The following is a 113810-nucleotide window of genomic DNA, read 5'->3' on the forward strand; positions in this document are numbered from 1 at the left end:
TTAAACACATCATTGATCAGTCCAGGGATGGCAAAAATTAATAGTAATGAGCTAATTACTATACCAGCTGCTTACAAAGAGGGGTCCTGTAGGCAGACTCCTTCTGCCCATTTGCCTGCTGGTTAAACCACCACTCTAGAAATTATAAAACAAAACTTTTTTCTCTTCATAAACATCTATCAGCATCACCTTAACATGGCCCACAGCACCAACACTGCCTAGCTTTCAAGTTCTCAGAATGCAGCCAGAATCTCCCCTAGCACATTATAACACATTTTACTGGTTTGGGCAGGGTAGAACACAGCCTTCTCCTCAAATGAATGGCTGGTGAGCTCCAGCAGCCCCTGCACGAGGCCGAGCTCACCATCTGTGTTCCTCCCAACGTCCATAGCCCCTTCACAAATGCCAGCCCTTTGAAAAGCCAGCCTGTTTTTCTGATTGATTCACTTTTTAATGAACTGGGAATGCCTGTGAACTTAAACCCTGACACCTCCACCTCCCTGCCTTCCTAGCCATCCCTGCAGCAATGTACTGATTATATTTCAAGTTATTATGGGATTAATACAGCTGCCCCTGGTGCCTCTTTCCCCTGAACTCCATCAATAAAAGTTGTGTCCTAGTCTTACTCTGGTTAGTTCAGTTTCTTCCTGAATCTCTCCCTGTAACCTGTGACATGTCAGCAAGGCTGTACCGTCTCAGCCTTCCGAGCTGCCAACACTGCTGATGTTTAAAACCTCCTTGTGTCACGGCCTTGCATAAGCTTTGTGTATTTAAGAGGACATCTTGAGCTTTGCTATGCACCACATCAGCTCTCTAAGTGGGTAGCACATACTTAGCAGTATTGAAAATAATGAAATAAGATAATCCACCAAAAAACTTGAATAGATTGTGCCAGTGTCATCTTTCTTTGAATTCACAGTAGAGCTATAAAAAAGTATTTTACGCAGGCAAGTTCAGCACAAGAAAAAAAATAAGATGGGGGAAGCAAAAGACTTGCACCCAGCAGAGTCCACTTTTTCACCAACAGCATTTCTTTATACAGTATAAGCTTTAAGTTTACTTTTCTTGTTGGTTTATAGGTTGGGAGTTCCCCCCTCCAAGAATATTATTTTCTAAAAACATCATTAAAAATGTAATTAACTGGCTTATTCTTTGGAATGTGTACAGTTGTTTACAAAAAATTGCCACACAAGCTGCCACGTTCGACTGTGTTGAAGCAGGGAGTGATGTACTTGTTTACAGCTGTGCATCAATTTCACAATATATTTAGTTTTGGTACAAGTTACATATAAAATTCTTACTCAGTTTAATGTTGCAGCAAATAACACATATAGTAAGTGAGTAGGATTTATCACTGGCTGTAATGTTGCTGTACATATTCAAAATCTTTACGGTGAATGATATATACACATGAACATGCAAACAAAATGGAAATATATTTAGTTTAAGAATTGATGAATTGTGCTTGCTTTCATGATTCTCATTTTGTACGTAGGAGAACAGAGAGCAGGCACATCCGTGAAAAGGGTGGCTGGTTGGGATCATGTCTGTGAAGCAGCACAGTCACCAAGGAGCAGGTTGGAGAAGAAACAGCACTTTTGTACCCCTGGCATGAGACAGGGGGGCCCTCAGGAGTCAGGCACCCGCTCTGGTTGGTGGGGTACAAACAAATCCCATGGAGAACCAAGATGCTCCCACAAAGCATAAAACATCTCTCCAGGTAAAAAATCTTCCCTCAAGATGCTTTATTCAAGCTTTTTTCTTAAAGAAGGAAGTGGTAATTTTTCCCTTTAAATTCTGTTTTCTTTCCCCCCCCCGGTTTGGTCTCTCCCATAAACTCAGAGGCCAGAAGGCTATGCTTAAATAATTCATCTACAAATTTGCAATATCTTTTTGAACTATAGCAATTAAACGGAAAATAGAAAAATCAGCTCAGCATCCTGTTTGGATGTAATTAAAGGTATAATCTGTTCCATTTGAATACTTCAGTGCTTACCCTTCTTAAAACAACAAATAAGAATAGTAGCTCATTTGCAATATGCTTTTTTTTTCAAGTCAGCTAAAAAGACTAACTGATGAAGCAAGAATAATAATTTTTAAATGTGGCATAAGCACAAAAATACCAACTACAGCTTTCAAATGATTGCTGCAGATCTCAAGTGTGATCAGAGTTCAGTAACAAGGGTTTTAAGCTTTATGGCAGAACACTGAAGTCTTCCACTATTTGGTATCAGCATCTTGACATGGCTGATATAATTACCTATCAAATACATCAGTGGAATATCAGACGATACCCAAAAATATGTAAGTGGGATGCAGATCAGCTTAGTCTTTTAGGGGCCGTTTGATCTAAGGTTTTTTCTAAGAATAAAAGACAAATACTGCATTCGTTGCCCCTTTGTTTTCTATAAGCAGCTTAAGATTTTACAGCACAATAAAGTTAGCCTATTAATGGCTGCCTTATGAGTTTTAGCAGGATTTTACCCTCCTACTGGACATTACTTTACTGCTCAAAGAAATTGAAGTCAGGTGTAAAGTTAATATCTGCCTTGTTCATTTATTCATACTGTAAGCAATCAAGATTTCCCCAAATCACAGGGCAATCTCTTGCCTTTCGAGAATTAATATAGGCCCTGTTCTCTCAACTTAGTTTAACAAAACAACTGGCATAGGTTCAATGGAAGCAATGATTATTCTGAGAGGTTATGGTGAACCACAGAAGTTGTTAGCGAGAACCTTGCTCATAAGATCCCCTAAGAGGAAAAGTATATGGATATTTCAAAATGTAATTAACAGCATATTCCAACAATGTGAGAAAGAAACATCATCTGGTTTAGCTGCAGAGGAATCTGACTGCCCAGGGAGAGCTTTGGCTTGCTCAGCAGCCACCACCAGGAGCAAAGGACACGATGGGCACCAGAGGGGACCCCTCACCAGAGCTGGGAGAGGTGGCAGGGCAGGCTCTGTCTGTGGGGGCTCCTTTCATGCTGCCCATCTCACTGTGCTCAGCAGCACAGCCCCCTCCTCGTGGGCAGCTTCCCTGGGGCCAGCACCCAACCAGGAAGAACAACTTTTTTCAGAATGTCCATTTTCTCTCCACTACACTGTCTCTCAAAAAAATTCTTTTGCAGCAGGCATGTCTCAGGCCTAATTTTGGTCTTAATGCTACAGTTTGTAGGAATGTTTCCACAAAATTGCTGAGGGATTTTATTTTGATTTTGGTTTTTTAAAGGTAAATACATAGCAGCAAATAAAAACAATTCCAAAAAAGCAAAACATTATATTTTTAAAATATTTTCATAATTAAAAAAAATAAAATTTCAAGCTTTAGCATTTGTAAGCTCAGGTGAATAATGTAGAAGAGAACTGATTTAAGAAGATAAAATGATCACAAAAATGTAAGAGCCATATTACACATGGGAACAAAATAGCAAAATGGTCTACAAGGTCTCCATTATGACAATGAATATGAGAGAACTTTCAGCTTACATTTACTGAAAGTTATCACCTATTAAAATTTCCAGCCTTCCTGGGTGCATGCTCTGCTGTTTGAAAGCTGAGGCCCTTGTCAGGACTGGTTCTTCAGGGGCCTGAGCCCCCTCAGAGCCTTCCTCAACACTGCTCTTCCTCAGGGGCCTTCAGTGGACAAGCTACAGGTGAGTGGGGTAAAAAAAGCCTCTGGAGAGCCACCCCCAAATACTCCCTTACATCCTATTGCCTCCCCCTCTGAATTGTGCAGCCTCCTGCACGCCAGAAACATTTCTGTGAGCTTAGTGCTAGAACTACTGTGAAAAGAAACACAACAGAACTCATTAAAAAATACCCACAGAGGAAAGAAAAAAAAATTCCTCAACACAGTAGTGTCTGTCTCCAGTAAACAGGGCTCTTTTCAGGCCTTGGGCTCAGACACAAGACCACTCTACCAGGGTGAATGAATTACTGTCAGCTGGGCCGCTTGCACTTAGGTTTAAGCACAGGCATTTTACCTGCCATTTGCCAAGGGCCAAGAGCTGCTCAGGTGACATTTGTTATCCATGTGCCACATGAGCAGCAAACCTGCAGCAGTTTCCCCAGCAGCAATCACCCACCCCATGGGTCACACTGTAGGTCCCCAGCCTTCACCCCCACAAGGAACATCTCTCAGAGCCAAGAACCTGTGCCTAAATGAAGCAATGCTTATCTCATGCATGCCACAGGTGTGATGTCATCCCCTCTGGCAGAGGAACCAGGATGTCTACAGCCTCCACTCCACAAAAATGCAGGAACTAAAGTTAACATGTCTCAGACTTTGTTAAAATATGGTGATAATTAAAAAACAAAATTACCACTACAAAGTTAATTCCTCTCTGAGTTCTTACAAACAAGTTTTTAATTTGCACCAAAAATTTACATTTCAGATTTCAGCTCAACCAGGAATGGTACAAGCTTGGTCAGGGACTCCAGGCAGTGGCTGGTGGGTTCTGCAAGGCCTAGGGACAGGGGCACTGTGGCTTCCCCAGAATATCACAAGCATATAGTTGCCAGCGAAGCCCAGGTACACACAGGTAAGCCCATCGGATTGCTTTAATCTCTCATCCCTTCTATGAGTGTGAAAATAATCACAGTGTCAGATAAACTTCTGCTTTTTATTAAAAAAAAAACCCCAAACAAAACAAACCAAACCTATAAGGTAATTGATTGCTTTCTTCTAGTCTTTTATCAGTTATGATTAAGGAGCTATAGTAGCCCTGTTTACACAGCTCTAACAAGTCAGGACCTGCAGAACGTTATTGGCTTGGGGCCCACAACTTGCTGTCCATTCTGAACAGAATCAATCTGGAGCTGAAAACATCCCCGTAGGAAGTGTACACATCCCTGCTTATACAGGAACAGAAACAGCAATAACTTCAGGTCCTGTAAGCTGCAAGTTCAACTCACAGAGATGAGCCCTGACTTGTCATCGCTCTCAGCATGCTGGTGATGAGATCAGAGCACTTCAGCAAGGACTCATACTCCAGCTTGACAAGGGACAGAGGTGAGTGTACTACACCTCACTGTTACTGCCTCTCCTGCCGAAAGGAATCCTGAGCTCCTCTGTTTAACATGCAGCCACAGCACTGCCAATCTAAAATGGCTGATCAGTAATACTTTAATTGCAGTTTCATAGAAACAAATTGCTATTTAATTGCAATAAGCTTGTCTGTGGCTTAGCTGGACTGACAATAGGCATACACCTGGTAGTAACAGTAACAAGCAGTGAGGAGGGTTATCTGGTACTGCATGTACAGGAGTTTCAGGCAGTGCCATCAAACCCAGAACACAATTTCACACTGATTAAATTTAATACCTGAAAAAAATGTATATACATAAATTTCCTATTTGATTTTTTAAATTTCCAATTTGATTTTTTTTATTTTAATGGAGTTGTTCAGAATAGGTACTTGCAAAAAGCTGCACACTTCACATACAACTATCAGCAAAATACTTTGATAAAAGATTTAAATTGAAACGATCTTTTGAAATCACAGAATCAGGTTGGAAAAGACCTCTGAGATCATTGAGTTAAACTGGACACCACTGTGTCAGCCAGACTATGGCACCCAGTGCCATGTCCTGCCCTTCCTCAAACACCTCCAGTGAGGTGAACAGTGACTCCACTCCTTGAGAGCAAGGCACACTCTGCCACTGTGTGAGTTTGGGGGCTTTTTAGTATTTACCCTAATGTTAGGTGATGCAAATTTTATCAGTGCTAACTAACAGCAAAAAAGGAAGACAAACTCAGTGTGGTTAATATTCTGAAGATGTGACTTAATTTCATAGGCTTCATTTTGTTAAGACATTCTCATTTTATATTTCATAAGATACTGCATAACCTGTTAAAATATTTAAAGATAAATCATGTAGGACTGAAAAGACAGTATCTTGTTGCAAACAGAATTTGGTTTGGAAAGGCTTAATGTCCCACTGCCTGCCAGGATGCGTAAATCTCATAACTAGACAGCTGGATAGGTAAAAACATTAAACCCATTTAGAGGGCAATCTTTTTACAAAATTGTTTCATTAATAAGAGTGACAATTTATATGATTGAGATGTTTAGATGCAGTATAGACTGCATTTTATCCAGGTTCATGAGGATGATTTCAGATTAGTAATATTTCCTTTGATTCTTTTTTTAACAGCATTCATTTTTGAAAGGGAAGCTCTTACTGAATGATTATTTGACTTTTCAGCAGCACTAAATGCAGAGGGTGTATTTCAGCCTCAGTGCAGCAAATGCATATGACAAAAGGTGAACAAGTATGTGTTTTTCTTCACAGATCTCCTTAAAAAAAGTGATTTTTCACATAAGGACAAATCTAAGTGTTTCTACTAGCCTTCTGCCCACACCTACCATCCCCATTACAGCCTGTTTCATTGTGTGAAATGCCTCTGGTTCAAGAAAGTGTTTTACCTAAAGCAAGAATACTACTTAAATATGTTCTATTGTATATTCATAGCTCCATTAGTCCTCCTGCAATTTAGCACATCAAAGCGAAGGCTTCATCACTTGCATGTGGATTATGCTAACATGAGTGACATTTGTAATCTTATAGGTCTGCAACTTAAGAAATGCTTTTAAAGTAAGCTATTAAATAGGTAGCTGTGCTTTACAAATGAGTCATATAATAGTTTATTTAAAGCTGTTAATGAACTTCAACCTCTACATCACTAAATGCTATACTACATTTCTTACTAGAAGTTATTAGCTATCTTCTTAGCACTTCTAGGTTATATTGGACAACCAAAAATCTGTACATGTTAGATTTAAACACTGTACCTTGAGTGCTTATACTGAAAGAATATAAGAAGATGTCTACAGTCTCACTAATACTTGAATTCTATATTCATATGACTTCAAGTGTCTTTTCAAAGATACTGAAGCAGCACAATTTGCAGACTCTGAAGACTTTAATGCCAGATCAAAAAGCTTAGAAACTTATTTAAAATACCCACAAGTGCATTTAATTAAAAGTCATACATAGTGTCAGTCATTTATGTTATGCAAGAAGACTTTTGTCTTTACTGTCTGATACTGTACGTTGCTACGTTTTCTTTTCTCTGAAATGGGGCTTCCTCAAGCACTGACGTGTTAAAAGAAAAAAATTCAGCAGCCCTCCAGTATATTAGATATCATGAAGTAGAATCTGAAACAAAAATATCTGATGTTGGTTGTTTATACAGATAAATCTATAAATCAGCTTTTTGTTATTGGCATCACAAAAAAAAAAAACAAGTCAAGCTTACTCCATAACCAAGCAGCTGAGCAGTGAACACATTCTAAAAAACAGAATTAAACTAAATAATGGTGCATTATGAATGTATTAGTTTCCCATAAAAGTAGAGTATTTCTTAATATTGATTTGCTTTAAATTGCAGCAAAGGCATCTTTGTTGCTTGCAGGTTCCTGACTGAAGGCATACAGTGGACAGCCACTGATCCATGTTAGTATTCTTGCTAAAAACATGAACAGTCAGATATTTTTTTTTCTCAAAAGTATTCTGCACAGATCAACCACTAAACAGCTGATGGGAAAAACATGCAAAATGAAGTTGTTCCCTTTGTAAGCTTAGAGGTGGCTCTGCTGCTTTGTGGGGAGGTGGTTTTTGTTTGTTTGCTTTCAGAAAACAGATCATATTTTGAGATCAGCTAGTTCTCAGAAACAGCCCAGGAAACAGGTTTTTCTTTCCTTAAGATCATCAGTGTTGAAAAGTTAAAGTCTCTCACCCCAGCAAACAAAGTTCTGTTGTTCAGATCAGAATAGCTATTGTATTCCTTTTCATGAATAGTGAATTCTAGTGCTCAGCATGAGGTACAGACCTTTCGTTGGCTTTTATTTTTTTGACCTCTTATGGTATACTCATACCCTCTTATGCTTGCATGCTCAGAGACACAGGCACATCCTTAAAGAAGAAGGAACTGGAAAGCAAGAGACCACAGTACCTCTGTGTGTGCTGTAATTCACTGCAATGGGAATTCTAATGTACTTTCTTGATACCAGAATTAAGAATCTCCATGAAAAAAAATATAAATCTGAAGTAGTACTCGTTATCCTTGCCACAAGTAACACGGTCAAGTAGTTTAGCAGAGTCTTTCTTGGCATAAGACAAAAGAAAAAATCCAAATCAAAAACCTACTTTTAAAAGTAATTGACAATTCAGGTAACAACTATGTAAGATGAAGTTGCAGAATGTTTTGAATGTAATTTTTTTTAAAAAAGCAAAGCTTCTAAAACCCATACTTGGTTTTGTTTTACTTTTTATTATTTAAATACACCATACTAGAGCAAATGTCTCTGAAAATATCACAAATAAAAGATTTTTCTTCATTCAGCAAATTAGAAGTAGGTGAAAATTTCTACACAGTAGCTGCTATGAGCCTGACTTTTTTTTTCTTTTTTTTCTTTTTTTTTTTTTTGCCATGGGAAGTAGCAACATTAGGACAAAAACACTTACATGCATACATACATTGTATTTTACAGAGATACAATAAAAGTGTTTGTGATAGAATATCACAAAAGCCACATCTTTATCTCATGTTCAGTTTGATTGAAACACATTTCCTTACAACACTTAAATATACAAAGAGCAAATAGAATGTTGTTAAGGTAAAACACAGGGTACAAACTGGCCAGTGCCCTGCTAATTGTTAATGAGGGTAGAAAGCAGATTTCAATGCTTCTTTTAATTAGCTTCATTAGTCATCTTCCCCACCCGCCCCCCCCCAAGATGTCCTCCGGTGGATCTTTTTTCATTTTCTCTACAGTCTCCCATTAGCCCAGGTTCATGGAGTCCTTAATGTTCATATTCAGTCATTTTAATACACCAATAAATGTGGGAAGGGCAATCAAGAATAAAGAAGGTGCAATGGTATGGAGCTGGCATTGATGCTAGCTACAAAGGTGACTTGTCTACTTGGAGACATGGGATCCATCTGTGATGAACAAAATTTGAGATGAAGGCACGCATTCTGCATTACTCTGACCTTTTAGCAGACCTGTAAGAAATAAAAATGGGTATCTTAGCTAAATTTGAGATAGGAAACTACAACATGACTGCTTTTGTTTTTCCCTATTCACTAATCTCTTTTTTATTAGACCACTTTTTAACTATGACTTAAGGCTTTCTACGCTGCCCATTCACACTGCTAACATTTCAACTTTAAACAGCAAAGAGCAAACATTTTTCACAGTTTCACTACTAAAGAAAGCAGAAATGAAAAAAAGACTACAACAAGAAATGTGTACTTTCTGTTAACAAATCATACAGTGAGTAAGGTGGTTTTTCTGGGCCCTGTTTGAAAGGGAAGAACCATTATGCCATGCCTTTGAAGAAGCGAGTAATATGATCTTGTAATTGGAAGAAACAGTGTGTAAAGCAAATATGAAGTACAGCCAATATCCTCCCAAGGCAACTTTGGTTAATATGCTGCATTGCACAAGAGCTAAATATAGATATTTCAGGATTCCCCCCTCCCATTTAAATTCCTCATCTGGTACGTTAGTTAATGTTACATAAACATTTTAATATATGAAGTCAAACATGTGCTTTCATACTGGTGTTAATGAATTGTGATAATTAAAAGTGTCTAACTCAATAAAAATCTAAATTTTTGTGGATAAAATAGGAATGATCATCCATAGTCTTCAAATACAATCTGTTTGCAATTACCAAAATTAAATAATATATATTAGATTTTTATGGCTTTTAAATGACATTTTGCGCTTCCCAGGAAGTTCTTTTCTCACCCTTTCTCTAAGTTACTAAAAGCCTGAGGTCTATTAGTAACTGCAACCCCCCACTTTCAAGCTAATTAAAGTAGTAGAAGCTTGGAGGTTTAATTCCCCAGAGCCGAAGCTCAGTGTGAGAAAGGTAATTTGTCTGTCCAGAACAAAGATTAGGGAGCAGCCAGCAAGCATATTTAATAAATGAGCATCAAATATCTTCTACTATGGACACAGACAACACCAATTATGTAACTACAAGGGAATTGCTGAGTGATATGTAAACTAGAAGATTTTTAAGATCTTCTCTAAGAGAAGTAATGTAACTCATACTTTATTTAAAAGCATAGAAGCTGAAGACAAACATTTGTTACAAACACTGCCAACCAGTGGGAAATGTACACTTTCAGTAGGTGGTAATACTGTTGCAAACAAGAAATACTACAGGAATACTACCAGTACAAAAAAAGCAGAGAGAATTCTTGACAATACAGCCCCTTCAAATGAAATGGCACACAAGACATCACAAACTAAGTCTGCACTCAGCAGGCAACAGTACTGAGTTTAGAGGGTTTTTTAAACTACAGGGCCAGTGATGGGAAGTTATAATTTACATGTGTGAATTGCCTCAGGGAGGCAAAAGGCAGGAATGGCAAACATCCCTGCGTTTGTCTCCTTAAAAAAAAAAAAACAAGTTTTTAAACCAAGTTAGGCCATGCAACCTTTCCTGCCTGCACTGGTCACCTGTAAACTGCAGTGAGAAAAGAGTAAGTTCATCACTGTCACCTTCAATGCATAACAAAAATGTGTTTTAATGCTGGGAGTGTCTCAATCTCTTTGGTTAAATTAAAAAAAAAAAACAAACCTGTGCATATTATGCAATCTCTGTAATCTCCAGTGATAGAATAACATGGAAAAGGATTGATCTGTAATGCTTAATAAAAAGTATCTGTTACCGCCAACTGCGTTACAGTGGAAGAATATTTTTAATTAGTGTCCCTAAAACATGCAGCTTCCTGTAAAACATCTCTGATGTTAAAATCTTTAGACTATTAAAAAAGAAAAATATAAAATTATTAAAAATTATAAAATATAAGAAAATAGATTATAAATTATAACTCTCTTAGCAACTGGCCCTGCAGCTTCCAAAGTTCCAGAAACCTGACAAATACATGAATTATCAATTTGTCTCTTTAACTGGGTTTGTTTTCTGGAGTTACGGTGCTCTGCAATTCCCTTTGAAAAACAGTAGGAGAAGTCAGAACAATTTCTAGAGATACTGTATTATAGAGGAAAAACCCTCGAGCTCGTGTCCCCTGAACCTTCTCCCCAGCAGCTGCTCGTGTGCCTCAGCCCTGGCTGCAGCAATGCCACTGCCAGGCAGTGACAGGGGCTGACAAAACCCTGCCCTCAGCCCCCACCAGGTACCTGCAGCCACAAGCTCTGCAAGCCCAGTCCCTTGTACTTCTCTTTGCCATGTTCTGTGTTCCTCATCATGTCTGCTGCTTTTATTGCAGCTAAATCATTTTTATGTTTTGCTAAGGCAGAGAAAGAAACTGATAAAACTAAATGACAATTTAGACACCTATTTGAAGTTACATTAAACTTTACATTCGTAGAAGACAAGTGGATAAACCACTCTCAGAATGGTAAACCTTTTACTGCAGTGTATAAAGATGAATGGTTTTACCTATATTTTGAAATGGGATACCTATAAATATTCATTTAACAGAATCACTGCTAGCTAGTCTATATTACAGATTTGTTTCATTAAAATTCACAACAGTATAAATCTATGAATCTTTAACTGTATTTGTACTTCCTTGAGAAGAGGCTGCGTGTTCTCTTCCAATCTTAATTATCTTTGTTCTGCCTAACTATGTAGCATTTTTGTACTCAATTCTCTCATCACCTCAATTGACAAATTAAGTAAATAAAAAAGGTCCATGCTTTATTTTGATGTAATTACATTCACCGTATAAGACTTAAAAGAATACTTAAAATTAATCAGTAAATTTATGCACAGAAAAAAAAAGGCAAACACAGATATTGAAATGTAGCAACACAACCAAAAAAAAAAAAAAAGTAAAATAAAGAATGGTTTCTGTTTTCTCGGACATATTTCTCCACGGACTAAAAGCACTCCAAAATACACTGCACACTACAGAACAGATCAGCCTAGCATTTGTCCCAGATTTTTTTTAATCTTTCGAATTTCTACTTGCAGATAAATGTTATTTTTTGTGATCCTTACAGACATTAATGAAGTTCCTATTGTAAATCTATAAAGAATTACCAACTGAAGTGTGCACTTTTTGTTTCATTGCAATAACTCAGTGCTGTGTGATTGCCTGGGTTAATGATGAAAAAGTCAAATATACTATCAGAGCTGATGGAAAAATCTATCACCAATCTGAAATTAAAATTCATCTGTGGTCAATAAGATTTAATATCCATGCAAGTGGCGCTGTAAAGAGTAAATGAATCAATGTCATCAATACATAATCAGTATGAAATATGATGTGAATAAAATTATGTGCAAGAGTCATACATCCACTCTTTTCTGGACCAGGGCGGAATGAACAGTCTCTTAACTCAAGGTTGACAGTAATTGTTACAAATTAGGCACAGCAGTTATCAAAATGCACTCACTTGCATAGCTTTAGGACTGATTAAGAAGATTAAAATACATCTAAAACTATCTAGTTTCAGAGTTACAAGACAACTGTTGATCAGAATTTTTTTTTCCTCTTCACTCTACAACCTGTGCAATCATCATTTACTCATTTAGCTAGAAACCAAAACTATCAACCACAGAGATACACAACCTCTAGCTGAGATATTAGTGTTACGGAACAGTAAGTAAATAGCACTTTGATTTTAAAATCTGAGTTATGACATGCAAAGCAGGCAAGAAAATACTTCTGAAAGAGTAGTCCAGCATCCTTCCTCAACTAAAATCTTAATATTAAAATAAAATACATTAGATTAGTCCAGGAACTTTCTCTTCACAAGGCATTTATTTCCATATTAAAGGATCTAATTTTCCTCCCTCAGAACCCTCTCTGTTGTAGCATTTAATTTCAGGATTATAAAATAAAATATTACTTCTCTTTCTTAAAAGTCTGCATTAATATATGCTCTCCATTTTGCTTTGTACATAAGGAGTTCAACACCTGTACAAATGCACGTGCCCAAACCAAAATAAACTGACTCACCCTGTATGTCATATTTAAAAGGTTAATATTTTCTCCCCCAAACCCTGTGCCTAAATAACTTAAGGTAAGTTCAGCTACTTAAAGGTCTCTTTGCAGGGGCAGGGAATGTCCACTATTAGAATGAAAGGAAATTCATCTTCATTTAGCTCTAAGAAAGCTTATTAGTAATTGTGGAGTATTCACCTTCTGGTCTGGCAGTAGTGGATTACTCTGAAGTGAATTCAAATGGCCATTGATGAGAGCTGTAGGTCTATCATGTTCACAAAATAAACTGCCATTGATGTAGTGAAACCGATCTCCGGGGACCAGGCGATTCCGGCAGGTAGAGCATGTAAAACACTGGCAAAGGAGAGACACAGCAAGTGAAACTACAGCACAAATTAAGTATGCTGCAGGTTTGAAAATTACACTTCAGAGACTGCAAGTGCAGTTGAGATATGGAGCTGCTTGGTTTCTAGTATCTCCAAATATGGCATTAGTCTTACCTGTTGGGACTATGCAGTACATAACTCAAGCAGAGTTTTAGCGATTACGAGGGAACAAAGCTACGCACTAAGCAAAGCTTTATAACAGATACTCCTTCTTGTAGTTATTATTTTGCATTTCATTCATAAGCAGATGCAGGTTCTACACTGAAGGGGCATGGCAACGCTAATCAGCTGCTAAAAACGAAAGTACACAGAAAAAAACCCCTCACCTTAAGATGATAGACATTGCCCTGTGCCCTCATGACCAGCTCACTAGCAGGAATGGACTGTCCACAGGCACTGCAAGCACCACTATTTCCAAATAACCTGAAACAGAGGTGATGATCATGAATAATTTAATACACAGAAGGCTCTACGCATTTTTGCACATCACTGCCACGGTTTATTACACAACTATTTTAGACTTCTGACCCCCGTCTTCCAACTTGCTTATGTTTCATAATATGAAAAAGTTTATTTTTGTGTAACAACTGATAGCTTCACCTTACCTTGGATATGGTTACACAGGATTTAATCAGAAATATTGACTTACACCTCTAGAAACACAAACAATTCTGTACTACACACATTTTATCAGATTACTGGGTTCATCATAAAAAAAAAGATACAATTCATGACTGGAGTTTAAATGCATTGTGTCCTTGAAATTATATGAAGAACTCTTTTGTACTTTAATCATATCTTGAGATATGAGTCATCAAAAGGGTTAAGAGGATTTGATTGTATATCTAAGAAGACATCATGCTCAGTGTATTGAAACTCCAGTAAACCTCCATCAGTGCAGAGTTTCCATTAGAAACTCTCTGCTATCCAGGTTGATATATAATGTGTATGGGTTAACCTTTTCAATCATGGTGTCAACACTTTAGATTTGCCTCTGCTCATCTCTTTCATCCTAACCTTCTCTCTCTCTTGATAATGAAATGCTTGCTCCAACTTCCCTCTATCTGCTCCTGAGTCCACAATTTAGATTACTTCATCTCTGCTAGCAACAAACTGAATGAAATTTCGATTTGAGCAGAAAGTAATTTACCGGGATCTGGACCCATTTGTCATCATATCTCTCTGGGTGTTTGCTGTATCACTGCAGTTTTCCTATGCAATCAAATGAGACCACAACATCTGCCATTGGGGGGGGGCACACGCAGTGGGGGGAGGGGGGAACAGGCAGAAGAGTGGTGAAGAAAAATATATACATAATTTTTCAAATCCATTTAAAGGCACAATGCATCGATTCAAAATATAATACAGTAATGATTATTGAGTTCTACTTTTACAGGCTGCCTTAGCTAGAATTAGAAAAACCTTTATTTGCTTTTGCGTGAGCCTCTAATAGACACAAATATTTATAAAGACTACCACAATTCATTTTGCAGTAAAAAAGGAAATTGAACTAGCTGGCAGGGTCACAGACCCACTTTTCTGTACGATGTAAAACACAGCAATAGGATTTACAAATTAGCGTATTGGTGTCATAATAAATATTAATATTTGCATCTCCTTCCTGTCCAAATAAAGTCATAAAATTCTGTTTGTGTCAACCTAGGACACACATTACAACAGAATACCCGTAATCTGAATGATTGCAGTGTGCCTCTGTATAAAAATAATTGCTTTGAATTTTCAGAATCTGAGCTTGCAGAGGAGGCTTGTCATGTTCAAACTACTAATTTGCTGTCGCCACTTTATTGAAAATAGCCTGTAAGTTGTTATTAAATGTATCGACTGAACGACAGAGAGAGTAGTAAAACTGCCCCTTAAGATGGCTTTTAATAGGAAGCTGAGAAACAAATTTTGCAGCAGCATCGATTTGAAGAGTTCAATCAAAACTCCATTTCAAAACTAATTAGTCTGAGATCCACGACACATTGACACGTTCTTGCAGAATCACAGCGGTTACAAAGGGAAAGCTGAACTAATACATTGTCAGGACCTCCCCGCCAAAGGGACTAAACTGTCTGGAAACTAAAGGTCCATTATTAGGGCACCTTCCAAACCAGGACCAGTTCAGAACAGTTACATGATATACCCAGGTTAGTTCCAAAGCACTGCAATATGCATTTTCCTTCCTTCATCCTTGCTAGGAATGAAGTTGGCGCTAGAGATTGCATGGGGAAGGGCTGTGAGAGGAGGCAGAAAGGCACTGCTACACTTCCAGAGCAAAGATCCAACAATCCAGAATAAGGAGATGGCAGCAAGGGCATTGCTAGGTAGAAGGGCAAAGATGGACAGCTGATGTCAGTTGTCCATCTGAACGTGATGAGCTGTCTCTCACAACCCCCCTCTTCCCCCTGTACAATTGCACCACCCAACAGAAAACACAGCTTTCAGAATGCTGATCTCATTGCACTACTTGTCTTCATTAAGCATTCGTTATACTATTCTCTCTGAACTAGAGTGGTCCCACACCTTGAATGTCTGTGAATTCTAATAAACGGAGTCAAACTAATCCCGAGGCTTTCCACACATTTCAAGTTTTCCCCCGGCATGTTCCCAGAACAGCTCTACTCTGGGAAGCCACTTCAGCTGAATCTTCTGCTAAGATTCCTAAAAATTACTTACAAACTCAGAACAGCTTTCCGCGGCTTATTATTATTTACCAACAAAATTAAACTTATTTTTCCATCTCTACTGTTATGAATGGCTTTGTTCCGTAATGCCATTAACAGAAAGAAGTTTTATCTTTTAAAAAAATGTTATTTCTTCTTACCAGCAAAGGAAGTCTTCCACATTAACTATTCTTTACTGAAAAAGTTGCTTTGCATGGTTTCTGGGAAGCTGGAGAGCTAATTATCTAAGCAGGGGGACTGTCCAGGACAGTATTTGATTTAAAAGGCTTGAGGCTTTAGGTGCTCAATTAAGTAGCTATCGGTCTCAGACTGGACTTTAATGGGCTCTTTTCTCTTTAACTGCAGCAATGGGTAGAGATACCCCAGGTCAGGCTAATTAAAGCCAGGGGACTCTTTAATTGTGATGACAGAATTGGTTTCAGTTTCCTCTTTGGGTCCTCAGTCCAAGAAGGTCATTAATATTTCAACATTTGGGCAATGCAATCAATCACAAACATCAAGAGGTTCTCTTTACGGACAAGGCAGCTCTTCTACACGTAGCAGCATTTTACTGAGCCACCTTAAATTAACTACTGTGTGGTTCAAACACAGCATTCCCCACACTTCCAAATGCTTCTGTTTTGGGGTTTTTTTTTGCTGGTGGGGTTTTTTTCAGAACTTTCTGTAGGAGAGTGGGAATGAAAGCAGCAAGAAATCTTCTCAACCCAGTTTCCCATCTTGCTGCTCAAAATTCAGCATCAGCAGAAACACGTCTCTAGCAACTTGTACTAACAAAGTAAGGTTCCACTGCTTTCCAAAATCGTGGAGACAGATTTAAGCACTCTTGATTCTTGCACGACATGGTCCACATTTGCGTCCACATACATATATCCAAGCCCTAGCAAAGAGAAATGCACATCCAGACCTACTGATCCAGAAGGAATCAGTGTTTTTGTACATTCCCCACATTTAATCTAAAGTCTGCACCAGCTATATTAAATGTAACAAAGAAAGGGAACACAGAAATTATGCCTGAAGCCAAGTCCATTAAAGGTACTTCAGAATAACTAGAGACCAAGCACCTTAAAAGCACCAGAAGCTATTGATACTTAAAAGGGGGGCTGTGCATAATGGCAAGTGCTGCATTAGAGAAGAGGAAGAAAAAAAAAAAGGGAAAAAAAAAACCAGCCAAATTACGCTTGGTTAATTCAGAGTAACAGATCTGCCCCCAAGTGAATTGGAGGCCTTGAATTAATTCTGTTATGACAAATCAAGATAAACGTTCCCCCTAAATTGCATGCGATTTAATTAATTTTTGAGATCCTGTTTTTTTTTTTTTTTTCCTAGCTAATAGTTCACATGCTCCTGTGCTGTCATTGTGCTTGAGTGGGCAGACTTCAAAGTGATATTAAATAACCAACTATTAGATTTACCTAGCACGTCCTATTGGAAAAGTGCCATTTAATTACCTAGCCTGTTCAATTAAAGGGACAGCATTCCCTGAATATAGCAGCTTGCCGCTGATTACCAGGGAAATGAACTGGCTGCCCGGCGGCCCCCTCCCCGGAGCGGCCTCGCTGCGGCGCGCCCGGCTCCGGCCGCCCCCGCCCCGGGGCTGCGCCCCCGCCGCGCTGCGCGGAGCGGCCGCCCGGGAGGGGCGCCGGGCGCTGCCCCTTTAAAAGGCGCCCGGGCAATCTTCCCCTCTCCCCCTTCCCCACCACTCCCTGCTCTCTCTTAGAGGCCAATTTTGTTAATTAAATGTTTTGTTTGCGACGCGGCTCTCATTCATTTCGGACACGTCATTCCGAGCAGATCTAAGCCAGCGACCAGATCTCATTAGATAAAACCCATCAGAACTAAGAGAAAATGGAGGAGACACTAATTAAAGCTTTTAATTGTGCGGATTCGCTGCCACGCTGCTGCTTTATCTGGCATCTCAAGGTTGGGAGGGCTGCGCTCCACTCCTCTCCCTAAGCGCGTTGCTCGCCGTGGGGAGGGAAGGGAACGGACCGAGGTTTTCACCTCCCTCTTTTCCCAGAAACCTTGGCCTTCAATGAAAGCTGCAGCTGTAGCTCTACGGCCAATTTGTTTTCGGGTTTTGGGGGGGAGAGGGAGGGAAAGGGGAGTGTTGTGTTATTTAAGCAACAACAAAAAACCCCACGTACAGCCTGAGACAGCTAAAAAGCTCATTAATAAATGGGCCTGTGGTCCTGGCCCGAAGGAGTCAAGTCCCTTTCACCTGGCGCCTGCCGGGCCAATCAATCCTCTCTCCCATTTTGCCAGTCATGTCCAGCGTGCCCCATCTCCGGCCGAGAGCTGCACTGTGGCTCTGCCTGGGGAGAGAACGCGCCACCACAAAAACCCGCCGGAAAACTCAGAGGGGAGAAGGATGGCAGAGGGAAGCGGAGAGGCTCGCTGGCAGCAGCACTGCCTCCACAGCCAAAAGGAACCACTTCACACACCTGAAGGGCGAGGGCTTCGCTCGTGCCAGCGTGACCCACGAGCGAGCCTGCAAAGTCCATTTCCAGCGGGAAAGCTTCAAGTTAACTCAGCCCTGGCAGCGCCAGGCCATCCTACCCCACCTTGAGTGTACAGTGTCCAGTTCAAGTTTCAGCAAGCATCTGTCAGAGTTATTTTTGCAAGTCAAATTACACAGATCTAAAGAGAAGTCAGGCGACAGGACAAGGAGATCAATTGAAACCCCTCATCTGATAAAGCATCCTATTCATAATTGCCTACATTAAAATAAACGAGTATTAATTTTTGGCAACACAAAACCAGAGGACTGTGATAAGCTTGCCTGAACTTGCCTCTGGGACACAGTGGACGCATCTTCTCTTTTTAATTAGTAGCAATCAGACATGAGGGTTTGTTTGATGGTGTTGGTCGAGCGATGAATCTGTACTATTCAGTGCATCTTAACAGTAGTGTCAATTTTTCCACTTCAAACAAGACTCTTTCCCTAACACTGTTCTGCTCTATTTAATTACTATTGTGCCAGACTTGGGCTTGTTGCTTAGGACGATGACCAAAAAGCACCACTGTGCACCCACAATGTGCTGATTTTTTAGCATTTCTCTCTAAAAATCCCTCTGAAACTAGCAAAGCCAAGGCTTCGATTGCTCAGACATAGCACAGGACCTGTTCCATGCACTTCCCTACACGAAGCCACGGCCACGTACCAGGTCAGAGACTGCACTATCAGAGCAACCAAATCCCAACTCCATCCTCTTAACTACGGAGGTCCCTCAATCTGCATTGGTGCTCAATCTGCATCTTCTCAAACCTAAGTTTTACAACATAACCAAACTTGTAACATTTGATGGCTGCTTTTGGTAGGTTTTTCTTTTCTTCAGAAAAGAAAAAAAAGTGGAGCTTTTTGGCCATCAGAAAGAAGGGAAATTCTGGGTTAACTCTTGACATTTACTATTAATGAGGAGCCAGAAGCATTTAAACAGAACACAATTTGTTTTAACTAAGCATTTCAGTGATGCTGGGAAGGTATGGGGCTTTTTTGTTGTTTTTTTTAATTACTGAATGTTGAAACAGAACACCTCCTTGAAGCATTCATGTGCATCAGTCTATCAAACCATTTACTCAAATTAAATGTGTAATCCTTCAAAATGCCTCCTTTTAAATTAATGAGTTTAAGTAGCTTGAGTTCACCTGAAAAGATCGTACGGGCACCTGACCTCATGAATTCTATTAATTATATTGGAAACTTGTTGGAAGGGATACTCTGCATAATCTTACTGTACCCCAACAGATGTGAGATTAGCGAGGCTTAGTTCCCCCTACCCAAATCTGTGGCATTTAAAGCAAACAGCTTCAAAAGAGGAAGAGATAAGAAATAAAGGGCAAGAGCATATACCTCCTCTGCTATCTCCTGCATTGTCTACACTGGAAGTTAAGAGAAATATCAGTTCAAAGCTTCTCTGTAACAATGCTGAGACAAACATCATACCACTGGTTTTTTGCTATAAGTAGAATCCATGGCCCTCCAACTGATGGTTAATCAGCTCTTTCACAAGGAGAACAGAGAATGAGTCATTCTGTTTCCACTCAAAGGAGTTTAAAGGTGCTTATGTAAATATCATAATTAATCAGATACTAAAGGCAGGCATTTCATTATTTAGCACCTCTGCCACAGCCTTATTTAAGCCCTACGATTTTAACATTTACTGTTCAGATATGCACACTTCTCCTTCAACACTACAACAAAGCAGATTAATTTAGCCTCTCTGATTGCTGTTTATTTTTAGTTAGGACTTGTTTTGTGCTGACAAACCACTTTAAAGTTACAGTCGTCGTTCATCCCCCCCAACTCTTTCCTCCACTTGGCAGTCGCAACTCGCCCTGGGCTAGGCGCTAACATCCGCACGTCTCTCCCTCCTAAGGAAGGAGCCATCCTGAGCCAGCCCAGCCCTCTACCCTGCAGACACCCACCACGAGAAATAAAGGGTGGGGGGGGAGAGAAAAATGGAGAAAAAGGCAGCAGGAAAGGGGAACGCTGTCCTCACCAGCCTGGCCGTCGCCTCACCTGATGTAGTCGTTTCTGCAGAGAATCATGCCGCTCTTGGTGTAGCAGGAGGTGCCGATGTCCCCCAGCTGGGCCTGGCAGCAGGAGCACTTGAGGCAGCGGCTGTGCCAGTAGCTGTCCATGGCGTAGAGCAGGAAGCGGTCGGCGATCTTCCCCCCGCAGCCGGCGCACCTCTTCCAGGAGAGGGAGCCCGCCGTGACCGGGGGCGGCTGCGCGCTGCCGCCGGGGTTCACCATGGCCTGCGCGGAGAGAGGGGCGGGGGCGGGTCAGCGCCGGGACAGCACGGGCCGGGCCGCAGCGCGGAGCCAGCGCCGCTCCGGGCCCCGCGGGGCAGCGGCGGCCGGGCCGGGGCGCGGGGCGGGGGCGCAGCTGGCGGGAGCGGCGGGCAGAGCGAGCGCAACCCGCCGCCCCCCCGCCCCGGGCCTGTGCAGCTGCAGCTCACAAGTCAGGAACAGTCCCGGCGTTTGTTTTGCTTATGAAAAAAAGTGTGTGAAGAGTGGAGGGGGGAAAAAAAAAGTTGTGAAACTGGTTTTTCAGTCTAGGAGAGGCTCCGCAGGCTCGGGGCGGTAACGAGGGGCTCCGGAGCGGCCCTCGAGGCCTTGGGATTTTATTTTCTGTGGTTTTATTTTAAAGAACTAAAAACACCCCGAGAAAACACTCCAGATTGAGGACACTGGCCCGAATAATAGATCATTGAACTTTAGGACGCCTGTTAACTTCCTACACAAACATACTCAACTTTTGTCTCGCTAATCTGCCCTTGATCAGCAGTTTAAATGCTAAAGCTTTGTTACCAAAAAAAAAAAAAAAAAAAAAAAAGGAAAAAAGAGAAAAAAGTTTACCGACCCTAAGAAAGCGGTCGAGTAATGAAGTGAATCGCTCCGGCTGCGGTTACTCTGGCCGCCCCCGAAACTGCTACTAAGGGCATTTTTCACTTTCTAATAAATGCTTTATGCAAGCAGGACAACCGAGAGATAATATAGGAATCAATTCATAAAGCTTACTCTAAACCGATTAATTTGTTGCCTTCAATCCAGAGTCCAATAAACTCCCGGTGTTCCTCCAGTCACTTATACTATAAAAAGATCAAGTTATTTACTGCCAATTAAGCAGCATGTTTTGTCTTTGTCCTTTGTAAGCCGTATGTGCTCATGCCGAGGCATCTGGCTATCTGCTAAGGACCTTCAGACTGATACGTCCAGAGCAGCGAGGACGAACTTTTCCTGACACTGGCCCAACTCGGCTGCAGGGGAGAACTGAGGCCGATTTAAAGACACATTTCCTCAGAAAGAGTACCTGGAGGTATGTCCAGTGACCGCACAATAAACCAGGAGAACTGCACCAATTAAGCTGTAACAAAAACCCCGAGACTTTGGAAAGAAAACCACTCTAAAAGCCATTAGCATTGCATTTATCCGAACGCATCGTGTACCTTTATGTAAATTGATTTCTGATGCATTTGTTCAAGGAATTGCCTTTTGTTACAGTTTCCAGCTACAGCCTAATGAATCTGCATTTCCTGCTCCGAGTCTTTAAACCGTTTTCCTATGCTCTAAATCACTTCGGATTTCTTAAAAGAAATAAAAAGGCTCCATGCCACCACCTTAACCTGTCTTTGTCGAAGACAAATATGTATAAATATAAAATGGGAAACGTTACACTGAGAAAACCATCCAGTAACCCCATTAAGCTAAAGCTCTTAAGGACAAGCAATACCTTAATGCTGATTAAATCTAAAAAGATGAATCAAGAGGACTGACCAGAAAGTGACTCCCTTGATAACTAAGGACGGGCCCTCATCAAGTTTCATTTAGAGTTGGGGGGGGAAAGCTTTTAACTTAAATAGGCTTACTCTAGTAATTACAGAGCCAAGCAATTTTGGTCCTGGGATAGGAGTCAGTGAAATAGAAAGCAGAGCTAGAAGCTAGAGGCAAAATACCCCCTTTTAACAGCGTCTCTGGTGCTTTTTTAATGGAGACCAAGGGAGGGACAAGCGGAGAGCTGGAAATTTGTAGTACAAAAATGGATGCTTAATTCATGTCTTGGTTTTAATTAGGTGATTCACCGATTTTCTCCTGGATTGAAACAAAAGACTGTGTGTGGGGCAGGAAGGGAACCGGAGAGGAGAGAAATAGAGAGCTCACTTTGATCTTTTCTGCCACTGTTTCAGAACAGTGTTTACTACAGGGGAAGCGGGTGCCCCAGCCTTCCCCCACCCACCCCCCCGTCCCCTCCATTCACAGCCGAGGCAGGCAGAGCCCTTTCCCGGCGGCAGCTGGGAAGGGGGGTAAGGGAAGGCGCTCCAGCGGCGGCCGCCGCCGGGCTTTGTACGGGGGCCGCGACAATGCCCGGGGTCCGCGGCTCCGCGCCCCTCCGCCCGGCGGGCAGCGGGACGGCGGCGGCGGGCGGGCACCGCGCACACGAACGCTGCGAGACGCGGGGGAGCGACCGGCACTTCTTACCTGCTTCCCCTCTATATTGCAAAAGGCCGGGGAGCGCCGCTCGGGGTGCCTGAAGAGATCTTCTTGCAAAGAAATAAGCACAGCGCTCGCCCTCTCGCCGGCTGGAGGGAGCCCCCCGCCCGGCAAGGGGCAGCCCAGGCTGGAAAAATATAGATATTGCTATGAGAGGCGTCTGCCCGGGTCCTTCCTCCAGCTCCCGCTTCCCGGGAGGGGAGCTGCAGAGCTCGGTCCCCGCCGCTGAGCCGCACACGCAGGGCGCCGCCGCCGCTCGATGCTGCAATCGCCGGGCAAGTTTGGCAATGTGGCTTCACTTTGTGCCGCTTCCCCCCCGCTCCCCCACCTCCGCCCCCTCTCCGGGCTGCGGCGGCTCCCGAGCCTCCCGCGGCGCGGAGTCGGCCGGCCGCGGCCCGCCGGAGCGCCTCAGCGGAGCGGGCGGGAGCGGCGAGTTTGAGCGGGGCCGGGCGCGGAGCTGCTGCCGGGATCCTGCGGCGGCGGCGGCGCTGGCGGGGCGCGGGGGGCGGCCCTTGTGCCCGTCTAAGCGTGAGGCTGCAAGTGCGTGTGTGCCCGCACGGTGCGCGTGTGCCCGCTGCCCTCACACATGTGTTACTGACAGAGCAGAATCCCAACTACACTCCGGCTCGGCGCCCTCGTCAGCCCGCCGCAGCCAATCCGCCCCCGGCTTGTTCAGGCGGAATAATAAAACCTGCCAATCCCCGGGAAGACAAAGGAATGAGTGAGAGGGGAGGAAAAAAAAAAAAAAAAAAAAAAAAAGAGGGAGGAAGGGAGGGGGCGAGGAGGAGGAGGAGGAGGGGAATGGAGAGGAAGGACGGAGTCAGGTGGGCAGCGCCGGCCGCCCGGGCGCTGAGGGGAGGCGCGCGGCCGTGAGGGCACCGTCCGTCCCGCCTGGCCCCGCCCGCCAGCTCCCGGCCACCAGTTGAGAAACTTGGCGGCGAGGGGTCATCCCGCTGTCCCCGAGGGCAGGCCCGCTCCGCCCGGGGAGCGATGTCCGTCGGAGCCCTCCCCGGCCGCTGGGCGCTTCCCCCGCCACCGCGGCCCTGCCGTGCTGGGGGAGGCGCCGAGGGGAGGCGCGGCCGCAGCAGCCGCTGCTTGCCGCCTTCGTGGCGCCCCCCGCTGCCGCGTCCGGCCCCGGTGCCCGCACCCCGTCCTGGGATCCCGCGCTGGGGCGGGGAGAGGCGGCGGCGGGCCGTGCCCGGCTCGCCCTGCGAGCGCAGGGGCCGTGTCCAGCCGCCGCTGCCACACGTTCCCCGCGGGAGCTGCGCAGCGGGACTCAGGCGGGCACGGCCCGCGGTGGCCGCCCCAGTGGAGGTTTCGGTGGGTTAAGCAGCCGCAGTTGGCGGCACCGCTCCTCAGCAGAGCAGGCAGCTGCATTTCTGAGAGAGAAGCCCGGGGATGACGGCAAATCGGAAGAAGTAATGTTCAGTGGGAACGCTTAAAACTATGAAAAACCCCCTGCGTATTAACTGCACGCCTGCGAGGCCTAAGTGCCGCACACAGGATAAGCACAGCCGCGAATCGCTGGAACACACCCACCCCCGGAATAACAAAGTGCTCCTGGATGCGGTGCTGTCCGCGGCGCAGCTCCGCGCCCGGCGGTGCCCGGCACAGGGGACACACGGCCCCTGTCACCCCGCGCTCGCGGCGGAGCCCCCTCGGCGGCACTGCCGGGATCTGCTAAAGGACAGAAAAACTTGGGAGCAGGAGTTTCTCGATTCCAGAGCGCTGACGTAAGCGCAGCCAATGCAGCGCCCGCCGGACGGCAGCAGCGCTCGGGCCCCGCTCGACGTGAGCCGCGGGCAGGGCAGGGCAGGGCAGGGCGGCCCCGCCGCCCGCGGGCGCGTTCGCTGCCCTGTCAAGTACGTGGTGGCGGCAGCGTGACCGAGCTACGAGCTCCGTGCGCCCCCCCCCAGCATCAGAAACAACAAAATGTTTTAAACCTGCCCCTGCCGGCGGCTCACGCAGACGCGGTGCCCCGCACAGGTACACGGAACTCTCCCGGGAGCGCTTCCTAAGGAGTGAGCGCCCCGGCGCAGGAATGCCGCCCGCCCGGGGACAGCCTGGCGCTGAGCCCGCCCCGCAGTCGCAGCCCAGGTGTGCTTTATCCACATCGCCACCTGTGGGTCTGCCGCAGCCCTGCAGCCCCGGCCTGGGCTGGGCACGGAGCCGTGTGCCCAGCGATCATTTAGAATTGAAAGGAAAATCGTCTACCTGGGAGAAATGTAAATGGGAAAGCGTAGGATGGCGAAGATACATTTTGCCTCTAAATATATAGAAAATAAAATATCGACATTTGAATGGCACCATAGGTATGATTTAAACACGGGAGAAAATTCTATTTCTATGTTCCTCCATAGACTGGGATATGTTCAGAGTCTGCTTAAAGCAGACTTGGGAATTCATGGAAAGCTTCCACAGGGAAAGGGGAGAGGACCGGTGTTGTGGTTAATTTTTTTAGCATAGGTCTAGAAGTATATCATCTGGATGTAATCTCCATGTACATATTACATTTAAACATACTCAGCAGTTTTAGATTTGTTATGTAGGATCTGGTACAATTTAAAATATATAAAGCAACAAGGCATGCTACAGATAATCAACAATCACTGATATTTTAGCTCTCTGACAGTTAAGAGCACAAGAACAGAGCAAATGCCAAGCTCAAATAAAATCTACATTGTCTAATTATCTAAGCCTGTAATGGCTGGAAGCTACCAAATTCAGACTCTGGGAGAGCCATTAGGACCGCTCCTTATTGGAAAAGATATTCTACCAAGAAACTCTGCCATAGGCACTAAAATGTTTACTAGTCTTAAAAATGAGGGTGATACAAAAAACAGGAATTACCTTCTCAAGGAGCAGAGTTTTAAATGGCTTAATGATGTTTTCCAAATTGCATTACAATGTTCATATCTTTTTCTGAAATCTGATCATCACTAATTTTTGTGATTAATTTTAACAGAGGAAACCTTAACTGAGAGCATTTTGCAGAGCAATATTTTTCTAATTTTTCTTTTGTGCAGCATCTGCTGTTGCTGTGCTGTCATCTTCGTTATGTTTTTCATTGTCTATGTGCCATAATGTAATTAGTTAGTTCAACATCATCTGTGCTATTAGATGAGATGTTTCTATGGTAAGTTAACGTAGTTCTGTGTAATTGGTAGATTTCAGCAGTAGGCATGAATGTATCCATCAACTTTAGGTCGATTTGAGTCCACAAGATTTAAATTCACTTGGCATACGTTATCTTAGAAGACTGTTAATTTTGGCTGAATGGATAAAAAACACAATGCAGAAGAAAATCTGGCTGCTTATATTGCAGTGCTCTTGGAATCAGGGAAGGGAAAGCATAAAATTGCTGGCTTAGTAGTTGCAATCTGAATGTCTGGAAAATGTTACAGGGATCCAAATAATTCTTAAAGCGAGATGTGCCCCTAAGATACCAGGCAGTCCAGAATTCATCACTTGTCTCTGCATTCAGGGGAAGAGTCTTGGTTCTCTCCCTAAATACTGCATCCCTATGGGAGCTCTAGGTTCTCTCCCTGAATAGTGCATACCTCAGGGACTTCCTTTTCCTTTTCACATTAGGGAGAAGTGTTGAGGCTGCTGCTTTGACATCTTCCATGTGGCACTTTCCTGATCCACGTGTCTTGCAAACTACACCTTTTGAACAAACAAACTTCTAAAACAAACCCTCTGACCCCAGTCTGTCCAGAAACAGGGATGAAAAATCAACAGCCATTCCTTACTTAAAAGTAATGCATCCTTTTACTCACACAGGATTTTCTGGTTCAGGCCTCAATCAATTTAAAAATGTGACTGGATAAAGTATTTAAGTCGGATATCCAGTGATATGGCAGACTCACATCCTGGCAGAAGCTGGGAAGAATCCTGGGTGCCTTCACTCGTAGCATTCTTTTCGAAGCAGTAGACAGCACTGTTTGCCCAAAAGAGTAAGATAAGTTACGTTTAGAAATATGTGTATAGATTTTGACTTGCTTATAAATATATGAGTAACTTTATTTACAGGAACCCAGAACCATGGGAGGTAATTAGTAAGCACAGTTTGCTTAGGTAAGGGCTTGTAAGACCTTTTATCATCACTGTATCTATAACTTAGGACAGGAGCCAAATAATATAAATGTCAGTAATTACAGATATATACTTATATTAACAATAAAGTCCACTTTTGGAAGAGCTAAGGCTGTGTTTGTAATGACGTCATGTGGCTGAAATGACTTCACCAATTTGTCCTGTGCACATTTCTGTCAGGAGAAATTGATACATTGCCACAAGCCAGCAGCAGCAGCAAGTGGGTTCTGCAAGTGGGTTCTGTGACTACAGGCAAGATATCAGACTTTGACATTACATATGATTTTTGTTTAAAATTAAAACTCTTGAAAGGCCTCTAGAATATGTGTAGGTAATAACAAGTTCGCTCACTACATTAAAAAAAAAATTGAAATACTATGTGAATTTTGAAAGAGGGCTTTACATTCCACAGTCTATAGGAATTTTTATAGCAAATCAGTTAACACCGATTTGCTACTCTTAAACATATACTGACAATTGATTTTTGTGGTGACATATCTGCAGTGATATTTTGTCTCAAATATGAATATTTTTATGATTCATATGTCTCCATCTTTAACAGGGAAAAAAGTCCTTTGACAAATACCTAATATTAACTCATGCAGAACTTACTCTTTGGGGTAAAAAAGTGTTTTCTTCACAGATACTTTTATAGGACTGGCATTAATATGTTGCCTCTCTTCACTAGTCACTCTAACATATGGAAGGGTGGGAAAGCACAATTTGGTCTGTTTGGAAGGCCCAAATTGTAGGTAAAGTCACCAAGCTAATTTAAATTTACAGCACAAAAAAGATCAACTGGAAAGGAATTACAAAAATAAAAATCTCACTCAATCAGCTGACTAAAATGCACTTACCTAATGCAGAGGTACATGTTTATAACATTGTCATTTATGCAATGTGTTGCAATGAAAAATGAAAACTTAACTCTAGCATGTATTATCTAATTAATTAGCCAAGTAACTTTAAATATGCAGGAAAAATAGTATATTATCCTTGAATGAATAAATAGCACATTTAATATTTTTTCATGGTGTTGTCCACACAAAATACCTTTATAATTGCATTGGAATTATTTTCAAAGATGTGTGTCCAGTAGCAAATCCTATGTAATTAGAATATCTGTCTGAGTGTATCCAAGAAATTAATTATTTACATGTAGCTCATTGCAGTGGAGGAGTATGTCTGATATCTTTATGAAGTTCCCATGATCTCTGAACAATGCTGTAATGCACAGAAAGGTCCATGACCAATGTTTTCTGCCTATTTTGCTCCTATCCACAGAGATGTCTGTCTTGGGCTGCAGTAAACCAATGGAGGAACATTTGCTCGAGCTGTTTTCTCTGTAGGTCTTCAGCGGACATTCTCAACCTGGAACTTCACAGGCTCTTGTTGTATGATACATCATTAATGGGTAGGCACAGGTTTAGCTAATCCATCTAGATGTTCGTGGTGACAGTTTCTGGTGGAAATTTGACACTGGGGCATTGTTTCAAAAAGCTGAGAGAAAGCAAGGTACAGGCTGAGCACTGAAGCACACACAACACAGAGATCCCCTGTTGAAGTTGTCTTTTTAATTTAAGGGCTACCAGCAATGGCATGAGAAAATGCAGGGTTACAAAAACGAAGAGGAAGAGCAGCCTGGTGACTTCTGTCTGGCAGAAATGCCTCTATCATATTTGATTTGAAATTTACATAGATGCCAGCAGTTATGACACAACTGTCACTTTAACTTCACTTAACTGGACATGAAACAATAATGACAAACAATCAGAATGACAGTTCTCCTTCTATTCTGCAGTGAGGTTCTGGGTATCTCAATTCTGCAACATTTCTTCTGTTCACTCCACCAGACAAATATATTTCTGTTGTTATGATTTCTCTGGCTCGGTGCAGCATTGCTAAAAGCAAGAGGAAGGGTTTCGAAGCTTTCTATTTCATTTTTCAGCCATATCCTTATCAAAGAAAGAGTTTCTTAGTAACAGTTTTTAAAATTAACTCTTTAGTAGCTACCTTCCTGATGTAATCAATTATTTTAAAATATTATATTGTGTAACAATATTACATTATTTTTAATATAAAATATAGCTTTCTACTCTTAGGTTATTTTTCATAACTGGAGGGACTACTATACTCCATGACTATAACTCTTTTTATCATTCTAATATGATTCAGTAGCTTTTGCTGTCTTATAAACAATCTTACAATTAAGAGCTAATGTTAATGGAATAGATTGTTGTCATAGGATAATGGTTTCCTGCTGCTAGATAAATGCTGTGGCAATGCTAGGACATTTATTGAAAGTAATAGTGAAGACAAAGCTAAGAGATTTATTTTTAAAGCAGGTGCCACAGATCCAGTGACACCATTCTGTTAAAATTGTTTTATTTCTATTTCACTAAGAGACTGATGAAGATGGAAGCATTTTGCCTGATGTATGCAAGTGCAGCAAAGTGACAGTGGCTCATTTCACTGTAACTGAATAAGCTGCATTGCACTTGGCTTGGGAAGAGATTTATTGTGTGGCTCATCCAATCAGAAAACAGTTTATCTATTAACTATGGCTTTCAAATATGTTGTATTTCCATGAACAAGATGGGGCTTGATGCTTTCTTCCACAGAAAGAGTTATGCAGGGTTCACAGGAAAGGAGGAGTGGGGCCCTTCGGTGCTTGTTGCACCAGTCATTGCAGAAGCCTGCCCTTTCCCCCATGCCACAGGGATGGCAGGCTGGGGACAGTGAACCTGTCTGCAGTGTGTTCCCCTCCTCCTACATCAATGGTCCCTTCTGCATTGGAGGGTGTTGTCTCAGTGTTAGCAAATCAGAAATGGCAAGATTGTTCTTACCAGCGCTGCTGTGCAGAGGGTGGATGGGCAAGTTTTTGTGTAGTCTAGTGTTTCCTTTGTCTTTGCATTCACAGGATCTCTCGAGGTTTTGGAAAATTTGCCTGCTTCTTTCTCCATGACTTTCAAAATTACTCACCCCTGAATTCTCCAACAGAGAACTGTGAAAAGCAGCACTTGTAGAGCTTCATAGGCCCTCTATCTGCTCTTGTGGAATTGTAATAAAACACCTTGATTGCCCCAAATATGCAGCTCCTACAAAACTGGAGTCAGTTGTCAGGAAGTACATGGAATCCATTCAATTCAATGAGCTTTCTCTGGACAGATATGCCCTAATTGCCTGACTTAGGCTTCAACAAATCCTTTGTCTTTTCTTTTGAACTGTGGAGCAGCTATTCCAAGTGGCAGTGCTGTAGCTATGACAGCTTGAGGATATTCCACAAATAATAAAAAACATGATCCCTTCCTACAAACTCTGATCATTCTGAAGCATCTTTAAAGTTGTGTTGTAAAATAGTATAATGACTTTATATAACCATAAAGTCCCTGCTAGGGTTTCCTTAAGAAACAAACTAATTTTATGATTAAGGCCCAAGGACCTTGACATCAAACCAGCAATTCACTGCTGCAAGGACTTACTACTGTCTGTAGCTGCTCAAAGCACAGTTCTGAATTAACTTCTAAGACCAGAGCTTGAAGGCAGTAAACAACTTTAACCTTTTCTTGACCCCAGACACATCTCACAAACAGGAGTTCAGTAAATACAAAAATGTCACTTTAACCCGTGTGCAGATATTCTGAGAACTACTCGATTCCTAAATTTCTGAGTTTTAAGAAAATGTTTATACTAACAAGTGGGCAAGTGTTACAGTACCTGTTCCAAAGGGCCATCAGGTAAGGTTCACAGAGAAAAACAGAAATAGGAGAGACCTGCAATCGTGACAGAATTAACCCTTGCAGCTGTGAGGTCTGTTGGGTCATCATACAGTGCAGAGCTCCAGCAAATACATATCCTTCTTCTGATCTGCTTGTGACTTCTGGTATCAATCTCCTATCTGAAGTTTAGGATTCACAGGAATGATCTTGGAGATGGAGAATTTTCACATCCTTAAACCACTGGAGTCATTTACCTAAGTACCTTTAAGGATGTGACTGTAAGCATTGCAAAGTCTTATGATTTTATTAAAATATTTGGTGTACCTGTTTAAAATTCCAACTTTGGAATCATGGTCTAAATAGAAATCTGCTTTCAACTTTTTTAGTAGCAATTTTGAGTCTTCCTGGTTAGGCAAAACATTAGTTATTAAAGATCAACCAGAGACAAATGAAAATAATTTGTTCCCATTTAGTATTTTATTTCAAAAAAATATTCTCCATTTGATCTAATAAATAGAGAGGAGTCATGACTTCTGGATTTTTGGGATTGCCAGTACAGTAATCGTATGTCCTATCACCACATACTGAATCTGCCCAAGAAATCCTCCTCAATTTAAGGAATTATTAAACCTATTTTGTTGATAGGTTTCTCCACATCACATGGGACTGCACACAATCAATCAGTATTTCATTTCCATACCCCATACTGCTCCCCCAAGAGAGCCAGAATTCCCCTTGTCAGTTATCCTATCCTAAGGCAGATCCCCAGCCTCTTGCAGCTCTTTGAACTAAGGAGGCTGTGTATATCCCACCTGGATCTGGCCCAGATGCTTTATTTCTATTGCATGAGATGATTAATTATGTGGTTTCTTTCTGTTTGTCTGATAGAAGCTGAGGTATGAGAATGATGGTTGCTTAGTGCACTGTTATTAAAAAGCTGCTTTTGATAGCCCTGAACAGGCTTGAGTTGTGTGCTACAAATAATCATAAAGCTGCTTGCTTGGAAATGTAATGCTTGTTAATACTACACTGTACTTTTATAAGTAAACGAAATTTTGATTGGCTAGAGTTTAACTATAATCAGTAATTAAGGGTCAGCCATCCAGTAAACTCATTAGTTTACACCAATTACATTTGGTATAGTAACTAATGATTTCAGGGATCAAGCCATTTATTTCTAAGCTTTCAAAGTATAATTATTGTGTAAATCAGATAGAGTGTAAATCTTTTCCATACGTTTTGGTTGGTAATTGAGAAATAAAATGGTTTCCAAATGTATTCTCTGTCCAGTTTTTGTTCTGCAGTAGATCTCTCTGGGGACTCTTTAAAGTATATGGAAAAGGTGATGTCAACAGAAGTGTACGCCGGGCAAACTGAAACAGGATTAATTAATAGAGATGAAAGAGAAAAGCCAGCCCCTTGCAAATCATGGTCCAGGTCCCAACTTGGACATCACACCTTAAAATGATAGTTTACAATCTTAAGCATGAGTCACGCAGATTGACAAGTATTCAAAATAGAAGAGAATTAAAAGTCCTTTATGTTTAATGTATAAAGGCCTTTCCAATATGCAGTCTTTAAGATGGTGTAATCTCTGGAGCATTTTGCTTTGAAGTTTAATATGTAGCTCCTCACATCCACAGAACATTTTCAACACGTTAAACAAATTAGTCTCTGGTTACAGAAGTTTTTAGATATTTACAAGTTGCCGTTTAACTAAATTTAATATGTGCCAGCGAAGTTGCTCATGCACTTGTTCATTTAGAAAAATGCACTTTTGGAATGATTAATAAATAAACCAGCCTTTCCTATGCCTTCAACTTTGGTGTTTATTTGAAAGCAATTTACTTTAAAAAGACATTAATATCCCTAGAATTATTATTAGAGTAATTGCTTTTACTCTTCTTGGAACACACATTTTTTCTCATTTCCCTTCAGCTCAGACAGCTTTTGACTCAGATATAAACTTCCTATTATTATTCCCCACTCCCCACCCCAAAAATGAAGAATAGGAATTATACACTTTTCACTAAGGAATAATTAATTTGTCTCAAGTATTAGAACAGAGAATTGTAGAATGACTTTGAATGGTAGTCTCTAAGGAATAGCATTGTTTGTTCTCTTCAGTCTTTAATGAGCTTTAGTAAATGGCCAGGAAAAATTACCTTCTTTCTGTAATATGAGAGAAGCGAGGAATGAAGGAAGCTATAGAATCTCGAGGAGAAAAGGAGCAGCCACACACACACACACACCCTGTACCACATCACTTCTAATAGTTAGTGCTCTTCTTTGGAACTGAGCGCTAGAGCTCTAGTTTTCCATTACAGTTAAAACATATAATGTCCCTAATATTTTTGTAGGAGAGAAAATTCCTGGATGTCTCCCACACACTGACAGTATCTGGCTTATATTGGGGGACAACTGCCTATAGCTGAGTTCTGGAAGTCATTCTGGCTTTCTCTGTTTTGGCATTGATTTTGTATTTTAAGATTCTTTAGTCTATTTTTATTGTATTTCCACCTTTAAAAGCAATTTGCCTTGTAATGCTCCAGCGTGCTGCCCTGTCTTTTAATAGAATTCTTTTCCCTCCACCACATCTTTGCTGCCACTCCTGTCCAGAATGGTAACTGAGGCAGCACTGGCAGATGTGTGTTTCAGCCACGGCCACAAACCTGCCAGCACGGGTAACAGTGGAGGAGCACACTTCCCTTCCCTCCAGTCTCCACACGTCCTCAGTCCCCAGTCCCTTGTCAACTCAGTGGTGCTGAGGCAGCTCCATGGCTGCTCTGGGGTGTGAGGGAACTGACCCATGGCAGCCCAGTGAGCTCAGCACAGTTCTAAAGGGATCTTGTTTAACAGGGTCTTTCTCCGGTCCATCCTGTTGGAGTTGTTCCAGCTCGTATGGAATAATTAAATGGATTAAATTGATTGTTCTGTGTGGTTGTTGTCAAAGCACTACTGAGAGCAAGAAACCTGGGGTTTGCTACTGTCTTCCAGGGAATACCTCCATACTTGGATTTAAGCATTGACTGGGGCAGGCCCTGGCAGACGTGGTTTCCCCACCCAGGCGAGTGTCTCCAGTACAAGACTGAAAAGTCAAGCTCAAGCTTTCCCACTCAAAGAAAGGACTCAGGTCACCCTCCTCGCAGAAGAGTTGATAATCTCTTGGGTAGGGTGCAAATTCAAGGGGCAAGAGATTCAAGTTCAAATTGCCTCAGGCAGAGCCTAAATACAAGTCTCCCATATCCTGGCTAAACTGCACCAGCCAGGAGACTGAACCACAAAGCTCAGCAGAGGAAGATGGGCACAGGAGCACGGAGGAGAGACGTGCAAAAGGCGACAGCGCTGTCATTATTATTCTGTGAGAAAAACCTGGCACAGGTGTGCAGTTCCTAGAAAGCAGCAGAGCAAGCGTGGTAAGTAAGTAAAGCAACACACAGTGTTACAACACCTTAGTCTGATTGTGGCTTTGGATAATGGGAGCTGCTCCCATGGCAGACATCAGATTGCTGACTAGAGCTCAGGGTCACGAGGGATGTGAAGAGAGATGATGAAAGTGGGGAGAGCTGCCTGGACCCATCCCAGACATTCAGGGAAAAGATAAAAGTAAAAAGTGGCTGCCAAAGTAAAAATAATTTCTATCATGGGCTCTCTTCAGTGCAATTGTTGGAGAAGAATAAATGGAGAAAGATGGTTGAAAGATAGATAGGAGACAGTGAGAATGGGACTAGTAAGTGAGGCAGAAATGTTGGAAAGAAGACAAAGAGGAAGAAACATCAGAGAGCAACAGGAGGATTGGACAAAGAAAATGGAAAAAAAACATTACTTACCAAGACACTTCACCTCTTATTGCCTCAATCTGCTGGCCATAAAATAATAACAGTAAGAGAATCACAGAGCATTTCAGTAACTTTGAAGTCCATAAATATTTAGGAGATATTTAAGTGGCCTGCTGATTGGGATTGTGTTAAAAAGAGAGCAGGAAAATTTAAGAAAATGTTTTGACAAGTCTAAATCAGGGCTATCCAGAGGAAAAAAAAGGAACAGGACTTATATGCTTAATTTTGTATGTATAGCCAAGTATTAAAGTCCACACCCAGAACACTTATGCTTCTTAACAGTAGAAAAAAATTGAGCCTTTTTCAGACCAGAAAGAACACATGGTTTAAGGCATGCAGCCGCCCTTTCTTCAGTAACAACCCACAGCAACTCCTATAATTTATTTCCCCCAAGATTCATTTGAACATCTGCAGTATCATTATTTGAGTTTGTTATACTATTAGCTTTAAAATTTTATAAGCCATACAGTAGGATAGGTGACAAGTTGAAAAGTTAAGGAGGGTTAATTTAAAAGTTTTAAAGCAAAGCTATTTTTGAGTTATATAAGTAAAAAAAAGCATCTGAATCCAAACTTCCATGGTTACATTTAAGTAACTCAGAAACTGCTGAAAGGATTTTCTTCGAACTTCACTCAAGACAAATCCCTCTGGGCTAAGACCAAGCATGAGAATTTAACTCAAAAGGTGATTGTTGTCTGAAGGGAGTTTTCTTTCTCCTTTTTTGTTCCTTACCCTCTTTTTGCTTGTTTTGTTTTCAATGTTCTGAAAAAAGAAAGCACTAAAAAAAAAAAAAAAAAAAGTAAGGGTCTGGAGTGTAACTGTTTCAGATCCATTTTACCATTCTAAGAAAAATGCTGTGTGTAAACTACCTTTTCATTAAAAGCAGACCTCCTGCTTTGCCTTCAGCCCTTCTAGCAGGTACCCACCTCTAGTGAGCATTTGATAATGCTGTAACTGGTGGCTGAGCAGAGAAGTATCCAGCCGCACTCTCAGCCCCATCTGCAGCTCCTCTGCATGCCTCAGCAGCTCTGAGCAGCTCTGATCCCGAGGATTCTCCCTAACAGGAAGCCTTCAGAGAGCAGGCAATCAGCAGCTCTGCAGCACTCTTGCCTTTGCTTCCCCATCCCCAGTTCATGGGAGGTGAAGCATGCTCAGTACCTGCACACTGACCTAAGCCATGGCCCCCTTTCTCGCTGGTCTAAGATTTGGAAGGCAAGAAAGACAGTCAGCCTTTTCTCACTCACTGTTAATTTGGGGCATCTGGCATTGTTATTCAGTCTTCCCCTTTACAGCTGCAACCAAGGCACTCACCTCCTGGTTTCCTTTTCCCTGTAAAGGAAAAATCTGAACCACAGAATTGGAAATTTCTATTTTCTTTTTCAAAGGCCTGAAGTCAGTCGTCTTTCATAGCATCATGGGTCCTGCTAACGTGATTATCTGGATAAAAAAAAAGGCAGTGGAATTTTTTTCTCCTGTTCATTTCAACTCCCTCCCACATTTTAGTTTCTACAAATTGTCCCAGGGCAGACAAGAGCCTTTCCCTCCCCCTTCTACCAGGCTTGTTTCTGATTTTCTGGCAGCACATCCCAGTTACTCACTCATTTGTTTGTTTGTTTTTCCATTTGCAACTTTTGCCCCCTCCAAAGAGCTGGCTTGCCCAGGGAAATTACAGTAACTTATTTCATTTCAAATGCATTCAGAAAGGCATTTTAATTGTTTCTTCTAATTTAGAGCAGCATCCACATTTGGAATTTGTGAAAAACTGAAGGGGAGGATTTAGAATGTATTTGCTACAATAATTCACCACATTTTACCCAGGCACCTCAGATATATGCAGAATCAGCTTCCCTTGCCTCTCTTCCATATACATGACCTGGATTAAAAGCTGCTTTGGGCAAGGACTAACTCATTGTTTGTGGCCCTAACACAATGTGGCAATACTGTAACACCTAGGGATTTCTTTCAGGAGATCCTGATTTTGGAGCCAAAAATGCATGTTTCCTGATGACTGCTAACAGTGAACAGTGGGAAATATAGCTGAAATGGGCACACAGAGATGCATCAGGAATCCATAGTCTTAGATTCAGTTCTTTATTTTAATTTTGGGGAAGTCTACTGTGGCAAAACAGAGAGGCCTTTGAGTTGATATCAGGATGTGGTAGCCTGCAGAGGGATAAGCATCTCCTGGAAGCTTGTAGCTGTACCACCCTACAGGCACAGGCAAATTTTGGCAAACACTGGAAAAAACAGAGAAACTTAGGGAAAAAAAATCACAACATTTAAGCAATCAGAAAGTTTTTCCATTCATAAATGTCCCATCTACTCTCCACCACCAAATTCTGGGTATCATTTTTCAGTCAGCAATTGGCATTCAGCACTTTTAGCTGTCTGCTGCTATCTCATTCATACAGCTTTTTCATTGCAGGTCAATATTATCTGACTAGGCTCAGATTAAATCTTAATACACCGTTCATCTGAAAAACACCAACACCAAGCACATTGAAAAATTGCAAACATAAACAGTATAGTTTTCATGGATGAGAATGTATTAAAATGTTTTCCAAATGGAAGAGTAGCAGGAAAAAGAGGAATGTGAAGTTATGATCACAGAAGAGAATGCCCTTTTTTCAGCCAGGATTTTATGTAAGAGTGAGAACGAATGTGGCAAAGAGAAGAAAGGTTTGTCTCCTCACTGCTGCTTCTCTAGCAAAGATGATTTTCACATCAGCCATGGTAAAATTAGACAGAGGAATAGCAGATCTGAATATTGTATGGGAAGATGTGAAATGAGGAAGAGTTCAGTGCAGTTCAAGGATGGCAAAGTATAATGAAGGCAAATGGAAAGTAAGAGCTGAAACTGGAAGAGATGAACTGAAGGAGCCTAATATGAAGACCCCAGTTTAATTAAAACAGACAAGCAGAGCAACCTGAACAGAGAAGACTCATTTAAAATGTCAAAATATATCTTTAGTTCTGGCAGCTAAAGTAAAAATAAAGGCAACATCCATAGAAAAAACATGGAAGTTGAGGGGTGCAATACTGGGTTCAAGGATGGGAGTGCTGTGAAAACCTGAGACTATAGGAAAGCTCCTCTGGGAGTTGACAGCCCTGTTTATAGCACTTATTGCTGTCTTCCAAGAACCCAACATACTGCTCCATTAGCAAAAGGGATCACAAATCACCTAATCTGTTTAAGCTAAGGCAGCCAGAGTCATTTCACCTGGTGATGAACATGGATATGAGCTAACCAGGCTGGCTTTACTTGTAATGCATTAGGGATTGCTTGCTTGGCCTCTTCTGATGGCACAGGTATGGGGAGGGACCAGAGCAGGCAGGAAAATGTGGTGTGGTTTTCAACTAGTAAAGGGTGTCTAAAGGCACTGGTGAAGATATTTGTTTGGAGTAGGTGAACACATAACCATGAAGACTGGAACCAATACAATCTTAAGGCTGAGTAAAACTCAAGGGAAAAGTTATCATCAGCAATATAGACAGCAAGAAAATGTCATCTTTCTCCATCTCACTGATATGAGTAAGGAACACTTGCATCAAGGGTATTGAATTGGTAGAGTTAGGAAGCACACCAAAAACTGTTTCCATACCAATAATTTACTCCTACCAGAGTGGTTCTGTTCTTCAAGGTAGGTAGATCATGGGAAGTTTGTTTCACTTCAGCTACTCCTACAACAATTCAAAGAGAGAGAGAACAAGAATTTTGGTTCTAAAAGTGGAGAGATTTTAGAAACATTAAAATAACATATTAAACTGAAACATGGAAATAGTCTCAGTAGTCACCCCTGTGTTGCTCCTTATAATTATAGCTGAGAACCACAAATACACATTTTGTTTAGAGGCCATGCCTTCTGTATTTTTAGGAGGTCTGAAGCTCTAAAACTTTTGCCATTAACTTCATCTTCCATGTTAGCATTTATATTGAGGCCCTTAGTATCTGACTCAGTGGTCCTTATGTTGTTTAGTTTTCCACCATTTATCTCCTTATTTTGGCTGCCTGTCAGTCACATTTCTGTAAAGTTCAGCTGAAACCAGTAGTTCCTGTTACTGGTACTTTGCATTGCAAAAATTAAGCAGTAGAATTTGCAATAAAAGTCATTCACAGAACATTCTTATACAACACATAATTTGCCAACAGCTAAATTAATCTTGCTTCACAATGTGAGGCTGTGTACATGTGGTTTCTGATACAAAAGGCTCCAGTGAAATCAACAGTATGGGCATCATATTAACTCAGAACCAGCTTCTTCAGGTCCATGAAGCTTAGCCATGTGCCTGCTAATTTAGAACTCAAAGGTAAGCAAGAATCTCAGCTCTCCTTTTTAAACAGTGTGAAGTTTCAATCCAATTTACCTTGCGTAGATGAAAACATAAATCAGTAGCTGCTCTCCACTGCACATACTAATTTAATGAGCTGGGGCTTTGACCACATGTGTGTACACACTCTGGAAACCTGAAGACCTTTCTCTCTATGCTGCATTAGGTTTGGATACATGCCAAAGAACTATCTATGAGCTCAAGGGAATGGGGGAAGGCAGTCTGGGCCACCAGTCAGCACCAGGGTCTAAAACAAATGTGTGAGACACAAGTCAGGGGTCAAGCACCATCCATAACCTCCAACTGATGACCAGTTGAAGATATTCAAGAACTGCTGCAAGTAGCACCAGAGCCCAGAGCAGCCCCAAAACATATCTCAGGACAATGTCTAGGGTCACCACAGCTCAGCTGGAAAGGGCTGGATCCCGTACAACACAGAAGATCTGGAAGAAAATTCCAAGAAGAGGATGACACAAAGGTTTCCTCAGACCTACATTTTGGCTCGTTGCCTAGGGTACTACAAAACAAAGCACATTTCGGGTTTTTTTCCTAGTAGGTCTTCAAAAAAGGTGTGTAATGACAGCTCTGTCAGAATGCAAAATGAAGTTTATCATAGAAAGACAGAGGATAAATATTCATGCACAGCCACCAAGTCTGCTTTGGCACCATTCACATTGTGTGACTTTTGTTGACCTGACAAGACTGTGACCTGAAATACAGACTTCAAGACAGCAGTATCTCCTCAACTTCTGTCTCCTCTCTGTCTTGTGCCACAGACCACTGACCCAGAGGGATGAAGCCTTGCATTTATCATTCTCAGACCTCCATGCATCTGAGTCCATTCACAAACAGCTCCCTTCTGCAGTACCAGTCTAAACCAATTCTCTTCACACACTTGTCCAGGCAACAGCTCATTCAGTCCCAAGCTGCTCTTTCAGATGTGCAAAATAGTGAAAATAGACTTCTCTGAGGAGATGTTCCTGAGCAGATAATCTTAAAAACATGACTACCAATGTCAGGTGTCTTTGGCTTCACAGAGCCAAGGTAAAGCCAGGAAAATGCAAAATAAAGGCAATGGATATGGGTACAGCATAAAAAATCAAAATGAACATCAATTCATCAAACAAAAGCAGAGATTGCAAGGCACATTCAGACAGTACTGGTCACCTCTGGTTATGGTTACACTCCTCTCTCTACTACAAGAAGAATGAAATCAATGTCAGATTTTTGCTTAGGTGTGAAAGGAAAAACAAAATTATATTAACCATCTCTGAGAACGTGAACAACAGAATTAGTAATTTATGCCTTAAATTAATTTAAAAGCATGCTTAGCTCATCAAATCATACTTACTAAAAATAAAAAATCAGAAGTTCTGTGATGTGAGAACAAGTTACACTGGGAGTGGAATGTCAGGACACCCCCAGCCTGTGGGACAGGATGGGAGGGCCATCTGCTATCAGCATCTAGGAAACCTGGTTTTGGTGGAAAGTTTCCTTGCTGCCTTTGTCTTTGTTAGAGTAACTGAGTTTGGCTCTTATTGCTCTGGTTCTACCCCTAACTTTAGTTCAGAGTGCCTCAAATCTAGGCCTTGCTGAGGACCCAAGCTCACTGCCCTCTCAAAGGGGGTGGTTCTCTGTGCTGGGGTCTCTTGGTGGAGTCATGCTGAAATCAAAGTAACTTTGCACAGGGCACAGGAATCCCTGCTGCCAGATCCCAGACCACAGTACAAATAATGCTTGTCTAGAAAACACACACAGGTTTTCTGCCTTGAAGAAAGGCCAGCAGAAACTATTTGATTATATTTCTCTCTTAGCTACATGAGAGTGTAATTTATTTCTGCATATCTTCATGTGCAAAGTCACACTGGACCCAACAGTGCAAGTATCCCCTTCATTCTGTTGGTGATGGTTTCTTATTAGAAATGTTACCAGAAGGTAAACACAATGCACAGGAAGGTTTGTTGCAAAGTAATGAGGTTTCAATACCGTACCACATCATGCCAGCAACACAAAAATATTTTAACAGGTTAAAAATATTTTTGGTAATTACAAAGAAACTGAAAGAAAAAGCATTCCCCTCAGCTGACAACATATATTTTATACAGAAAGAGACAAGATATGAGACCATGAAAATTGCACAGACACAAATATTTGACATGTATCTGAAAGGCAGAAAAATATATTAAAATGATCCTTGATTGAGCAACATGGAAAAAATTCTCTCAGCAGGAAAAACCAGATTTTTACAGGTCTCTGAGAAAGCAGAACAGACACTGTTTGTGTGACAATACATAACACTTTCGCCTGAAATTTTACAGACACTTCTAGATATTGATGACTGTCTCTTTTGATATAGGTATTATTGCTTTTTTTTTTTTTTTTTTTTTTTTTTTTTTTTTTTTTTTTTACAGATAGAAAAACCAGGTTTCCAGAATGACCAAGAGACTTTACTAAGGTCAAACAGTAAGTCAGGGACAAAGACAGAAACAGACTAGTTCTTTCCTATCTCTTTCTCAGTCTACGCCATTAACAGATTGTACAACCATGAAAAACGATCTCTTCCCTGTGAAAAGGTAGATTTTGCAAGGAAGATAACAAGTTCCACCCGTCTCTCCAGCTGATACTAGCAATAGTGAAAATTTCATTCTGCAGAAAAACTGCCGATGCAGCACTTGTAAAAAACCTCCAAATTCATGTGCAGATCAGAAATTGCCGGAGCGCTTTCAGCAGCTGCAGCTACCACACACTTGCAGAGAGTCATTTGAACTCATCAGATCTGACTCCGGGACAGACAGCAGAGCCCAGATGGCTCGGCTGTACACAAAGCCCCGCAGCCTCACGTGGGCCGAGGCACGGCGTGCCTGGGGCCCCACACAATTTCTGGGTGCCAGGTTGCGATGGGAGAGCGCGGTGCGCAACCCACGGGCCGCCCGCCGTGCCGCTAATGGGGGGCGCCGGCAGGGCACGCACACGTGCAAGCGTTTAAATACTTGTTATTGGGGACTACACCAAAGCCTACAATAGACATTTTGCCTTGGGATGTTTTCACTGCTCTGTTGCAAAAAAAGCAATAAAAATATGTGCTAGTCTGAGGGCTCTTTTTCTGCTTAACCAGCCCCTTTATTACTGCCCGGTTTCTCTCAGTACATACCCTTTCTCCTGACAAGCCTGTACTGCTCCAAAGGGCAAAGCTCGTATCTCAGACAAGGGTTCCCGACTCACACATTTTCACGTGCCTGACTTCACTACAGGTCAGACTGGCACGGATTTGAGGGTGCCGGTCTACAGGCCTGTGCAAAGCTGACCCCTTCAGCCGGACCAGGTAAGTGACCTCAAGCCCAGCCTGGCTGCACAGGGGACTGAGAGCTGTGCCAGCCCCACATCCAGCCCTGCATCCAGCCCTGCATTCAGCCCCGCATCCAGCCCGTGGCGCTGGGAGCGGCACAGCAAAAGGGTTTTCAGCAGCGCCGGCCGTCCACAGCCGCGGCAGAAACCAGCTGGAGGAAGCTTGGAAAGCCCGGCCTTTTTATTCTCCAGAATTAAGACTTTGATTAGCTGCTGGCACAAGACCAAAACTCCATCTGAAACGCTTTAGACAACCCATCTGCACTGGGTTTGGGAGTCTGAGGAGCGCATGCTGTGGCCCGCTCCTCACCCGTGCCAGGCGAAAACAAGGGGGAAACCAGGGGGTGAGGAGCTGGCTGGGGCGGAGCGCCCTGGGGCAGTGGGAGCGCTCTCGCCCCCGCACCCGGCCCGCACTCGGCCGCCTCAAGCCGTCCCTCCGGCTGTCCCCGCCGCACGGCTGCAGCCAGCGGGGCCCGGCCCGGGGCTCACGGCCACCCGGGGGCCGCAGGCAGCCCCTGTGCCTGCGCTCCGCTCCTCCTGCACCCGACCATGGCTGGGGCTCCTTCCCTTACCCTCCCAGATCCCCGTGGTTCTTCATGAGCACCTCATGATAAATTCCATAATTATTCAGCTCTTACTACCAACACCAAAATACATCGCTCAGAGTAAGTTAGCCGAGATTCATTAGAATAAGACATCTAGTAGGCACATGTGCTTTATTAGCCTCTTACACCAATAGTTTTAATTAGGTACATATTTCACAACTCTGAAGCTGCTCGAGTGAAGGGCTCCTTTTATCTCTTTTATTTACAGTAACAAGCTATCAAAGAAATACCACCATAATTAAACTCAGATAAAAAAATTAATTTTTTACTAATGGTAACCTACTCAAGCCTTAGGTTTGGTAAACTTTGGATTTCCAATTGATGAAGGGAACACCCTGCAGCCGGACAGGGAGCTGGGGCGGGTGTCCCTGGCTCCAGCCCTGCCTCCATGTCACCTTCAGGTGAGGAGGAGAGCGCTGCCTCGGGTAGAGACCGCGGGGATGAGAAAAGTGATTAAAATCCAGAACGTTGCTAAATTATTAATAAGGAATTTAAATGATGTTATAAAAGAGGGAAATACAGGCGAAAATGTTACACATTCATGGAATTTTTACTCATGCATAATAATAAGTTGAAAACACTTTGGTTGTAATGCTGCCGGAATTGCAGGGCGGGCAGGGGGGTGGGCGCCCTGCGTTTCTCGGGCCCGCCCGCCCTCACGCCACTCGGCGAGCAAGGGCGCCACCTGGCGGGCACTGCGGCGAACAGCGCACGGGGCCGGGCATGGCGGGGCCGCCGCCCGCCCGGGCGCCGCGATGGGCCCTGCCCGGTCCCGGGGACTCTGACCCGGCCCTGGGCCTCGGGCCGGCGTTCCAGGGGGCAGCGGACGTGGCTGCGGCTGCCCCGCTGGCGGGCGGTACTCCCGCGGCGGGACCCTGCGTTATTTGCTGTCTCACCTGCGGCGCAGACAGGTTTTCACTTCTCAGGTGTCGGCAGAGCCCGCCTGCTTGGGGAGAGCAGCTGGTCTGCATACATTGCCAGCCTCTGGGGCTAACGCTGCCTATGTTGTAAATAAACAAATAAATGCAATAGTGCAGGGAATAGGCGTGTGAAAGAGCCCCTTTCTTCCCCTGCATTCCCGGAGCCCACCTGCTCCTGGGCAGCAGAGTGGGCTGCTTGAGGCCGCCAGCCCTGCCAGGGGCTGTGGACACCTATCCAAACCTCACCAAGCCGCCACCTGGGGAGCAGCAGCAGCACTTGGGACATGGCCAACAGAAGGCTTCCCCACAGCAAAGCTGCAAGTGCCATGTACCCCACAGAGCTGTGCTTTTGTCAAATGTCTATACAGGCTTTTCTGTAAAGACTTACCACACTGTCTCTCAAGTCTCCCCATAAAGTGCAGTTTGTCTCACCTAAAGAGTCACATGCCACTTGAGGGTCTCATCTTTAAAGACCTATCTAGTGTTTTACACAATCAGGCAAGCATCACCTTCCACAAGTCCCAGTCATCATTTACCTCTTCCATGGCAGGGGTAGAAACCTGCAAGCTCACAAAACTGGAACACAATCTTAGCCACAAAATCTCTCAGAGCTGCATGTCCCTCTCAATGGATTCCTTGGGGACATCCTGTACTTCCAGGTGCCTTTCAGTCTGATCAAGCTGGTTTTGGTAGCTCTGCAAAGCAGGGAGCCACCAGCTGATTATAGTGGAAGCAAATAAGGCAAGAACAATCCCAGGCCATTCTGGGCTGCAAGGTCTATACAAATCCTGGAAGTCCTGGTGAATGCTAACTGGCAGCAAGCACCAATTACTGAGTAATGGGCTCTCCACATGCTCCTTTACTTAATAAGTAGACACAGCCTGTACTCACTTTTGGAGCTCAGTTGTCTCTGGTTGTAACACCAAGTGAATGCTTTACAGAGGGCCAGTCTCACAGTGACTAAAGCTCAGATCGTTATAGCAAAGTCTCAACCAAAAGAAATTGCCATGCTCTTCCCAATTGGAGCAGATGAAATAAAGGCTCTTGGACACAATTCCTACATAGGAGCCTGCCAGAGCCTAAAAATTGCAACATGCTGTGACTCTAAAACAAATGTGTCATGGAGAGATACCCAGGCTAATTCTGGGTGGGTTAAATTTGCCTGGACAAAACTCTTCATTAGCACAGTGTTATTTCTACCACCGCCCCAGCCACTTGTGTTCCCTTTGCCCATGTCACTGCACAGAGTACATTTGCTATTGTGAGCCATGGATGGCAGCCATAGGGGTCCCTCTGGGCAAAGCAATGACATTCAGTCCTGAAAAAAATTGTGCTTTCTTTCCTCCTTTGCTTCCTATGAAATCTCAATTGACCATATTCTCATTATTCCTTTGCCTGGACAACACTATGTAAAAATTCTGCTGAATTCTGAAGGGCACTCTAGTCCCTTCACATTTTCTGTCACAGGACAGCCCAGACTTTAGCTAGATGGAGATGCAAACCAGATTTCACTGAATGGTCAAGCACCACATTTTCTCCCTAGATCTTCAAAGGAATATGCTGAAGAGAAGATAACAGAGAAGATCTTTGTGAAATCTTGGTGCAAAGAGAAGTTACTGCCAAATAATCCCAAAGCATCTGAGATCATTTCCACAAAGAAAGCAGCAGGGACTCCTAAAACACAGTTTGTATACATCCTTATTAGGAAGGTGACACCATTATTATCACAGCTAACACTATGAAAGGCTGCTAAAATGTTCAAAGGAGCTTTAGTAGGTTTATTTTTCTCCTTGGGAAACAAAAGTTATCACTAAAGGTCTTATAAAAGGTAGGAAACTTTGACAACCTTGAGTCTCTGCAGGCAGCAATTACATTACAGGCAGCAAAAGGTTGCCCCCAGTTTATATCCCTTAGCTGTTTTACATTTTTGACACTGAAAGGAGGGTGTTTGTAGTCAAGTAGTTAGCATCATGTTATTGTTTAATGAAACCAGCTGCATAAGTGTAATGCCATGGCTGAGACTTTTTTACATGTAAGCAAGTCAGTGGATTCAGAAGCAGGATTTTGCAGCAGCCACTATTTTCACCCCATGTATTATGGACTATCTGACAGTATTATAGACAAGAAGCCATCTCTGTGTGTACCAGAAGTGAGAAACCAGTCACTGCACTGAAGCCCAGCTGAAGTTTTAGGTGTCCCAAAAGACACATTAAATTCCAACGCCATGGATTTATTACCATACATTTAATTGATGTGGCCATTTTTATCTGAAATTAGTTGCGTCCTAATTTTGTATATAATGTGCAAGACAGTGAAGTAATGGTGACTGTCCCATACATATATTTCAGTTCTATACCACAACATCCTGTTAAATTTAGTTACCAGGATGGACTTTCCTTTGCTTTTAATTCTGAAGTGCATACAGGAGGTGGAAGTAGAACTCACTGACTGCACTAGCTCATTGTGTGAGCCAGGCAGCCAATACAGATGTGGAACTCCATATTCATGCCTCAGCATGGGGATCTCTTCTGTATCACACCTGCAGGCATTTATATGATCGCACACTGAAATAAATGCAGCATGTGTGGGTGTGTAGAGCTGCACCTGTACATATAATGAGACATTCAAACAAATACACTAAGTTTTGTTGGAATCCTACTTGGCAACATTCTTTTCCATTTTGTCCTGCATGTTCTGTGTTCTGTAGCCTTATCCCTGATGCTGCTGAATCTTTTTCTGGTCTGGACTGGACTGTCCTATATACCCACCTGCCTCTCTCATCCCAGGGGGAAAAACCTCCTACTTTGTCACTTGCTCACCATTTTCATTCTAAAGACTAAATTCTGTGAACCCTCTGCCTGTCCAACTTCTGCTACACTTGAAGTAGCTGGAAATGAAACTGGGTACAGAAGGCAATTTCCACACCCTTTGGAAAGCAGCTTATTTGCCTGCTTCATAAAGATCATGGGGGCTTTTCCTATGGGGCAGCTACTGACTGGCAAGTCCTGCTCTGGCACAGAAATATTACACATCCTGGGATTGGTTTTGAGAACCCTCTTGTGTCCTCTGAAAGGACACAAACCCAAAACCTCATGGGGTTTGTGCAGTGTTGAGCCTAGTATTTAGTACAGTAAAATTTTATTACATCAAAGAGCACAAGGAAGACAGACATTGTTCTCCCGATTTTTCAGAGGAGGAAACTGAGCCAAGGTATCCAAGTAAATTGCCCAAGAAAGCATCAATTAGGCTAAATGTTGGAACATCCCTTCTTACATGGATTTTCAAGCTGTGAAGTAATTTAGAGCTCCTTAAGACTGAACATGTGCCTGCCAGAAAGGTTAGACATCACATCATTGGTGGTAACTTAGACTGTAAAAGAAAACCCAAAGAAAATGAAACCATTATTGCTATGCAGAAGTTCTGAAGCCACTGGATGCTGACTTAGAAATGTTTGGACATTATGTTTCAGTTCCACCCCATGATCAAGACCTGAAGACTGCATATCTGTATATATTTTAAGGAAACAGGAATATTAAGAAATATAAGTTGCTCCTTAACACTTCACAGGCAGATTCAGCATTTCCTAATGGCAAGTGTAGGAGAAAGTGCTACTTAGTCTTTGGGCCAAGGGACTGTGAGTACAAGAACAAATTCTCCTCTTATTTTTTTTTTTTTGATTCATAACTGGCTAAATCAATCAATCAATCAATCATTTCATGCCTTAGTTAATGCATCTATATCACAGATAACATCTCAAGGTATTTCCTTTTTCCAAAGGGGAGGGCCCCTCTTTGCCCAGTCACAGATTCTATTTTCCCTTCCCTTCTGACAGATGCTTTGGTGAAAGAGAGATTTGTTTTGTGACATTTACTGCATTTGTTGTGCTGACATCACAGAGCCAACGAGAACAAGTATTTATACTTCTATTATGCCTTCATTGAACTGAACAAGGTGTTCAACAGGACATTTTAATTATAATCCCACTTCTAACAGCATGAGTAAAGGTGTTTAAAAAACACAATCAAGCATGAAATAGAACAGTAAACATGCCATTTCAATTACAAAATTATGTATAAGCACATCCTTGCACAGCATAACATTTGAAGACTGCAAGAGATGCTAAAATCCTCACTGAAACCCTGGGAGGTATTGTACACAGGATTGAAGGAGCCAAAATATTTATTCCTCACACTCTGTAAATTCACACTGAATATTTGATTCCAGAGAGAAGTTCATAAAGCCCCAAACCGACAATTTTTGGTAGAGATTTCCATAGAGAAAAAGTAGCTTGAGCCTTTCTTTGCCATTGCACTGTCATGTCAGACACCTGTTCTGTTTGCAGAGCTCTTTTTCACTTCCCAGCCCAAGAGTGCTAGAATTGAAAAGCAAATGTCCTGTCCTATCCTTGCACTGTTATCCACCCACCTACCTGTACCAGTGAAATGCTCTCCAGCATAATGTAACAGAGGAAATACTTTTTCATGTTTATAGTTATGTGTGACCCACCAGAAACTTCTGGACATCTGTGCCCCTCTGAGCACAGGAGGATGCTGGGCTGCCCTGCCAGGTGCTGTAAATCCCCCAGGCTGCCACTGATGTACTGGGACTTCACCTAGTCCCTGCTCCAGGAAACTGATGCAATACATGGTTTTACAGCAGATCTTCAGGGAACTTTGTTTCCAAAGCTGCACTCTGGAAACAGCTGGGAAGCTGCCTTCTGGTTGCACAGACACTCACTCCAGGAGCTTCTAGTGAGTATATATGATGTTCAGTTTGCCAAATTCCACCCTCTCTGTCCCTTCAACTGAATCAACACACACTGCTTAGAATAACAGAACCAGACTGTCACAGACTGACAGCTGTGACAGGCTGCTGTAACTCAGATATTTTCAGCATTCTAAACAAAAGAGAATGTTGATGCTTCCAGTGGTTAGGGCAGGGGACAGAACAGGGAGGCCAGCTCTGTCCAATGTCTTGGGTGACTGAGACACCATGTGGAGACAAGCATGCAGAAGAAGGGCTGCTGAGGTGGGGAGATAAAGGTCAGGGGCAGATTTGCCAGCTTTCTGCAGCCCAATGAGGATGTGGACACTGCTGGGTGTGACTTTCCCCTGTGCTTCAGGTAAACTGCTTTCTCCGAAGCAGCAGAACAATGCCCTCCTGTTTCTGCACACAGCCCCAGAGAAGAGAAAATTGGAACAACTTGCATTTCTGCCATGCAGATTAGACTTAAACCAATGCTGTATGCATTAAGCTCACAAAGACATCTGGAAATCATAATGTGAAATCTGGTGCTATCTCATGATCTGGAGTATTATCTTTTCCACAAACTGTACTGTTCTGTTTAATAGACTATGTGATTGTCCATGGTATAGACTTGTCTAGAAAATTTGTCCTGAAAATTACTCCATTATTGTAATTTGAAATTACTAACTTTCTCAAAAATTTTATGGTCACTTAAAGGACCCTGTAAATGCAGTCAATAATTAGGTGAGGTATGTAAGTATTAGTATTTAATAAGATGCCAAATATGTACGTAAAAGCATTTAGTTTACAAGAAATTGTATGGGCATCCTTAAGTATTTCATAGCACAGACAGCATTAAAAGTTTGACTGCCATCCCTTTTTTGAAATACAATTTGTTATTCTTTCACTAGCCTTTCAGAACTGGAGGAAAAACTCAGCGTATTTTTTCCATTTCTGGAAGAACCTGTCTTTCTTAAAATGCCAGAGCACCTCATTAGTGGAAGCCTTGGTTAGCTTGTAGATAGCTGGCAGAGGTGTTTTGTTGTGCTTGTTTCCACTTCATTTTTCTCCGCTATTATGAGTAACTAGAAGTAAAAGCACAGTTTTCATTGCCTTTAATGGGAGCAGAATCTGCTTTTACTTCATGGCTATTTTCCATTCCTCTCCTGGCACTACACAGAAATGCATGTGAGGTGAAATGCAGTAGAGAGGTGACTTGGCGGTGAGGGTTCCAAAAGCCAACACTAAATGCAGATAACATATTTTTTTACTAGTTTTGCACATCTACAGGTCCTATATGGAGAAGTCATTAACTAAGATTTAAATTTTGGAAATTCTGGAAATATGGAGCAACTTAAAATTAAAGGCTCACATTTAACATCTCCCTACTTAAAGCAAGTCAGCAAATGAGGCAAAGCTGTGAAGTTCATTAATACTAGAAGAAATGAACGAGTCCTACCTGATTCCTGAAGCTTCCCCTTGAATGTACCATTTTTGTTAGAGGGCAGTTGTGCTGCTTCTTCTCTCTTTCAGAATGGCTGGATGCAGTTCAGGTCCTCCCCAGCTTCTGGGTAAATTGAATTCCAACATCTACAACTGAATGAATACAGAGAAGGTTTTAAATGATTTTCTCACCAGCAGATATAACTCAGGGCATAATTATAAATTGGGATCATAACTAGTTTGTCCTGAATAGTTATGAGAGGTAATGATGCATGGGAAGGAAAACATCTCATTGATGAAGAGAACCTTATTGTCAGGGTCAATTTTAGAAAGCCATATGTTTTATCTATACACTCAACACAGAAACAAGCATAAAGCTTGGCATTTGAAAGGTCAGATTTTAAATTGAAGCCATTGTTCAAACATCTTCCCTTGCAATGAGAAGCAGAAACAGCTTAGGCAAAGCAGTCTGAGTCTTCCCTTTCTGGCTCTCTTGTGCATGAGGGAACTGGATTCAAGAGCAATCTTAGGGCTGGTCTATCTGTGCCTGCTTCCAGCAGACATTTGTTTCTCTTCCCCAGCGACAGGCATGCCCAAAAGATGAAACCTGTGCAGGATGAGTTCCTGACCATTGCTGCTGGGCAGTGCTGGGGCCCAGAGCCGGACCATGGTGACCGTGTACCGCTGCAGGGCAGGGTACCTGGGACACCAGCCACGGCCACTGGTGGGGACAGGGCCAAGAGGGGCGACATCGGCTCATCAGCAAGCCCAGGAGGTGTCATGACCTTGCAAGCACAAAGGCAGAGTGGAAAGGAATTAGCTGAGAGATGATACAACTGCTCTGCAGAGCACAGCCACAACGGGAGCTGTAATCACAGAGGAAACAGAGTGTCTGTCTGAAACACTATTTCTGCTTTTTTTTGGAGTAAATATAGGAACTATGACTTCATGTCTCGCACTTTGAGAGATGTACTCTTGGGCTTGTTTTATTCCATATCAGAGCTCTAAGAAATCCAAAACATGTCTCTCTATTTCAGTTCTGGCTGGGGGTTAATCTCTAGAAACAAGTAATGTAACATTTCCATCTATCTTTTCTACTCTTTTGGCAGTTTTAATTATACTAATATGCTATGACAATTTAAACAAGACACATCTCAGCTTCTGGCCTGCTCTGTAATGGTTCAGCTGCTACATGTGCTCCAGCATATTTAGCTCAGACAGGCTGCTGCTGGAGGCAAGGGGGAGGCAGAATAGTGCCCTTCTGTCATGAGAGGTTTCATTGCACTGATCATTGTATGTTTGACAGATTCTTTGTCAATGTCAAGTGTCTTTTGTGGTTAAGCCCAGTAAAGCTAAAACAAAAGGTCTCCTAGATATTAGATATATAGTGACATTACTGAATTCACTTGGAGGCAGTAATTTTTTGTCAGCCTATGAAAAGAAAAATGGAGCTAATGGCAAAACAAAAGGAAGATGCTGGCATGCCTTTTTAGCTATTTTTGTTTATGTCAGACATTGTGATTGACATCTGGCCCAGAACACCCCTTCAACCATTGAGCCTGGTGTCATGAAATAGAACAAAGAGAAATTGCCAGCCAAGAAAACACCACTGGCTCAGAAAGTACTGATTTTTGTTTATTTTCTTTTAAATGTTTCATTTTCAGTAATCAGTATTGTTACACAAAAGTAGTTCACTCACATGCACCCCCCAATTACTATTTGGACTTTTAAGTTTCCTTCATGTTTGCTTTTTTCCTGCTTGCTTGAATGGCAACAGAATGCTGGTTTGGTTGGATGACAGTCTGTCATAACAGTGATGTTTGAGGTTAGTGAAAACTGACGTGAAAAATACAATCCACTGGCCTTTAACCGAAATAGCAGCTCTGGTTTCTGTGGTGTTGGCAGGCAGCGTTTTTAAACCCCTTTCACGGTGAAGGCAGTTACAACGTGTTTTTCTCTGTATCAAGCAGTTCCATCATGAAGTACATTATCTACATCTGTTGTCATATCAGGATATTGCCTTTGAAGAGCAGTCTGCTGTTTCTTATATGGGTACTGCTCTTTTGAAGTGTCCTAAAAGGGTTAAGGTAATCTTATGGCCATTCTCCAGGGCCAGGACAAATACAAAGCTTTAAAAATTGTTTAAGAATTATTTTAGGGAAATACCAGAGAGCAAAATAGGTCCTGCAGACACAACACCAAGGAGTCTTTGTCACCATTGCTCTGCAAGTGCTGTAGAATTTCAGAGATCCAGTCAAAATTATGTATTGGCAGGAGGAAATTATTCCTTAAATTTCTAACTTGGTCTTGAAAGTATGATGCTGAACATAATAGCAAAATAAGACTTTTCACAAGACTGTCTTTCGCAAGACAGTCCACCAGCCACTTCCCTCCATACACTTATATGTTGAAATCGTATCATAATATTTACCCTAATAAAAAACTGCCTTGATCACTTAAAAAAAATCTGTGGAAGTTGGCCCTTGAATGCATCACTGTGCCAAAGTTAAATATTCTTACACCAATTTAAAAGGGTGCCCTTCAGGAACACTTAAGGGGTGTATTCTCCTGTAGAAGCAGACACTTAACTCCCCTCAGCATTAACAGCAGATATGCTTACGCTTCGAGTGGAGAATTTCTCTCTGTCTCTTTGCACAGTGCTCTCAGAAGAACTTTGAAGAAATTGAGAAAAACAGAGAGCACAGTATATTAATTTTAAAGAGATGAAAGCAGTACATGTCATTCCTAAATTTCATGGAAAATGCACTGTTAGTAACAAAGATGAGTAGAAAATTTCAAAATCATTCTGAGCAGCATTAAAATCAGTCTTCCCTGATTTTCTGTTTTCCCCTTCTTTTCAAAGCACATACATTAAACTCATTTTATGCTTATAATGTATATAATGATTCTAGACAACATAAGAAGGGCACTGGGATTCTTCCTATTTCAACGTATAAAGTGGCAAGCCAATTTATGCAGCTTAAACCATTGCTAAAGAAGATGTATCAAAAATTGCCTGTGATCATTACAAATAACAGCCTGAAATGTTCACAAGAAGCTGTTTGCTTATCATATTTTCATTAAAACATCTTTTCACCTGATTTTCTTTTCCCGTGCCTGTAACCTGCATTGTAATCAGTCTTATTAACTGAGAACATAAATATGATTTATTATGGTCTGATAATGGAAGCTACATGGACCAAGAGAAGGGATATATTGTCCTTTGATAAAATGGCTCTTTTCTCTCAAATAGAGCTCTATCATGAGAGCATGCAGAATGTAGTGAGTGATTATTTCCTGAGGGTGAATGATGGCAGAACCCTACAGAAAATCTTCTTGTTGGCCATGACAGCCTCCGAGTGTCCCCAAATCTCACTGAGTTTGACAACCTGCAGACACTTCTGATGAACTGTATTCTTCTGTCAGAGACAGCCTGTCTGGGAGGAGAAAAGGGAACCCTTATCGTCTGATCTGCTATTATTGTCTTGATCTTTTATAAGCAATCTCTAATGCACGTGAATATAATATCCTTTCACAGAAGTGCCAAACATAATAGAAATGTAGTTAAAGGACCCTTTTCCCGGTTATGTAAATGTCCTAATACCATAATTAGAAAAGATGGGTTGTGAATGATAGCAGCAAGGAAAGGGTAATCAAAATGTTTTAACATTGTCTTTCTGTTATAAAGACCAAAATCTGTGATAAATAGCATTTATGGTAGATATGGGGAACCAGCTTGTGCTGAAGCTTTTACCTAAAAAGAAAATAGTTTTGAGTATAAAACTGTTATATTTTCATAAAACACATAAATGGCAGCTGGTCTTAAGCCAGGAATGATTACTGGCAGATATGACTTAAAGAAAATGAGTATTCCACTCAAAATCCCTCCATGGCTGTTACAGAAAGAACAAAGCGTTATTATTATGTCGTGTATTTGAACAAAGGGGTGTTCAAGACTAACTAAGTTCGCCAACAAATCTCTCTTTTATCTACATCCAGAAGAACAAGCATACCCAAATCTTTTTCAATTAACAGCTGTACACATTAGCAAAACACCCGTCTTTCTCAGCTCAAGCAGTCTGGCTTATTTATCAGAAAAAATGAACTGTTTTGGGGGGAAGGTTTCCAAGTTCCCCAGCAAACGCAAGATACTTGATTTTTCATTAACCTTTTGACATCTGGAGCCGGGATGTCCCAATATTAACTACTAATGGTCTTCTGCATTACCAGTTGGTGTTGAGAGAAGTCCCAATTGCCAGAGTCAAAAGGTTAATCAGCAATTTCACACCGGTGATGTGGTCAGAGTTCGCATGTTACTGCCTAAACAGGAGGAAAAAGAAAATTAAGTCATTAACAGAAAACTTCATCCCAACATTATTAAATGCCTCTTGGTTTTGGTTTTTTTTTTGTTTGTTTGTTTTTGGCTAGAAAATAGTTCATGATAAATATTCTGACTTTTTTGAGGATTTTGCAAACCGTTGCTGGGAAGTCCAAGTCCAAATATGTGACCAACTTCTTTAGTTTATTCTACTTTTCAAAAGGGAAAAGTGAATTTTTACTTACTCACCAAGTGCTCAGTCCAGACCAGTGTGAAAGAAGAGTTTTGTGTCTGTAACCCATGGAGATTTTGGTAAACCTCTCCAAATGGCCTAATTCAGCCTGAGAGTTGTGTCTTCTCTGGTGGAAGTGAAGACATCTGAGTGTCCATTCATTCAAGGTGAATTTCATAGTGCAGATGCTGTATCAGAGATAAAGAACACTGCAGAGCAAAACCCATAGTGTAGACTTTTCCCTCCTACTCCTCTTTCTGTTATGATTGTAGAAAATAAGGTAACAGCAGCATTTCCTTAACAAATATGGACAGCAATATTATTTCATGAAAAAGTACCCACATAAACAGCCAGGCCACTTTACCACAGCATACTTTAACTTGGGGCTCAAGAGTTCTCCTATACATAGAAAAAACAGATTTATTTTATAAAACAAAATATCAAATATCACTGTAAACATTGCAGCTTGGCATTTGCTAACAATAACAATGTTCACACAAAATTACTTATTTGCCCTACTATTATCTGAAAATATTAACCATTGCTTGTCTTGTGTTTAGCCCTGATCAAAAACCTTCTGCTATCACCGTATTTATCAGGCGAGTTCTATGGTCTTGAGACATTATATCTTTTTTCCTGTGTCCAAGACAAATAAATAACGAATCTTGCCCACAACAACCTCTCAGTTTAAGTGGGGACAGGATTTTATCCTAGAATGTTCTGAAAAAATACCAGTCTTTCCAAGTGCCCTATTGCTTAGTCCACCAATTAGCTGCCTATGGAGCCTGAGTGTCCTTGTACTTCATCCCAGTCCCCACCTGCATACTTGGCTGCATATGTTTATGCAATTAGAAATGGTGAAAATTTAATAATATTAGAACAAACCTGAGTGAGCTGTAATTCTGTTAATCTCTCAAACTGGATTGTTGAAAACTTGCTGAATTCCCCAAGCCTCTCTCAGGTGCCAATGAGTGAGTCAATATCATACCAAAGATCTCACAGCATACCAGACATAAATTCTACTTCCAGAATCTCATACACACCCTCAAATAATGAATCTAATGTCTCTAAAGTACTGTCAGGAGAAAAAAAAAAAAAAAAAGCAGTTTCCTCCAATTACAGGCCTTCTACTTAGTGGCCCAGAGTGTAAAAAAAAGAACACAGGGGAAGGAGTGGTCACTTTAAAGGCCTGTGCCTTCCTATACTGTACATGTGTATAAGCACTGCAGCAATCCAAGTCTCCTGGATGCAAGGGAGGACCACTGACATTAGCATACTTGGCTTTGCTAGGTCCTGTTGGCAAGCCCTAGGTCCTGTTGGCAAGAAACTCCACATGATGGGAGAATGAAAGTTTGTTTCATCTCAATTTGATGCCTCACTTTACTTTTAAAAGCCTGTTTTGCACTTTGTTTTATAAAGTGATGGTAACTGGTAGCTTACATAAAAATAATCACCAGTCTAGAATAATCCCAGCTCGCTTCAGAAGTGTGACTTTGGTTGAAATAAGAAGGAATTTTCCTTGAATGGGAGAACAGAATTATTTAGAGTTGAAGCACAGTAGATCAATTAATAACTGTTCTTGGAAGAAAAACCCCAAGCTCTTTCAACTCAAGTTGTGAGGGCTTTGGGTTTGTATCTAAGCCAAACTAGGTATTTGTTGCAGAATTGGGCTGTTCAGTATGAGAAGGAAATTGAAAGTTTTGTGGCATTGAGTCCATAGGTAAGAAGAAAATGTTGTCTGCAGATCAACCAGTTCCTTTTCTTTTTTTCCCCCTGTATATTAATTTTCCTCATAGACTTCATTTCCAAATTTGTGCCTTGTTTACTCTTTGAGATCATAGAGAATTTTGGTGAGGAGGTGACCAAGTGAGAAACAGGTTTTCCATGATCACATAACTGAGGTACTGCTCCCACTCAGGCATTATGGGATGCTGAGGTCACAGAAAATAGAACTAGAAGGGTTCATCCAATAGCTGGCAGCATTCCTCAGATTTTTGACTACTCTGTCATAGAAATACTCCAGTGATAGGTACTTCATCATCACTCCAGTCAATTATCCCAACAGATAACTCTCCTTTCCTAAGTGACAAATACAGTCTAACTGTGAGAGACACCAATGGCATTTTAAGGCATTATATGTTTTGCTTGAATTCAACTTACATGTGTTTACACCTTTCACCTTGTTTCTTCATTTATTTCTGTCTCTGTTACCAGTCCTTCACCATTTTTCACTTTACATTTTTCCTTTACATTTTTTACTTTACAAGGTGGACTTTCTCCATACTACCTTACCATTTCGACATTAAGTCACTCCCTTTCTTTTTTGTCTTCTGAACTGTGCTCATTACCCTTGCATTTCTTTTCTTCTTTGTGTCTTTCCAAGCCCATGAAAAACAAATTCTCACATGCCAGTAGCCTCACTACACAGACCTATCCCTTGACATCTCCCAGAAGGCAGCTAAAATGCCACATTTTATTCATTGCATCAGAACCACTTTTGTTAAACAATGAGGAATTGAGCAGATATAGTCAAATTCAGGTCTAAAGGTGATGTTCTTGAGATATGACTGAAGAGCACAGCTAGCTTTGGGAAGAGCACAATATGCTCTGAACACATATATGTAGGAGCATTACACAGCCTCTGAAGAGGGAAATCAGGACTGCTGGCAGACATGGGAAACAGATGCTTGCTTCCTGCTGGCTGGTCAGGTGTTTCATGCACAAAATGAGTTACAACACAGGTCTGGACCTGCAGGTTCCAGAGCACCAAAGAGACTTTGTATCAAATTTATGCCAGATAAAGTACCATCAAAAAGAGTTAAGATGGAGCATCACCATCAGCAGAAAATTGTTTTACTTTTGTGGCCTCAAGTCAGGCCCCTTGCAATATTGTAAGGTACAGGTAGTACGGAAGCCCAGTACTGTCCCTGGGGCACTGAAGGCTACTTGGTCTGACAGATGTTTGGAGATCCCAAGATAATGTCCAAAATTCAGAGCAGCTCAAGCACCAATGTTTCTTAATAAGAACAAAACTGTTTCAACTTAGTCTTTCAAATTTTGACAGAAAATTATTAAAGAGGTGACTATGCTGTGTTCCTGCTATGGCAGGAAGCAGTATGATAAATAAATGGGAGGACTAAGGAAACTTACTCCTGGCTTACAAGAGGAAAACAAGTTTGTTTTCCTTCATGTTTCATAGTGCATTGTTGCTACAATGTAAATCTTTTGAACTGCGGTGTTTTCCTATCTGCTTTGACCGGGATCTGTGCCTGAGGGAGCTGAATGCAGTGGTCTGAAGCCAGACTATGGAGGTCACCTGGCAGAGCAGCAGTTTGCATCAGCACTCAAGATGCACAGCAATGAGAAGCTCAGGCTGTGCCTCTCTGTGGAAGGTCCACACATAAAGCAGGGAAACTAAACTTGGACTTGGGAGGTTCTTTGTTTCCTGCATGATCTCAAACAACATATTTCTTCTCTCCAAGACTCATTTCTTCCCCAAAATAGGGACTGTCAGCTTCCTGTCCTCTCTCAGGGCTGGTGGCTCTTCTGGTTAGTGGCTGTTTCTGATTATGGGTAGGTCTGATGACTGTGAGTCTGACTTCCAGGAGGCCTCTGGACACTCCTATATTATATTTGATAATGAAGCCTCCTGTCTTATCCAATCAAAACAAAAAAAGAAAGTCAGACCAGAGAAAACTGTCTCAGCACAAAATGGCAGCCTCAGTGCAGCAAAGTCAGAGCCATTAGCTATTGACTACTATAGAAATACTGAAACTGCATCAGGGATTTCTTTCTTTAATTGCTATTTAGGGATTTAAATGAGATTTTTAAAAAGAGAGAAAGACAGAATGTTTAGTCTACAGTCACTCTTTGCTGCCAATACAGGCTATCATATAAATTACTTAGACACTTTTAAAAATACATTATTTACTCAATAACCCATAATGGGTCCAGAGCTCCTTTTACACGCTATTATAGAAGTACATAATTGCTGAATTTTCAAATGGATATTTCTTCTAGGCAATAGTCTGTAATGGCTCCTTCAAAGCTCTTAGGCTTTTATCATATGAGGGCCTAAGTAGAAAATGTTTAGTTCACTGATCATTGACCTAATAGAGAGCAACAGCTTCTCTGGAACAACTATTGTCTGTTGGGGCAGATGATGTATGAATGACATTTTAAAAAATTCTTGGAAGTATGTGCTGGGAAAAATTACTGTTCTGTACAAAGCAAATACTGCTGATGAGCTTCTCAGAATTCTTTTGTTTGGTTCTGCTTGGTTTAGTTTTTTATTTGCTGTGTGAGCCCAAGAGCAACAGAAAAGAGTTGGTTTTGTGTATGAAATGCAAACTCAGTCTAGGACCCTTTCAGAGCAATGAGAGACATTTTTATGTTCTCAGAGATCACTCAGCTCAATTAAAAGTTGTCTTAAATGAAAATGCAATGTAAGAAGCTGAAATCTGAAATTAGAGAAGTAAGGGATGCTGCAATGGGGCAAATCACATTTCTTAAAGTCACGGTGAACACAGTAAAACACACAGGACTATCCTGAGCTTGATCTAGAAAGGAAATAGGCAACTTGACACGTTTTCAGCACTATTGCTGCGACTCTCATAATAACTGAGCTGCTGTTCTCTTCTTACATTTAGCTTTGAAGTCTGCTGCTTCTGTTTCAGACAGAAAGAAAGGTTCAGGTTCCTAAAAGCTTGATGTAAGAGAACACATTTTCTCTTCCTACACACTTTGGGCAGTAAAACCCTTGTTATTACAGCCCAATAAATGTCAGCTGGATCTAAGTGCAGGACCAGAGAGGATGAATGGGAGCTGGGGACACTGAGGCAGAGACTCCGAGGTGCTGAAGGACACCTCCAGCTGTGAGCCTGATGGGCCAGGGGAGAGGTCCTTGCTGGGTGGCACAGCTCACAGCTCCCTCAAGGGCTTGGAGCAATGGTGCAGCTCACCAAAGAAGGCTACTGAATAACCTGCTCAGGAGCTGGGTATGATCTTAACACTGTGTGCCATCAAAGCAGATCACCTATCCCCAGCACAGCACTGTTTTGTATGTGATCTGACATCAGAAGCGCTCCCCTGCTTTTTATCATTGGATTTCTCCAGCCTGGTAAGGCTGCCTGGGACTCCTAGTATTCTGGCAGGATTAACACTAAAAAATACAGTCGCTGGCAATTCTAATAGTTCCTTCTGTTTGATGCATCTGATCGAAGAGAAACCGAAATTACAGACCAATATGCACCCAGGCTGCACCAGTTAGCCTCATCATGCAAATGAAGCACACTTGCAGGTGAACTTATTAGAGATCAAATAGTTTTAGGCACTGCAGATAATGAAGGCAGAGCGCTCATGTTGCAACAGTCAGAGCTGGAATTTAATCATGTTGTTGATACCTACTGCAGCAGTGAATAAACACAGAAACATCCACAAAAATAAAACTCTTAGAATGAAAGGATGGTATAAACTAGACAAATAATAAGAATAAAAAACACCCAAAGCAAGGAGCACAGCGGTTTTTGAGAAGGAAAAATCTTGCTCGTTAGATCTGGGAAGACTTTGAGCCCTGCTTTTTTCAGCTAAGCTGTTGGGTAAGTGGGGGTTGCAAGGAGAAGCTGAGGGGTGTCACCGTCTGTTCCAAGAGGGAAATGGCTCCTTCCTTTGGAGATGGCCCTGCAAGGAGAAAGGGGACTGCTATGCAGCACAAGGCTTGAAATCAATGAGAGGGTGAAACATAGCCCACACTGGGAAACGGAATCTCTTAGGAAAGAATTAAGAATGAAACAGAGAAACAGCTTCCTGGGGTGGAATTTATAACAGAGGTTACACAACTGACAGGCTGGATTAGCAATTTGGTAGACATTAAGAATAAATGAATTTTGCAGAGGTATTAGCCCCTTCTGTCTCAATAACTCCTCACATGCTCTTACCATCCTTAATGCAAACATCTGGAGAGACCCTGAGAAGGCTCACTAAGGTTTGCTCATTTTAAGAAGCAAAGATGCGACCCAGCAAGTGAAACCTGCAAATGGAAAACATTTGAATTCCTTTTGGCAGACAGAAATGGATAAAAATACAGCTTGGCATTTCTTCTAATACCATTTGGTAATAGAAGAGCTCCAGAGATGTCAACAGGAAGCCCTAGAGGTTAGAGGGAATGACGTAACCATATGTGACATAATGCTTGTTGTAGAGATTTCCTGGAACTGATTAGTGCCATTCATGATAACAGCAGCCAGCGAGAGTGTGAGGACTGGGTGAGGGCCCAGGCAGCATTCAGGCATTGAATATTTTTCATTCTCTTTTAATGCAATGTCTGGTCTCTCTTGTTTCAGATGCATAATAGAATAACTATGTGGTATTCCCATGCAGCTTTGTCTGGGAAGATTTGGAAGCAGCACACTTACCAACAATGTGCAGCTACTCCCACACAAAGGGCCACAGAGAGAGGTGGAAGGACAGTGAATACTCTGAGCTCCTCCTTCATCTAGAATGTCCTCCCTTCCATTCCTCTCTTATGCCCAGAAATATAAGGTGCAGTCAGGTCATCCTCATCAGGATATTGTTTTATGCCTAGTCTATATAGACATGCTATGAAGTGCCATCTATATTTAACAGGAGGCTTCTGATCTGTGTGAGTGGGTGGAAACCGATAGTGAGTGACATGGATGCTGACAATGGCACACAAACTCCACGACACTCTTAAAACTTTTAATTGCATTTTAAAGTAATGTAACAAGGCAATGTTTAATGAGTACTTTGTTAAAGAAATTCTGACTTTATAAGCTAATTAAAGAGAAGGGAGGGTTACTGCACTAGGGCAAGAAATCCAGGCTGCTGAATGCCTATACTGTAGCAACATGTAATTCAGATTCAATTGGCAGCTTTGCAAATCTCCAGCCAGCCAGAATGAATGATTACTTTTTTTTTTTGATGGGCAAATAAATTATTATTATCATAATGATTATGTTAATAGAAAAAATGTAAAGGATAGGCAAGTACTTTTTTTGCCAGGGCTGGTAAATTTTCATGACACTTTTTGCAAAGCTGTCATATGGCTGGCTTAGATGAAACTGGAAGGCTTTATGTGGGTAACATTTAACTTTAAACATTCTTCATGGAAACTTACATGGCACATAATTTACATATTCAATACCAGTGACAATTTACTTCTCCCATCTGAGCAGGGCTTTCAACTATGCCACTTGAACTAAATTAATAAACAGTAATTAGAGAATGTTGTGCGAGCGAGCTGTTGATGTTGAGAAGATTCTAATCAACACCTTCTTTTAAGGGCCAATTAAAGCTGAATGTATGCAATATAAACATCTTCTTGTATTTAGACATGAACTGGTGAACAAGGTAAAAAATAAAAATCAGAACAATTACAGCAGGTTAGAGATGATCCAATGGAAAGATGAAGCTTCATTAATAGTGAAAACAGCAGTAATTTCTGAAAACCAATGGCCACCTTCCATGGAGGAGCACTGACAACTTGTGCAAGTTAATTCTTACCAGGATAAACCTCAATGCTTTCACTGTCAGGCTTTTCTCTGAAGGCAGCTCTGTAGCTGCCTCCAATTTCTACTGCACTATTCCCCTGTCTGTGAGACAGCCCTGCATCTGAAGTGAGTCCAGAGCTGCAGTAGAAAGAATGCCTCCCTGGGGGAGATAGTAAAGGTGAATGTAGCCACCCCATTACTGCTACCTCATAGCAGAGAGGAGCTCCTTGCAAGGTGATCTGGGGAAGAATTTGCACAGCACAGCCCCCAGCAGCACTGCTTGTGGGAGTACAAACACAAGGATGAGCCTGAATGAAAGGTAAAGCTGCCCCACATTGTCTCAATTCTATTACTGGGAAACAGGAACGGTTAGGCCAGAAGAGCTAATGCACTTGTACCTGTTACCTGTGAGTAGCCCCTCACTACAAAGATAAGGTGGTTTACTCCTGAAGGTGAATTTAAGACAACCCTTGTTTCCAAAATTCCATAAGGACAGAGGGAAGGCCATCTTTGACTTAAACAGAGAGGATCCTTAGTGTACCAAAGGGAGCTGCAGTAGCAACTGAGATTTGTGTATCACCACTATGAACTGTCAGTAAGTTAAAAATATGCATAACTTCATCCAAACCACAGCTCACTGCTTCCTAAAGCACATCTTTAAAAAAACTGTCTAAACTGGTGCAATGAAGCACATGCAAAATTTGTCCTCCAAGTTAGAAGATCCAACAGGCTAATAAAGGTAAGAGAAACATCTGTTCCAATGCTGCACCAGTATCATTTGGAGAAAATGACTACATCGCTTACGGCTATTTGGTATCCAGAAACACTACCACAGTAATAGGATGTTGTCACCTCAGGCTCTGCTGAAATCTACAGGAATTTTACTTGTTTAAGAATATAGGATTAAGCACATGATCAGTGTTTCTTCCCTTTGAAAATAAACATTTCCACTTACCATTTCTATAGTGGTGTGAGATCATTATCTTATGACAGTGTTTCATTCCACCGGCATTATCTCCTAATTAGCTATATTAAAAAATATGTAAGGGGGTGAAGGTGGTGAGTGGACTTGTAAACCTGGCAGGTCTGATGTGTTCTTACAAGCTCTGCTAATCCCAAACATTGAAAATATATTAGTAAAACCAATTTAGCACTTTAAAGAACAACACAGCAAAAGCCTCATGTCTTGAACCCTGTAAGTTCATTCATCAGAGGAGCTCTTACACCCAGAACAAAACCCTTGGGCAGGGGAGGGGAGCAGGAGCAGGGAGAAGTGAGGAGTAGCATGCCAAATGGGAAATCAGCCCTGGGAAGAGAGCACTGCTGAAAGGCTGATAACCTCTACAGTGTGGGCAGCCCTACATTACAGTAGAATCATTCCCTAAGGTTTGGTGTAGGACCTGGGGACTTCTGAAAAGCCAAGCACAGAGAAGTTTACCATGGATGAAAAGATACAAGGAGTACCAAGAGAAAATATCTAACAAACTGTGTTCAATATCCTCTGCACTTTCTCCATATCCTGAGAGATTATTGCATTTATAGGCACAAAATCGTAACAGCTTCCTCCAAGATGCTTCATAATATATGAGCAGGTCTGTGGGGTCTCAGCTGTGGAATGGTAAGAATTAGGAAGGTGGGTATTCTGGTAAGCTGGACTCATTTCTTCTCTCAAGAGGTAGGCTAAATTTCTAAAAAGCTCTCTTTGCAACAGAAGAAACCAGGACACATTTATACATGACAGATCATTTTAGAGGTACTCAGATGCATGCAGGAAGCACCCCCTCAGCAACAGTATTCTTCCAGCCAGCAGAGCCAAAAGCTATGATTTGTTTCTGTTTCTGATTTGTTTTTAAAACTCAATTCAGTAGATGTGTTGGTGATTTTCAGGGTGTTCTGAAGGAGCAAAGTAGATGTTTGAAGAATACTGATAGTATGAGACAGGCTCTAAAGAGGCATTTACTCCAATATCTGCAGATCAGTTCAATATGCAGCATGCATTATTACATTTTTTCTGATCAGATGGAACTTCTAGGCCCAAATCTGCTTCCAATAACCATGGTGCATCAGTAACTTCACAGCAAACAAGGAGGTGCAGAGGGAAAAACTCATGTAAGCCGGAAGGGAATGAGTCTACATTACTGTCCTCTGTAGATTTTTGTTTTTCATTGAAAGTTTTCTCTTGCCTAGCATCCCTTCATAGAATGAATTGGGTTGGAAGGGGTCTTAAATATTATCTAGTCCCAACCCCTCTGCAAGGGGCAGGGATACCTTCCACAAGAGCTGGTTGCTCAAAGACCTGCCCATCCTGTCCAACTTTGGTCCTTTTTCACACCTCTTCGAGTCCATTTGGTGAATAAATTAAATTAAATTCCTCACTTGCTCTTAATACTTTTTAAATGCAAGCCAAGCCTCTTGGCTTTTCATACCTGGACACCTACATTTTTAGAAATGCTGTTGGATAATTTCTCTCTCTTTCATAGGCTGGTGCTTTGACCTATATGCACCTTGTGCACTCCCTAAGGCTCATGCATAACTGCAATGGACGATTAGTCCAGCTAAATCTCTGGCAATTTCAATGGCTTATGCAAGAGTAGATGGGGCACAATATGTAATTTCAGCTTTTTTTGTAAGGCTTTTCAATCTTTCCATGAACTAAATAATTTTATCAGTTTCATTCTCTCTCTCTTTCTTTTTTTTTTAAATTTGTCCCATTAAACTACAGAACTGGAACATATTCATGAATAGTTTCTTTCTGCTTTAACTCAAGGAGTTCCTGACATAACAAAACCTGGTAATTAACTGGCTCGAAGACTTTTACAATAGCTGCTTTAAATAAGTCCTACTATGCAGCACTTGGAGCACTGACTCCACACTTCTGATACCACTGCAATGCACTCTGTGTTAAACAAGCTTTGCTACTCCACCTCAGCAACAATTCTTGGCTGTTTGCATCACTGCTCTCCTGCTCAGAAACACCAAAGCCCTCCCACATTTCTTTGCATGGAACAGGCTACTGAGCTCCTCCATGATGATTCCCTGCTCTCTATCCACTTGGCTCTGTGACACTTCCTTAAACACTCCATTATCAGAGGCCCCCTTGCCACCAGCACAAGGACCAGGTGGCAGGACTCCAGAGGCTGAGCGCAGCCTGGCCTCCCCTCCTAGCTATTGTCACAGCTGCTCTGTGCTGTTGGCACAGATGCATTTTGGCACACTTTGGCAGTCCCTATGACCTGCTCCTGCCTCACACCCTACTTACAGCAGGAAGGGCTCTTCCTGAAAGAAGAATCAGGCTTCAGTTTTTCAGGTGTCACTCAGCAGTGTGTGATTTGTAGCTGCTGTTGCATGTTGGCTCTAAGCATAGCCAGTTTTGCCTACTCATGCTTATCTCCCCTGGTTACAGTACATGCTGTCTCTGATGAAAATATTACTCTGAGGAGTATTTGGCTCCACCATACATTTATGCTCCCTGCTAACTAGCCCAAGCCTTATTGTTTCAGTTCCTAATATTTGCATTATTTGTAGAGCCAGCAATACATTCTGTAAATAGCATGAAAGAAAACTTTAATATATATCATTCCCCAATGCTGCAGACAGATTGCTTCACTGTGGAACAATTACATGTGTTAGCATATATTTCTTGTAATATCAAATCATGTAAGAACATCTCAGCCAGAACAAGCCATAAAGCTAGATGAGGAAAGGAAAAAAATATCTCCAAATATGTACAGCTTAAGTTACAAAACTATAAGAAAATAAAGCAAAATTGAAAAGGGCAAAGGAGACAAAATGTAAACATGATTTTTTATACACTGCGTAATACAGAGTGAATGTCATTTTGACATTCTGGTACCATGGGATGCCAATATAGTTCAGAAAAGAAAGAGATATCTCCAGCGTTGTGGTAATGCTGCTCTCACATCAAAGCTGGTTACAGGATCTATGTTTGTGGTTGCTCAGTCTAACTGCCTGCTTGGAAACTAAGAAAGGAGAAATAATATCCTGAATAATTGCATTTAAAGTGTCCAGAAAGATCATGAATCTTCAGAACTACCTATGGAAATGCAACTCTTTTAGTGGGAGCCCACAACCACACCCCTGAGTGCAATGAGTGCCTCATGGCAGCTGAAAGTCCCCTGAACCTGCTGCACTCAGGCCTTCTGTAGGACATCAAGGAAGCAACTGTAACACACCACTAAGTTGATTTTATGCCTTTGAAAAATTCAGCTCCTTAACACAAATACTCTATCACTGTCAGCTGAACACATTTAACTTTTGAATTAATATTATTTTTCATAGGTCAGACATGTGACAGTAACAAAATTCTTTTGCCAAGCCATGTATTTCACGTCTGCATCTGAATTTCCCCAGAATCTGGTACTGTTTAAATATGAGTAACTGCCTCTGGCTCATGGCTAATGCAAAACTTCTGTCCTCTGGAGTCCTCCAAGGCTCTTCTCACGGCTTCCTTCCCCACACAGGCGTGGGGAGACACATCCACCCAGTGCCCTCTCTCACAGTATAGACTGCTCAGCAGGTCAGGCAGAACATAGGAATGATGGTATTTCCCCTCCCATTTTGTCCCCAGCCTGAAGACTGCCAGGTGTTTTGGTGGAGCTTTAGATGGTAGCCACATGGTTTGTGAGGAGTCATGCCTCCAGCGAGGGCCACAGCTGCCAGGCTGCCCTGGCACCACCAGGTGTGGCTGCTGGTCTGCCTAGTGCTGGTGGGATGGTGGAGCGGAGCAAAAGCCTCTGGGAAGAGGGTTAGCAGCTGCCCACTCACACAGGTGGGCTCTTACAGAGGAAGACAAACATGGTGTCCACTCCAGGGATGGTGTGTTTTATATTACATTGCGATTGTATGAAATACCAAACCACACTCACTGTACAGTGAGTGGTTATACAGATCTAGGATGTTCAGAAGTATTTCAGGAAGCACAATTTCTGGAGACACAAGCAGCTAAAGATGCCTATGCTCTGCTTTTGCTGGGAACAAGTAACATTCCCGCCCCACCACGCCAGTCCCTGCGACTCCAGCGGCCATTGTCAGTTTCACTGAGCTTTGGGACCGGTCTGGTCTGTGAGTGCTTCCACAGCCCCGTTCCCCTGATAAGGGAAGTCACAGATTTCTGCAGTACAGTTTCACAAGCCGGCTGTCACCAAATTAACTATTAGCAATACCAACTAATATTGCATAAATATTGACATAAGCTTTCCCCAAGCAATAATGCTATAAATCCTCCTCTGCTGTGAACTGCTGAGAGGATTTGAGGGACACAGTCCCCCTCTCCAGACCTACCTTCAACTGTACATGGCAATTCCTGGTATTCTTTTTCTCTCTGTCTCTCAGCACAGGTTGGGTCCAGATCTTCTGTCAGTTAAATTTTATTTTCCAGCCTGTGTAGTAATTCAGAGAGTGTTTTGGTTCACTTGGCTGGCACAGAGTATTTTCACCACACCCCTGTCTCTTCAGACAAACAATGTCTTTTCTAACCGCAGCCAGAGCCAAACCTAGTAAGTAAGAAGGAACAGTAGTTAAGGCATAATAAATAAAGCCACCCTGAAGAAATACCTACACAAAGCAAGATGAATGGGCATCAACTACCTGGACAGTGTTGCTGCTAAACAAGGCAGAAATAAATCAGACATGTCAGGAGCACTAGGATACCTGACAAACAGGGAACGACATTTCTTGAAACCGTAGTTTTATCTCTGCTTATTTGGATCAAACACTTGTAATAGTTGTGGATTAATTTCCTTCCCATAGTCAAAACAATAAAACCCAGGCACCATTTTATTAATTTCCAAACCAGCGTCAGATAAGCAGAATTGCATTTAAAAAAGTAAACACCCCGCCATAGAATTGGAGGATATGTAAGCGTTTGGGGTTTTTTTTCCTGTGTCTATAAAAGGGGGAGGGTTTTAACATTATGAATAGATTTCATTTTGCAAGTTGTGCTACAAAGCACTGATAAGGCCACGGGAAAGCAGCAGAGATTGAGGCAGAGCAGGAAGAAATACCACCCATATTAGGAGACAGCCACTTACTTAGTGGCTCCCATTTGAATAAAGATGCCATTGTTCAGCCAGAAGAATGCACATATTCACAGGCCCTGCACAGAATAGCTCAGTGTATCTAGAACTCCAGAAGTGTCCAAATTACAGCCGCGGGGCCAAAACTGCCCTTGAGTCTTTCTGAAGAATGACCCTCTGCTTAATTAATCAGTGCTTTAACTGTGAGTGATCCCAGGACACACTTTTCTCAGGCCTTTTTCTTAGCCCTGCTTGTTCAGAACAAACCTTTAAATGTTCTCTGAGTGATTTTTGACCATTTTTTCCCCTTTCAAGATTATTATTTCCTGTTTTACTGTGAAAGCTCATTAGAAACGAAGACCAGAATCTAGATGATCTCAGTCCAGTTTACTTGGATAGGAAATGACTGACTCAGGATGGGGAGACACTGGCTCCCTTTCAAGGCCTCCCACAAAAGACTAAGTCCACAGACTCCCAGAATATTGCAACTGCAATTTTCTTTCCATGTATTAAGTGCACAGACTCCCAAAATATTGCTACTGCAATTTTCTTGCCATATAACACATAAGAATTATAGCAGGGCTGATAAGCTTGTAAGTGCCATTCTGTCATTCATATTTGATCCCATTGCCATAACTCCAGCTGTTGTGAATGGGATCTACCAAGATCTTTTTCCCATTTACTCTACACAAGAGAAGTTTGAATTTTCAGCACTGAGTACTCCTTGCTGTCACAGGCCAGGTTGTCTGGATTCTCATAAAGCTTTTTTCTTTCCTGTCTGGAACAAACCAGAAATTTGATAGCAATGAGAAATGCGTAAAGGCAATGAAAATCATTGTGCAAAATTTCTCTCCAAACGGGACTCCACCTTGTCCACCTAGCTTTGATGATAAAATTCCTCCTATAGTAACTGAAGTTAAACAAGGAAAGACAAAGGTTTTACTGAAAATGAAAACAGCAGCATCTTTTTTTAAACAGTGATCTTTATGGTGAAAACCAAATTAATTTTGACCATGTTTATAAACTTGTAACAAAATATTTAAACTAAAAACTGTTAAGACTTTAAAAAACTTAGCATGAATGTTTTGAAAAGCTATAGTGATAATATAATCTGCAGCTGGGGAAGCTGCATACTGTTTGATAGACCCTATCTTATGATATCCAATATTAAGCTAAGTAAAATGATATGACCGGATGTCCTAACTAAATTTAGTAGTCTGGTGAATTGCCACTCTACTAAATTTAGTCATCCCATAATGGGCATTGAATATCTACAGCCCAAATGATAAAATCTGTCTTGCTTTTTTAGGCTCCTAGCGAATGCATAATGTACTATGTTGCACTGTTAAGAAATAAGCAAATCTGCAAGGGAAAGCATGAGAAGGGGGAAAGCAGGGCCTTAAGGAAGACAGAAGGAATGAGGGTGTGTCAGTCCACATCCTCATGCTCAGCATTACCCAGCAGCAGATGAGGGCCATGGCTGCTCCCCAGATATGTGACCCAAAGGAGAGGGGGACAGTAGAGGAGGAGGGGGAAGAGTTTCTAGGCACCCTAATCCTCCCCACTACAAAACTGCCACTCCAAATGTAACTTTGCATTAGAGCCATGGGAAGTAGATTGGTTACAAGTGGTAGTAGGGCTCTCTGAGCCTTGCTGCTCTTACAGAACATATGCTGGCTCTGGTTTCATACCATTCCTTTTGCACTTTCCATTTTCGGCTCTGAAATCCTGATGGTAGACAGAAAAGTATATTTCTGCTTAGATTTCTATGTATCTGTGAGCCAGCTTTACAGCTATGAAAACTGCTAAGTCACTTTTGTCAAAACCATATTTGAGGTGTTACATATTTCCTGCTGTTTAGGGGGATTTCCTCTCAGTCCATGTGTGTTGTGACCTCTCTACTGGTGTGAAACCATGTAGGACACATTTTTTTATTAAATGTGAAATATAACAAGGCTAGAAGCTTTTACAAAATCTGCTATTCACAAGTAGAAAGTAGTAATTGGACATGAAAAGGAATCACCATAACATTATTCTTAAAAAGTTTCATCCTTCTGTCCTCATATAAAAATCGATTAGGATGCCCCATGCAACTCAGTGATGCTTTTTAATAACAGGTAAGAAATAGTGCCCTTATCCTCACTTCAGTTCTCAGTGCAGAAACAGACACAAACATGATATTCAGGAGGTTCTGCAGGCCTAGCTTTATACTAAAGGTTGAATATCATAAACTGTAAGTGAGCTTTGATCCCCTCCCTAGAACAGGCAAATTTAACCTGTGTGAAGTTCTGTAAGCATCATTCTCTGCAAGAAGCAATTTTATTGATCATAGCTGGGTGTACATGTTCAACAGTCAGAGACTGGCTTTAAAGAATAACATATCTCAAAATAATCAGTATAGAAACTCCTTATTTTCTTAACCATTTACACTAAATGGGAACAAATAGCACCTTGGAAAAATGCTTTGTCCTTTTGGCAGGGGAGGATGGGAAGCTTCTAAAGTAATAGCTGAGAAGCAGGTATGAAAATAAGATCATTACAGCTATTGTCTCTATGCTCTATATCCATGTAGGCACAGTATTGTAGAAACAATAGAAAGAAGAGGGGCAGGGTCTCAAAATTCAGAGCATTTTGTTAATTTGTGACATTCCAATTTTCAGTCAGAATTTGCCCTCTTTCAAGATTTTAAAGTCTGAGATCCCAGTAAATGGTTGTGGCAAATGAGATCCTTATCTGTGAATTCCCTCCTCAGAACTTCTGGAAAGGTTTGCCATTTGACCCCAGGTGCATTTGGAGGTTGTGTAGGGCTCAGACACATGGAACTGTCACTGATATCATGAAGTGCACCCCTACCAATGCCCCCATTGAGGTGTCAGCCCACCCCTGCCTCAGAGGGGCTGTCACAGAGGAAACTCATCAGCCACCTAGCCACAGTACCTAAATACATCAGGAACCAGGCTGTCCTAGTTCTGCTGCTCACACAGTAACTTGTTTTTCTTTTTATAATTATGTCTTAATCATTCTTTATGCTGAAATAATCATAACATATTTACAACCAGACTCTATTTTAATTTTTGTCTTCAGATCACTTTCTATGTGGCCTCATACTGCCATTCTCAGCCCAAATGACACCCTTCCTATCAAAGCCAATTTGGATTTATTTTCTCAAACACAAGTTTGCAAGGTATCTCTGTCAAATGATTTACTCAAGTTCAGATGTTGCAAATAGATCTGCTGGTGTAAAGAGGCAGAGCAGCAATTCTGGATCTGACCCAGCAGGTATTGGGTTTCTCATTGGTGTATTTTGAAACTCTGTAACGACACCTCATTTGTGTAGCACAGCTTCATAGCCCAAAAAAATGTGATGCTTGGCTTCATAACCCAACAGATATGTTGCTTGCCTGCTCACTCCAGTTGTGCTTCTTGTTTTGAGTACAGATGAATACTTACTGGCAGGTAATCACTGGAATCCTTTTTCCAAACATCATTAGCTTTTTTTGAGGCTGTTGTTGCTTTTTTTTCCCTGATATGACTTTTTCCTCATCTGCCATAGGTAAATATTTGAAAAAATCCATTAGCTTCTCATTGTTCTTTAGATGAGTTTCATCTAGACTTGCTCATTTACACATATTCAGGTTTTACAAGTTCTTTTCCCCTCACTTTTTAATCAAACCCCTGTTTTCACAAGGCCTCCACTTCTTCCTAATTGTCAGTCCCTATTATTTTTGTTCAGGACTGATTTTTTTTCTTTTAAAAAAAGCAGCTCTGATGCTCATCCATTTTAAAATCATAATTAACTTCATCTCCTTCCTCATTTGCTAATGGGTCTATTTTCTCTCCAGTATTTCCTTTTCCCCTGGTAGACTCATAAAGTCTCTCTTGTTTCTCTTATCCCCTTTGGCTAACTTTAACTCATTCTGCCTTAAGCTGGGGAAAGGGAGACCTTCACAACACAGTGCTCAGAACTTCCACACCATTTTATACTTTGAAAGTCTTTTGCAGACACCAACTCATTAACTCTCATAACATGCCAGTGAGGTAGAGAAGTATTTATAGCTGTATTTTGATAAGGAAAGGAAAGGGGAGGTCTTGCATAATTGATGCTGACTCCAGAGGGGCTGCTCCGAGGGCCAAAACCTCTGTCCATGTGTCCAGGCAAGCAGACAATGAAGCCTGGTGGTAGCACAGCACCATCAACAGCTGGGCTGGAAAGCTGAGCTCCGGGGAGGAAGTGAAAACCTGGCTTTCAGCTGCCTTTATTTCAGTTTAATTTTTAGGTGAAGATCCACACAGGTTACACACCTACGTTTCAGGTCAGTTCTGCTGGTCAGATGTACCTCCACAATATTAGTACCTCTGGCCAAAAACCACCAAGGGTGAAAGCAGTGCAGTGTATGCCTAGAAGATATTTTTTGAAAAGTTGTCACTTTATACAAACCTCTTTACTTCCTTGATAGCCATTACTTTTAGAAAAACAATTTACAAACCATATGCTCAAGATGCTTGGATTAAGACTTAACTAACCTATTTTACACAGGGGCATATCATGGGCTGGGTTTATTTTTGCATGCAATATGCCAGCCTGGGTTTCCTGTAATTTCCTTTAGCTTCATTATACCCACACAGCACTGAGTACAGGATTTTCACAGCGTTTCTTAGCGTGTGATCCATGGATCACTGGTGGGCTACAAGAAATCAGGAAGTAGTGTATGAAACAGATGCATGATTTCCAAGGAAGACCAAGAGCCTAAGCCATGCAAGCACATTCCACAGTGAGCAAAGTGAAAGGTTGGAATCAAATAAAAAAAATGAACAATCAAACCTATCTGAATTTTTCGCTGGTTTGCAAATGAAAAGACTTGTGGTTAGGCACACAACAAAGCCTGAGGATATTTTTGTCATGATCCTAAACAGTGGTTAAACACTGCTTTGTATGTCTGGAAATCTAAAAATTAAATGATTTTCATGAGACTCTTCTTCTAAGCTGATGTCAGCAACATCTTCGTCACGCTTGCTTGAATGGGGTGCCTCACAACACTGCTCCCTGGAGCTTATTGCAATCCTGCCCCCTTCAACTGCTGCCCACGGGGATCCTTACTGAGCTCTCTGAGGAGTCCTCTCCCTTCCCATTCTGTCCACACTGCCCTCATTGCCCACCATGCCTCTCTTTCACAGGCACAGCCCCTGCCCAGGGGCTTCCAGAGGCAAAACTGGTGCCAGGCTGCAATTTATGGGGCTGTCAACCAGGTGAGGTACAGACCTGTGATCTTCCCCTCTCCAGGGGACTTCCCAGGGTGGAAAGTGAGATGTGATGCTCTAGTTCCTTCACCTCCAGTACCTTTTCAAGAAAATGGTCCACTGTAGGTCCTGGATCTCTATTTGTATTTGTGTGTGTATGTGTGTGTGTGTGTGTGTGTGTGTGTGTGTAGGGGAAAGCATGGGAAGCATCCAGCCCATAAAAGAGACTTGCAGCAGAGGTTCAGCACATAGCCTGTTAAAAGCTCTCCCAAATTGTGCTGGCTAACTACCCAGTTCCGATGTTTATGGAGGTTTCTTTCTGAGGGCTGAAAGTTTGCATCTGTGCTTCTAGTTCAAGTCCTCTCACAAATTTGAACAAAGAGCTTGTAAAGTTCTGCATCTTCCAAATTGCCCCATATAAGTTACTACTGAAACCACATCCAAATTGCTCCCCCCCTCCACCATACCTTCCACAGAAATGACCTAAACTTTGTCAGGTTCACATGTCCCTAGAGATGATCTCATTTCACTGCTTCAAAAGAGCTTTGGTCTGCACAGCCTGTAGCAGCAAATTTACACTTCAAAAAGCAGACAGCTTTTTCCACATCTTATTCACTTAATGGGTGAGAATGTAAAATTAGTTCCGTTGCTGATGAGGACCTTGAGCCAAATGAAAAGTGTTCATTTGTCAGCACAGACTTACAGCCTAAAACATGATTATATAGGTAATCCAATAATGGATTTTGATGCTGAGCATTTATTTATATACAGAATGCCTTGTTATCTGTTGATAATCAGGCTCTACAATTTACTCTCTTTTGTGTCATTAGCCATAGCAACATCTTCCAGACATATTACATTTGTGTGTCAACATACAAACACACATAAAAACTTCCTGACCAAAATGCTGTCTTTTTCTATTTTCTTTGAAAGAACACTGGAATTTGAGCTTTTTGTAGTTTAAAATATTAGTAGGACATGAATCATTTTTGACTGAGAACCTCTCTGCATCTTAGAAGTCTTAATAGATTAAAATTTGAAACATAAATTTTGTTTCCTTATCTATAACATCATACAAACTGATTTATCCCTGTTTTGCCTGATGTGAATGCCAGTACCTAATTATTTCAGGTATAAATTTGTATACCTTAAATGGTCCCTGTCCTAAAGTATTCCATGTCCTAACATCAGAGGATATATTAGACTTTGCTAAGTATGCAAATGCTGTTGTTTGAAGGCTGGACAGAACCACCTTTTATAGAAAAGTAAGTAAAACATGTTAAGGTCAATATCAGGCATTGATCCTACATCAGGTACATTCAAATAAATCAGAAAATCAGAAAGCTGTTTGCATATCCTTTTTCAGCTTTCTGACTAACTGCTGTTGCTACCTGATACTCCTGCTGTTGGGTGTATGACTGTAGCTATATAACACTGTAGTACTTGGACAGTTTATTAGTAAGTTAAATACAGAATACATAAAATTCAAATATTTAAAATGGGGAGACATTTTAATAGCTATGCTACAGTAACAGTCACCAGATATTGAAAAAAAAAAGTCTGTGGGAAAGTAAAATCACTCCAGTATTAAACTGGGAGTTAATTGCAAATGTGGGGCACACCTGCAAACTCTGTGAACAATCCTACAACACCACACAAAGCAACTTCTGTGCTAAAGGATAGCTCTGCCTGCAGAAACACCCAGGAACACCTCTGGAGGTTGGATGAAGTCTTGTCTAAATTTGGCAGTCAGGAACAATTTAAAAGTAAAGTCATTAAGTAAAATTTACCTCAAAGGGTACTGCAAATCAAGGATGCAGGTGAGACGACGTATGAGCCAAACTTGAGCTGTGCCACTGCCTCTCCTCGAAGCAGGATCAGGCCTCCCTGTGTGCTTTTGTTTAGCTGAAATTTAGTCTACAATAAATACTTATATATTGCTGCAACATGATGTTTTATTGGGCTGCACTAGTTTACTAAAAACAGCAGGCTGGTAATGGCAGTGCTTGTGGTTCTGCCTGTAATTCATTTGTGGATGGTAATGCACAGGGAGAGATATGATACAAGATAATAAGGCAAATTAAAAAAACTACTAAACTCAGTACTGGCAATATACAGTATATTAGGACCATGTTCAGACAGGCTGATTCTTTGGATATTTTTATTTTTTGTTTTACCTCTGCAAGGTAATTCATTAGATATTCGCTTGGGCAAAGAATAAATGAATATAGCATACATTATATCCTCACTTTAGTTGCAGAAACAAATCTTTCCTCTACCTGCCAATGTAATCTTCAGATTTTCGTTATATAAAACACCTCAAGAAAAATGCACCTTGGTAAGATTTACACTTTATTACTCTAATGATTCCACAAACACTGCCACAATGTGATGAAAGGCAAAGCAGTCCTGATCTGATTGAGAGCTAATAAAAATCAGTACTGAAAACTGAAAATAGCACCCTTATCATCTTTCTTTCATTTAGACCTGATTACTAGGGGATTATAATGCAATCACAGCTATGTGTGAGAGGTAGCTATGGGAACCAGTTTTAACTGTTTATCTAGCCAAAGATCTTAATTTAAGTTTGAACACTCTGATTCATTTATATGTAAGACACCAAGGAGACAAAATGCAGAAGAAACAGATGCTCACTTGTTCTTTCCATTTAACTTCATAAGCTACCAGCCAATTTGTCTTTCAGGGACAAAATTAATTTTTGATGACAATGTGAGCAAGTAATAAAGTAGGAGTTCCTGTCCTGGGAAACTTGTTAAGGCCATGTAATGTTCTGGAGTTATTTAGAAAAAACAATTTGCTCATAGACTTGCAGGGACATCTGTAACAGAGTTTTCTTTGTCCCTGTGTTGTTACTCATTTCTGGGGGCTTTATGACACCTTTTCCAGAGGCTGATTTGAAAAAGTTCAAAAGGAAATATATTGCCCATTATTTCTTTCCTTTGGGGTATTTTCTTTTTCTTAGTCTGTTCCTTTTCTTTCCCCTTCATATTCACAAATCATGCAAACCTCAACCCACTTGCTTTGCTACTTTCACACAGGCAGAGACACCAACCACCAGCCAGGAGAGCTACAAAATTAATCAAAAATTATCTGAGGAAAAGAGTTTGTTGGAAATTTTGAGGTAAGTGCACACCTGAAAACGTGTGACAGAGCACTATGAAAAAGTCTGTGGTACATTTAGGTGGGAAGGAGCTTTGCCCATTAATGCTGTAAACTCTGTTAAGCTACCGTCACGAGCAGGGGAAAAATGTCAAAATGAGGCAGGGAGAGAGCAAAAGAGAGAGTGATATCTCTCCCTAAGAGCTTGCATTTTCAATATGGGCTCTGTGTACATGCTCCTGCATCACTTAACCAAAATGTTCTCCATCTTTCAGTACCTTTGCTGGCACTGTTTCCCCATTTTGGTATTTATTTCACAGGTACAACTCTTTACTCTGGTAATACTTTCCTATCATTTGGCTCATTTATTGGGGTTTTATCCTCACCTGGCAGGCCCTCCACATCTCAGGTTTTCTCTTAGGTAAATTCCTACAGTGTAATGTCTATCCATTAGCACATTTAAAATTGCTTCTTCTCCTGTGCTTAACACTAATTTATAGCTTATGTGCTTCACATGAAATGTTCCTTTTTCAGCAGTTCTTTTGAAGAAAGTTTAAAGTAAGTTGCAAAATGTTTCTTTTTCATCTAAACAGGGAAATGAATTTAAGAAAGGTAGAGAAGAGCCTGAAGGTTTAGCTCTTTCAAAATTTAAACAGAATTCAAAACACTGTTGGAACACATCTGTCAGAGAAAGCATGAGAGCACCTGCATTTTAAGAATGAATCTCATCCCTAACTCCCTCTTTGATAATAGCTTGCATGAACAGCACCTCTAAACCACATCAATCCCAGATGCTTTCCATCTATCCAGTTATTATTTCCCTTGGCATTGAAGTGCAGCTACTTCTAGACTGAAGCTTCTCAGTGATGTGCAGCCTACTGTACAGCACCAGGGCTCACAACAAGAAGTCATTAAAACTATTCAGCTGAAATTATAGAACAAGGGGAATTTTAAACAAGAAATTCAAACCCCAGCTTGGCCAGGATAATGCATAGAGCAGTGTTAACTCTTTATTTAAAGGCCAGATGGTTTCAAACACAAATAATAAGAACTAACTTTGAATAGGAAAATCCCCTAAGAATTCAATGAAAATGATAAACTACCATGATTCTGTTTGTATTTACACAGCAGGATCTCGCCAGCCCCCTGTTGAGCATACAGGCCATGGCCTGGCTCTGTACCTGCAGTGAAGAGAGCATCACAGCTCAGCTGTTTCCCACTGCTCTGCTTTGCCTTCAGTTTTCAGTGATCAAGACAGAGCTTCTAGACACAGCCACCCAAGTGTGGTGGCTTGGCCATTAGCACCAGTAAGGGTGTCCCTGGTAAGGATCACTGCAAACTTCTGATCAGTAGGAGCCATAGGAAATTTCATTGCATTGCTTGAACAGCTATTTCTTTTCTGTCTTTGCCACACAGCTTTGAAGGCTTTTATGCAAAGGCAGGATACATACTGAGGCCACACAGATGAAAACAGAGCATTGACTCATGTTTCAAGAACACAGAGTAAGGAAAGTTCACACACTTTAGAAAAAAAAAAAACCACAACACTTTGCAAATTAAATTAGTGCTTGGGAGAGATGAGATCAGTCAGTGCTCTGGCATCCTCTTTCACAGGGATCTGCAGCAGGGACATAAGAGCACAGCAATGTTCCTTTAGGGGGATGCTGATGAAATTTCCCACCAAGACACTCCACAGGTTTAGGACATATTGATTACCAAGGCAAATTTAATAAAAAAAGAACGTAAGGATATAAAAGAAGACACTGTTGAGGTTTGGGCGGGGGAAGTTTGACTGGTTATTTGTAGAGCTTTTTGACAATTCTGAAAATTCATGTTGGCCTGCTGGGAAGCCAAAGAGTCACACTGGGGAAAAAATCCAATTGGTTTTCTGGGTTGCAGGTATAGGAAAGAGATGGCTGAGGTAGGCCTACAGTTTACCAAATATTAATCTTCCACAAAACAAAAAAGTTAGCATATAATTAAGGTAGAAAGTATCCTTAGGTTGAAAAAATACTAAACCAAAAATGTACATTAGTCGTAAAGTATAAATACTAGAAAAATTGAACATTTCAGTCCACTTCACCAGTTACTCAGAATTCTTGGCAAAGGGACTCAGTAAGAGCAATTTAAGATGGGGAAGTGCATAAAAGAGAGGGGTGGAGCATTGGGCTGGGGCAATTTTGGGAAACCCGATCCACAGAATCACATCTGCCACTTTATTTCCTGTGAAAGTCTGAGACCTGACAACACCACAGTGCAAAATTTCTTAGCTATATCTTTTAAAACCTTGCAGATCATGAAGACATTAGTAGAACAATGAAAAACTTGGCATCTAAATAACTCTATAAAGTATTTCCAAAACCAAACAGATATTTTCCACTCTTCCACAAAACTCAATATAATGTAACTTATTACACATTTTAATGCAGAAAGTCTTACATAACTTGTCTCCATTTCAATAAAGCTGTAAATTTGGGGGCTGTATATATGGCATGCAATTTTGATGAAATAATGGGGGAATAGCATAGCTGGGCTGGAGTCACACGATTTAGAGAAAAGAGAGATTCCACAGGCCTCTTTAAAAAGCTCTCATCACAAAGTGAACCTATAACATTGCCTTTATGGTACTGAGCCCACAAGACCAGAAGATGACAAGCCTGTTTAGGGTGGGAGATGTTGAAGCAGGATGCCCATGCCTTGGCCTAGTTTAGCGTTTTACAGACTGTAACCACCATATTCCTGCAAAAACAGAAGCAGCATGAGCTCTCTCAGCAGTACACTAGGGCCTAAACTGACAACAGAAAAAGGAAGTGTTTCTTTTAGCTCTAAAAATTAGTGCAAAAAGCATATGTGAGCTACATGCAAGCTGTGTCACTAATACCTCAGTCTTCAGTGAAATGATCCCAAACTGGTTCACCTCTGATCTTGGAGGGCGGCAGTTTTCAGAAGACCAACAAGTCAGCAGATGCTCATCCTTTCTGCAATGCCTCATTAGAAACCAGATCTTTGTTTCGTGGTGCATAAAGGCTGTCAAACTTATGAAGCTCAGAAATCTCAAGGACTACAAAATAAACCCACTCCTGTGCAGTGCTAATACAGGAAATTCCAGTGTGAGGGAATGCAGCCTCTGTCCAACATACCACAACTAGCAGAAGAATGTGGCTTCCCAGGAAAAAACCTTTTAACTGGTTCCTAATGGGCTTATGCGTAAGTTGACTTTGTGTCACAGTAACAAGTCCATTGGTCCATTCTGCCACGGATGTGTTGCAGCTGGCCTTGCTGTGAGAGCAGCAGAGCTGTGCTGGACAGCCTGCTACGTGTCCCACGAGGGCCTGCACAACCAGGCCCATGGGACACATAAAAAAGGGTCATTTGCTTTTCCTGATGAGCTCAGGGGAGGCAGGCAGTACTGCGAAAGTTTCTCCCTTTGTATGAAATTAGAACTACCCTGAGGCTACCACCTTCTCTCCCTCCTTGTGAAGTCAGTAAAAACCATCAACACCTAACATATTAATTTAACTAAGTAGAAACTACAAATTGAAGCATATCCTGTATCATGAGAAATGGTCCTTAGTGTCTTCTGCAGTTGGCAAGACTAGCAGTTAGCACACATGATATTGTCTGTACCTGTGCAATAGTAACCTGACTACTGGGACCTACAACCCAAACTACAGACACCATACATGGCCTTTAGAGATAACTATTCTGGAAATGTTGGGGGGAAAAAAAGACAAAATATGAGAATTGGACTCTGAACCTGGCATAGTTCCAATAATGACAGCTTAAAGTCTGCCACTCTCATCTTTCCTCTGATAAACAGGTGGCAAAAGAATGCAAAAGATGCAAACATAGGTCTGTGTCCCTCTGAAGTGGTCCAAGCACAGTGGCACCATGCCCAGGAGCTCTGCAGGGTTGGTGGCAGAATGTGAACTGGGGTGCAGGTCCCAGAGTCTGCCTTTTCTTTCCCTTGCCCTCCAGTTCCATCTGCCTCTGTGGCACAGGGCAGGGACAGCATGGATGCACCTGGTGCTTTGAATTTGCTACTCACAACAGTTCCTTACACTGATGCATCAACTCAGCTGTAGTAAATCTAGTCTTTCAGGTTTAATCATATTATAAATGTTAGCCAGCTATCACAAAAGCAAAATCCCCTCCTTTTTTATACAAGGCCTCTCTCCCTCAGCCAAGTGAAAGCTAACAACCTGAGAGCAACTGTTACCAACACATGAAAGCTTGATTTTTTCAGCTAGATGAAAGGCACCAAACCTGAGACAAATATTTTGTCAACCCTCATGGGAATCTTACAAAGCCATCTCCCATCCTGTAACTGCTCTGTGGTTAAATAGCAGCTTCAGTTCTCTGATGTTGCAATCCAGCACCTTTCACAGGCATTAAATTCCCTCTAAATTAATTCTAAGGGAAAAAAATGCTTTCTGCTCAGAGTTATTTCTACTGCCCAGTTATTTTATATGAATCTGATAACTAGTTTCCTGCTACAGGGGTTACATCTTGAATACTTAATGCCAATTTGGAAATTTTTTAGACAAAACAAAAATACATCTAAAACATAACACACACAGTTTAGCTAAGTGTAGAACATTAATGCAAGGCATGATTGTAAAAACAGCACATAAATTGGAGGAGGGGAGCAGATTCAATGGATATCTCTCAGGGTTAGTACATGCTGTAACTGGTCATTCAGACATATCTGGTTCTGAAAGTACATTCTTTTTAGCATAAAAATCCCAGAGTTCAACAATTAAAAAAAAAAAAAAAACAAGCAAGAAGGATAGAGTGCAGCCAAAGGATAGCCTTTAACAACCATTTCAAAATGAAATCTAAATATGCTTACATAATAGATAAATGTTGGCTTCCAGAAAAGCTTTACAACACTTTAATTCCATCCTGGACTGGGATATATGGAATTGTTTTGAATTTCTATAAGTGTCCAGAGCTCTCTGCTAAGCACACAAGCTGGTATTTGATTCATATAATAGAAGCTATTTTTGCCCTGAAGTAACTCACTGCGCTCTTTCTGGTAACTTTCTGTTTTTCCTTTTGAGCCGCAGTACAATTTTATTAATAGGACTATACAATAATTAGTTTTCTCATATTTTCATCAGCCACTGATAACTCAACTGCCCTATTTTTTGCTACATGGATTCCAGGATCTACATTTTTAAAAACCATCAGAAGTTTCTTCCCCCCGTGACTTAAAACTCAGCAAACACTGGGGTTTGCATATTGGTCACAAGGTTCACTTTCATGCTGCTCCTCCATAGCAAGTTCTTTGGAAGGTTTTCTTATCCTTCATAGCCAAACCAGCAGTGGCCAGTCCATGGTCTATGGCCCATCACACACACTGCATGCACACATGCAGAATACCTGTAGAATAGACAAATTAAGGCTCAACTATCCCTCACCTAAGGTATTGCATTGAGACCTGGTGAGTTGTCTGAATGGTGCAATAACCTAAGGAAAGAGCAGGCGATTGTATTGCCAGGAACAGATGAAGAAAATGCAGCCCTGAATTTGAAATGATCAGATCTAGCTGAGGTTTGCAGACTCCTGAGAAGAGTAGGCAGGTACCTGATCCCGAGGCACATTAGGCATCCCCCCCATCTGTATTTTGTTCTCATTCATATACAAGTAAAATGAGTAAAAAAAAAAAAAAATCTGTAAATGGCTGAATCAATCAATGGTTGTTAACAAGAAACAATATATCAAGAAATGCCTCTTGACTCTGTACCTTCAGCCGGGTACAGGCAGCCCATTTCTCACTGCTGGTCCCACTGTTGGCTCCAGTGCCCTATCCTCCAGCACTGGGCCTGGAGATCTGGAAACAAAGTGGAACCAGTTCCACCGCAGGGAGGCCTCAGTCACTGCTTCCATGGGCAGCACCAGCAGCTTAACACACAAATACCTCTTGAGGAAAGCACAGGTGCTGCAGAGTCCTCAGGCTGGTGGATGCAGCCTGCAGTGACCACGGGCACTGGTGATGACAACCTTTTTACGCACACAGACTTACAGTATTAGTTGGCAAGCAACAGACAGAAGCAGGGCTGTTGGCCAACAAGTAATATTTTATAGATCTGATGCCATATGTCATATATTAAAAGTCTTACATCAGCAAAACACATGGTTTAATGCTAAATCCGACGGTGTCCCAATGAAGCCAGTTGCACCTCTCATGGTCTTCAAGAGACCTATCCAAAGATTTGCACAAATAGGGTTTCATTATTTTACTATAACTTTTCTTTTATGTTAGCATTCTTTTTCAGGCTGCATGTTTAAAGTTGAAGGAAATTACATGAAAAAGCAAAAGAAAATTAAAGTGGGATTCATAGCAAAGTAGGTAGATACTTTGATTTTAAAGGCACTTAAAATTAGAGAGGAACTTGAAGGCCAAAGAAAATGCCCCGTATCATTAACAATTTTTGTAACTTGTCATTAAGTATGATGCTTTTAAGCAAAACCATCACTGAAGGCTGTCCTCTGTCACTGAAACCAAAACCCCGTACAAGGTTTTTATCTAGTCTAGCTTTCCATGAGTAGTGTATTTCAGAAAGACAGGAGAGAGATCTTATCAAAACAGGAGAGATTAGAAACAGCAAGCAAACATGCTCAGCAAACAGATATGAATCTGGAGACACCCTCTCCTGACAAAAGCATGTCCTACAGATATGGGTTAAAATTGGTTAAAATGGCTATTTTAAAAAGTTGAAAAACCATTTGGCTTCTGCAGACTGAAAGGTGATTCCACACTCTAACTGCTTGTTGGGCAGAGGCATATGCAAACCTTTTAGTGCATCTGCCCAAGCAGTAGCCCAGGAAGAGCAGCTTTCACAACTTGGCAGCTGGATGTGTAGATAATCATGTGGACATGGGCCCTGACTTCTCTGCTAGAACAGATAATTGAACATTAAAAAAAGAGGAAGATGGTAAGGAGATACTTGATTTCTTTGGGTCATAGTGACTTGCAGTTTGTTATCACACTTAAGTTGAACATCAACGAATTTTGGGGGTTTTGTAAATTTTTAGGGAAAATTGATAACATCAGCAGTCACATATCTCCCATTGCCACTCTCTTGGTTCCTAACACAACTAATAATTTAGACCTGATGGGCTCCTTTTGATCACTTTGGGCCAAGGTGTGGGGTAACAGAAAATGATTGCAAAAGATGGCAACTGAGAAGAGGCTTGCCTGGCATGGCAGTAACCTTTTTTGTCCAGCTGCAAACCTGCGCCACAGAGAGCGTGTCACCCTCGGCATTCCCTCCGCTGCCAAGGACGGTGACTGCTTTGGCCAGATGGCTTGTTCCCTGGATGCAGGAACCTGCTCACATCAGCCCTTGCATTCTTTCCAGTGCCAGGAAGAGGTTCCTCCATCTTTGAAAGACTGAAGTGGATACCTCATTAGGCCTTGATTATCCTCAAGCAATTGCTTAGATTTCTGCCCTATTACCAACCTGCCTTTTTTAGCAGGGGTCATGGAATGGGCAGTGGCTGTCTTGTCTTCGTTATAATTCATGATTTGAAACTTTTCAATTAAGCTTCAGATCAGGCCACAGTACTGAGACCACTTTAACGAGGGTGAGTAATGACCTTGTGCTGCACGTGATTTCTGGCACACCATCAGTTTTAATTCTTCTTGATCTTACTGTAACCCTTTGATACTTTGGATCAAGGGTTCTCTTGAAATGCTTTAAGCACATCGCAGGACTTTCAGGGACTGTTCTGACATGGTTTCTATCCCACTTGTCTCAACATAACCAGACTGTCACCTGTAAGTTTTCCATATAAATTCAAATTGTCAAAGATTAAAAGGGAGCTGAAAATCTGGCCTGTGTGCAGAACCGGGGAAATCTGGTGTGGGTCCCTAGAGTGAGCGAATCTGAGGAGGATTCTGCTACGAGAGCAAGGTAACCCCTTTGATGTGCCATGCCCAAGTACAGCAGTGCTATGATTAGAACAGAAAGCTACATTATACTGGAGTAGTGAATTTAATAAGAACTACTGAGAGAGAGACTTCCAGAAATTTAGACTTCCCAGTTAATACCTATCTTTATGTTACCTATAGGTCAAATTACAAATATGTGGTTTTAAACACAGCATAGACCCTCATCCAGTTATGCCAGGGACAGAAATCACACTGACATCGGTAGGATAAATGTCTCGCCTTCGAATTAGGGACTATTTAGACCCAAATCCAAATCCAAGCCTTGTAGCTGGAATCAATTTCCAAACAGTGTGTGTGTGGACAAAGCTTATCAATCTTGGTATTATCTAGGTCCTTTCCCAAGTCTTGAAGTCTCATGAACCTGGATTTCCTTCTCTTGTGAGAAGGAACAGCATCTAAATATAAAATTAAACCCGTAAAGAGTTTCTAGAAGACTCTTAACTTCTCCTAGGTTTGTAGGCTCCCCTCAGCTGACACAAGACTTCCATGAGCATGAGGCAATGAAATAGATACAGATTGGGTCATAAAAACCCATAAAATACTTCTCATTCAAACTAATATAAAACTCATATATTTTGCTTTTAGATATGAATGTTTCACAACATTTGGATGCACAAATCATCAAAACAGAGTCCTTTTCCACAGGACCAATTGGTTCCTATTAACAGCACAAAACCAAACACCAGATGCCCTGAGGGGCCAGACTCAGCATCTGTGAGGGACAGAAGCACCTGCAAGCCTCCACCCCAAACCATGGGCAATACAAAGCAATTTACCTATTGAGGAGACAGTGAGAATGGGACTGCAGCCCATGCCTTGCATAGGCATGTGGGAACCTGCACTGCTTGGCCCACAGCCCTGCTCTCTCCTGTCAAGGTACCCAGCACAGGGATGATGCTTGCTGGACTTGCCAGAGGGGTGAATTTTAGGTAGATCTTGTAATCTGAAGTCTTCTCTTCAGACATCCCAAAAGCTCCTTTCCTGGCTGACAGCACATCAGGACTGTCACCCCTGAGCAGGATGATTTTATTTCCTAGGCTGTAGCAAGCAGAAAACACTCTCATCTGACACTTAGTTGCAAGGAGAGCTGATCAGCAGTACCATAAGTGTCCTACAAGAGCAGGAATTGAAGAGAGGTGAGGGAATCCATTTCACTCCAGACAAAATTATCATTGCTATGTCAGGATTGACTTCTTTGTTAGCCTAACAGGGTCACACCTATTAGCATGAAAAAGGCATTGGTCATTTAACACAACCCTCTTTACTGTGCACCGGAAACACACATTCCAGCTCCTGTGACTCTTAACAAAGCTGCAACGAGCAAATCACAGCAGTGTGCTGTATCCCCATCTCAGATCCTCTAGGCAGCAATTATAGAAAACATTTCTGTTATCGCCACATTTCAAAGTCAGAGTATGGCCATGCTGATGTGTGGCTCTAAACCCAGTGGAGCTTGATCTATTAAATGCATAAAGGAGTCTGTGTGTCAAAGGAGTCTGGTCTAATCAGGGGACAGAAACCACAAACTTACAATTTGAAACTGAGATTTCTTCGGCTATTTGTCCAACAATTCAGAGCACATCCATACATTTTAAATTTCACACTCTAATAGGAATACATAGCAATACTCCTTTCAGAGGTGTTGCATTGATTAATAAACTTGCCACCGAGGATGGAAATTGCTACATAAGTATTAAGCACTGTTAACTAATGAAAGACAATTCCATACATTCTGGTGCAATCTAGAGAACTTCAGCAAAAATTATTAGTTTCATTTGCATTTGTACTCTGTCTGAGAACAGTGATCAAGCTGGTGAAAGTTATTTCAAATGTTTATGCTCCACGACTGCGGAAAAAATTAGAGAGAAAATTCTGGCTCATAAGGCAGAATCGTGCCTGCTGAAAAATCTTTAATTTCTGAAATATATAAAGAGCACAAACAACTATTTCTCTCATCAAATATGCACATACCTCAGTGATATTCAACTTAATAACTGAGCAAAGAAGAAGAAGCAGTATTGACGAATTTAAAGTACAGAACAACATTCAGCAGGGAAACTGCTAATGCCTTCCATTTCAGTCACATGTCCTCATTAAGGGCTCAGGCTTCCTGGCAAACTAGAGAACATCTGTTTTAGCAACTTCTAGCTCTGTTCTTCTGTGATTCACCTTCAATGCCACATCACCAATGTAAAATGCTATGTACCACCTGAGACTTTACTGGCACATGGCTGTGGGCACTGCTTTTGGATTCTCAGAAATCAAACTGTGTTTTTCCTCAAATAAACCAATTAGATGACTCTCTATATCTCTAAATTATACCATCCTTTCTGTGAACATTTCCTGTGACAGAGTTTGGGATTAGAAACTTCATTTTAAACTTCCATTTCTATGTCTTTGCCATAAACCCATGGTTTCTCTTGATCAGATTTGTAAACAAAAAACCAAAAGCAGCTGAGCAAGACTGGCAGCTTCTGCTTCCAGGACTTCCAGAGAAGAAGCCTGCTGAGTTTGTGAGCTATCAGATGGTAGGCTGCAAGAATCTCAAGAACACAGGATACTTCTCTGACACTGCCCTTGTCTGTGGTGAAGCAAATCATTTTACCTCCTGATCTTTCCCCTTTTTGTTTTCCTGGGTCAATGCTGCCTCCTAAGTGATGTTGGTATTATCTCCCAGGACAATGGGGCTCAAATGGCCCTATGTGCTGTTAGGGCATGGCTTTCTCTCTGTTTCCTTCATTCTAGCCAGTCACTTAGATATGGAGAGAGATTTCTCTCTCCTTTCATTATAGTTCTATGGAAAGAAAAAGGGAAAAAAAAACACTCAACAGGCATAACCTCCTGTCTTATTTGTACATGCCCATTTTGTCAAGGGATGTGCTGTGCATCTACTGTGAATTGCTGAAAATGTAAGGTAGCTATGAAACATGATGTTCTTGTGCTTACCAGCCCTTTGCCTTTAAAAGATCTGTAGCCTAAACAGGCAGCTTTAAGAACTCTCCCAGCTCAGTTGTAATCAAGATACCATCTACTTAAATAAGCATTTGTACTCCCAGTGATTTTAGGAGATGAAATACTGATCTTATTACCATAGTAAATACCCTTGAGGCAATGTACAGGCCAACAGAATATTGCTTCTGCTGGTACAGTACCCATTTTCAGAAGTCTAGGAGTATTTCTAGTCATGTGGTAATAATAGAAGATTTGCTTAGACTATATTTGCCAGAAAGTCCTATTTGCAGAAGTGGCTTTTAAATCTTTGACACTGTTCATGGGAAACAGCTTGTCAGCTATGAAAATATTCCTACCAGCTCCTGTATATCAGTCTTGCCACTGGGAAAAAGAGATTTTTCAGGTGGCATAGCCCAATAGCAAGCAGAGAAACTTTTCAGCTGATAGGGTGAGTGGCAGAGGAGCATTACCCAGATAGGCAAAGGCGGGTTTTGCCTGCCAGCAGCAGTGCAGTCCCCTTTCCTTGCACAGCTCTGTGTCTGGGCAGGCAGTGGGAGCCAGAGGACAGGGAGTGATGGGTGTGGGAGGCCTCCAGCTCAAGCACACTCCATTTATCTATCACTGAACCGTCATCTGGTCAATAGGAAAAGTTGATAAAACTGTTACCTTCGGGGCTCTGTTCTCCTTGGGAATAATGAAAAGGTGAAGCTGGTTAAGGTCAGTGCACAGGAGGCCCTATTGAAGGTGGGAGCAGGTTGGCCATGAATTACTGAGCATCATCTGGCATCACAGATAAGCAGAATGGGTAAGAGACTAGGCAGGCTCTACAATAAGGGATGGATTTAATTAACAATTGCACAGAGGGAGCAGACCGTAGCGTTCTGGCACGAGGACATCCTACATCTGACAGTTGCTTAAAGAGACAGGGAGCACCCTATTATAAAAAATATATTACTCCTCAATGTATTTTAAAAATTACATGAGAAACAATAACATATTGTATTACCCCTTCTCTCCAGAGCTGCCTGATTACACCAGCACTGAGCACTGCAGGCTCTCTGCAGATATTCTGCACTGGGGCCTATTTAAAAACATCAGTCCAAACTTGGTTGCAAAAGTACAACACTGCTGAAGTCAGGGGGTTGTGCAGATGTAACTAAAGGCAGATGTTGATCCATATTAACTAAACTATTAAATACATCAATCTTACCCTACCATCTGACACCTTGTCCTACTTCCCAATATTTTTTTTCCCAAAAGTTTATTTAAATTCAGCCAGCTGACAATTTGCAAGCTTCTGGGCAAACCTTTTTTAATAATTTCTTGCTTTCTACCCCACCTTCCCCTCCCCTTTCTCTCTCTCTCTCTCCTCCCCCAAGACCCTTCTCCTTTAAAGTTATTACTTTAATGTTAAGTCAATCTTCTAATTATTTTGAAAGTTCAACATGATCATCACTGCACAGTTCTAACTGTTCCTCTCTTCAGTCAGTAAAAAACAACAACAACAAAACACCCAAAGAAAGAAGCTGAAACAAACCAGAGTTCAATTCTTATTTCTTTACACATAAGTGTTAGCAAAACAATTAAGTAATGCACAAGCTCTTTAACTCATGGGTCCACGCTCAAAAAAAAGCAGACAACAGACTTTGATGGTCCCAGCTTCAGTCCCAGTGGGTGTTTAACCACATCCCACAGATCAGTGGATGGACTCTCCCCCCAGGGAGCCAAGCATGGGATACACCATTACCAAAATGGACATTTATGGAAAAGAGAAAAGAACATTTCTGAACATGTCTGCATGAGTAAATCACCTTTTTTCTTCATTCACCTGAATAAAGCACCACCCAGTCACTGGAAACAATAAATTCGAGGGTGGGGGGGGGGGGAGGGGGAGAATTGTTTAATAACCAATTTATAGGAAAAAAGGTTCAGAGATTTCAGAGCTTCCCTGCTAGTAAATAATCTGATTTCCTATGTTACACCAGCTTCAAGACCATACAATATTACTTACTCTGGACTTTTTCACCAATGAGAAGCAAGATCCACCACTGTATCCTTGGCCTTTTGTAAACATATCTGTTTACTAAAGCCCATCCTGTAGAAGTCGATAGGTTTTTTTTGAATCATACTTAAAAATCAGTGCTATAAATGATACTCTTTAAAAAAAAGCCATAGAAAAGGTGTGACTTGAATGCATAAGAATTTTTTGAATGAATACAGCCCTTAATATTTAGTTTTGCCTAATGAAGTAAGGCATGAATGTAAAAGGATTAGTATTCCCGTAACATTCAACTCACACACACAAAGTGCAATTCATGGAACCTGGCTTTAATTTTTTTACATATAAATAATTAATGCTGCATTTAAAGTATGTTAAAATGTTTTATTTCTTAATCAGCTAATTTGACCGAGAAACAAAGATGCCTTTATTTTCATTTTCCTTGACTAGAGTTACTGTAGTAAAAGGTCCCCTCTAGCTTTTGGCTTTTGACTCTCAAGTTTGCTGCTGCCAATTAGTTTTCTAAAGTCACTATTTGGCAAAATGTTTCTCACTTTTTAAAAAATGTAATTGAATGTCTGTACATCACAGAGTTTCTTGTGTGCAGACACAGGGTGTTAAACATTCTTTGGGTTGACTTGGGTCAACTTTAAAAAAATCTCAGACACTGAAACTTGAGAAGCAGTCGTGTGCTAGTGTTTTCTCCACATCCTGTTAAGTATTAAGTGGTTATTTAAAATAGAGTTGTTATACTCAGCAACTGACTTAAAGTGCTTGATATAGTTTACAAGACGATTAATTAAATGAGAGCATAGCATGTGATGCACATGTATTTCCATAATCATTCACATTGGCCTATAGTTGCCCTTTAATTTTCATACTAATTAAAGTAACACATTGAACTGCAAATTGTAAATGGCTGCATTTCTCAGTAGATGTTAACACTGATGTAAGCTGAATGGCAAATAAAAAACCTCAAGATTTAAGCAGAGTGTTTTTTGACTCTGATCTATTCAAGTTTCCCTTCTCATTCTATTATTGGACCATGTCCACATTTTAACAAGACTGCATTTTTCCTGTGTTTTCAGCCCCATATTTTTCTGAGGTACAATGGGTGTATTTTTTTGTATTGTGGTGTCTGGTTAGTTGGTTTCCATCTGATACAATAGAAGAATTATGTAGGGTTTGCTGTTACACATTAGTTTTTTTAAGTGATGGTGGGGCTAAGGTTTGTAATGGGCAGAAAGAAAGAAAACTTATTTCACCAGTAGTTTTACTTCTTACTTACATCTGAGCCATTATCCTCCTTGGTTGTTGCTCAAATCTTGACACGGCTGACTTGGAACTTGAAATGCAAACTGGAGGGCAGCACTTCCAGGTTGCATCAAGGAAGGGGGAAGTTACTCCCTGGAACATTTACTGGGACTTGGAAAAGAGAAGAAACAGAGAGGAACAATTATCCTGTGGCTCACACAGCTGCTGGCACTTTGACTTGACACATGCTCTGATGGGGACCACTGCATCCACCTCAAGCAGTCTCTAGCATGTAATGGACATTTGGTAATTGCTATTGAATGAGAAGTAACCTTGGACTATAGGCATCCTTTAAAAGAAATCCTTGACAAAAAACCCGCTCTGTCAGGGCCAACAGCTCAAAAATTAACAACTAATCACTGCTTTCAATGTGTCCTCCACCTAATTACTTTCATGATGAGGGAAGGGGTTTTTTTTCCTTCAGAAATGAGCATTATAAAAGATTTCTTTTTAATTTAAAATGAAAAATTCCTCCACTCCCAGGTGACCTATCCAAGAGAAATAATAATAAGCACTCGATTGCTCAGAGAGCATCAGCTCTCACACATATTACAAGGCTGAGTGTTCTGCTCCCTTCCACCCCACCCTGCTCCCTTCCCACAGCGTGTCCTATCTCCAGATCCTAACTTGGCTTGGCCCAAGATGTTATTTGTTAAAATTAACTTTCAGATCAGGCTGGAGTCAGTGTACTTGGCAAGGAGGAGAGGAAGCAAGACTGCAAGGGAGGGAACTTCAGGAGGTAAAGAGGGAAGCTGTAGCCCCAGCAGGGTTTTGGGGAGCAGAACAGGCTGCAGCAGCACTGCAGCAGGACACAGAACTGACGCCAATTTTGTCCCCAGTTTTGTCACTGCCACCTTGAGCATTTTGCTGTCCCCAAGTCCCTTGTTGAGGGCCCCACAAAGGTTTCTCCTACACATGCCCCCAGCCCCCTGGGCTGCAGCCAGGCAGCTCCTGCTCCTGCCTTGGTGGGGGCACCCAACGTGACTGTTTCCATAACATGCTTTGTTTCAGCAAAATTCTTCTGAAGTTCAGCTGTGGGCAATGCTGAACAGCCACGCATTGCAAAATGAATGGAGTCACGCTGAGGGAAGACTGATAGACTATGGTAATAATGCAAGACCTTTTTTTCCCCCTCATAAACCAAATTTCCCATACATTTCTGGAAGATTAATTTAGATTTAGGGGGGTTTCAACTGAGATACTGGAAAAAAGACTCTAAATGCAAGGTTGGTTTCTACCTGACCTTAACTACTACATCAGCTACCACTGCTCCAGTACATTTATATATAAAATGGTCTGGCATTTCAGCTTAATTACTTGAGGATTCTACAAAGGAAAGCCTTTAAAATGTTTTAATTGCAAATTTAGTCTTTCTGAGTACACAGCAGTGGTATCATCCATTGAATAATTAACCACGTATTTAAAGAAAAAATAACTCTCAGCTACATGGACACAGTCCTACTTGTCTTAAGTAGATGATGCATGTAAATATGTGCACATACAGAATTAAATAGTAATTTGAGTTTGCTGGATTTTGTTTTTCCTTTGAGACTGGTGTAAATGTAACATTAGATTTATTTTCAAGTTTATCCTCAAACTCTATTGTAACAAGGAAGGGATTGTAGAGTGGAGGGGGGGAAATCCTAAAAGAAAAAGCTTGTGAGGCTTTCTTACCCCTGTGACACAAAAGGACTGCTGTTTCCAAGTGGGAGGGTCAGTTGACTCTTCCATTTGGACACAAATCCCCTATCTCTCTCTCATTCCTCTACTCTTCATTTGCACCCACCTACTAAACGCAGCATGGACTTTCTCCTCCTCTGTTGCAGCCTGCAGGTTGCCTCTGAAGGGACCCTGCTGTTGAGGTGGAAGTGGGTGGACAGCTGCTGGCAGGGCAGTTTGCTGTGCTGGCACTGCAGCCCCAGTGGGACCACAGAGCAACACACAATAAAAGCAGAGCTGAGCAGAGCTGCTTCAGCTCAGCAGCATGCTGGCCATCCAACAAGGGTGCTTACATAAAAGCCAAGGGCTTGGGAAGTCTTTCATCTTTCCAGAAACAAAGCCTTTTTTACACACACTCATGACAGCTGGTTATGATGAACAAATTAAAACTAATTTAAAAGTTACTCTCGGGCACAATTGTCAGGCTTTCATTCAGGAAACTCTCTAAACAAGCACTTAAGTTTAAGCAGGTGCCTAAATCCCACTGAACACAGTAGGATTTATACACCTGTTTCAGTGCTTTCCTGGGCAGGGAGGGCCCTCAGTGAGCAGTATGTTCATCCCACGAGTGCCAAACTCCAGGTGTCTTATTCTCATCCAGCTTTAATTGCCAGTGCCCAGGCAGCATTGGGATCACACCACTCCCAACCGGATTTTTATTTTAGCGCACATCCTGCTGTACTGCAAACCTGCAGCAGCCTCACAGGCAGCTCTCCTGCTAATGAGCTGCAGCACAGAAATCTGAGCCATCTAAGAAGGTTCATAGACACAAACTGCCACTGTGGATGGCAATGCTGTTCTTTCAAGCCATGAATAGTGCATTGAGCCACTTCTTGAACTTGCAGCTGGGGCTTTTCTTCCTTTTTTATTCTCCTGAAGACCATCATTGCAATCAGCAGGGATAGCTGCTGGGAGTGCCAGAAGTCCTCTGCTACCACAGAAGCAGAGTGTGGTGAGGGTGCACATTCATGGTAATCTCCTTTTTACAATATACAGATGAGCCTCAGTGGCAAAATTAGCATGCTGGGAACAGCTCTTCTCACCCTAGAGTAGCAAACTGCAGAGCTGGTGGGAGGAGAAGGGAAAGGAAAACAGGAGTCTGGCAATATGACAAATACTGTGAAGTATTTTCTTGAGCATTAACACCGACCTAGTCAAGACACAAAGTTGAAAAGTAGCACGCATTTTCAATGAAAACCCCAACACATTTCCTAAACTTTGAGTCATTCTTGTTACTTAATTGAAAAACAAACCCTGAGTTTTCATTTCTCTTTCTATCTCCATGCTGGCAAAAGGAGGATGGGAAAGGAAACAGAGAAAGAAAGGGTCACCACTAAGCTTTCTAAGGTCTTTCCTTTTGATACTGTGACTTGTTTTGGTTATTTTTTCATTACTTATTTTCACTGAAGTAGAAGGTCTCCAGGAAAGCATTTGCTTCGGTTAAAATCAAAATTAAATCTGACCTATCATTGAGGGGAAAAACCAACTGAATCTAAAGAAGACAAACTCTGTATCAGTGTGCTCGCATATTAAAGGGGGCATGTGCGAGTCAAATTGCACTGACAGACCAGCATAGGTCAGATCTGTGGGAAAAAAAAAGAAAGAAAAAAAGGATTTTTAACAATCTTTCAGCCCTCTCTTTATTAGACCTTAATTAAATCAATGGGTCAAAGCAACAGAGGGAAAAAATGGTTCAGCTAGGGGACACTAATCAACCCCTATCAGTGGACTGAAAAATATCTTAGGCAAGAAGTAAGCTTTAAATCAACATCTGCCTCATGTAACACATAAACATAGACATCACCACTTAAGAAAAAAAGTATTTGTGGGACCTTTTCTTGAAAATAAAAAACATGTAAAAAATATTTCTCATAATCACTAGGTAGATCAGTGAGCATGCTTGAACGAGGACAACCAGGCAAATCCTTTGGGGTTTGGTTGAACAGCATCCTTACACATGTAGTGAATTTTAGGGAACACAGAGCTGAACTGAGCAGCAGCTCCTGAGTCGTTGGTTGGTGCTCCTGCAATCAGACAATGACACGGCTGTGTGACCATCAAACTTCTGAGTAGCAACTGAACCATTTAACTTGATTAATACCAAGTGTGGACTTGCCCTTTTTTATCCCCACAGATTTTGGCTAGAAACCTGAACACTGTCTAAGACCTCACTCATATGCATGACAGAAGGGGCAAATTCAGCTACATCAATGCAACCTCAGTAGCATTAGAAAAACACAAAGGCTCCATCCCTGGTACTGAGAGTGGTGCTTGAGCCACCATGGCCAACATGACCGACAGAGTGAATGCTGGCAATGCTCAGCAACAGAGTCTGGTCCCAAACCAGCCTGTAACCCCCCTGCAAGAGCTGTTCTGCAAACAAGACAATGCAGAGAACATACCAAAGAAAATGGCTAAGATGAGCATTCTGCCTTGACGACATAAATGATTACTTTTGAGGGTATTCAGCACAAAAACACATTTCCTGATCTTCATAGAATATGTACAGTGTACTTGCACTGCAGGAGCCAAGCCAAGTGGTGAGACTGAGCCAGCATGCAGCATGGCTGTATCCCTCTGTCCCAGCACAAGCCCAGGGGAAGGAATGTGACTCAGAGCTGGAGGTTTTTCCCCTACTCACTCCTGGCTGGGGAAGCTGAATTCCCACGTGCCTGGTCTGTGGCTGGGGATGAGGAACACTTCCCTGGTTCTCATCCCTCTGCTAGGTTTTGTGCAGATTGGGTCATCTTGAATACATTTCTTGTTTGGATTCAGGAAGCTTCTGTTACGGCCCCACAAAAGACAAGACAGAGTTTACCATCTTGATCTATGCTGCATTAAGACATAATCTTACATCTTAAAGATGAAATAGTAGTTTTAACTAAAGTATAGCAAACAGTAATGAACAAAGTCTGATTTGCAATATTTACCTATTAAATAACATATAATACTTCAAATTAGCTTAAAAGTACAACATGCTGGTTCAGATTTTATTTGTCATAGCTGAGTGGGTAACATTACTAAGGAAATCACTTTACCTGAAGAGTGTTTGGAGCCACACTCCCTGTACCATTTAGCCAAGGAGAGTGGTGATCTCTCCAAACACGACTGGCTCTGTGCAGTTTTCATGACAGGCTGCATCCAAGAACTACCACCAAGTTGCTATATAATATCTTGCTTATTATTATAATTATTCGTCTCTACTGCTTAAACCACTGTTGCATGAGAAAGTTAATATTTCCAAGGCTCTGGGTGGAATACCTTTCCCAGAAACATGCTCTCAACAGGAAACCCAAACACAGTGCTAGAGAGTTATCTTAAGCAGATTTAAATAATTAAATCCAAAATTCTCAAACCACTTGCTGTTTCAAATTTATTTCTTTAATAACATGCTTGTTTCAGCAACACACTGGATTAGGGTTTCATTTATTTAAAATTTAAGGTCTGTCCCACTCTGAGTGTTATTTTAAGTATTTAGGGGAATTTTGTGCTTGTGAAAATGAAGAGATTGTTGCATTGTAAATTCATTTCCTCTGTTATTGCACAGGCCACGCACAGTGCAGCTGTGAAAGCGCTGTAAGAGCCCCAGCAATGTCCTCAAGCTCAAAGTAGATGGCCGAGCCTGGTTTTGCACAAAGAGGAGCTGGTCCTTTCTTATGTCGTCAGCTACAGGTACTTCCTAAACAGCACTGCCGACTCTGCAGCCGTGCTGAGCGAAGAGAAGGCGCTCAGTGACAGCAGTGACCATCAGTGACAGCAGTGACCATCCACACTGCCCGTGGGCCGGCTGCCAAGAGCCGTTTTTGTGCGGGACTTGCAAGAGAGGTTGAGCCCAGTGCCCACAGCCCCGCACCAATCAGCGCAAGCAGCTCCTGTAGCAGGTGTTACCTCCTAAGGAAGGGCTCGGTGGCGGTTGCTGTCCACACCAGCAATTTCACAAACAAGCAAGTTTCTTATGTGTTCTCCATCACCTCCAGGCATTCATATTCTTTTTAAGTACAGGAACATTAATTAGATTTTGACCACAGACCCCAGATTTGACTTACGCTGACAGGGTTTCCATTAGTGTAATCTGTAGGGGAATTCACTGTTTCAACATCTGTGTGCCTAAGGCCTATCTCACATTTACTGCCGCTGCCTGAAAAGCCTCCCTTGTACGGCTGTGTGTTTCTTCATGCTCCCAATTTCACAGAAGTCATTTCAGCACCAAACGGTAATTAGCAAAGGGATGGGCCTCGGCTGACATGAATGCAATTTATTGTTTTCCACAAGGCCCTGAACAGAGCAAACAAAGAACGCAGTCTTGCTGTCTGGCATTTTATTAACTTGTATTGTGTGATGTACCTTACTGAAGGGAGATCTCCCACTAAATGCAGCAGCGAGGAACCAGTAACATGCGTGCTTTTGAAGAATATTAATTTTGGTTCAATTAGGCAAGTTTTGCAGGACCTCAGTCTCTAAAATAGGACAGCCACTTTTATAATTATCTTCTGTATTAACTTTATCACCACCCGACTTTTTACATAAATGCAACCTTTCATCTTTAAAATGCCAACACTTCTTCAATTTTGGCAACCGTACAGCATTGCTAATTATTTGCTCATTATGTGTGGTTAACTGATGAATCATTAATAAATGAATGAATGGCTAATATATTTTTATGGTAATTGGAGATATAACTGATTGCAGACTTCCTTTGCTTCTCAGAACTGCCCTGAATGAGCAGTAGCTGCCTAATTGTTTACAGATGATATTTATGCCACTGACAAGCTCTTCCTACAGCCCTGGTGTGTGAGAGGTGAGCCCTCCCTGTGCCCCACGGTGGGCACGGCGGGGTGATGCTCTCCCTGCCCACAGGCACAGCGGATGGGCAGGCACACGCATTTGGGACAGGTTTCCCAGCAGCTCCCCACAATGGCTGGGAGCAGGGACTACTGACACCATCCCAGTTATTGCTGGCATTCCCAGTAACACCGGACCCTGACATGGAAATGACGCCTTTCTGCAAGCGTTCTCCTACAGTCTGGGTGTCTGCAGTGAGTACCACAGATAGGAAAGGGAAATCAGGCTCCAGTGACATTTTGTTTAACTCCATACTGTGCATTACAGTAAATGGCTTACACAACCTCTTGCTGCCAGTGCACAGTTAATGAATTCAGAGATAATTGCAGGGTTGATTTCTTTCTTTCTGCTTTTTTTTTTTTAATAACCTATCTTTCCATAAATCATTCTATAGGGTGCACAGTTCCAAAACACATAATTTAAATCCGCTTGACAATTCAAATCAAAAACAAAAGAAGTAAGATGTCCAAACAAGGCTCCTTTAGCTATGCACACGCATCCTGAAGATCAAGTTAAAAATGCAAAGGAGATTACCAATTCTTAATTATAATTATTTAACCAGGTGGGTAGTTTCTCTAATGAACATTTCTATGAAAACAGAATAACTAATGACGGTCTTAAAGAAGTCTTTGTCTTCCCATGTACTAATGATCACATTTATAAATATGCAGGAAGGCCCCCATGTACATTGCTAATGATAAGTAATTAAGCACCAGGCGTCAAAAGCTATAGAAAAGGGTCAGGGTAATGCAAGAGAAAATTAAAAATGCAATAAAATAAGTTGTGGAGCAAAATTAAATTTCTGGCTTTGGCAGACCTGGCTATAAAGAAATCTTTTCCCTTTCAGTATAAACCATGGCTGCTGTGGGGTATCCAAACAAAATCTTCTAAGCACTTTCATTAGATTTTACTTGCCTCTGTGCTTGTACTCATATTAAAAGCAAGTGAACCACCAGCCATTTAAACAGACGCTATATTCAGTAAAGCTGCAGTTTCTCTCAATGTTTATGAGAAATCACTGTGGCTGAGATTATGACTATCACCAGCCTCCTCAAAAGCATTTCAGAACTTCTGATGAAAGAAAACAGGGACATGTTAAACTTGAAACCTGGTTTTGTGATTATATTTTTAATGTGGAGGTGAACTCATGGAGGGCCTGCCATTCAATCCCTGTCAGGATCTCCACCAAGATGACTCACACCCAGGAGGCACAGAGGGCTGGCTCAAGCCCATAACTTCAGTTCAGCTGTGGAACCCACATCATGGACCATCGCAAAGGCCATCGCAAAGCATTAAAGGCAGTTTCCAAATTAAATGAAACAGGTTGTCTTTGGTAGGAAAAACATGTTTTTCTCTCTAAATGAAAAGTTGTTAAATTAGTTAACACTGACACTCTTTCCTGGAGGCTCAGCACAGGGCTGTGGGAGCCTGGATGTCCCTATGCTCCTGCAGGCTGCTGCAGTGCCCCTTGCTGCCTCCCACCAGCATCCCACACCACGGCTAATGCCCCTGCACCAAAATCCCATTTTCTGCTGCTGCAGTTCAGAGTTCAGTAAGACAACAGCCTGGGTCTGAAGGGAGTAATATACCATTATTATTATTTCTCATTGAAAGCCGGATTAAACCTGTTTGTAAAATCATGGTGAGGAAACAGCAAGAAGTAGAGAGAGGGAGTGATGGAGTAGGAGGACACAAACGAGCACTGTCCCTCTACCAAGCACCTCACAAAATGGTGTTTCAGCAGCTGATGGAGCCCTGCCATGCTGCAGGGCCATGGCCTGCCGAGGGCAGCAAATCCACAAGATTTCTCGGCCTGATCTCAAGTTTTACCAACAGGTTAGAATAAAGCACACACAGTTTTTGTATTTAGAGATTGTGGACATTGTGGCACTAATTACAAATAATGCTGTGGCCTTTTTTTCAGGTGAAACCGGGACTCTCCCGCATTTCTAGCCTTTCAGGACTTCTTTTTGAAAATGAGCTTAACATTTACTTCCAAACTGACCTTTCATTGCCTCACACCGGGTATTTCCACCACCACCTTTAGCTCAGCCACGGCCCTGGCTCTCACACGAAGCACCAGGAGCACAAGCCCCGCCGGGGCAGGCGACGCCCGCTGACAAGGCAGCGCGGTTTGCACTTTTATGGGCCGCGCAGCCAGCCTGCCTGCTCGAGCTGTTTCATTTTGTCTGCAGCCGAAACTCAAATAACCTGGAGTGAAGCTGTGACGGTGAGACACTGCGGTGCTAGTGAGCACACTTGGCCCCGACAGCGGAGCCTGTGCTGCCGAGTGGCGGCGGGCAGCCAAGCCCCCCTGGGGCCCAAATCCACCCTGCAGGGGTAACTTCCTGCAAAATCCCTAAGGGGACATCTCTGAAAGAGACAGCCTTAGGGAGCTCATGTCTGCCACCTTGTCCCTTGGGCTGCTGAGCCCGTGCCTGGGGCCGCACTCGCTCTCTGGATGCTGTGTGGCCCCAGATGGCTCCACATGCCTGGGACGGCCTTCGAGGGACAGCCTGCACCATGGCCAGGGTCTGGGGGACAGGGAATGAGTGTCTGTGTTGCTGCTTGCAACCACTAAAATACAAGAGGGGTAGGAAAAGCAGGCATTGGGTTACAGTTATCTTCAATTAAAAAACTGTTTATCTTTGAAAATACGTATCTGTTACTGACAAGCTCTGAAAACCACCACTCCAAGTCTGTCAGTAAAACCAAATGTTAAATGGAAAATATTTGCCAGGATTTAAAATTAGACCTACACATTACTTACAGATGTTTCAATGAAAAACACTTGAAACTCAACCACATAGAGTAATAAACCCCACAATGGTCTATTTTTTTATGCTCCAAGTTAATTTTTATTATATAAGTAGCCATACGAAGAAGCCATTGCATACTGCTTAAATTAAATGTGGAGGAATGAAATCAGCAGTATCCCTTTACAGCATATGGTCCAGCAAATCAAATTATAAAGCTTTCCACATCTCATTAACTGCAATGAGTAGAGTGAGATTTCTAATAAGTCACTTCTTTTTCATGTGAGAGGTGAGCAGTGACTTATTGTAACTATTCTCACAGGATGACCCTTGTGCTGAAATTAAGAACTAATCTAAAATGGGAAAGGTCATTTGGTCAAGTCTGATCATAACATTTCCTCGTTATTGTTTTAGTTGGCATTGAAGCACATGCTTTCCCAGTGCATCAGCTGAAAAATGCCTTTGATAATTTCACTGACAGCAAGTAACCCACACACTGCCATTTAATGAGTTTGGGCTGGATTAGCTGACAATAAAGAATACAGTATAAATGCTTTTATAGAATGAGTTTTTCAGCAGGAAAATTTCATGCATGCGTACTTAACTAATTTATTTGCATTTACCACTGAGATGTCAGTCCAAGTACCACTCTGGTGAAAACTTCTGGCCTCCAGTTAGACAGCAGCCTCACCAATCTCTGCCTCTCTCTGGAAGGATTCTGCTCCATGCCCCTGCTCACGGGCCACCTGTAGCCACAGCTTCAGTTGCAGCGGGCATGCCAAGGATAGAACTGCATTCAAAGGCTCACTTCCTCCTCTGCACAGAAAATCAAATCAACGTACAATTGTTCATCATGTGGCTTTGCTTTATGTGGATTCCTGATTTAGTGGCAGATCTGATTCAGGAACTGAGGCATTCCTGGCTCCCTGTCCCGGGCTCAAATCTCTAACCTGAATCCAATCTCCCTTCCGCCATCAGCCTGAAATTGTTTGCTAGAGGATATATTGACCATAAAAATACAGTACAGTGCACAATGAGAGAAACATCTCAAGACAGTGGAAAAGAGAAAGCTCAGCCAGGCCAGCTGAAACACTTGGGAGGAAAATCAACAGGCTGTTTTTAGCAATTACAAAGTTGTTGGCTGATCTGATCTAGCTGGGCAGGAAATTCCATAGTTTTTGGAAACCATTGACAAAAATGTTCTGGCAGTTCTATTCTCCATTTTGTACTTCAAGAAGAGTTAATGCACTGTGCCCAAGAAGTTCAATCTGCAAAGGAAAATGGGAGAAAGCTTTTTAACTTAATATGGAGACACATTGTCTTCCACAGTAGCAGAAAAATCGTGTGGTTTACTTGAAATCTCCTGATGTACCATTGTAATGACTGGGCAGTAGTAAGAATGTGATCACTCCTGCCAGGACATTTCACTTGGTTATTAACCTCATGGAAAAATCTGGAGGACTGTAAACCAATCCTCAAAGGATGTATTTCTTATTTGCTCTAAAAACACTGCCTTACTTTTGTGCAGCCGCTACTGAGAAGTCTGAAACCTAGCTACTGTTTAGATTAATTTAATTTACCCTTAATGTTCATTAAGTACTAAGTTGTTAGTTTAGGGCACCTCAAGACGAGTTGTTAGAGCTAATTTTTGGAAAATGTAGTGTTTGAGTGCAAAACTCAGCATGCAGGGGATGCTCACGTCATTTCCTTTGGGCTATTTGAAGCATTTTAGCAATGAATCAGGAGACCTGATGTCCTCTGGCCCATGAGTGGGGACCAGCAGGCACCTGAAGCCATCCCAAGCCCCAGGAAGAGGGGGACAAGGTCTCTGAGCCCCTCCATCAGATGGCAGCCAGCCATGGGCTTGCCTGAGTGGGTGCTAGGCCTGGGATCAGCAGCAGCAAGGAGGAGAGCAGGAGAGGCAGGATGGGCACCGTGAGGCACACGTTAATGCCTTGCACCATGCTGGAGACAGTGTCTGGTCCCACTGCCCCACAGCCACACTGTGAGGCATCACCTCCACTGTCAGCCTGGGCTTTCCATGTCCCTCTCCAACAGCCGAGCCTGCTCTCACTCTGCATCCTAAAGCATTCTCTGGGTTGGATAGTATTTTTTTTCAATTGCATATGAAAATTCAGAGGGTGGAGAAACCTTAAAAACAGAAGTTGGAACAGTGACACTCAGACTGCAGAATGCTTGAAATAACAATTTTTTTTTGGCAAACATGGAGAACTCTCACATCTCACTAGAATTAACTTTTGACCTCCAGACCTCAGAGAGTCAGAGTTTCAAAAAATGCAGCTTTGCACAATGTGTACTGAATTACTACACTTCTCATGTGCATACAATCGGGTAATTATGTATGCAAAAGTTTAAATTAAGGCCAGAACAGACAATATACTTTAAAATACTCTGATTTTAAAAAGTGTGTGTTGCTTTGTTGCAGTGAGTTAACCAGAATGCAACAAAGGGCTTACCAAATATAAGCTCTGCCTCTTCCTTTGTGCAATGATTACACTGTCCAAAGTACAGTCCTTGACACCCCCAGTAACACACCACTGCCTTTAGCATCTGATGAAGATCCACTACAGAAGGAGGACAGTGCATTTTGGGACAGTTGCAGGGCCTTTAGTGAAAAAGGAACTCATTTAAGAGGATATTTGCAACTCTCCACTGGATTCACCAGATGCTCTTGATAGTTACTACATTTATCTAACCACACACTGACATTCTGGCTATATGGGAAAAAACCTGGGAAAAGCTGAAGTGATGATACACTTAAGCACAGCACCCTGCAGCTGTTCTGGAGGGATTAATTTTCAAAATATGGGGTGAGCCCTTAGAAACTTGTAATTCCTACTTTGAGAACTTGGACAGGCTGGTCTGCATGAAGGTTCAAGGGGTGTGTGGCACAGACATGAGGTCACCCTCCCAGGCTCATTAGACCCACGACTAAGCAAAGCTATCACTTTTCAAACACCAAATGTGGGCAATTGCTATCACCATTTCCATGCATGTTTTACTTTAAATAGTTGCTACTTGCTCATCCTTCTCTTAGCTGAAAATTACCTATATACCTAAATGCATACACTTGTTATGTGCCTGTATATATTTATTTTAAAATAGCTTATGCATATATAACACAGACACACAAAAGTTCTCTGATGCTTGCTCCTGGAGGGGTAATAACACAGAAATATTTAAGATGATTCAACAGTGGACGGCTCAGCAGATGTCTCCAGCATGGTGCAAGACATTAACATCTGCTGACTCATCATAGCAGTTAATTCGTGCCTGGCTCATGTTCCCGTCATCTCAGCAGCAATTTAGTACTTGGTGAATTTTCTCTCATCAGGAGTAAATGTTATCACAGACTTGTGATTATGTGCTATTTGAAACTGGTAGAGCTAAAGCCATGTGTGATAATAAAAGGTAATTGTTTACCTTTGAAGTTGATATCTATGGCCTTGGCGGCACTCTGCAGGAAATTGGGCCAGTCCACGACTGCTCGGGCAGTCAGGCTGCGTCTGACACCCCTCTCCAGGGCGTGAAAATGAGGTGGGTGCACATGCAGGAGTTAAAACAAGCTAGTGGCACTTTTATAGACTTGTTTTCCCCTACTGAGTGAAGCTGAACACACTGAAGAATTCAGTAAGGGAAAGGTTCCCCTTCTATTTAATGTGATGGCATTGCTGGCTAGAGTGGAGTAATAGAATTTTCTTCCAGTGGAAGGACAAGCGATGCAACACCAGCTGTGTACCCACAAGCACACCTGAGCATAGGCCCAGGTGTCACAGACACAAAGGAAGGCAGGGGACTGTGTCAGCCTGGGGGTGCCCAGTGGCTCGAGGCCAGGCCACAGCCACCTGCGCGGGGCTGGCCACACCCTCTGCAAGCAGCGCCTGAACACCTGAGGCCGCCATGTCCTGGGGCATGGCACAGCCAGCATCAGCTCCGTGTCTGGGGCTTGATGCATGTCAGCTGATGGATAACCTGCAGAAGACAGCATTTTGGGAGCTTCAGGGGTAATTTTTCCTTCAGCATCCAGAAGTTGGGTGCAATTTCATGCCATCCTTAGGAAGTAGATCCCTAAGTGCCCAAACCTGGTTCTGCAGTTACTGGCTTGGCAGACACAGACTGCATTTACCATGAAGTCCCTGATCTAAGAAACAGATAAAGGTGTAAATCAGGAGTACCAGTTGAAGGGGTTTAGCATTTGTAACATATGCTATTTACATACTGTTAGCTTTCACAACTCATTTTCAGTGGATTATAACTACTCCTAACAGAAATGGCCGCAGAGATGAAGAGGTCTCAACATTTTTGCCTGCTTTTCCTTTTTCCATCTTATCCTCCCAAACAATCCACATTGGAATTCATAAATAAAGACATATGCACATTTGGAGCACGTTCAGATCAATTATCCTACATAATTTTTTTTGGAGCTGGGAAGAAGGTATATTGCCTAAACGGTAATGCCTATGGATCTTTAATATTAATGTGATGCTCAAGAGATAATTACTTCTCATGAACCGGAATGAGTCTGGCCAAAAAGGTTGAACACATCCAAAATTCAGCTGATTTGAGTGCAGCTAATTCTGGCTGGCTGGGTTTTTTTTATTTTTCCCCTTCTGGACACACTGCCAGATGCAGTAGAAATAAACCCCATTGAAACTGGCTGAGGACACATATCATATTCTGATTGGTAACAGATTTGCAGATTATGGGACAGGGGAGGAGAATATACTAAAATACAAAAGTCAGTTAAAATACCATCAAAGGTTCAAGTATAGCCTCTCCAAAAAGTAAGAGACTTTCCCAACAGGAATCCTCACATGGAAACATAGCTTTTGCTCTGGCAGAGGGTCCCACAAGGAAGAGAAGAAACCATTTACTACAACCCTGCCCATGGACAAAAGCAAGAAAACTCTGGCGCCAATATGATGGAAATGGACTTCTGGAAAAAGAAGAAAATATTAGGTTTGGATTGAACTACAACCTAGGAGTGTCAGATCTGTGGCAGGATGCTTAGTGGGTAACCTGTAGAGAATGGCAAGATTCAAAGCCTGAGTAAATAAAAGCTGCCTCCATCACTTTACAGAGGGAAAAGCATCTCTGTCTCTTGTATGGGAAGGGTATGAGAACCCTTGCGTACCTGCCCTGCAAAGCAACGCTGAGCCCAGCTGACACAAGCACAAGTTAATTCCTGCAGCCTGGAGAACTCCTCTGCATGGGACTGCCTTGCAGAAAGCTGCCCAAAACAGGGCTGGTGAGTAAGGAAAGCAGCTCCTGGGCAGCCCAGCTCTGCCCTGGCTCCTCCGTCCCGCTGCGGATGAGTCATGTACGGAGCCGGAAAGGAAATAAATGCAAACACATGGCAGCCAAAATGGCTTTCACAGAAAAGAAAACACCGGGCTGGAGCTGCTGAGGGTGTGCAGCACGGAGCTGGCCCTTGTGGGACGGGCACCTCTCAGTGTGCAGCCCTGTGCAGCCATCTGCCATGGCACAGGCAGCTACCAACATTTCCTACTTGCTAAAGCTCTTTGCCAAGGTCAGGTTAAATATATAATTTCTTCATAACTGAGTTTTAAATGTTTAATTTACATGGTTCTGTTTGACATAAAAAAGACTGGAAGAGGGAGAAAGGGGCGGCAGAGCAACGGAAAAAGCCAGCAACCCTGGATACAGCAGGAGTGGAGGGACAAAAATCTATCTGGAAAGAATACATCTGTCTCCTTCTAGTATTAAATGCAAACATACACTTTTTAAACATATAGGTTACACATTCAAATCTGGAAATACCATGTATATATCCTGTGCCATTTTTATTTCACCTCCTCATACAAGGACTGTTTAATGGTTTTTAATTGCACTATCATGTCCTCACATCTCCATAGCACCTCCTTGCCAAGGCAGGTGACAGATGAACTGTGGTGTAGCAGATCCCTTTTGCAGGAACCCCCTTTCCTTTGCTTTGGAAGAAAGCTGTGCTTTTTTTACGGCTGGTACTTCTCCTCAAGAAGTACTCCTGCAGCTTTCTGCTCTAACAGGAGTGTAAAAGAATCTATAGAACACTCATGGTCTGACAGCATTTTCTGAATAAATTAAAGGCAAAATATAACTATATTTTTAAGAAAAGGTCCCAAAATTTACAAAAAAGTACTCTCCTGGCAAACTTTGTCTACTCTTGCACCTAGAAAGACGTTTTACAAACCATGTGTCAGTACTGCAGCTTCCTAAGCACAGTCAACATAATGATTTTTGCTGGTCTCCTCTACCAACACAGTCTGGACCTTGCTATGTGTTCTTGGGCCTTATTCCTTTTACCTTCTGGGAAGACCTTTCCATAAACAAAGAAGATGCCCTATTTCAACAACACAATGTATCTCCAAAGTCAGAGAAAACACTTCTTAAAAATACTCACAGATAAGGACCATGACTTTTTAAATGCCTGAGTAACAAAATAATTCAACCCATTAATATTACTACTACAAAATTGAGAGGATTTCAGTAGTTCTCACCAGAAATACTTTTCATGTATATCATGGATCTCAGGTTCCTGTTTTCCAATGAATACCCACAGACATGTCAGGTGTAAAGGTGTAAGAGAACAGCCAGCCATGGCATGTTTTGTTAGCATGAGGTGAGATGCTCCACTCAGCTTTTGCATAACTATCCAGCCATGATTTTAAGTATTCAATTCTACTTGTATGACTTCTTAAAATTCCCTGCAATATAGTTATACTGATGGGAATGAAGAAAGATAATTGCTTTTAGAGAAAAGTTTCTCTTTTGTTTCATATTCATCTGGCTTCCATAAATAGAACAGGAGACCTTGAACAGCAGCAATATGCATTCATGTGTCTCTAGCTATTTATTTACAAAGCTAGACCTTGACAAATCTAATTTGTTCAATAAAATTATAAAGTATGCACAATAATTCATTTAGACAAAAAGGCTTGAAAAGGAATGTCACTGGGAGCGTGTCTCATCACTGGAAGTGATCAGCTGATTCCTGAAGAATTGGCAGGTGCTCTCCTTTTGGAAAGCAGCAGTGAGGTAGTACTTAGGAGAGGAAAAAAGTGAGCTAGGAATCAGAGTAGTTCTTTATTCAGACAATAATTATACAAATTAGATCCATGAAAGCCAGAGAATAACTGTGCCTTGAACCCTGTCTGTGTGCATAGAACAATGGAGAAATTAATAATTAAATCTATTACATATGCTCAAAACTCAGCACAAAAGATACTTCACCAGCTCAAACAATTCTTCATTTTCATTTGAATAAAGCTTTCATACATTTTTTCTCATTATATATATGTATTATATTTTAAATTTAACAGCTTATTTTGTTGCCTTTATGCCTTAAATTAATAAGGCTACACTTTAATGCACTAATGTTGAATAGCATTAGCATGCTTTACAGTCATTACTTGCGGGGACAAAAAAAATCCCAAGTTTCCCAGTGGTGAAATCAATTTGCCCATAACTTCCTGTCTCTCATAACCTCTGCTAGCATAGCTTGAAACTTTGTGCTGCTTTTCGTACCAGAAGACTTGTTTATATGTTCTGGCTGTGGCTGGGGCAGGATCTGAAGGTAACACTATTCCGTTAAGTTTGCACAAACAGTTCAGGAACAGACTGAAATCTTTTCAGCCAGTTAAAGCAATTAGCAGCCAGATACACCGACCTAATGCTATTTCCTTTGTAAGAAATAATTTAGCCTCAGAAACACAGATGGCTCAGTGAGTTTTGACCCAGAATTATTTTCCTTTGGCCGGGCGGGGGGACGCAGACGCACGGGGGGGCCGGCGGGGCGCAGAGCGGGGCGGCGGCTGGAGGACCAGCCAATTTCACCCCTTCCCAGCTGGAAAGAAGGACTGGGTGCAGCATCTGAATGCCGAGGGTGGAGGGAAGAGGATAAGGGGGAGGGAAACCACTGAGAGACTTCAGATGTAAAAATTACTGAGTTCCTCCAAAGTCCTCTTCCTAGATGGAGGCTGACTCCAGGCCCTCACAGCCTACAGCCCACGCAGGCCCTCCGACGGCTGCCAAGTCAAATAACACTAATTGCATTACAGATTGCAAGCAGAATTCGCTGTTCTTTTCAACTAAACCCAAGACTTTCCATTTCCACTTTGTTTGGGGAATTTAAGTGGTGTGTGTATTCCTACTGCCAGCCAGGATATGGGGTTAGGAAAGGGGTGGCAATCGCTCACTCAGAGACCAAAAGCAGATCTGTAAACTTGAGAAACCAGAGAGAGTAACTGAAGGAGCAGGCTAGAGACTGGCAGCTGTGGGAGCAGGAGCCTTGGTGGAGGCTGGCTGCCCCTCACACACCCTGGGCAGTGCAGCCCAACGGGAGTGGCTGGACCCTGGTCCAGTGTGGGGAGTGCAGACACTGCTGTGCCACAGGGACCCACAAACCTCCTGCTCTCCAACAAGGGGCACCCACACCCACACTCCCTGTGCCACTGCCATGGGAGGCATCCATGGGGTTGTCCTACAGGGGACAATGAGCCACATCTTAGCACTTAGCCGTCCCCCAGAAACAGGAATGTGGGACAAGCAGTGCTGAGGCTGCTCCCTGAGCACCAGTGGGGAAACAACCCATCTCAGGGGGCACAGCCACAGCTAGTGGTGCTTCCTGTAGCAGTACACAGGGGAGCAACTTTAAGCAGCACAGCATAAAATAGTCCCACTTCTCCATAACATTTGGAGTAAATTTAAAAAGGTTTAAAAACTTCTGTAGGAAAAGCAGATGCCCATATTTAACTTAAAAACTTTACATCATCCTATTATTTCTTCAGAAATCTGTAATACAGAAATGCATGCATGTGTCCTGTCTCTTTTTGCTTAGTTGCACATCGCATTCAAAATCCCTAACACTACTCAGTATTAAAGTACTTTGCAATTATTAGGATAGCTCCCATTGTGTGGCAGCCTCCAAGGAGAAATGAATTCCAGTTTTTGGAGTGAACAGAAATTCTGACAAACCCTCCCATCAGTCACTGAACATAGGAAGACTCCAGTCCTCTTGAAAAACCTCCTCAGAATTGCTCACCCCACTCCATCAGCTGCAATGCAATACACATTTCACACTGCAGCATCCTTTTCAGTGGCATTTCAGCTGAACAGAGATGTTAGACTGTCATGCTTATTTAAGCAGAAGGGTTATCACTGTTCCTTCACACAATACTATATAGCTCAAAGGTGCCATAAGAAGCTCCAGATACATGCCAAAAAGGTTTGTGAAAATAAACAACGTAAATTTGCTCCTTTAAGTATCATCATGACAAATTTACCGGGAGGCTGGAGAGATAAAATGCAGCACTTTAAATACCTAAACTAATCAATAGAGAGAGCCAAGCATGCAATCCATTTTCTGAGAAGGGCAACCTTTTAAGGTTAATTCTTCATTCATATAAATACAATGCCGGGGTCATTATTTAACTTGAAGCAGAGCCCTTCATTAAACTATAATACTGGGCTCAATTTAGCACTAAGATGAGCCACCCCAAGCAGCCGCCTTCCTGCAAAGGCGGGCCGAGCGCGGGAAGCCGCCTGAGGGCCGCGCTGTGGCGGCGGAGCTGCGGCGGGGGCGGCGCACCATGCCCGCTCCTCGGGCGCCATCTCGCGGCGCTTAGGGTTAGGCTCAGGATTAGGGTTAGGCCCTTAGGGTTAGGCTTAGAGTCGGGGTTATGGTTAGGGGTTAGGGTTAGCGTTAGGCCCTTAGGGTCTAAACCTTTTTGAACGTTTCCAGGGATGGCGGTTCTACCACTTCAGAGCCTCACCAAAATTGAATTCAGCAGCTGCTAGTTTATCTGTCCTCAGATTCACCTCAGAACATCATCTGGTTAAAGACTAGGCTTTTTCATTATAAAAGTGATAAAAAGCACAAATGATCTTTGTCATTACCAGCCATGTCACTGCAACTCTGCATCTGCCACCTCCTCACCTGGGCAGGGGGACGGCAAGCAGCCTGCCCACATACACAGCAGCCGCTTTGCACACCGCCTGTGCCCACAGCCCTGAGCTCCGCTGCTGCTCAGTACGGACACGGACACTGCTGCTGCTGCAGCTCAGCACGGACACGGACACTGCTGCTGCTCGGCACGGGCACGGACACGGACACTGCTGCTGCTGCTGCTCAGCACGGACACAGACACTGCTCCTGCTGCAGCTCCGCACAGACACGGACACTGCTGCTGCCGCTCAGCACGGACACTGCTCCTGCTGCTGCTCCGCACAGACACGGACACTGCTGCCGCTGCAGCTCGGCACAGACACAGACACTGCTCCTGCTCCGCACAGACACGGACACTGCTGCTGCTGCAGCTCGGCACAGACACAGACACTGCTCCTGCTGTTGCTCGGCACAGACACAGACACTGCTCCTGCTGCATGTCGGCACGGACACAGACACTGCTGCTGCTGCAGCTCAGCACGGACACTGCTGCTGCTGCAGCTCGGCACGGACACTGCTCCTGCTGCTGCGGCCTTGGGCGGCTGGCTCCAGGGCCCAGTTGGCAGAGGAGGGTTCTGAGCAGGAAGGCCAGGGCCGCATCCCACTCAGACACCACCCTCCAGGGCTCTCTAGCAGCACAGGACTTCAGTCATTTGTTGGCCAGATCATTCCATATGTTAGTGCTAACAAAAATATTTCCTGTCACACCTTGAGGAAGCCATTGGATCTCATTTTCCCCCTTAATAAAATAGAGCTAAATACTCCTTTTGACTGTATAGTAGTACTGTAAAAATCCAGTGCTGTTTCCATCTCTGAATATCCCTCCTTTTTAACACGTTATCTAATTTCTGTCCCCTAATTAATTCAACTGCTACTCCATTACTCTTTGAATATTGCTTGAAGAAGGAAACAAAGCCTCTGTGACTAAACAAGTATGCTTTTCTCTCACCTTTCTCTCAAACACTGTCCACTGTGATCTAAGTGACACTGGGGAGCACTGGTATCATCACCATCTGCTGAGGTGCAGCACCCAAACAGGGACAGACAGAATCCCCCTATAGTCCTGGGACAGACACGGCTTTGGCAGCCACCGGCCTGCCACACAGTCAGTGTTCATGCACAGTCAACTCCACAAGAAGGAAAAGGATTAGCAGCACTTCTGGTCAAAGCAAAGGAGATAGCACGAGTTCAAAATGACTTTCCCGTGACCACACAGGAAATCTGCAGTGAGATGCAGGGTATGACCGGAGACTTGTGACCACAGCTCACGCTGGGCCCGGCAAGGGGCCACCCCTTCAGCAGTGGTGGAAAGGCCCATGCACATGCTTCTGAGACATGGATACAGAGTGAGCTTAATGCCTTTCCTTGATATAACCCATCTGCAATGTGCTGCAACTGGCCTAAGAGGTGAATTTAAAGTGAACTCTTTCTCAGCACTTGCATTGGATTTCTTTGCTTTAGACTTCATTTCTCATAAGCAGAGCATTATTTAAATCTAGTGAACTGAATTAAAAAAATAAAATAAATTCTTATGCCTATTAGAAAAAAACCAACCCAAACATGAAACAGGTCTTCTGCCTTTTGTGAAAGTCATCTGCAACACATAGCCATGGAGGGTCTGTCCCCTGTGTGTACTGAGCACTGGTGGCAGCCAGCACCAGTTCAGGGCAGGGACTGATTTCACTGGTTTCCCAAAGCTAAGTGCATTAGCACAGATCTCTGCCTAAGACAACAGAGGGCAAACACAGGAGACACACATCTTCAACAAGAAGACCAAAGGTGGCAACAGAGCCATGGGACTCTGCTGGGTTGGCAGGGTGAGGATTGCTCAGAAGTGTAGGTAATGGCAGCATGTTCCTGGTGAGCACCACAGATGTCACATGCCCTGGACACAAAGATTCTTCCATCCCCATAAAAATGGAAAAACTTATTTTGAAGGGCAGGGGGAGGGGAGCAGAGATGTAGAAACACATGGGTTCAAACAAAGTTTTATGAGGAGAGCTGGAGTGCACTCAGCCTGTAAAACAGCCCATGGTAGTGTCAGGCCACCACTGGGCAAAGGTACTTCATGATGGTGTATAATCAGGTTTTATGAGAGGGATACCAATGTCAACAGGTGATTGGATGGCTTTTTGCATGATGGACCTTGCCAGGGATCAGCAGGGGGAAGGACAGAGACGGCCATTTACCTTGACATGCTTCTTCCACACAAGCCAAGCTAATTGCACGCATCAAAAGGAAAAGGCAACGCACGGCTTTCATCCGCTCCTGATAACGATCAGATAGGGCTCTTCCTGTCTTCTCCAGCAGCCCTTCCTCCAGCATAGCATGCAGAGGAGGAACAAAATACAGCTTTGAAGGTCAGGTAATGGCCTAATTAAAGCAGAATTCCAACTCCAACGCTGTGGCCCTGCCCTTTTAAAGCACAGCACTGGGTCAGGCTGTCAGTTGTGGTTAAGGGCACTGGTGCTGTTAGCACACCCCTAGTAATATGCTCTTTTACTTAACGTGGGTCATCTGACAAGGAGGTTTCTAAATAATTGCAGCAAGTGTAAAAAGACACGTGTTAATTTTAAAGCAGTTATTGCCCTGTGAAGGGTGCCTACCCCCAGCCCTGCTGGAGATGGGGAGAGTTTTCAGAGGCCATGAGAGCAGGTCTCCCCTTCAAAAACCAAAGCACAGAGTGGGTACTCAGGGATGGGGAGGTTGCTACAAAGGCCTTTGCAGCAATAGGCAGAGTTTAAATCTGTTACTTGCCTAGAGTTCCAAAAAAGTGTGCAGTGGACCTGCAAGTATAGAAAGCCCTGGGAGCTCTGCTCTCTAAGATAGATATGATGTTCTACCCCTCAATTTGCACAGGCATGTATTTATGGCCCACTGGTATTTCTTTGGAGTGTAGGGGGAAGTAATATTCCTTTTGACAGCATTACTGCATGGCAAGGGCACAGGTGCTCCTGGGCTTGTTTTCAGTTAGACACAGGCCTGGATGTATAGTGAAAAGGTTTTTTTGGCATGATCTCAATCCAATATCCTCATGCTTTCATTTTGTATGACTAGTCCTTGCTAGGGCAGGGAAAGATGCTTGCTTTCTTTTTTAAAATGAAGTAAAATAACCTCTTTTTAAGCAGTTAAATATTAATGGAGCTTGGGCAAGAAGGATGTCAGTCTGGGAACAAAGTGTTCTATATAATATGCTGCCTTCTGTGTCTCCCCAATTCCTTCCACCAGCTGCATACTTCACCACAAGGCTAGCCCAAGACAGGGCTCTGAAACACCACTGTTCCCAACAGCTACAGCTGTCCAAAAGGATCAGATCACCTTCTCTGATCTTTTTCTCCTTGTTTTTTAAAGTAGTTAATATAGCAGGCAAACAAAGAAGGTATTTGTGACATTTCTTTTAAAATCTTCAGAAGCAAGAATCAGACGTGGGGTGAGAAAAGCAGGTGCAATTGCTGCTCTGTAATCCACTAACACTGCCAGCACAGACAGCTTTTCCTGTTCTGACTCTTTTCCAAATCAGTCAAAGTTGTTGCAACTTTGAGTACATAGTTGTATGTTGCTTTATTTCTCACTTCAGAGCCTAGGATTAATTCTGGCATCCCAACTAACAATATCTTGTTTCCTGATACAGCCAACAACAGCAAGTTTGATTCATAACCCATGAGCAGTGCTGCAAATACAGCACTCCCCTGACACCTACACCTGTTTTTTGACCCTTCATGGTGCCTGAAACATGACAGGCAAGTAGAAAAATTAAATTCCGTATTAAGACATAAATTATTACTTTATTATATTAAAAT

At 42.1% G+C, this 113810-nt stretch overlaps 1 protein-coding gene and 3 long non-coding RNA genes across 5 annotated transcripts in view; 1 reads left to right on the forward strand and 3 right to left on the reverse strand.

Moving 5' to 3' along the window:
* LOC134423095 (uncharacterized) overlaps window positions 1-5114 on the forward strand; it is a 29496-nt gene extending 24382 nt beyond the window's left edge. For both annotated transcript variants that reach the window (XR_010029002.1, XR_010029003.1), the window contains 4 exons: window positions 1496-1720; window positions 3525-3656; window positions 4398-4544; window positions 4809-5114. This is a non-coding gene — a long non-coding RNA (uncharacterized LOC134423095). The remainder of the gene's footprint in view (window positions 1-1495; window positions 1721-3524; window positions 3657-4397; window positions 4545-4808) is intronic.
* A 3621-nt stretch (window positions 5115-8735) lies between these two features.
* On the reverse strand, window positions 8736-23293 carry LMO4 (LIM domain only 4). Its single transcript, XM_063165760.1, has 5 exons — window positions 22998-23293; window positions 20536-20774; window positions 13656-13752; window positions 13142-13297; window positions 8736-9013 (listed from the first exon to the last, which is right to left on the reverse strand). The coding sequence occupies exons 2-5, from the start codon at window positions 20769-20771 to the stop codon at window positions 9005-9007; spliced, it is 498 nt and encodes a 165-aa protein (XP_063021830.1). The 5' UTR covers window positions 20772-20774; window positions 22998-23293; the 3' UTR covers window positions 8736-9004.
* Window positions 23294-25546: 2253 nt separating this feature from the next.
* LOC134423097 (uncharacterized) lies at window positions 25547-29388 on the reverse strand. Its single transcript, XR_010029004.1, has 2 exons — window positions 28158-29388; window positions 25547-26949 (listed from the first exon to the last, which is right to left on the reverse strand). It is a non-coding gene; the product is annotated as an uncharacterized LOC134423097 (long non-coding RNA).
* Window positions 29389-35357: 5969 nt separating this feature from the next.
* On the reverse strand, window positions 35358-79614 carry LOC134422789 (uncharacterized). Its single transcript, XR_010028940.1, has 7 exons — window positions 79383-79614; window positions 67410-67621; window positions 54618-54788; window positions 50067-50203; window positions 38265-38343; window positions 35974-36099; window positions 35358-35440 (listed from the first exon to the last, which is right to left on the reverse strand). It is a non-coding gene; the product is annotated as an uncharacterized LOC134422789 (long non-coding RNA).
* Window positions 79615-113810: the final 34196 nt, after the last annotated feature.

The sequence above is a fragment of the Melospiza melodia genome, chromosome 11 (assembly GCF_035770615.1).
Source record: "Melospiza melodia melodia isolate bMelMel2 chromosome 11, bMelMel2.pri, whole genome shotgun sequence".
Taxonomy (NCBI): Eukaryota; Metazoa; Chordata; class Aves; order Passeriformes; family Passerellidae; genus Melospiza; species Melospiza melodia.

What these genes read in the sequence shown, in the direction of transcription:
- LMO4 (XM_063165760.1), bottom strand. Translation starts at nt 20,771, where the DNA reads ATGGTGAACCCCGGCGGCAGCGCGCAGCCGCCCCCGGTCACGGCGGGC. An exon ending in TGCAGAAACGACTACATCAG is followed by an intron (nt 13,753 to 20,535) that starts GTGAGGCGACGG and finishes CCTCTGTTTCAG; the next exon opens with GTTATTTGGAAATAGTGGTG. An exon ending in GCAATGTCTATCATCTTAAG is followed by an intron (nt 13,298 to 13,655) that starts GTGAGGGGTTTT and finishes CTCCTTTGCCAG; the next exon opens with TGTTTTACATGCTCTACCTG.